The 144,179-nt window shown below is 41.7% G+C and overlaps 2 protein-coding genes across 2 annotated transcripts; one reads left to right on the plus strand and one right to left on the minus strand.

The window, feature by feature from the left end:
• Positions 1-14,395: 14,395 nt before the first annotated feature.
• Positions 14,396-19,402, minus strand: SIX6 (SIX homeobox 6). The gene is made up of 2 exons (XM_038406439.2): positions 18,632-19,402; positions 14,396-15,418 (listed from the first exon to the last, which is right to left on the minus strand). The coding sequence occupies exons 1-2, from the start codon at positions 19,201-19,203 to the stop codon at positions 15,250-15,252; spliced, it is 741 nt and encodes a 246-aa protein (XP_038262367.1). The 5' UTR covers positions 19,204-19,402; the 3' UTR covers positions 14,396-15,249.
• Positions 19,403-33,655: 14,253 nt separating this feature from the next.
• On the plus strand, positions 33,656-86,854 carry C6H14orf39 (chromosome 6 C14orf39 homolog). Its single transcript, XM_043516853.1, is given in 19 exon segments — positions 33,656-33,707; positions 33,710-33,856; positions 36,068-36,124; positions 36,695-36,751; positions 44,905-45,031; positions 50,778-50,867; positions 60,172-60,359; positions 60,838-60,880; positions 62,311-62,431; positions 64,501-64,595; positions 68,729-68,868; positions 69,389-69,468; positions 72,700-72,785; positions 72,896-72,960; positions 74,731-74,792; positions 79,762-79,925; positions 81,813-81,948; positions 83,729-83,786; positions 86,070-86,854. Coding segments are annotated over 19 exon segments (1,971 nt in total). The 3' UTR covers positions 86,273-86,854.
• The last annotated feature ends 57,325 nt before the right edge of the window (positions 86,855-144,179 follow it).

Raw genomic sequence — 144,179 nt, forward strand, 5'->3', positions numbered from 1 at the left:
GATCTACAACCTATCCTGAAGGATGACTCATCACTCTCACAGATCTTGGGAGACAGGCCAGTCCTTGCTTACAGACAGCCCCCCAACTTGAAGCAAATACTCACAAGCAACCACACACCACACAACAGAACCACTAACCCAGGAACCTATCCTTGCAACAAAGCCCGTTGCCAACTGTGTCCACATATCTATTCAGCGGACACCATCATAGGGCCTAATCACATCAGCCACACTATCAGAAGCTCGTTCACCTGCGCATCTACCAATGTGATATATGCCATCATGTGCCAGCAATGCCCCTCTGCCATGTACATTGGTCAAACTGGACAGTCTCTACGTAAAAGAATAAATGGACACAAATCAGACGTCAAGAATTATAACTTTCAAAAACCAGTTGGACAACACTTCAGTCTCTCCAGTCACTCGATTACAGACCTGAGAGTGGCTATCCTTCAACAAAAAAACTTCAAAAACAGACTCCAATGAGAGACTGCTGAATTGGAATTAATTTGCAAACTGGTTACAATTAATTTAGGCTTGAATAGAGACTAGGAGTAGATGTAAGTAAAACTATTTCCCCATGTTATTTCTCCACCCCACCCCCCACTGTTCCTCAGATGTTCTTGTTAACTGCTGGAAGTGGCCCACCTTGATTATCACCATAAAAGGTTTTCCTCCCCACCCCCTCCTGCTGGTAATAGCTCATCTTAAGTGATCACTCTCCTTACAGTGTGTATGATAAAACCCATTGTTTCATGTTCTCTGTGTGTGTATATAAATCTCCCCACTGTATTTTCCACCAAATGCATCCGATGAAGGGAGCTGTAGCTCACGAAAGCTTATGCTCAAATAAATTTGTTAGTCTTTAAGGTGCCATAAGTACTCCTTTTCTTTCTAGGCACTATAATAATGAACATACAAATAAATAATTACTAAGGGGCTAATAGAGCCCCATCTGTTTTGAAGCAGGTGTCTCTGCTGAAATCAGTGGAGAGTCCTGCCCTAAAATGGATGCCTTGATGTGACCCAAGATTCCCAAATAGAAATATACGTAATGTAACCAGTTTATAAGGCCATCCTGGTTATTTGAGAATGAGCATGGGGCAGATGCAGTCCCTTACATTTCTCCAGGGGTTTTCTAGGAAGTAGCACATAGCACACTATAGAACCACAAGCATTTTTAATTGTGATCATTGTCTGCTTGTTTGGCTTGGACTGCACCTCTTGGGGGATGGAAGGAGAGAGCCTTTTTGGAGAACGAATTCGTAGTCTTGTTCTTTTATTCCAGTCCATCACCCTCTTCTTTGGTAACCATTCATCTTGTAGTTACCACAGCAACCCAGATACCTTTCCACAGTCGTCCCCCCGCAAACATCTTCTCAGATATCACTTTAAACAAGGATGTATCCGCCACCCCGGCCTTGCCCCCACCCCCCTAAATGAGAAAGGCTCCAATACGGCTGAATTCTATAGATAAAAGAGCACAGTTCCAATGAGCCTCCTCTCCTGCCCAGACCCCTGCAGGCTAGTGCACAGCACCAAGATAGCCTCAGTCCATGAGCTGCACAGACAGGTTCCTACACCACATTTAACTCTACACCAGCTCCCAACTGCTCTTTTTTAAGGGGCCCTTTGTAGTCAAGTTGCTGCTCAGCATAAGGAAAGATTGTGATGCAGGGCTTTCACCGCTGAATGGGAACAATGAAATGCTCCACTTGATTTTCAGAGTTTGGGGAGATAGAGATACACCTTCTCTCCCTACATATCTGAAAGACATTTCCAAAACTGGACCTCAGTGTTCTAGCTGTGATGGCCAATAAAGAGCCAACTGCTGCAACACTGGAAGGGGAACAACATTTTCATGCAGGGGATAATAGAGTGTTATATCTATACCAATGCACATTTTAATCTGTCCATAGTATTCTACCTCTAGTGCATTGGTCTCTCCTCCGCACTGTGGGGCCATCAGTTAAACAGAGATTCCTATTGATGATACAATATGGCCCCCTGTCTTAAAGGTCCGAGGGCCAAAGAACCTTTCAGAAACATGGAATGACCATGACACAGAATAGGTGACAATTCTGACAAACTCCATCATTAAATCCAGATTGTGGGGTTTACCTAATGGCGTCCCTTGGCACTAGTCTGGTATCTCAATACCAGTAACTTTGTCATACCATCCTGAGGGTCCCATTCAATCCTCCTTGTGCAAGAAAAATCTTCCACTGAAGTCACTGGGAGTTTTTCTTGCACAAGATGTAAGTGATGAACATGCAGGAAAATATCGGACAGAGCCGTGGATATGCTGATGTTTAAAGAGTACAGCAGAGTCACAGCTCTGCTATAGTTAAGATTGAGGTGTATAGATGTCTGTGTACTGGTAACTGAGTGCCCTCTATGCTCAATTTAAGCAAGAGTCTATCAAAACTAGTAATAAGAAGCAAGATCAAAATCCTGAGAAACTGAAGCGCAGCTTGGTCTTGTAAAAGTCCCTGACATTACACCGCTTTGCCTGTTCCTATAGCCATGAACTGGTTCTCCCCAAATAATACCCGGAAACGTGCACCATCCAAACTCTGAAGGATCTATTCCCTCCCTCCCACTGATATAAGCACCTGTTACTCTGATATGGTAACACCGTCTCCTCAAGCAGCATTGAGCCATGGCAGAAGCACTGAGGTCAAAGCAGTGCGAGTGTAGACACTACGTTACCAATGTTGACCATAACAGCCCTCCAATAGCTGACCCACAATGCCCAACACTGACCGCTCTGATCACAATTGTGAACTCCGCTGCCCAGGGGTCACAGATCAGAAGGCCTCCCTCTGTTTAAAACACTGTTAATGTTCGAAATGCCTTTTCCAGGTTGCCCAGACGCTGAGCACACCTAGCAGCTGGCTACTGTTATGTGCAACTGCCAGCTGTCCATGCTGGCTACATGCTCCAGACGTGCTCCGGCTTGGAGTAGATGAGAGACATTGAATCTCCTGGGCCTGCAGGGAGAAGAGGCTGTGGAAGCAGCCATAGAAACATCAACATCTATGAGCAGATTGCATGGGGTGGGGGGCAAGGGGCAGGAGAAGGGGTGTGACAGGGGCCTGCAGTAGTGCAGCGTAAAAGCAAAGGAGCTGCAGCAGGCATACCAGAAGGCCAGGGAGGCCAAGAGTCAATCTAGTGTCAAGCTGCAGACCTGCTGCTTTCACAAAGAACAGCATGCCATACTTTGCAGTGACCCAACCACACCCCCACCACACACACACCTGCAGACCACCACTGATACCTCCCAGGAGCCTGAGCCACAGGCCCCTGGCTTGAACAGGGAGGAGAAGGAAGGGGAACAAGTTACTGGGGGGTACAGCTATGCTGCAAGCTGGGATCTGTTTGAGATTCCACCACAGTCCAGTCAGTCCTGGCAGCCGAGCACAGGTGGGCCTGATGCAGAGGAAGGATCCTCGGGTAAATGTATTTCCCATTACAATGATGGCGCCGTGAACTTAACAAGACACAGCTATTGACTTTTCTTGAATTGACTCGTACTAGAAGAGGCAGCGGTATAACAGTGAGAGGTAGACTTCTTGTCTGTTTTTCATAGCCTGCAGAGTTAGGCAAGGGAGGCCTTGATGAGCAGTGTGTTTATGTACTCAGAGATGTCCCTTGTTTCCTCCTGAGAGATCTTGATGATACTTCCAGGGAGGTACTCTGCAATCCTCCCCTGAATGGCAGCCTTATTTCTTCCTCCACGGGAGGATGCTTTCTCATGCCACTCAGTGATAACACCGGCAGGCACCATTGCAATACACAGGCTAATGGCATACGGGACCGGGCGGCTTTGGGACGCCAGCAGCAGCTGTGCTCTCTGTGCCTTTGTTCCTCCCAGGAGTGAGTTATCAGATAAAATCACCACCACCTGTGGAAAATGGTGCCAGTAGTCAGTGCCATTTCCCTATACTCCTAGTTTCATAAAACCAAGCAACTCGCTCCTCATTTCCCTCACCCCGGCGAGCCGTACTCACCATTGCTGTTGTTGCGCGTGGCACCATGCACAAGCAATCCCAAGTGGAAGTGTCAATGAGCATATCTTGTTAAAAACTTTAAAGGGGTTCTGAATCTTAAGTTTTCCTTTCCGATGTGACTATACTGACAATGGTACCTCTATGTGTTTTATCTTCAGCTACTGCCATTGAGGCCTTGAGGGGGTCCCACTGCACCCCCATGGAACATCTGAGCCAGATAAGGAGGAGAAAGAAGAGGACACAGGATTGTTACCCAGGGTTTTTAAAACTGAAAGCAGTGCTAACTTAACTGGGTTTTTTTAGGCACTGTTAGGAATAAATTAGTGAGGACACAGCTCCTTTGTTTGATAAATGATTGGTACATATAAAAGTGCTTTTACCTAAAACTCCTTTTTTTGTTAGGTTTTAAGCACACCATACACAAACATGCTGTAGAAGTAAGTTCAGAGCATCCCAAACATTTATATTTACCTAACATCTGAGTTGGTTTTGAGTAATCAGCAACCAGGCTCCCGGGGGCCCTTCTTCCCTCCAGCTGCTGGGGAGTTTATGTGCCAGCTCCCTTCCCAAAGAAAAGTTCCCTTGAATTGCTTTATAGTGTATATTTTTGCTTAATTTTTTATAGTTAACTTTAAAAAAGAACATAACATGTAGTGATTTTAGAGGATTACCACAGGAAACCCTAGTGGGTTGCCAATTTTTTAAATTTTAGTAAATTACTTATTATTTTTTATTATTAAAACATTTTTTGTATTTTTAGTTATAACAACAATAAAACTTATATGTCAGGGGCACTTAACCAAGGTCAGCTGCTTAAACATTTTATTTTTATTTTTATGGTATATTAACTTTTTGTTAAAACTGCAACTGAGCAGCTATTTGGCCTTGCCTCTCAGCTCTAAAATTATTTCTAGCTATGTGGTATTTGGTTTTAGCTAGCAGTGGCTGGACACACAAAATGGTTGACTGCAGTAATGTCAAGTTCTGGGGTTACAGATGACATGTTCAATGAGATCCTGCAAGCCCGTGCTGCATCAGACGGTGAGCACAGGGTGAACATTGCAGACAGCCTTGAAAAGGAAAGAGTGGAGAGGAGAAAGGCACAGGGGTTCCAGCAGGAAAAGGAGAGGGAGAAGCACCAGGACATAATGGGGCTTCTCTGGGAGCAAACAGATGCTGCAGATTCCTTTGGACTTACAGGCACCTCTCTTCACCCCTTCCCCCTCCGGCTCCCAACATACAAGGTGGCATCAGGGGTCATTGCATTATCCCTACCACTCCAGGGGCAACTGCATTACCCCTACCACTCCAGGGGCATTAAAGACAACCAGAGCTTCACATACTGGTACATACCAGGGTGCAGTCCAGACCAGTGAGGGGCTGTGTCACCTCTGCCTGCATCCATGACTTGCTGCAGTAGCTGCCACCTGGGCCACTCACAAACAGCCTTCCAGCATGCAGGTCACACCCTAAGTGTGTGTGTGTGTGTATCTGCAGCCAGCCAGCCGCACTTGGGTTCCGTTATAGCTTTTACCAGCCTGAGTTACTTCTGCAGGGTGGCCCCCAACACACCCCCAGTCCTGGATTTCCCCCCCAAAATATATGTCTTGTGCTGCCCAGCCCTTTTCTGGACATTCCAAAAATATTAAGTCTGTTATTCCTTTAAGGGAATACACCAGTTTATAACTTTAAACAGAATTTCCCAGACAGTTTAACTGAAACACTTTGGATTAGATAAAATAATAAAACAAGTTTATTAACTGCAAAGAGAGAGATTTGAAGTGAGCACAAGTAATGAGGCATAGAAGTCAGAAATGGTTACAAGAAAAATAAAGATAAAACACTTTCTAGTGCCAAACTATATTAGATTTAAAGCAAAGCTTTGACCACATTCTTCCAACAGCATTACTGACCAGCCTCTAGGTCAGGACCCCTCCTTCACATTCGACTACTTCTTTTGTCTTCTCAGGTGCAAAGAGTGAGATGCACAGGGAGGGAGAAGGGAGGCCTTTTGGACTGTTTGAATCTCCTTTTTATAGTTTCACTCTCCCTCTTGAAAAGCATTTCCAGCTGAGAACCAAGAGACAAAGAGTCTGTGTTAGATGTTCCCTGCTGCGTTTTTTCACCTGTGTGAGTGTCTTCTATTGCTCCCTTCCCGCTTTCTGCCTGATGACTCTGTTTACTGTTTAAACATAAATTAAGACAAGAATACACTCCTTTGTTCATGACAGGTCTATTTGACCAGTTTGGTGCTACCTGAGTCCAAACATGTATTTTTAACATCATACAGGGAGAAATGTATAATTTTACACATAATGCAGCTATGCATATTTTACCATGATATTACTGATCAGTAAGTTATGAGTTTTCAACTGATACCTCACAAGGCATAATTTGTACAAAGATTATTACAATTATGTGTAAGGTGTGAATACAGAGGTGCATTCCGTCACACATACTCTAATCTGTGAAAGCCTCGGTTAGAGGATGTGTAGCTAAAATGGACATTAATGTTTTTTCCTTTCATAAGTTCTCTTCTATTACTTTATTAAGTTTTTGATGCATTTTATTTTAATGTAAATGTTTTTCTTTGCACTGATTTTGTTACTCAATAAAATTCTATTATTTGGAAAATTAATTCATCTTTATTCGTTCACAGCATAGGCTACAGAGTGCCTAAACAGTTCTGAAAGCAACCAATTACTTGTTACTGTACAGTGTGACACAACTCATAGGCTCGGTGACAAACAAAATGAATAAGTACATTGGCAGTGTTATATTCTTACATGTCAGCAAGCACCACACAATTCCTAACAGGCCACAAAACAGCAGGGCCAGGTAGAGCACAGTACACCATAATTCATTACTGTGACTCACTGTTAAAATGTTATTTCAAAGCCTCACGGAGCTGTATAGCTCTGCACTGAGCTCTTTTAATAGCCCTTATGTCTGGCTATTCAAACTCATCTGACAGCTGCTTCACCTCCACCCTGCACCCCAGTAACAACTTTTCCCCGTTGCTTCACAGATACATGCAGGACACAGCAGGCAGCTATAACCATTGGGATATTTTTCTCAGTGAGATCCAATCTTGTGAGTAAACACTAGCATCTCTTCAATATACCAAAAGCACATTCAAGTATCATTTTGCATTTGTTGAATCGGTAGTTGAATCTCTCCTTGGTGCTGTTGAGGTGGCAGGTGTATGCATTCATAAACCAGCAGAGCAGCAAGTAGGCTGGGTTCCCCAGGATCACTATTGGCATTTCAACATTCCCAGTGCTAACCCACTGGTCAGGAAAGATCGTCCCTGCTTGTAGCTTTGAAAAATCCTGTGTTCCTAAAGATGTGAATGTCATGCACCTTCCCTGACGAGCCAACACTGATGTAAGTGAGGCATCCCTGGTGATACACCAGTGCTTGCATAACCGCAGAAAAGTAGCCCTTTCTGTTGATGTGCTCTGTGGCCAGGTGGTCTGGTGCCGAAATAGGGATATGGGTGCTGTTTATTGCTTCATCACAGTTTGGGAATCCTAGTGCTGCATATTCATCCACGATGTCCTGCACACTGCTGAGAGTCACGGTCCTGCGTAGCATGGCAATGGCCCCCACAGTGGATTTTCCAACTTCAAAATGATTTCCCACTGACAGGTAGAAAACTGACATTGCAAGTTTCCGCAATGTGATCGCCACTCGCTTCCCCACTGACAGTGCAGCTCTCATTTTGGTGACCCTGAGCTGGAGGACTGGGGTGAGCTCAGCGCACAGATCCAGGAATGTGGCTTTGTGCATCCAAAAGTTCTGCAGCCACTGCTCATCATTCCAAACCTGCATTATGATGCAATCCCACCAGTCAGGGCTCACTTCTCAGTCCCAGAAGCAGCATTCCACCATCTACAGCTTCTCTGTGAATGCCACCAACCTTGAACTGGTTCTTGCTGTGTCCTACAGCAATCTGTCCCACAAGGAATCATGTTCCCCACTGATTTGGTTCTTCTTGTGGCTCTGTATCATGCATCCTATGCTTGCAACACTCATGACAATAGTAGAGCTGTGCAGGTTCCATGTTTCTGTCAGAGATGATGGACAGTAAGGAAGGCCAGGCAGGTTTGTGGGATTTCGAAAAAAGTGAAAAAATTATGGGATATAGATGACATTATGGGATGGAGAACCTTTGTAGGAAATGAGATTTTGCAAGCCCCCCACAGCTGCCCTCCACTAACAAATAATGACAGCCCCCTCCTGCTGCCCGAGCTCCAAACCACACCCCTGTAACACAGCCGCGCTCCCGCCTGCCAAATCCAGGCCGCCCCCCAGCTCAGGCTGGGTGACCCAGCCACGGTGCCAGCGCGGACGGAGAGAGCAGGGCATGGCAGCCAATGGCCTCACGCGGCTTTACTTCGGACTCCAGCCCTGAGCCCCACCGGTGCGTCTAATCCCAGCGTAATGGTCGGGGTTGCGCGTACGCAGCTGCACCTGTCTCGTTGCTCCTCCTTCCCATGGCTGGGTGTTAGCCACACTCAAAGCCCGTTGGCAATCGAGCGGGCTGTTCATTTTCCGTGGCCTGGCTATGGTAACGAACGGTCGAATTAAAAATAATACGACTCCAAACCAAACTGCCTACGCACAAAGCCATATAAAGCAGCCGTGGCCACAATTTAACTTCTCATTCTAGGCGGACCTTCTGCGCAATAGACCAGAGTCATGCTTTAGATTGTTTTTCCCCACATAAAGCCCTATTAAAAACCCAGGGGAGCGCACTCTATATGTTCCATTAGGTCTTTTATCAGTACAAATATCACGTTAATAAAAGGGCAAAATACTACAGCTTAGCAAACGATTTTTTTGAGGCAGGGTACTCAAGAAACTACTGTTATCTAATTTTATTGGGTATTATTCAAGAATATAGTGCGGGGAAAGCATCAGTTGATTAATTTTAATTGGATTTTGCTTATTAAACATAGTAGGAAACGAGCCAAAGCTTGATAACCTACCTATTGACTCCAATGTCTCTATTAGCCTGAACAATAGGATCTTACCCTAATGTCTAATGAGTAATAGAGTAAAATAACAAATCAAATGGTTGTGGTTATTATTCTAATACCAATACCTTTCTCTCATCCATTGATTGTAACATCCATTGTAATATTAGTGACTACCCTAAGAAAGAAGCTAAACCATTTTAATCCCTAGGCTTTGACGCAAAAGAAAATAATATTCCCTCCCCCCACAAAAAACACAATTATTTAGGGGGGAATAGAAGGAAGAGACAATGGGACCCAAGGGATGAGTCTGGACTTCAGGAAGCAGCCCGATGTGATCTGAAACAGCTTAGCTGCCACCGGCCATTGAATATTGCAAGGGTGACAGAATCAGGAGGCCGCTGCGCATAGTTAAGAACTCGCAAGTTTCTTAACGTAATTTCCCATAAAAAATAACAACGGGCACCAAAGAGCAGAGGGTTAGAAAATGAAATAAAATAAATAAAGCAACTGCTCATCCTCTCCCCCCGCCCCCAAACTGTTAAACACATCACTGGTTTGCAATTAAAACACGATGCTTACAGGCCCACAATTTCAGAGCCAAGCAATCCGAAGGGCTCCCGGGCTGCGGAGAGGGGTCCCCTGCAAAGCCCTGCTGAGCGGTTCATGCGCGTAAGGGCCAGGGTCGCCCTTACTGGTATTTTACAGCCTTTTGTTATATTATAGAGGCATCCTGCCCCCCATTAAAAGACTGGAATTGATAGTTTTATGCAACCAAGTCTCCATTCGCCAATGAGGCTGAGGTGAAAGTTTTCCCTCCGTGGATGAGAAGGAAGGTCTCCGCCCCCACCCCCCGCCGGCGCCCCCTCCTCATGCGGATTTTGCCTAAAGAGATCGGGGAGTGGCATGAGATTCTAGTTGACTTGGAACCCAAGGCCTGCTTGCTCCATTTACTCGTAGTCTGTATGCAGGGTGCAAATCTGAATTCCATCCTCCTCCTCCGTCCAGGCTATGGAGCTGCTGCTAGCCAGGCCTGTGGCGTGGGGCGGCGGCAGGGACGCAGGCCCATATGGTTCATTCCCACACAAAGGCACAGAGTGGGGGTCCCGCGGGAGAAACCCCTGGGAATATGCATGTTTGTTATCACCCGCCTCCCCCCTCCGGGCCACGCCACCTCGAACGCTGTGTTAAACGTCCCATTCGCATTTCCTTCTCTTTCCCACCGGGCCAAACGCATAGGTCGGTTGTCAGTGGGGCTCCTCCTCCATAGGGCCGGGCCCTGACTCTGGGGAGGTAGGTTCGTACCGCAGCTCCCCCCGTTGGGCTGGTTGTGTCCCAGCGCTCCTAAAACATTCGCCTTAAATGCCGCGGAAGGGGCAGTTAGCAGCCACACCCGCCTCCTGCAGTTATAATGTGTGGACAGTGCCAGGGAGTAGCTGGAACAGGGAGCGATTCTGATCCTCCCAAGCGCTTAACTGGATGCGGGAAAGGCCCCGAATGCAAAGCTCGCGCATGTTTAGCCCTAAAACATACACTCGTCTCCTTCGCAGAGGTCTTAGGGGGGAGTTGTGCGTCTGTTCTATACCAGGTCTGGTTTCTAACCTCTATCGACAAGGAAGCACATTCAATTCTCGGGACAGCAAGCCAGGCAGAGCAGCTCTCTCAGCCAGGGTGGAGCTGTCAGTTGATTTCCAAATCCCCCTTTGTCTGCAATTGAAAACGCGTTAGCAGGCGATCCGCAAAAGACTGCCACAGAACAATAAGAAAGCAATTGCTCGTTTATGCGGGGTCAGCATACGGGACAGTCCTGGAGCAACCCCCTCCTGCTCCAGGGGTGTGCAAACTGGAGCGAAAGATTTGTCGGCGTGTGTACTCACTCTGCACACGCTTGTGCCCGGCATGTACACGGGTGATCTCGCCCTGCAGTGTTTGCACAAGCGTGTTGCGGCTTTCCCTAGGCTCATTCTCCTCTCCGGGGCTGACTGTATTGTGGTCACCCGCTCGTAGCAGCCTCTCTGCTCTCCAGGGCCTAGCTTTGCCCTTTACAATGCAGTACCGTGGTAAGTGGGCCTTCTGTCCCCAGCTGCACCGGGACAAGACTCGCCCCAACCTGCAAGCCTCGCTTTTCTTTGCACTTGCAAAATCAATTGGTTAACAGCTACCTCACCCCTGCCCCCCCGCGCCCTGAAAACTTATTAGCTATTCAGCCTCTGCGAGCCCTCGAAGCCCCCTTTTGTCCCAGGGAGGACTCGAGACCCCATCATTAGCGCTTATTACTCTGAGCAGTTTGACAGCCTCATAGACCGCTTACAAGACTTTTCCATTCATCCCTGCCCAGGGCTGCCCTGCTTCTCAAAAGAAACGGAAATATCCAACCCGCCCCCCCCCCCCCGCCCAGCTGAATAGAGAAAAAGCTGTTTCTTTTCTCCTTACTCCCCATTCTCGTTACTTTTGATACAATATTTTCTTCTTTGTTCCGCTAAACAGGGAGAGGTCAAGGCAGACTTTTAGCGAACTTTTCTCTCGCGTTTTGTTTAATGTAAATACAGTTTTCTTTTTTTTTTTTTAAGCAAACAAAGTGGGAGAAAAAATACATTAAGTGCCTGGTGCTGATTTTTGAGAAGAGAATGTCAGGGCATCTCATGTGTGTGAGAAAGAGATTCCTGCCTTGATGGTTTTTACAAGAAGAACAACATCAACATGCAGGAAGGCTGAGAAGTGAGGGGAGCTGCTAAAGTGCTTAACAGCCTTTGTAGCAAAATATAAGACGATCAGTGGAACATTCGATCTTCATATACACGTTACATTGCTAAAATCTCTCTCTGTCTCACCCACACACACATCCTCAGTGTCTGATGATTTAAATGAATCTATATACGAACGACGATGGTCTATATGAATCTATGTACTATAGTTTACAAATGATCTGTATGAATCTATATACTATGAGGATATAATATGGCTCCGATGGTTTTATATTTTGCTATAGTGCGTAATTAAGGTCACCAAACGTTCAATTTTTCTCATCCCTCAGAATTCTCTGATGAATTCTCAGAATATACTGATGTTATTCTTTTAAGATCCATAAATCTAAAGTTTATCCTATTGTATCCTCATAGTACTCCTATCTGTATATAAATATAGATAATTTTATATAGTTATATATATCATATATAAAACCTTGGGATATAAAACCAAGAAAATCTTAGCTAGCTAGATACGATGAAGATAAAAAGCAAAGAAAATCCTACAAACGAACAGTAAGATTATCTGTATCTGTAAAATATTTATATAGTTATCTAACTAGATATCAAAATCTTCCATACATTGATAGATATTTAGAATATCTCAATATAGATCTAAATGTACCTCTTTATCTCTATCTAGTAAAATAGATAGATAGATAGATAGATAGATAGATAGATAGATAGATAGATAGATAGAATCAGAACAAATATAAGGTCCGATATTGTTTCTGTCCTATAAAAGTAAATGGCAAAACTCTCAAAGACTTCAGTGGGTACTTGGATGGAAATAAAATATTTTACTCAATTCTAGCAGATTCACTTCACAGTTCGGAAGAAAATCTTTATGAGATAACAACTAATTGTTTGAAAGTGCTGTCTGTCAAGAAAATGCAGCGCTTAAAACGTAAAAAGAAGCCACAATACTCTTAGTGGATGTGTTTCAGTCACAGGCAAAACCGCTCCCTTTAAAGAAGCTTGTAAATCACGTTCTGGTTTTTAATCTGAACAGTGTGTCCGATTTTAGAGAGATGTATATTATGGAGTTAAAATTATGTAGTTAAAACATAACTTATCGTCAAACAAAATGAGAATCTGATTTTGAAATGAAGGTACCAGACCATAAAGAAAATTCTCAGCCTCCTCTTTTAACATAGAATTAGGTGATTGCTTTGAGCACTACCGGATTTTAATTAGGAATGATTACTTTAAAAGGTATGAAGTCTGGTAATACAGCAAAGCCAATATATTAATCCGGACAACTTTCTATTTGTAGTTATCATCTTTGATCAGACTCAGTAGATCTGCTGCTTTGGTGGGAAAACACCACATCTAATGTCTGTTTTTTAAAGTGTCTTCTGATAACATTTTTAAAGGTAACCAGAGATCCTAAAGCTCTAAAGCAATTTAGCCTGGTCATGTTTTTAAATGAAAGTACATACTTGATTTTTTTTAGAGGCACATATTCATAATGTATATGTCTCATTCACAGATCTGTTAGTTTCTCATGCTATTAAAATATGAAATAGTTTGCTTCCAAAAGAACTTAGATTTAGTTAGTAAAAACCAGCTTCTGCGTGTTCGGGCCATCATTGGTGCACTGGAAGAAATACCGAGGAATTATTATGATCATAAGGAAGTAAAACGCAGACTCAGTGCCGACGTTCTACCGATTAAAACACAAATTTAGGAACAGCTAAAAGCTCAGGTGGGAATCTGCTTTCTGCAACCGGGGAGTAAATACTGAGGGACTGTATCAATGCAGTTGAATGACAACGGCTCTCTTCCCCACTCCCATCCCTTTTAAGATATGTTTCCAGTAAATATGAGTGTCTGATTTGAAGGTTTCTTTCGATTCCTGAAGCTGAACCAGGACTGTCTCCTTTAGAAACCAAATGCGGATGTTCGCGGTCCCAGGATTCCTTCAGTTGTCCGGGAAGCCCCATGTCCATCTCCCCTTTGCTCTCCCTGTGTACAACGCTTCGCCTGCTTAAACAAGCCAAGCAATCAGCTTATTCGGGGTGGCACCTCTCTGAGGACAGGGAGGCAAATGCAATGAGCCCGAGCAGACAAAAAAAGCACAGCTCAAGCGATTTAGAGATCAATGTCAGAATGTATAATATAAAATCCTTTTGCTGGGGAAAAGCTTAGCTATCTTTGGATGGCGTTGGCTTTCTCAGAGCAAAAACAATCTTAAAAAAAAAAACAATCCAGACAATGCACATTAACGACCCGTAGCGCCCTCACCTGATCTATAATGGTGCTCTGGTCTGGAGGGTTATTTAATTTTTGAATCTTTATTTTATTTGCCAGGTAAATGAGGGAGCTGCAGCTGCTGTTACACGGAAGGGGTATTTATAGCCTTGCTTACAGGCTTCCTCCCTCCCCCATTCATAATTCTTTGTTGATACAGCGCGAAATCTCGGCCATTCGAAGCAAGATCCAGGCAAACAGTAAGATCTTGCTGTCCGCCTAGCTCGCCGCACTGCCTGCCCCCTTCCTCCACATGGGACTAACTAGATCCTAGATTCTCAGCGAGCCACATTCATTTCTCTTTACCAGCGTGGACGAGTCAAATTCTCCCTTACCATTGTGCTCTCAGTAAAATGCAGATTTCCCAACGCTGCCCATCCCTCCCCGTTTTGATTCCTTTTAACGCCTGTGAAATGCATTTGATATTTAGTTACTGCTGAACTGTATAATAAACCGTGCGTGGGGAAGTCACTCAGAATCCAGAGCGTTTCATCACCTCTCTCTCTCTCCCTGTGTTGCAAATGAGAAATGACTAATTATTTCGGAACCAGGCAAGATTATGGTAAGATTTCAATGAAATCAGAGAACCACCTCCTTAAGCCGACGGGCTCTGTGCATTGGCTCCGACCTTAAGAATTTAAAAACAGACCCTTTAAGTAAGAAAAGTTGCTCACCAAATATTTTATTATTGTTTTAGGCTGCTTCATACAGTATTGATCCTGCACATGCTCTACAAGTCACCTGTGCACATAGACAACAAGCCAAAATAATAATAATAGTAATAATAATAATAATAATAATAGAAAAATCTACCATAGCAATCCCTTAAATAAGTAAATAAACATTATATATATAAAAACCCTTTAAAGTAAAGCAAAAAAGAAAATAATAATAATAATAAAATAAAATAATAATAATAATTAATAACAGCGTCTTTTCAACATGAAATACCCACGTGGGATACAGGGCAGGCGCTCAAACATTTTTGCAACTTGGCATTTTTGTTTTTGAGGCATCGTTTCAGCAGATCCTTTTAAATAAAGGCGACAAAGATTTCTGTTAATAGAGTCTCCTACGGGTCTAAGACGGAATGCGCCCGCTGTTTACACGGGAAGAGGGCATGCTCATGGATCATGGCGCCCTGGCAATTTGGCAGCCCGGGGTAGGCTCCGAGTGGGAACGCGAGCCAGGGTGTTCTGTAGGCAGGCACTGTGTTTAGCTCGATCTCGCTCCCCCTGTTTTGTCTTGCCTGTTGTGTCAGATGTCACATTCGCTGTCGCTGGATGTGATGGAAATGGCAGAGGTGGCCGCTTTGCTGGACAGGCTGGCTGCGGGACTGGAAGCGGCCCCCAGCGGCTCCCCTGCGCTCTCCTCCTCGGTTTGCAGCGAGCGCACCGAGCCTTGGGATAAGACCTGCTGCTGTAACCTGCAAGGAACCAGGAGATATACACAATCAGAGCGCAGCAACAGCCGTATATCCCACCACAGTCATCTATTCCATCCAACAGCTCCCCCACCCCAGTCACCCATCCCAGCCAACAGCTTCCCTTACTCCAGTCACCCATCCCAGCCAACAGCTTCCCGCACCCCAGTCACCTATCCCAGCCAACATTCAATAGCTTCCCGCACCCCAGTCACCTATCCCAGCCAACATTCAACAGCTTCCCCCACCCCAGTCACCTATCCCAGCCAACATTCAACACCTTCCCCCACCCCAGTCACCTATCCCAGCCAACAGCCAACAGCTTCCTCCACCCCAGTCACCTATCACAGTCAACAGCCAACAGCTCCCCCATCCCAGTCATCCATCCCAGCCAACAGCTTCCCCCAGCCCAGTCACCCATCCCAGCCAACAGCCAACAGCTCCCCCACCCCAGTCACCTATCCCAGCCAACAGCCAAAAGCTTCCCCCACCCTAGTCACCCATCCCAGCCAACAACTTCCACTCGCCTATCCCAGCCAACAGCTCCCGCACCCCAGTCACCTATCCCAGCCAACAGCCAACAGCTCCCCCACCCCAGTCACCTATCCCAGCCAACAGCCAACAGCTCCTCCACCCTACTTACCTATCCCAGACAAGAGCCAACCAGCCCCCCACCACCTATCCCATCCAACAGCCACCTAACCCCCACACCAGCCACCTATCCCAGCCAACAGCCAACCAGCCCCCCCAACATCTCTCCCATCCAACAGCCAACAGTTCCTCCACCCCAGTCACTTATTCCAGCCAACTAGCCCCCATCACCTATCCCAGTCAACACCTCCCCCACCCCAGTCACCTATACCAGCCAACAGCTCCTCCACCCGTCACCTATCCCATCAAACAGCTACCCCACCGCCTTCCCAGTCACTTATCCCATTCAAAAGCCACCCACTCCAGCCCAGTCACCTATCCCATCCAACCAGCCCCCCAGTCACCTATCTCATCCAACAGCCACCCCACCCAACTCCAGCCACTTATCCCATCCAACCACCAACCAGTCCCCATACCCCAATCACCTATTTCTTCCAACAGCCAAACAGCCTTCGCACCCCAATCACATATCCAATCCAACCACCACCCCACCCCACACCAGCCACCTATCCCAGCCAACCAGCGCCCCAAACTCAGTCACCTATCCCATCCAACAGCCAGCTGATCTCACCACCCAGCCTCAACCTCCTCTCCCATCCAAGAGCCTACCAGCCACACTACCCCAATCATCTATCCCATCCACCAGGTAGCCAATCACCTACCACATCCTAAGAGCTAGCCTGTCACCCTACCATTTGCGATCAATCTAATTCCAGCAGTTAACTTGCCGCTCCATCCAGTCTATCCCCATGCCGAATCACCTATCCTACCCCAACAGCTAACCAGCCACTTCATACTGCCACCCTCGCTATCCATGGCCAAACCAGCCCCAGTTCCCCAGTGAGCTAAATCTAGCCACGTTGGACCAGGCATTTAGCTTCTGGCTGCAAACACACAGCCAGGATTCCTGGCTCCTGAATTCTTCAGCCTGTGCCCATGCGTTGCCCCCAATCCCTTCTTGAAGTGTTTCCAGCAGCTTTAATTCTTTTGAAAGGGGATCCCCGTACAGTGCATGATTTTGCTATTCACCCAGGCGGTGTGTTCTGCCCATGTTTAGAAAGGCTTAAATCTTTTCTCTTAAACAATTCCAGAAATAGGGATTGCTGTATTTTTATTTAATTTACAGCCGTCAGGCAATATTTATTTTTTAATTATGTAGTCAAGTCTTTTCAGAACTCTTTTTGAACCAAAAAGAAAAGGAGTACTTGTGGCACCTTAGAGACTAACAAATTTATTTGAGCATAAGCTTTCGTGAGCTACAGTGAAAGCTTATGCTCAAATAAATTTGTTAGTCTGTAAGGTGCCACAAGTACTCCTTTTCTTTTTGCGAATACAGACTAATACGGCTGCTACTCTGACATCTTTTTGAACCAGTCCAGGGTGCAACCCATGCACTTTACCTAGTTATCTTCCTGCTCACTTCTGAAAACAACAACAACCCAGGAATCACTGGCAGGAATTTGATCCATAATTTGGAGAGTCGTTTCCGCTTTCCAGGACATTTGCTTATGTCGCCAATTTCAGATAAATAATACAAAACAATAACATTGCAAAGGAAAAAAAACCCAAACAAATCATTTTCTATTGAAAACTACAACAACCAAAAATAATCCAGAAACGATTCCTAAGGGTTTAAAAGTGCCCGCAACTAAATTCAAATGAATTCGAAATGAAAAGATTGTGTCTTGTAAATAATAAGGCTATTTTTAAATCAGATCTAGAAATATGTGTACAACATTGTTTCCTGTTAGAACAATTGATGATGTTTTCTGAAACGAGCCTGCAAAATTGTATTAATGGCGCAATAGATGGGTCTATTTCATGTAGCTTTCTAAATACTTTAAAGCAAAACTTGGAATGGGAATAGATTTTTTTAAATATATGTTTGGTTAGCTTCTTTATATTTTTGATATTTAAACTGCAAAAGGCTGGAAAATGAGTGACTGAGCGAATGTTCCTCATCTCTGTATCATATTCATTATATTAACTATTAGAAACCGTGCAGAAAATCCTTTTCTCATGCCCCATCTAACGAGCGACTTCTTCAAGGGAAATAGAAATCGTTTCTTGCAGCTAATCTATTAATTTAAGCTTCCCCAACACAGAGAATCTTTCAAGTATATCATTTCCTATGTTGCAATCTGAAGAATAATGTAAAAGGCAAAACCATCCTCATAAAACAAAGCATTCCCGAAATGGCAACAAACCCCATGTCCTCCGCAATGGGTCCAAGATACAGAAATATCGTTCATAGCTTTAATATTTGACATGGGGACAAAAGGCGAGCAAGTACTGGAATTGGGGAAAGGGCGCAGATTTTAAGGGACTATCTGCATTAATTTCCGCCTTCCTTCTGTATTTATGCAAGTGCCAGTGAAAGCCAGCAGCGTCCATGGTACGCATTGCAACCTTTCAAAGTATTAAAAAGCAGGTCTATCGCTCAGCTGGAGGGAAATGTGGCTCTGCCACAGCCGCCAAGCATCCCCTGCTCAGCGCAGAGGAGAAGAACCAGGCTGGGGGTAACTTGTTCTAAACCGAAAAGCAGGAAAACAGCAAGGTACCGACCTGTTCTTAGCGGCTGCTGCCCTGTCCCTTTGTCTGCGGTTTTTGAACCAGTTGCCCACTTGTGTAGGGGTAAGTCCGGTAGCCTGGGCCAGTTCTCGCTTTTTGCTGGGGTTGGGGTAAGGGTCCTGCAGGTACCACTCCCGTAGCAAGTGCCTCGTCCTCTCCTTGAAGCAATGCGTCTTCTGCTCCCCGTCCCAGATGGTGCGGGGCAACGGGAACTTCTTCCGGACCCGGTACTTGTCCACGGGCCCCAGGGGCCGACCCCGCAGCTTCTCGGCTTCCTGGTAGTGCGCCTCCAGCCAGAGAGCCTGCAGTTTGGCGTGCGATTCCTTGGTGAACTTGTGGTTCTCCAGGATGTGGTAGAGCTCCCGGTAGTTCCCCGTGTGGAAGGACACGATGGCTCGGGCTCTCAGCACCGACTCGTTCTTGTTCAGGGCCTCGCATGCCGCGGGGGCCACCGGCAGGGACCAGAGGAAGCGACCCAGGCGCTCAATGTCCCCGCTCTCCTCCAGGGTCTCGCAGACCCCGGCCACTTGCTGGGGGCTGAAATTGAGGATGGGCAGCTGGAACATCGAGGCGGCCGCGGCAGCGTCTCCGCCCGGCTGGGGAGCGATGGGAGGAAGGGGAGGAAACCCACGCGCGGCTGAAGGACCCCGAGATCCCCCCCCGGCCTGCAAGCCCACACGGGAATCTGGGGTACTGGGCGGATTTGCTGCTCCCCGTGCGCCTTTCCTCGGGCTCGCAGGGGCACTCGGGCGGCGGCGGCGGTGGAAGTGGCAGGGAGGGGAAGGAATTGGGAGCGCTTAGACGGCTCTTTCCATGGGGGGAGGTGTGCGCGGGGGTGGGGGGATGGCGGGGGGGCTGGGGGGAGAGAAGCGAAGAACACGCCGCTGTTCAGATGCTGCAGGGGGAGCCTGGTTTGCTGCTATTGGACTGGGCAGATTGGCTCCCCGGTTTCCATGGAGGGGCCCGCCACTCACTGTCAGCCTCTGCCAATCAAGGCGGAAGGCAGCGCGCTGGAGAGATTTCAGCACCTCCCAGGACTCGACAGCGCCCGGCGCCCTTTGGTGAAGAGTTTGACTTTCAAAGGTATTTGCGAAAGCAGGAGGACGTGCACCCACCCACCGGCACGGCGAAGGACTCACACCGGCGGAGGCGCGGGGGGGGGGATACTGTCTGCAGCTCTCCCCAGCAGCCCGTTGCTCGTGCGTCTCCGCGGGCCGAGAGCTCGATCTTTCCCAAATCGCAGCCTGAAACAAACCAATCCCCCGCCTCCTCCATCCCCACAGGCACGCGTGGGAAGGCTTTCTTCCGTGGAGCGGGCACCCTATCCAGGCCGCGAAAAGGAAAATAAGCAGGGCACTTTGGGGAGCGGACAATATCAAATTGCACGGGAGACTTGGAGTGAAGCATGCGAATGTCACCCCCCACCCTCACGTCCACCCCCCCCCGCCCCCGCCTCTGCTGGGTTCCAGTGAACCAGGGGACTTGTCTAGCTTCTTTCGAAGTCTACTGCTCCCACCCCTGTCTCCTGTAGAGCCATCCAATCCAGGAGTGAGCTTTGCACTGCCTCCCAGACAGCTCTGCACAGTCTCCTGCCAAAGAAAAGATGAGATCAGGTCCAACCACGAAATCAGATAATAAATGAAGCAGGGAAGCAACCATAATGGAATATTGTCAGAAGCACTAAATGGGCAGCCAATATTCGACAGATCAACCTCTCCCTCCAGTGGTCTCCCACCCGGGGCCCTGTGACCCCCCTCAGTAATTAGGGCGAGGGATTCATTTCGGGGGGTCCAGCTCACTCCTTTGCCCAAATAAAGCTTTATATGTTTACATTTACAACCTAATTGGTTTCGGTCGAGTGGCCCTGAATAAACACCGAGAATAGCCATCGAGAGTGAGAAGTCATTTGTAGGTCAAGACAGCAACTTAAAGCAGATTTTAGGGATCTTTTAAAATATTGATGGCCTTCTAATAATCAGCTCCGACTGTTCCTAAACTGAGGCAGATGATTCTAGTCCTGGACCATCTCTCTAGTCTAGAGAGGCGAATTTATTAATATCCCTTCCACTCTTCCCCAAATAAATAAAGAGATGCATTATTATCATGGCTGCCTGGAAAGAAATGAAATCACTTTCTGAACTGTTAGGATCCGTTGTGTTTTCTGGAGGGGGAGGGGGAAAAAAAAGCAGCCAAGCTTTATTCTAGCTGGGGCTGTTCGGAAGCAATTTCTTTGTGGGAACATTAGGAGCTAGGCTTAGAAAGGCAGCATATATTCGGAATTAAACTCAAGATGTTCTCTTAGGCCCTGTGTGATGCATTTTTCCCCTGGAACAGTTGTCAAAAGAAATGCCTTCCTAATCTGATTTTCTTGTGTTGTTGTTTCTTACAAAAACAAAACAAACAAAACGGAGGGGGGAGGGGGGGAATCCTTTGCCAGTTGCCTGTAGACTGAAATTAACCAGATTTACAGTTTCTCCCCTCATCTCTCCGCAGAAAGGCCCTGGACCGGAGCTCGCCGTCTTTTCTTTAGTATCAAGTACAATTTGTCTTTTGCTTGTGAAGATTTGGTAAATCAGAAGGCGGATAGATAGCGCAGATGGTTGGAGGTGTCGGGTCAGATTATGGCATGCCTCAGTACCGTGCTAAGCTCATTCTGACGGAAACCCCTGATATTATTTTCACAGATCTACACAGTTCACTTGAAAAAAAAACCTCGGAGCCATTTACATCATTTATGTGAGGCTCACAGCTAGCGGGATGGAAAGGCTTTCAATACTGCTCATTTTCATAAAAACCGACAGCGCGGGGGGGGGGGGGGGAGAGGGAAAAGAAGAAGAAGGAGAAAAGAAGGAGAAGAAGGAGGAGCATGCACACACAATCCCAAGCTCCGAAACACGCCCTAGAAACTTTTGAAATAGAAGACTTTTCGGCTTCACCTTCCACACCAGTGTTTAATTTGAGGTTCCACGGAGGATGTGTATAAGGACAGGCCTCGGAGAAGACTTAGCTTGTAAACGCTTCTGAAACTCAGAAATCCAGGAAGAGATCCCCCTCCCTTCCCTTCCCCTCCAGTGTTGTGCAGGAGAATTAAAATGCGTAGCACAATTAAGACAATAGGACTCGGTAAATGAAAAAAATAAAACCCCCAGACACCCCCCAGCACAAACCCTCATTCAAAAGAGCATCGGAGGGTGTGAAAATGTTGTCGAGCAAGCGGGGGACAAGGTGCTCGGGTTTATAGAACGGGCAGGTTTCCTGGTATTATTTTCAGCTTTCCCCCCACTGTACCTAAAGCGCCGGTAACTCGCCCTAACGATTTCTCTTCCCTGTCTTGCCATTGTACGTTGAGATACCTCCAGACCCTAAGTTCATTTTAAGGTGAACGAGGAAGGCTGCCCTAGGCAGGTATAGGTGACCTTCGAGCCTCATTTACCGCCTCTGAGACCTTCCTGCTTCGGTGTGGCCGGAAAGTCTGTCTGGCATCCGATGAAGTGAGCTGTAGCTCACAAAAGCTTATGCTCTAATAAATTTGTTAGTCTCTAAGGTGCCACAAGTACTCCTTTTCTTTTTGTGCTAACGCGGTAATTATTCAGACTTGTCAGATTTGTAAAAACAAAACAAAACGTAGGTAGGCTTTTAATGTGCACATGATCTTAACAAGTGAATTACTGGGATGCAGTGTAATGACCATGAACAGAGTGGAGGCAGTCTAGATAATGAAAGTCTAGACCGTAGGCTAAAGAAATTCTAATGAAGAGATCCGATGCAGCTAGAGAGAACAAGAATCAGCACAATGTTTTGGAATGTTCCAGTTTTGTTTCCCAGAGCCTGGGCTGGGTGAGAAAATACTAGCAGCCCGAAGGGGACTTTCAGCACCTCCCTGAGGGGAAATAAAAGGCACTGTACATATATAAACCCAAATCGACCGACTTAAATACGGCACTAGCTTCCAAGAAAAAGTTCGGGTCTCCAGGGAAACTTCTGGTTATTCAGTGCCCACCCGCCATGATTAGTGGGTCTTAAATTATGAAAATTAAATGCAAACCTCTGCGTTTAAATATTGTTACAATCCGAGACAACCCGACACGGTTCTGAACTCGGTTGTGTCTTTGTAAAAGAGGAGTTAAAGACGGCGCACGGAGAGACTGCTTTTCTTCTTTCTTTCTTTCTTTCTTTCTTTCTTTCTTTCTTTCTTTTTTTTTTTTTTTTTTTTTCTTTTTTTTTTTTTTTTTTTCTTTTTTTTTTTTTTTTCTTTTTGTTTTTTCTTTATTTTTTTTTTTTTCTTTCTTTCTTTCTTTCTTTCTTTCTTTCTTTCTTTGTGGGGCTCGTGTCACAACTGAAACACTGCTTTAGAGGTGCATTAGTTTATTTTCTAAATAGATAGGACTTCCCTGACCCCTTCCTCTTTTAGGGGATTTTTTTTGGCAACTTTCTGCGAAAGAAAAAATTAAGGGCTGAATGGTAAAAATCTTCATTCTCATGCTGGGAACCCCCCACAATATTTGCTCTACAACGGTGCGGGCAAAATGTTACCCTTTGGAAAGAAGACTTTGCATTATAATAGAAGAACAATTCTGGGGGATGTATGTGTGACCAAGGCATTGTAATACAGCACATTCGCCTGCCTTTGGATTTGGCTGCTGGCACGGTTTCTAAAGCGCACTTCTCAGTACCAAATAGAGTTTTTTCATATATGCTTTTTATGTGTACCGTGTGTCTTGTTCGGTTTTCTAATCTGATCAAGCAAATCACCTCGATGTAGCAGATAATAGATTCGCGTATCTATGAGTAGCTTCATATGAAAAACAAACGATCTTTAACTCCATGATATGTATGACTAGGAAATACCATCTTTCTCTGTATGTACTGTTTGTGATATGTACACGTATATATATACGCACACACACACAGAGAGGGAGGGAGACAGAGAAAGGTAAATGACTATTGCATTTATTCATAGTTTGTATATTACATGAATATTCTCATTTTTATTATTACATAACAATAATGATTTAGAGCCCAGTTCTGAACTCAGATACACAGGGATGGCTGTGGGGAATTATCCTTGTGTAACTGAAGTCAGAACTGGGCCCTACATGAAGGATATTCTTGCATATTAGAACTGAAGATTATTATCCCTATTATATCTTTCACAGATGAACCTAATCCAATCATTGGCCTATGTGGGCCAGACATCCATGAGGAAGTGCCACAAAGCCAAATTATGCTAAGGAGTGCTAGATTTTGCTGTTGTGTCTTTAAATACTTTCACATGAAGAAGCAATTGTATCCCAAGGACTAGGCGCATTAGTCTGGATCCACAAAACCAACAAGGAGTCGGGTGGCACCTTAAAGACTAACAGATTTATGTGGGCATAAGCTTTCTTCACATGCAAGGACTGTTAATCACAGTCACTAGAGATGTATAGAATTTTAAAAATACATATGATGAGAAAATACATTTTGCCTTTCAGTGGGCCAGATGACAGTAAATGATAGGTATTCTAATATAAAAAAAATCTTGGGGGGAGGAATACTCCACTTTCCACTTCAGATTACACAGTATGACTGAGGGGCATAGATACACTACAGGTTGAGAGGAGAAAAATCTTCCAGAGATGCTAAACAATTTTATGTTTACTGTTCTAGAGAAAGGTAATAACATTCCGTTGAATATCACAGAAGTTACCATTTTACTGTACCACATTAGCTGGCATACATTTTTTTTTAGGAGCAAAACTTTAACTATAGTTAAAAAATAAAACTATATACACCACTCCTGCAGAGCACATGGCAATCACATAACAGCAGCAAAGCGGTTATATGAAATAACACTAAAGTAACAGAAAAAGAAAGTTATCAGGTAACACATTTTCCATTTTCTTTCATAACATCTCTGTTCCTTCATGATGAAGTAGCAGCAGCAAGCAGTGAAAAAAGAAGAGGAAGGGAAATCAGAAGGGGAAGGTGCAAGGAGAATCCCTAATGCCAAGAGGACTTCCTGTTATCTAGGAACCACTAACTGAAGCACCTTCTTTCCAAATATACATCTGCAGGCCTATCTGATAGTATCTCCTGAATTTAGTGTGGAGGACCACATTCCTGTTTTCCATATCTCCTCTGTGGATGCTGAAGTTCCTTCTGTCCAGGACCTGGTAGTTGTACACCTGGTGGAATGCCATCAGAAACTGGGTTCTCTCTCTTTTTATAGCAAATAATAAATCTTGATATTATTGGTTTTGAAGGCTTGGTACCTTTACATTTTGGATGGAAGGAAATAAGAAGTACACAGGTTCTCCTTATTTGCTTCTATGCTTCAGGTAAATCTTTACTGGTCTTCAAACTTGTAAGCTTATGCCAAAGCTCCCCTTGAGGGTCATAAGAACTGCCATACTGGATCCATCGAGCCCAGGATCCTGTCTCTGCAGTGGCCAGTGCCAAGTTCTTCAGAGGGAATAGACAAAACATGGTAACTTTGAGTGATCCATCCCATCCTCCAGTCCCAGCTTCTGGCAGTTGGAGGCTTAGGAAGACCTGGAACATAGGCTTGAATCCCTGACCATCTTGGCCAATAGCCGTTAGTGAACCTATCCTCCACTAACTTATTTAATTCTTTTTTGAACCCAGCTCTACTTTTGGCCTTCACAACTTCCCCTGGCAACGCAGGTATCATGGATTTATATAGTGGCATTATGATATCTTCTGTCTTATTATTTATCATTTTCCTAATGGTTCCTAACATGCCGGTAGCTTTTTTGACTGCTACTGAACACTGAGCAGATGTTTTCAGAGACCTACCCATGATACTCCAAGATTTCTTTCTTGAGTGATAACAGCTAGATACCTCATTTTGCATGTATAGTTGGGATTATTTTTTCCAATATGCATTTCTGGGCACGTATCAACATTGATTTTCATCTGCCATTTTGTTCTTTGGATTTGGACAAAACAAGAGGAGAACAATTTATGAGGAATTGTGGAATGAAGTGCTACCTTAGAATGAAAGCACGGGATGTACAGAAGACTTTTTTGTCTTTATGAAAAATACAATCATAGAATCATAGAATCATAGAATATCAGGGTTGGAAGGGACCCCAGAAGGTCATCTAGTCCAACCCCCTGCTCAAAGCAGGACCAAGTCCCAGTTAAATCATCCTAGCCAGGGCTTTGTCAAGCCTGACCTTAAAAACCTCTAAGGAAGGAGATTCTACCACCTCCCTAGGTAACGCATTCCAGTGTTTCACCACCCTCTTAGTGAAAAAGTTTTTCCTAATATCCAATCTAAACCTCCCGCATTGCAACTTGAGACCATTACTCCTCGTTCTGTCATCTGCTACCATTGAGAACAGTCTAGAGCCATCCTCTTTGAAACCCCCTTTCAGGTAGTTGAAAGCAGCTATCAAATCCCCCCTCATTCTTCTCTTCTGCAGACTAAACAATCCCAGCTCCCTCAGCCTCTCCTCATAAGTCATGTGCTCTAGACCCCTAATCATTTTTGTTGCCCTTCGCTGTACTCTTTCCAATTTATCCACATCCTTCTTGTAGTGTGGGGCCCAAAACTGGACACAGTACTCCAGATGAGGCCTCACCAGTGTCGAATAGAGGGGAACGATCACGTCCCTCGATCTGCTCGCTATGCCCCTACTTATACATCCCAAAATGCCATTGGCCTTCTTGGCAACAAGGGCACACTGCTGACTCATATCCAGCTTCTCGTCCACTGTCACCCCTAGGTCCATATGGCTCGTCCATGGATAATACTGAAGTTACCGATATTCCCTTGCTGAAGTTGTGGGCTATAATTAGGGAACCATATTTTAATAGAATATAGGGCTCTGCAGAATTCTTAGGTTTAAAGGGGGTAGAGATAGTTGAAGAACCAGATTTAAATCCCATACAGGGAGAATGTGGTATCTATGTGGTTTTAGCTAGTTTAATTACTTTCTGCATTCTAAGTATTTGGGAATGTGAAGTCAGGAAGAATAGCATTTTTCCCCCAATGTTAGAATGTTTCTGATTTCCAGATACTCTTTTGGAAGTCAGTAGGATTACATACATGAGATCATGTGTATATCCTGTTTCATATAGGATCCCCATTTCTGTTTCAATACAGTTAGATCCAGGGAAGATGGTGCAGAATGGAGCACTGGGATAGGAGGGTTGATCTGGGAGGTAGAAGAATGTGCCAACTGGGGCATCTTATTAAGTCTGAGTACCAAGGTCTTCTTGGCCAGGCTGGAGTGATTAATATGATTGCTGCTCTTTCTGTTTGTTGTTGTTTGCAATTTGGGGAACTAAAGGTATGGGAAGGAATGCACACATGGGATTTTGGCTATTGATGAAATAGGACATCTACCAATACAGATTTCTGGGATTATTCTCTTTGTTACTGCTTTATTATAAAGGAGGATATGTAATAATGGAAATCCCCTTCTGAAGGAAATACTATTTCCTCAGACAATGTGACTGCTGTGTCTATTTTTGGGATAAAAGGTGTGAAGCTAAGGGGTGCCTTAAGTTTGTAGAAGTGTAATGCCTGGTAGCTTAGCTTCTTTCCATTATCTGGGCATTCTCATTCTGATTTAATTATGTCCTCAAAAGAGGAGAACAGAGGCATGCAGGATTCTGATTTGGATTTAGAAGGAAGTTATTTGTCTGGGACATTTTTACTTACCTCTTGTTTTGTTAGCTGGATGCCTATGGTGTTAATCACTTGTCTGCATATAGTTTCTAAACACTCTGGGGGGAATAAAGTTTCTATTTGTCATGGTATGATTGTTTAGCTTGAGAGGCTAATAATTCTTCCTCTTCAGGAGGAGAAATAGGAGAGGACTAAGAACAGAAGAAAGATGATGCTTCCTTGCTTTCTTATAGGATTTAGATTAAATTTTCTTGGTCTTTTTTAGTTATTTTTTTATCTTCTTAGACTTTTTGAGAGTACCAATGACCTATAGACTTCCTCAGAAGCAAATTTCCTATTACACTGGGATTGCAATGGATTTGGTTTTGTGTTTCCTGATCATCTCCACCATCTTGAGTGGAAGGGAAATGAAGATCTGAAGGCAGCTTTCCAGAGGACAGCTTGCTGTGGAGACAAATATATGTATGTACTCCAAAATGAGAGGGAAAGGGCATGAGTAATGAAGAAAAGAAAATTTAAAGAGTGGGTGTGTTAGAACAGTCTAACTGTCTGGTATCAGAGGTAGAACTTCTTCTGGTCATTTGTCAGATATGTGGGATGGGATCAAGTCCTGTGGACCTTTTCAAAGCACTGAACTGCCCACATCTCTCTTCAGAGGAAGTCAACCTACTGCTCATTGATTAGTGAAGATATTACGAAAAAGAATTAACTCTTGCTTTCCCACTGATAATTGTTAGTTATTTATTGCTAAGTAAAGAATGGCATTTACAAATATCAGGTGCACATAAAGCTTAAGATATTACAGTTTTAGAAAAATGTCTATTAGGCTTGCAGTAATGACACCTGGGTCAGGCATTTCCAAGCAATTAGTGAATCCTGGATTAAAGGAACTCTTGGACCATCAAAACTTCCAGTAGGAGTTGATCCAGAAAGTCCTTACTTAAGCAAAATTCTGACTTCAGTGGAGGTCTTTGGAATCTGATCCAAGGTTTATTGAAGTCAATGGTAGTCCAATGACTTCAGGCCCTGTACCATTAACTTCAGAGAAATGCCCTTTCCAATGACCACTATTGCTTACATACAAAACTAAAAATCACATAGATGTGCAAACTAGCATTGCTATAATTGAATGTGCACTACATTATTTGCATTACAAACTCCTATTTCTAGAAGTTTATAAGATTCCTGTTGACATTTGAACCAACACTGAACAAATCTGAAGCAATTTTTAGTGGATTTCAAATTCTAAAGCATTTTAAAGCAGTGATGTAAAATATGAATTACTGATGCTCTAAGATCATCTACGAAGTAAAGAGCTCAAAGAGGGACAGGTGTTATGGGCTACTTAAGCTCTCGTGAGTATGGAGACAAAGTCCTGGCAGGATGCTATAGGCAGCAGTGATTCTTGTAGGTGACTCCGGATTAAATGGGTGGACCAAGAGAGTGAGAGACTCTTAGGTAAGAGATTACATTTAGTGTAAGTTCTGAATTCCAGATATAAGGGGTGATGGATGGTAACTCTCTTAGAAAGTTTTTGAATAGATACATCTATAAACATTTTATTTCTAGAAGAAATGACTGTATTTTGTCTCTCTTTTTTCCCTTCATTTTTGACTGTAGGCCAGGTAAGTCAGCTCTTCCCCTTTGCACCTGCGTTTCCTGATGCTTGGTTTAGCTTTACTTGAGTCAGCATCTCCTGTTTGCAATTGACAAGAGGTGTTGTTTATGGTGGAATTAATTCTCTGCCTTTTTCTTTTATCTTAACATCTGCCTTTTTTCAATTTTTAGTGTCCTTTTTTCTTTTCCTGCTGTGTCTTCTCTCCTCCTATCTGTTTTATTTCTTCTATTTATGTTCAAGTATTTCCCCACTATTTCTCATTTATTTCCCTTACTGTCAGTCTTGTTTTCAACCCATCTCTGCTCACTCTCTATATGCTCTTACCTTCCTTCAATCTCATTCCATCCATTTCTTCTATACTCCTTTACTCTCTCTACTATATTTTTTGAGCACCGATCACCATATTACCTTGGTGAGTAATTCACAAACTGCAGTCCATGAACCACTGTGATCCACAATGATCACATGGTGCGGGCTCTCCTCTTTATGTAAACTGCTTCTACTATAGGTGTAAAGGATTTTGAGGACTGATAAATGCAGCTTTTGCTCACGTCATTGACTTCAATGGGACTGTTTGCATGAATATGGACTACTCATGTGAATAAGGGCTGCTAGATTGCATCTTACGGTTGTCAATACTCATTATACCCCAAACAGCTTTGATTTAATTTAAAAGTACTGTTAAGGCACTAGCCCATGATGTAAGCTATGATACTTCAATGTATTTTTAAAAAAAATCTGTTAAACTGTTTGGGCCAGATCCCTGGATCTTGCCATGATGCATTATTGTGTAGGATCTATGACTAGGGGTGGAGGGATAGCTCAGCGGTTTGAGCACTGGCCTGCTAAACCTAGGGTTGTGAGCTCAACCCTTGAGGGGGCCATTTAGGGATCTGGGGCAATTGGTCCTGCTTTGAGCAGAGGGTTGGACTAGATGATCTCCTGAGGTCCCTTCCAATCCTGTTATTCTATGAAGGTGGCCCAAAGGAACCTTTCTGCTTCTCTTCTGAGGCTGCCGGGGGGGGGGGGGATTTAGGACCCTGGTGTAATTATAGCAGAATAAGACTTGCTCTAATTTAGAGACACAAGGCACTCCAGCCATGCTTCCTATGCTGGGCAGCAGGCTGAGAGCAAGGGAGCTAGGAGCAGGTAGCATAGTCTCAACTGTATCAACTTTTTGCCATCAAATCATGCTCATATACAAATTATAGGGCCTGAAGATACGTGGCTATTCACTTTATCTATGGAAAATATACTGGGCTTGAATCTCCTGTCATGTATACTACATTCACTTCTCTAGAGTTATTCCTGATTTACACTGATGGAAGTGACAACAGAATTAGGCCCTTTGCAGTAAAAGGCCAAATTACCACCCACAGCCAAAAGCCAGTTTATCATATTAGGTAATAGCTTTTACATTTGTTGGATCAGAAAAGGAGCCCAATCCTGCAACCTTTATCACATGTGTAGTCCTCTTGGAATTACTCCAGGAGCAAGGGCTACAGGATTGTACAGTCGTGTGTGTTTATGTAACATTTTAGAAAACAGATTGGATTTCAAGAAAAGATTTGTCATTGTAAATTAATTTAATACCTTAATTTTACAATTTATCATTATGTGTTTTGTATAGTGCACCAGTACTTTCTAAACCTTTAATATCAGTCAAACCTTTTTATTACATATATTTTTTTCTGAAAACGTTTTCCTTTAAAAATGACTTTTCATTTTTGCGTTGGTCGGAAATCTTACATAAGTTGCATAAAACACCTGGAATAACTTGACAACAGCAAATATCAAAGGTGTACCATATGGAAATTTTTTTTGTTTACTTATTCAGTTTTTGTTTTGACATATATTGCACAACCTCTCCAGTAGATGGAGCATCTTCATTGCTTTTCTTGAAGTGCTTGCAATAAGAAAATAGTACCGAAGGCAAAATATATCCCCCCAACCCAATTTTTTTTTTAATCTTTTCCTTGTTAGTTAAGATTTGCTGTAAGAAAACAGAATTTCTGTTTTGGGAACTCATAGAAACTGATCTTTCAGGGTTTCCACAGGCTGGAACCAATGGGCTATGTTGTAGGAGAACTAATCCTGCATTTTCTTAACTTCTGTTACAATGGGCATACTGACAGGTTTTCAGAGTAGCAGCCGTGTTAGTCTGTATTCGCAAAAAGAAAAGGAGTACCTGTGGCACCTTAGAGACTAACAAATTTATTAGAGCATAAGCTTTCGTGAGCTACAGCTCACTTCATCGGATGCATGCATCCGATGAAGTGAGCTGTAGCTCACGAAAGCTTATGCTCTAATAAATTTGTTAGTCTCTAAGGTGCCACAAGTCCTCCTTTTCTTAATGGGCATACTGTGATTTCAGTGGCAGCTGGTCTGCTTAAGTAATGCAAGTTCAGGCCTTCTGTTAGCGCAGCCTTCCGTGTGTATCTGTACTTTTTTGACCTGCTCCTATGAAAAATGTCCTGCCTTTTGTTTTCGGTCAGGTGGAGCTCTTTCAGAATTCACAACTCAAAGCACAACCCTGTGTTATTGCAACCTTCCCTCTAGCAAGGAGGATTGGAAGCAGCTTCTTCCAGAGCCTGTTAAAGCTGCAGCGAAGGGTTACATGGGGTGTTTGGACTTCCTGGGGGCAGTTCTCCCAAGCAAGGATCCTGGAGTTGTGTCAGTCAGTAACCAAAGGGCATGAACTGGGATTCTGTACCGGAATACCTAGTGCGGCAGCGTGCTGCGCTGATGATGGATACAATCCCAGCAATCCCAAGCATTCAAAAGCAGGAGCCGGATCCCCCACACTAATGAGACTGGCTTAAACAGAATGCGGCTTTTAAATAAAAATAATGCATTTGGGGTTCTTTTGTATGGACTCTTTTAAACTAAAAGACCGTCCGAGGTACCTTTAGGCCTCACTTTCAAGGCTTTCCTGTGCAACCAGGAGGCTTAGAAAGGTCTTTTCGGTGGCAACCCAAAAGTCGGGTGGGGGTGGGGGGGGCCTCAGGTCCCGGCGGGCCGGCAGGAGCGCCCATGCAAAGACTCCCCCCCCCCCCGCCAAATGTCGCCGGCAGCCCCGCAGCTCTTGCCCCGGCCTGGACGGCGGAGGGCGCCCGGGGAAGAGGGGCGCAGACCAGCCGCGGGCAAGCGCCACCGGCGTCAGTAGGTCCGATCCTGCTCGCCTTGGCCGCCCCTGGGGCTGGCAAAGGGCGGGGGGCCAGAGAGAGCTCCAGGCTCGGGCGGGGCTCGCCTGCGGGCGGAGCTGAAGGGTCGGGGGCGGGGGGGGCTGGATGAAAACGGGGGGAGGGGAACCCCGCCCACACCTCAGGACTCCCGGGTCTGGATCCTTGCCCCGCCCCCCCCCCCCGTCCAGAGCCCCTGCCCGGCTGCCCCCCGTCACCCGTCAGCGGGCAGCCGCCGTCCCGCCTCCTTCCCGCGCTCCGCGGCGGCGGGCCGGGCCTTGGAGGCAGCGCTGAGGCGGTGCCGCGGCTTGGCGGGAGCTGCCCCGGGGGTGCTGGGTACTTACCGCTCTCAGCCCCCTCTCTCCGCGGTGCCCGGGGCCGGGGGTGCGGCTGCCGGATCCCGCCCTCACTGGAGGGCCTGGGATGGGGCAGGCCTGGGTATTTACCCCTGTGACCCCCCCAGCTCTTCCTCACCGTGCCCCGAGGGGGGAGGGGCTGGGGGTATTTACCCCTGTGACCCCCCCAGCTCTTCCTCACCGTGCCCCGAGGGGGGAGGGGCTGGGGGTATTTACCCCTGTGACCCCCCCAGCTCTTCCTCACCGTGCCCCGAGGGGGGAGGGGCTGGGGGTATTTACCCCGTGACCCCCCAGTTCTTCCTCACCGTGCCCCGAGGGGGGAGGGGCTGGGGGTATTTACCCCTGTGACCCCCCAGCTCTTCCTCACCGTGCCCCGAGGGGGGAGGGGCTGGGGGTATTTACCCCTGTGACCCCCCCAGCTCTTCCTCACCGTGCCCCGAGGGGGGAGGGGCTAGGGGTATTTACCCCTGTGACCCCCCCAGCTCTTCCTCACCGTGCCCCGAGGGGGGAGGGTCTGGGGGTATTTACCCCGTGACCCCCCAGTTCTTCCTCACTGTGCCCCGAGGGGGGAGGGGCTGGGGGTATTTACCCCTGTGACCCCCCCAGTTCTTCCTCACCGTGCCCCGAGGGGGGAGGGGCTGGGGGTATTTACCCCTGTGACCCCCCCAGCTCTTCCTCACCGTGCCTTGAGGGGGGAGGGGCTGGGGGTATTTACCCCTGTGACCCCCCAGCTCTTCCTCACCGTGCCCCGAGGGGGGAGGGGCTGGGGGTATTTACCCCGTGACCCCCCAGTTCTTCCTCACCGTGCCCCGAGGGGGGAGGGGCTGGGGGTATTTACCCCTGTGACCCCCCAGCTCTTCCTCACCGTGCCCTGAGGGGGGAGGGGTTGGGGGTATTTACCCCCATGATCCCAGCTCACTCCCCACAGTGCCCCGAGGGGGGAGGGGCTGGGGGTATTTACCCCGTGATCCCAGCTCACTCCCCACAGTGCCCTGAGGGGGCAGGGGCAGGCCTGGGTATTTACCCCTGTGACCCACCATCTCTTCCTCACCGTGCCCCGAGGGGGGAAGGGTGGTTGGTTTTATCCCCATGACCCCAGCTCACTTCCCATCATGCCCTGGGGGGCGGAAGGGCTGGGGCAGGCCTGGGTATTTAACCTGCTTCTCTGTCTTGTTAGTATGCAGGAGGGTGGGTTTTTTATTATATGTTATTTTTATTCTCATGGAAGTTGTGGTTTTCTATAGCATCCACCATAGTATCACCATTCCTGGGTCTCTTGGGTGAGGGGGCTCCCTATAGGTTTATTTTTTAAGGCCATTACTCCCTTTTATTATCACTCTTCATTAACCCCCATGGTCTCCCCAGTGCTGGACTCAATTCATGGGTCTCTGATGAACAGTATTGTGGTGTCACCAGATAAAAGTGAGGCTTCAAGTTGCCGGAGGTGGAAGATTGTATCTATACATTGTCTTCCTTCCTGGTCTTGCTGGCGGGAAGACTGGGGTAATGTGTGTGTTGAGGAGTCTCCCCTAGGAGCCAAACATTTATGTTGCTTCTGCCTAAAGGTAAACCACAGGTGGTGCCTGCTGCTTATGAGCAGCTTTTTGTTCCATCATTTCTTCTGTCTTGTTCCTGAAATTCTTTCAGAGCCTGTAAAGTTCTTTAATGGACCACATCCTGCTAATTTTTCAACACAGGGCCTAATAAGTGCTCCCCAAAAGTATATACAGCCTTAGCAGTTGCACCTGCAAAAATTCACATGTAAAATTTTGGGCCTGCAACTGGCATCCAGGCACACATTTTTGGGGGTGCCCCTTTTTTATCCTGCTTTGAGAATTTAGCATAAGATGGTTAGTATTTTAGTGCTTATGCACAACCAACAGGGTGGCCTGCAAGATTTTCTTTCTAATGGTTTGCAGACAGTAGACTCAGTTTTCAGTCCTGGGAAACTTCTTCATCAAAATCCTTCTATTTGGCACATTTCAGCAGAAACAGAACATGTCAATCAAATGATCATTCTGATTTTGTGAGGATTTTAGGGATATGTTGTGCTGGCAGATATTAATGAAGACATTGCACATGAATGCAAAGAAAATATTTGTTAATGAAATATTCCGTTTGAAAATATAAACATTAAAAGTTGGGAAGTTCATAAATCAAGGTATCCTATAGTAATGGTTGCTCTGCCACATTAATTGTAATTATGAGTTGTCATATGAATACTATGAGGACTATCATTAACTGTAATTAATTGTAATCCATCAGCAAAAGGACCTATATGTCACTATGGACAGCTCAGTGAAAACACTTGTTTAAGGCAAAGTGGTGATAAAAAAATCCCCACAAGATTCTAAGTTGTATTAAGAAGGAGGCAGAGTATAATGAAGGTATAATGCAGTTACATAAATAGATGACATGGCCCTTACCTTGAATATTATGTTCAGTCTTATCTCAGAAAGTATATGAAAGAAATAGAAAAGGATTGGAGAATGGCAACAAAAATTATTAGACATATGAAAAGAAATTGAAAAAAGATTAGAATTACTACATTTAGAGAGATGTACAAGAGAAGATATAAAAGAGTCAATAATTAGCAGCATAGAGTAGGTGATGCTACCATCTCCTATAACATACAAGGGGTGTTCCAATGAAATTTAAAGGCAGCACAGTTAAAATTGATAAAAATAAATACTTTTCACAACACATAACAATCTGTGGAACTCACTACCACAAGATATTTCTGAGGCTAATATTGTAGTAGGATTTTAAAGAATAGAGCATCATATGAATACTATGAGGACTATCCATAGTTACTCTAGCTAGAATAAATATGTGTAAGGGATGTTATTTCTCATGCTTCAAGTCATAATCCAACCACTAACTGCTAGAGATTAAGAAGAAACTTGTCCCATAGCCATGCTATCCACTATGCATATTTTTCACCTTTATCTGAAGCATCTAATATTGTACTGTGCTAGTAGTTAGACAGTATATAGGGCTACACTATTCATATTTATTATTAGTATTATTGTGGTGCCTAGAGACCCCAGTCAGGCTAGATGCTATATAAACATACTGTTAGTCCGATCCATTATGCCATTTCCTAAGTATACATTGCAAGTACAATATATGGTGTTTTTATTACTGCTTATCCTGCTAATTGGGGCCTTAACTATGCTGCAGCTTCTCCAGGAGGTGTGAACAGAGCAGGGAGTAGCCTCTTCCCTGTTGGGATAGCCTTTGACAGAATGGCTAAACTGGGGGGAACAGTGGCTGCACCTTTTGTACAGGTATAAAAAGGGGCACCATTCCCTGCACTGCCCTAGGCCTCTGAAGGGAGACATGTGTTTTAGAGGTATAATTCCTCCAGACAGCTTTGCTCAGGTGATGCACCTCCTTCTCTCCTCAACCTAGCTCAGAGTCATAATGGAGTCCATTACCATTTGAATGAAGTACATGTGAGAGCTCTAACAAAACCGTTTAGATAGTTTATTTATAGTTTTTAAAATATTTATTTTCTTTTTATCTTAAATATCTGTTATTTTCTTGTAATTTTGTCTTGTTTATTCTATTAATATGAGCTTTTGAATTTCTTTCTGTAAGTCCTTGTATTGGTTTTTTCTTTTGCTATAGTCCACACAATGAATGACACTCTCTTAAGCAACTTAGACAAACTTCTGCTAGAGCTTGGTAGGTCACTATATATTATATTGAGAGTTCTGGAATTGAGTAATATTTTATGTAAGGACTGATTTATAATGAAGATTTCAACTTTAAGCAGTCATTCTTCATTTAAGTAATCAGTTTTTATTTTTGTCTTTATTTGATTCTGTTATATATGGGGTTTCGTTGGAGGTTGGTGCTAGGAGTTAGTTAATAACTGGGACAAAGAGTCCTGTGGCACCTTATAGACTAACAGATGTATTGGAGCATAAGCTTTCATGGATGAATACCCATTTCTTCAGACGTGCATCTGAAGAAGTGGGTATTCACCCACGAAAGCTTATGTGCCAATAAGTCTGTTAATTTATAAGGTGCCACAAGACTCTTTACCGCTTTCACAGATCCAGACTAACATGACTACTTCTCAGATACTTAATAACTGGGCTATTTGTAGGAGGAGATAATGATTATAGGTAACTCTTGCTAAGATATAATATTAAAAAAGATCAAGTTGTGTTGTGGAAATGTTAATTGTTTAATCATTCAATTTCTGTTTAGAAAATGATAGTAAATAAAAAATGAATATTTTTATTTCAGTTTTCCAGCTTGAGAAAACTTCTTATGCTAAGGAACATGTGAAGCACCAGATAAATTGTGAGTAGTCTTACATTATAAGACTTTTTCCAGACATTTGAATACATTGCATTTAACCCATTAGTCCTAGTACATCAGAGCTGTTTTGAGCTCAAAGGGTGGATGAATTAATAATGAAAGCTGCCTGCAGCTACTCTTATTCTTTTTCCTCCAGCAGCCTTTACTTTCTCCTTTAACTATTATCTCGTGGTGCTCAGTATCTTCTGTACAGCCATGGGCATGCTGCTCAAACACCTGCCCCTACCCAGTTGGCTGGCACACAGCTGTAGCTCCTCACATCTGGCTGGCACTCCTACCACTCAGCTTCCCCTGCTCAGCTTCTAACATCTCCCCTACCTGCCTCTCTTGTTTTCTCCAGCCTCTTTCTAGAGCTGGTGAAGAATTCTTTGATTTTTTTTTGATTGGTTGGAAAATGCTGTTTTGTTAAAATCAAAACTTTTGAAATGTATCAGTTTAGACATAATTTTTTGTCAGGAAAGTTTCTCCAAAATGGAATTTCTGGTCAAAACCAGAAAAAGATACCTATCCCAGAACAGCCAATAGCCTGGTTAGTGTACTCACATGGGATATGGGAGACTCAGATTCAAGTCTCTGTTTTGAATCAGTGAGGGTAGATACTTGAACCGTGTGTGTGTGTGTGTGTGTGTGTGTGAGAGAGAGAGATTCTTGATATGATATCCTGTGGCACGTTAATTCATAATGGCTCTCTCCATTTATTTTCTACCCTTTCAGGGGGGGTCAGAATTTTTAGACTCCTTGCAAACCCCAGCCTCAGCTGCAGGAAATAGCCTATTCACGGCAATATATAATCATTTATCCAACCTATCTACAAATACATCAGGTTATTTCTCCACAGCTATCTTTATCAGTAAATTGTGCAAAAAAGCTTACAGTATTTTGCAGAAGGTCAGAACAATACAGATTAAAAACGATAGTTAGAATAGACAAAAGTAAAACATTGGAAATATTATAACTACATGAAACCTGTCTTATAGACCTTCCTCATGTCTTAGAAGACTTCTTTAAAGAACCCCCTAATGCATATAGGGGCAGATCCTCAACTGGGGTAAATTAATATAGCTCCTTTACTCTCAGTGGAGCTACGTCAGTTGACGTCAGCTGAAGAGTACAATTTTTCTGCACCTTTATTGGGAGGCCACCTCCATTAAGCAACTTGTTTTTGTCAGTCCCTTGAGATAGGTTTTGCTATACTATGAATTATGTGACATCAACTTAAATCTGCACCTCAACTTAAATATCACACTTTTTCTGAACATGTTTACTTGCTGTTACAAGAAACACTTAAGATGACTATAACTAATAGATTAGAGTAAAATATTTTACTAATATTTTTATCTATTTTTTGTTTGTTTTGCTTTGTTCATTTGTTATTCTTTATAGTCAATGTCACCGTTACCCCTGTACAAACAGAGTCACATTCCCCAGTTTGTGTGGGTCATTCACCCAGCAGCAGGGGAGAGAAATGTGATTGGAAACCCACAAATACTGACATGAGGATTCAAAGGAAGCTGTAATATGTGAAACTACTTTTTACTTAATTTTAAAAACTGACTAGATTTTAAGTTGATGTACTCCATTTAAATTCTCTGCCAATTTATGTAACCACAGAATAATGGGAATTCCTTATTCATATTACAGTAGTACCTGGATACCACAGTCAGGATTGGGGCCTGATTGTGCTAAGATGATTCCTACCCTAAGAGCTGATTTTATAATTAAATCTTGTGTATATAACATGCAGAAATACTGCAGCTGGCAAAACCTCAGTTTATATTTTATTGGCCCCCCCCACACACACACAAATAAGGGAAGAACAGAAAAAGTAAAAAAAAAAAAAAAAAAGGGAAACGGGGGAAAGGTAAGGAAGGAAGAGGAGAAGAAGAGCAACATTTCAGTTTCCACCCACTAGGAATTAATCAAAGGTTTCTAAAAGGTTAGACCAAATCTTTTCAGATTTATCTGATGTCCCTCTTCTTGAAAACTTTACCCGATCTTTAGCTGCTAGGTCAGCCAGGTCTCAGTACCAAGCTTCCATCTTTGAAGGCAGTCTGCTCTTCCATCTAAGCAACATGAGTCATTTGGCTAAATGCATTGCTCTAGAGAACCAACTTGGAGAGTTTCCAAGATGATGGAATATATTCCAAAATACAGTTTTGGGACGTAATTTTTGAGGAGATATCTATTATCATATTAATTCTTCTGTCTACTAGCCAAAAGGATTGTATCCTGAGACATTCCCAAAACATGTAAGCCAATGTAACTCTGGGAGACTCACAACTCCAGGAGCAGTCTGTGGCCCATGCACTTTAATCTATGTGTGGACCAGTGTGAATGAAATATAATTTTCTGCTAGATCAGCCTAACCTCAAATACTTCGTTGTAATTGTTGGTAATTTCAGTTAGTACAACATACTGTTTCTTCTTCGAGTAGTGTCCCTATGGGTGCTCCATTTCAGGCATGCATATGCCCCTGTGTTTTTCATAGGAGATTTTCGGTAGCAATGCCCATTCAACCTGTGCATAAGTCCTACACATCCTTGTGTGCTGTACCTAGGATGTATAGGGCTGCGTGTGCGAATCGCCCTCTTCCTTCACAACTACCTTCAGCCTGAGATGGAACATCTTGTGTACCCACTTCAGTTTTACCATAACACAGTTTGGATATGTTTCAGAGTAGCAGCCGTGTTAGTCTGTATTCTCAAAAAGAAAAGGAGTACTTGTGGCACTTTAGAGACTAACAAATTTATTAGAGCATAAGCTTTCGTGAGCTACAGCTCACTTCATCCGATGAAGTGAGCTGTAGCTCACGAAAGCTTATGCTCTAATAAATTTGTTAGTCTCTAAGGTGCCACAAGTACTCCTTTACAGTTTGGATAGATGGTTTGGTTTAGTTTAGCTTAGTTTTAGTTACTATAGATGGTTGGTTGTTGCTGTTTTTTCTCTTTGTTTGCTCTTTGCTCATTTGAGGGGTTGTTCTTGATTTTTCATTATCTGGGATGTCCTGGGTTATCTGGGCTTTAAACATTGTCTTTCCTTCTGGGAAGCTCTCCCAGTGAGTGATGGATGTTCCTGCTGTCTCCAGTGTTTGGACACACATATACTGGTTATATGTATTCAAGAGGAGTTCTTGTAAAAACCAGAAGATAAAGTTGAAGCTCTTGATGATGGGGGAAGCCCTATGACTGGCTTCTGATCTGGTCTCTGAGAACCCCCTTATACACCAGCCTTCAAGCTCATTTAGTGTCATGTCTACCTTTGGATCCTGATAACCGAGAGCCTCAATGGACACCATGGCTGGTATTTCTGGGTCTTGGTCACCAAAAGCCTTGGAGGATGCAGCATCGTCTGTGCCACAGTATAAAGAGCCCCACATAAATATGTGCATACTGACAAGAGGAGCTGGAATGTTAGATCTCCTTCTAAGAAATCTTGGTCACTAACTCTGAAGAAGGCTCCAGAGACCTCAGGTCCCAAAGGGAATAATATTGAAGCTCTGAATTATTCCTCTATTGGGAAGACATCTAAGGCTACCTCTAAGAGCCATGCCCCTACCAAACAAGATTCAGTACCGAATACCTCTCCTGCTTCGGTTGCTCGTCCCCATATTAGTGGGAACTCTACTTCAAAGTAGTCTGCACTATCAGACACCTCAGTATCTATGCTGTGCTGTGGACGTCTGCATAGGCATTGCTTGAATTTGAGTCTGGATGGAAGCATTTGTTGTCCATAGCACTGACACACTCCAGACAGGTACCTACCTCAGGTCTGAAGTCAGCCTCCACAGGATCATATTCAGGTCCTGCATGTGTACCATTGGCAGCACAGGAGTTTAGATATTCAAAAGATCTTGAAGGAGCTGGAGTCTCCATTACTTAACTGGTACAAGACTGCTCTCTGAACTGAGGTCATCTGGGATACCAACTCTACACTGAGACTGTAAATGTCTGTGTTTCGAATTAAGGTGATTTTAGACAAATCCAAGAGCTGATGAAGCACATCACTGATAAGTTTCAAATCTCTCTGGAAGAGGTCCAGGACTCTCATCATAAACTCCTGAACATTTTACATACTTAAGCTACTGCATGTGTGGCTCTCCCTGTAAATGAGGCTTTACCAGAGGTTGCAAAAAAAATCTGTTGACAAAAAATATTATGTGCCGGTGCTGGCCAAGGACTTGGAGTTTTTATTTTCACACCCAGAACCAAATTCCCTGATGGTGGAAGCAGTAAATGAGCACAGGACCAGAAGTGACTCAGTCTTTTTGAACACAAGAGTTACTGCTCTGCAATTGTATTTCAGAATAGCAAACCACCAACCACACATGTAAAAATATTACTATTTGAATTACAGTAAATTTAACACGTTTATTGATCAGAGGAACACCATGAACAATTTAAGGCCATCATAAATGAAGGTCAACTCTTAGTGAGGACATCATTACAGGCCTCCTTTGATGCAGCTGATACTGCAGCCTGGTCCATTTCCACTGCAATTGTGATGCAATGAGCATCTTTGCTCCAGTTGTCCAGCTTCCTTATGGAGGTACGGAGTACTACTGAAGATCTTTCCTTTGACGGCCACATGTTGTTTTCATTGTCTATGGTTGCTTCGCACCTTGAAGGATTTGGGGGCCACACTTGGATCCCTCAGGTTTTATACACTTGAAAATAAAATAAAATTTAGCAGGTGTCAAACAGCACAGAGATCTCACCCAGTTCTCTTCTATAGTTTCCATAGGCCCTCTGAACCACCTGCCAAAGAGGCCTAGGTACTCAAAAAGGAAATCAACATTTGCCACAGCTACTTCATCCCAGCCATCCACTTCCAAATGCCAGTTTTGATCACTTGGTCTAGAGTCCAGACCATCAACTCCACAAGAATCTACTGCTGCACTTTTCCATCCTGCTTCCTGCCTGTGGATACTGTCTTTTCCATTTCCAACCTGCATGGGAGAGAATAATAACCAAAAAATGGATAATGGAGGTCATAACTGATTATTCAATCCATTTCACCTCTCTCCCACTCTCCTTACCCATCCCCTTTCAGGGATCCATCTCATGATCAATTGCTGAGACAGGAAGTCACGTCTCTTCATACTCAGGGACCATAGAACCAGTGCCAGTCCAGCACAGGGGAAAGGGTTTCTATTCCAATTCTATTCTATTCTATTTCTGGTCCCCAAAAAGAATGGGTGATGGAGACTAATATTAGATCTCAGACATCTAGGCATTTATGTAAAACAGCAGAAATTCAGAATGGTGACTCTTGTGGTTATAATTCCTTCATTAGATTCCAGGGTTTGGTTTGCAATTCTCAGCCTCCAAGATGTGTTTTGTCATATCACAATTCACCTCTCTCACAGATGTTTCTTCATTTTACAGTAAATCATGATTACTTTTCAGTACCAGGTTCTTCCTTCTGACCTCTCCTCTGCCCCAAGGGTATTCTCAAAGATCATGGCAGTCATAGCTGTCCACCTATGTCGATTTAGGATAATTGTCTTCCCTTATCTTGATGACTGACTACTCAGGGGTTGATCTTAACTAGAGGCTCTATTGTCAGTAAAAATGACATGGTCTCTGTTCCACAGTTTAGGCTTACAACTCAATCTCAAAAAGTCCACATTGACACCAGTACAGTGGATAGATTTCATAGGAGCTTCTTTGGATGGCATGACAGCCAGGGACCTAAGGACAGGTTTGTTATAAAAATAAAATCTCATTTCAAGGATTCAGCTAAATTCTCAAACCTCAGCAAGAAATTGTCTCCAACTATTGGTCATATGGCAGCTTGTACATTCATAACCCAATATGCCAGATTCTTTGGTGCTTCCAGGGATGGCTGAGGACAATTTATAAACTGAACAAGCACAAGGACAAGCAGGGATCTGTTCCCCATTGGGTTCTGGACTCAGCTGGTGGAATGAACAGAACATCTAGTGTCTCACATCATCCAGGTTAATGGACTTCCCAAGAGTGTCATCTTATATCAATCTTTTAGAATTGAGAGCAGTCTGAAATGCTTGCATTCATTTCCTTCCACTGATCAAAGCCAAGTCTGTCAAGGTCATGACAGACAATGTTGGCTGCATGTTCTACATCAATCACCAAGGTGGCGCTTGCTCCCCCTTGCTTTGTGGTGAATCATTAAAACTCTGAAATTGGTGGATAGCCAACCAGATTGTCATCTCAGCTTCCTACTTCTTCAGTGCACAAAGCACCACAGCTGTTGACCTCAGCAGAAGTTGCTCCTAGTAAATGGGAGTTAAATTAATGGTTCTTCAGCAACATGTTTCTAGTCTGGGGGTTTTCAGAAGCGGACCTCTTTGCCTCCACCATCAACACAAAGTTCAAGCAGTTTTTCTTGAGAGGGGAACTAGACCCTCAGTCACTAGAGGTTGCCTTCATCATTTCATGGGAAAGGGATCTTCTTTACACATACTCACCAGCATCATTACTCTTGAAAGTACTGAATAAGATCAAGTAGGACAAGGTGAAGGTCATTTTAATTGCACCAACTTGGACGAGACAAGTTTGGTATACTTATCTCATTCGACTTGCTGGTCATCCACTTATGAAACTTCCAGTCAGGTGCCATCTGTTGTCTCAACATGCCGGTCAGACACTTCAATCCAGTCTGGAAGTTGTGAAATTCAAGGCATGGCTCCTAGATGGTTCTCGGGGATAGAGCCTTCCCATTCACAATATGTGTAACAGGTGTTGTTAAACAGCAGGAAAGCATCTACGTGAGATGGTTACCTTCAGAAGTGAGGACGTGTACCCATTGACAAGTTTCTCTTGTTTGTTCTGCTCTTCCCACCATCCTAGACTATCTGTTGAAATTAAAAAATCAGGTCTTACTATGAGTTCCTTCAAAGTTCACTTGGTGGCTATAACAGTCATTCATTCATCTGTTGAAGACTTCTTTAGAGGGCTAATGAATCTTTTTAGTCCAATATATGACTTAAACTTTGTTCTTAATTGCCATGTGAAACATCCTTTTGAGCCATTAACTATGTTTTCATTGCTGCACCTATTCATGAAAACAGATTTCTTGGTGGTCACCACTTTTTGACTTTTAGGGTCAGAGAACTGGGGGCTTTAATGGCAGATCCCCCATTTACAATGTTCATCAAGGAAAAGGTCTCATGACCACATCCTAAGCTTTTAAGTGTCCTCCAAGTTTTGTATTATCCAGACCATTCATCTCTCTCTCTCTTTTTTTTTTTTTCCCCTGAAATCACATCAGACTGGGCAGGAGATTGCCTTCCATACCTTGGATGTCAGAAGGGTTTTAGCCTTCTATCTAGACAGAGTCAAACCATTCAGAAAGTCTTCCAAACTGTTTCAATTACGGACAGATCCAAAATACCCACAGTCTTTACCCCAAGACTCTCAAGGTGGATTTCTGGGTGTATTATCTCATGTTAGGAGTCTTTTTACATTCAACCGCCTTCTAGAGTATTAGTCCATTCTACAAGGCCTCAATCTACTTCTTTGGCATTACTCAAGCATTTTCCATTCTCTGAAATTTGCAGAGCTGCAACTTGGACCTCAGTACATACTTATCCTAGACACTATGCTTTGGATCATGCATCTAAATCAAATGCTACAGCTCTGTCTTCAGTATTAGATTCTGCACCAAAGTTCCTTCCTCCCTGTGGGGATATTGCTTTGGAGTCACTTGCAGTGCAGCTCCCATAGGGACACTACTTGAAGAAGGAGAGGTTACTCACGTATAGTAACTGGAGTACTTAGAAATGTGTGTCCCTGTGTGTGTTCCACTAACTATCCTCCTTCCTCTCTGCTTCAGAGTTTTCTTTGAGGGACTTTGCGGTAGAGAAGCAACTGAAGGCAGTTCACCTGTGCAATCTATGTGTCCTTGGTGGGGGCACAAGAATGTGTAGGTTGCATGTGTGGGTCAAAAGGACTATCTGTGCTATCGAAAATCTTTGATGAAAGGTGCAGGGGCACGTGCACATTTGAAGTGGAGCATCCATAGAGACACAAATCTCAAAGAACTCCAGATACTGCACAAGGCCAGATCCTAGTATTTTGTAAATCCAGTCTATTATTTTTTGTCTGTTGTGAGTGATATATGGTAAATAAAATATAATGTATTCTTTATTTCAGTATATACTGCAAATATTGTGGAAAGAAAGAATGAAATCTGTAGATTGCATGAAAATATAAACAACAATAATGATGCAATTGTTTATTTGCACAAGCATAACAAAACTAGTAAGGACAATTGCAATGTGTAAGTATGATATAAACTGAAGTTTTTAATTACAGATTGTTGTAATCACAGAACCATAGGGTTAGAAGGGAGTGTAAGGGTCACTGAGTCTAATGCAGCAAGAAGCTTTACCAAACAGTAGTCTAAAAGTGTGTGTGTGTGTAATGGTCTCTAGTTGCAGAGTGGGAGGTTTAGGTTGGATATTAGGAAAAAGTTTTTCACAGGAGGGTGGTGAAGCACAGGAATGGGTTACCTAGGGAGGTGGTGGAATCTCCTTCCTTAGAGGTTTTTAAGGTCAGGCTTGACAAAGCCCTGGCTGGGATGATTTAGTTGGGGATTGGTCCTGCTTTGAACAGGGGGTTGGACTAGATGACCTCCTGAGGTCCCTTCCAACCCTGATATTCTATGATTCTGATTCTCCCTGGTACAATGTCCTGGTTTAGCTCCTATGTAATCTAATTGATGTTTTATAAAAAAAAATCTTGTTTCTTTTGTTAATATTTTATACTTAAATAAAAATGTTTGAATGAGAAAGTATATAACATATATTTGAAAGACTTTTGATACTAGAAAAATTAGGCTTTAACTTCAGCCTTTGAATGAAAAGTGTAAGTAAAAGGAGAAGTGATGAGAACATCAAAGTTCTTGTTATGCCTATTAGGAAAGAATAAATTAGTGCTAGAACTATCTAAAAGCCTAGAGAGGAAGGGGAAGGAGTGGAGTCATTGGTGACTGGAGAAAGGGAAGTGTCTACTTGGTGGAATTAACTGTCATTGGATACTGATCAGCGATTATGCCATGAAAAAAAGGGAAAGGAAAAGACTTGAACTTGACAGAAAAGTTGCAGCCTTCTTTTATATTAACAATTCACCTCTAACATAGTACACAATGAACAATTTTAATGAACTATTGAAACATTTTGCTTTGAATGTATTCCTCCAGACAGGTTTTAAATTCCCAGCTACACTACTGGACACAGAAATAGAGACAAAAGTAAAGGAGGAACTAAGGACCTGATTTAAAATCCATTGATCTTCAGTGGGCTTTGGCTCAGGCCCTAAAAAAAAAAAGAATAAACTTTGACATTAACTCAGGATGATTGGTTGAAAATGAGAAGTGCCCTGTTAGTGGCTATAGCATCTATATAAGGAAAATGTATTCAGAAAACTTCAGAATATTGTGTTTTAAAATGATGAAGAAGGCATTCAAGAATGCATTGAAAAGTATAATAAAGAAGCCTTTTCCATTTATTCAAACAACAAAAATGAAAGAAAGAAATAAGAGATCTGCTCAGTTAGAATCCCTCTAAACTTCTGAAATGTGGTCAGCACACTATTTAAAGATAATTGAGAAAGTAGGAACACTCTGGCCTCCACCGTCCTGCTATACAGAATGGAAGTTCCTCAAGATCATCCTCATGGTTGATTGACGTAAAAAGGAGGCTTAATATACTAGCTTGTAAATAACATTCAGAGGAACTTTCAAGAAGATAGTCTCTACATTTGTATCCAAATACCATAAGCAGTGCTTAATTTGTAATGAAAGAGGTGCCAGGGCTCAAGCAATATTTTTTTTTTACTTTCATAACTGACTTGGCAAGCCCAGAGGAGCCGGGGCTATAAACTGCAGAGTCTAGAGGTGCCGGAGTTCAGCCCTGGCAAGCCCTGGAAACAAATTAAGCACTGTCCATAAGCATATTGAAATTTGCATTGTGTATTAGAAGACTTTGAATGCAACACTGGATTCATTTTACACAATGGAATCTACAGAAAAGGAGGTCTCTGAGAGTTTTGACAGATTACAGGTGGGTGATATCTGTTGTCATAATCTCTGTGGAAATCTTTCTTGATCTAATTAATAGGAAAGAACTGGAATCATACAAGGACAAAACTGAAAAATGATTTAGAAAAACTTAGGTAACTTTTCCATTACGTACCCACCTTGAGTGATCACAAATACAAAGATTGAGCCCAGAACCAAAAGAAGAAGATGAAACAAGGTTGATGGAATGTAATCCTGATCTTCCTCCTTCTCTTCTAGCATTTAAATTTGAAAATCCAGATATTTATCCCAATTTTTTTGTTTGAGAAGGAGACTGTCACAGTATGTTGCATCAGAGAACTTGTGGAAGTAAAATCATAGAAGACAAGACAGATCAATCCAGAATTTCATCAGTTTTTAAGGTTTCAGAGTAGCAGCCGTGTTAGTCTGTATTCGCAAAAAGAAAAGGAGTACTTGTGGCACCTAAGAGACAAACAAATTTATTAGAGCATAAGCTTTCATATCTCTACTCTCATTCTGCTGGCTAACTAACAATCAAATGTATTTTTAGCATATTTGGACTGCTTTGGTTGAAACTTTATAATAGGCTAAGTGATGGAAAAGCAAATAAATGTGGTAACAGCGTAGTAGTATTTAAGGGCAAATATGAAAGTGATAAGCCTAACTTGTTAGACTGGTGTCTTGCATATTGCATGCCTGTGTTTTACGTCAGAATTCCAACTCTTCAATTTGAACAGTGTGTCTTTTTTAATATCTGAGGAATAAATATGCTTGCATAGTGAGTTTAATAATAAACATTTTGTGTTTCATTTAATAAAAGCTTCTTGTTTGTTTGTTTTTCAGTGTTAGTTTGTTTTCTCCAGAAGAAAAGCAGGGTTTTTGGTTTTTGGTTTTTGAATTGAGGAAAGTCACAGCAATGCCTCTGCTGTTTAAAAACTTGGCCCTTTTTAAATGTGGCTTTTTGCCCAATTTGCAATACATGTAGTGAATTAGAATTTTGTAATTACATTTTTAGTCATAAATAGTATCAAACATTTATTACAGTAATATTAAGTTGTCTGGATGGATATTGCATTTTTTGTTCACTTTTTATTTGCAACTTCAATGCTGTGGTGAATGTTGATTATATCTTCTTGTGTCTTCTCAGCACCTGGAATATATTATTTCTTATTCAAGATATTTGCAGTCCTGTTCAGCAAATTAAATGTCAGGTCTTTGTTCTTTAAATATTTGTCTTCTTGCTAGCAATTACACTAAATCATCCATTATTGAAGTCACTATTTTGGTAACAGTTATGAAACCAACTATTTTTCAGGTTTTGGTTATATCCTCCATTTTTAACATTATTTATATAGTGGTATATGTATATATGACAATGTACAATAAGTGAGTTTCTGCCAAGTAACAGGATCTTGCCCCAAAGACCTTACAACAGAAGCAGGAACAATACAGCACAATACCAATTGGAAAGATTCTTTGAATAGATGTATATTATTTTTTTTGAAAGAAAGGCAGGGATCTTGATATATGTATATTATTCAGAATAAAATAATCTAATTTACTGATTATATTCCTTAACCTAATATTTTTACAACTAGTAAACAATTAACACAAGAAAAAGTGAAACGGTCCAAAATATTTTAAAGAATTAATCTGTGATTTTACAGACTATCAACAGGGATAAGTTCACTCTGCTGTTCTGGAGCCACAGAATCTGCTGTAGAATCTACTCCTGCTGCAGAATTGTGTAGCAGAATATCCGCTTTCATTTAAAAAAATAAGTTTCTAACTTTCTGGTTGTGAAGAAAATTTTCATTATGGGAATGTAAATGGATGCAATGCTGTTTTCCTTTGTCTGCAAACAGAGCGTGAATCAATACCTATTTGTGATGTGAACTGCCCCATTTATGTCACTAAGGTGTTACCTCTGAAATCTAATTACAATGACATAATTTCCCACAGTGTCAACTACTTCATGATGATTATTTTAGTTGCAACATCAAACTGATATGCTGATCTCACAATTCCAAATCAACCCCTATGTTTTTCTAAGTGCCAAAAGTCACAAAAACTTCCTACTAGATTTCCAAAATATCCAGATTCCTTCCTGAGAACTTTCACAATGCAGTTATACATTTTCAAAACAAAATTCTGCATCACGTTTAAAACTGAAGATTTAGGGGCAGTGTAAAAAAAAGAATTTAATATTGAAATAAATAACAATAAATAATTTAATAATAGGATAATAAAGTATGCAAATAGTCCTAAACAAAGGTGCTCATATGCTAATTTGGTGGTTTTAGTCCCATTAACAAATGACAGGGCCCACATCTCAAAAATCAGCATTACAGATGGTGCCCTTGTTTCTAGCCTTAAGAGAAGCCAGAGGTTCAGTGAGTATGTGGATGGAGTCCTCTACTTACTTGCAAAGGTCATTCTTTCAGGTAACGTTTGAGACTTAGCAAGATTTGAGACATTAGCTATCCCTGGCATCATTCATGTTGTACCTTTCTATGGATAGATTTTATTTGTGCTAGTTTATAAAGATGCATTTAGCCCATGCTCTTGAGAACTTCATTGTCTAGTCCTGTCAGTCAGGTTTCTTTTGTTAAGACATTGGAGATCAATTAATTATTTTAGATGGTGCAGACAAGTAGTCTGGTTTGATTTTTCTTTGCAAAAAGAAACTAGGAGCTAGATTCACAAAAGCACCTGTGTCCAACACTTAGGTACCACTCACATTCACAAAATCACTATTCAGCTGCCACTTAAATCCCCTTAGGTGCCTAAGTTTCTGCTGGTGGGAATGCACAATGCCACCTAAGTCCTGACATTGCTGAGCTGCTGGGTAGCCTAGCTCACACTTGAGTTTGGGCGGGATTCTCAAACTAAGCATTCCCCAGCCTGTGTCACCTGATCCAGTAGGCATGCTCTTGAGCAAGCCTAACCTGCACAAAAGACAGCTGGGAGGCAGGTGGTGTGTACATACATGCATCAGAATTCCCAGCAGCTAGGGCACTTGTTACTTAGGATGTGTGGGAGAGACAGGTTTGAATCCCCACTCTGCTTGATTTAGTTTAGGGACTTGAACCTAGGTTATCTACGTCCTAGGTGTTTGCCCTAACCACATGCTCTTGGCTATTCTCGGGTGGAGATCTCTCAATCTCTTCTGTTGAAGCTGTTCAACTTTATGTACCTAATTAAATAGTCAGTGGAGAAGAGACTTGAACCTGATTTATCCCCCTCATAGGAGAGTTCCCTAACCACTGGACTATTTGGTTACAGTGGGAGTGATCTATCTCTTGATCCTCTCCCCACTTTCCATCTAAGCCAGGTCAGCCCTAACTCCAGGAGAGGGTTCATGGCTGAGAATCCTGAGCAGAGATAGGTGCCTCCCTCTGGCTTGTCAGTCATGTAAGGCCTAGACCAATGGGAGTTAGACACCTAAGGCTCTTTGTAGATCTGGGCCCTAAGCCCTGGCTTTTTCCTCTGCATTTCAGTCCTAGGCAGGAGGGACTCCATACTCAGCTTGGTGGCTTCTGCAAATCCCTTTCTTAGGTGCTTAACTTTCCCCATGCATTGTTTGGGAAACCTGGATGCCTAACTCAGAGCTGTGAATTCCACTGCATAGCAGGCTTCTAGGAGTTAGCATTGCAGTGCCTACATCCCCTTTGTGAATGTAGCTCTATGTTTTATTTAAAAAATTAGACTCATCAAACAGTAATCATTGGCAGATTTTCTAAGCCATATATGCTTTTGGACTCACAGCTTTAAAAGCTTTGGGAAAACAAATTTCTGTATATGAAAACCTTTTCTCTACAGAAAAAAATCCTCGCTTGCTTTTCAAATAATAAGATGAATAATTCGTATGAATTAGCCCCAGTTAAATTGATTGATTTTATGAATCTTCTTGATGTGCTTAATTCTGAAATGACTTTTAATTAATAAAAAAAATCATTAATACACTTTTTAACTTGTGCCATAGCTGGAAACCAACATATGTAGTTCTTAACAAGCATGAAGAATATTTGAATAACCAACTCAAAAACTGTCAAGTAACTACAGAAAACGACAAGTAAGTATCAGAATTTGAGATTGTTTTATGTTAAGAACACTTTCAAACAATGATAATAAGCACTCTAGCCGCTAAGTGTAGAAGTCTGCAAACAGCATTGTAGGGAGCTATCATTTTTTAATCAATACTTTTAATTTTCAGGACAATAACAAATGTTTTCATAATTGAAAGAATATTCTTTAGAGATATACGAGTTCATGCATATTCAGAACATTCAGACTTATACTAATTTTGGGACATATTTCATCCTTATGCTTGTACAGCTCTCCAGTTGATGTAAATACACAAAAATTAAGGGTCAAATGTGGCCCTTCATTAGAAATGAATCCAACTCCTCATTGCTTTTCAAGTACATATTGGAATTTTTCAAACCCTTGCTCTACTGAATACAATTTAGGAAAAAATTCCTCCCTGAAACAGAAACCAATAATATTTCAGGTTTGGCAGGCATATGTGGTAAAAACCAGCGAGTACTAATGAGAAACCATTTAAATAGTGTTAGCCTGATGCCTGCCATGACTTATCTGTCATCACTATGACATATTTCTAAGTACACTGCAGTGTCAATAGTTTTAGGATAATACAGTAGAATCTCAGAGTTACAAACACTTCAGGAATGGAGGTTGTTCATAACACTGAAATGTACGTATTTCTTTGAACAAAACATTATGGTGGTTCTTTCAAAAATTTACAACTGAACATTGACTTAATACAGATTTGAAACTTTTTACTATGCAGAAGAAAAATGCTGCTTTTAATCATCTTGAAATGAATCATAAAGGAAACAAGCACAGAAACAATTTTTTACCTTGTCAAATCTTTTTTTTTTTAAATTTCCCTTTATTTTTTAGTAGTTTACGTTTAACAGTACTGTAATGGACAGCATTTGCTTTCTTTTTTTTTGGTCTTTGCTGCCTGATTGCATACTTCTGGTTCCAAATGAGGTGTGTGGTTGACTGGTCAATTCATAATCTGGTGTTCATAACTCGGATGTTCTACTGTAGTGAAGTAGTTCAAGTAGTCTTTTTAAAAAGCATTCAGTTTTCATTTTTTTAATGAGATACATCACTTGACTGAAGTCAATGAAGTGGGGCACCACATTCAGATAATGATAATTACAAGTACTAAAATAATTCTGCTTCACTTCAGTGTGACTATTTAAATGTGATCATTACATTGGGTATTCAAACCAACTTTTGTATACTTTGGCTCTGTATTTTTCAGAGTGCCCAAAGAGCATGCCAAATTGAAAATTGTGTCCTGAAGATTAGGGGATGTAGGTCAGGAAGGCCATTTCTGATGCCATGTTAAAGTTTGCTGGGGATGAGATCCTGGTTAGTTGTAACTATGCATACTGTTGAATGAGTAGTGTTCCACATAGGTTTCACTTTCACTTAATAGAGATGGGTACACCTTCTGAAGACAAGAATTGTGTAGCTGCATAAAACAACTTCCATGTGATCAAAGACTTCTTTAAGTGGATCTTAAGATTCTGGCCAAAATTTACAAACCTGAGTGCCCAAAAGTTAAACTCCTGAATCTATATTTGGGTACTTAGGCTACATCTACACTACAGAGTTAAGTCGATGCAAGTTACGCTGATGATTACAAACTGTTATAATTACATCAGTTGTGCATGTTCACACAACACTTCATGTGTCAGCAGAGTGCATCCACAGTTGACACTAGCATCGACAGCGAGAGCAGTGCACTGCGGGTAGCTATCCCATTGTGGAACTTGCCACCTTCTGCAGCTAAGAGTTGTGGGAAGGTGGAGTGGATTGCGTGCATCATGGGTGGAGGCTTAATGTCCCATGATGCATTTGTTCTGTCTCACCATTCCATGGGCTTCCAGCTGTATTTTTCAGCAGCCCCTATATATTGCATCCCTGCCATCTCTTCCTGAATGCATGGATCCTGCACTGCTCTCTGGTCTTTTGGTCAGTGTTATGAACACAACATGGCTGATCATGCAGTATTTCATGAGCTTCGAATCTGAACAGGAATCAGTGGTGCCTGCCCTGCTGTGTGTCATGGAAAGAAACAATTCCAGACTACTTTTAGAATTAATGGAGCAGCTGCACATAGTGGACCATTGCTTTTGGGCTCAGGAAACAAGCACTAAGTGGTGGAATTGCATCTTCATTCAGGTCTGGGATGATGAGCAGTGGCTTCAGGATATTTGGAAAGCCACCTTCCTGGAACTGTGTGTGGAGCTCGCCCCTGCCCTGCCCCAAAATGAGAGCTGCCCTCTCCATGTGGTGATCACAGTATGGAACCTGGCAACTCTGGACTGCTTTCGGTCAGTTGCAAATCAGTTTGCAGTCAGGAAGTCCACCGTGGGAGTTGTGTTCATGGAAGCGCACAGGGCCATTAATCGCATCCTGCTATGAAGGACTGTGACTCTTGGAAATGTGCGTGAAATAGCGGATAGCTTTGTGGCAATGGGATTCCCTAACTGTGGTGGGGCTAGAGATGGCATGCATATCCCAATTTTGGCCCTGGACCATCTTGCAACGGAGTACATCAATAGAAAGAAATACTTCTCTATGGTATTGCAGGTGCTTGTGGATCACTGGAGTCATTTCACTGATATCAGCCTAGGGTGATCAGGAAAGGTGCATGACTCATGCATCTTCAGGAACATTGGCCTGTACAGAAAGCTGCAAGTAGGGACTTTCTTTCCAGACCAGAAGATTCCAGTGGGGAATGTTGAAATGCCCATAGTGATCCTGGAGATCCGGTGTACCTCTTATTCTCATGGCTCATGAAGCCTTACACGGGAAACCTGGACAGCTGCAAGGAGTGCTTCTACAATAGGCTGAGCAGGTGCAGAATGACCGTTGAATGTGCGTTTGGCAGATTAAAATCTTGCTGGCGCTGCCTTTATGGCAGGTTAGACTTCAGTGAGGAAAATATTCCCATGGTCATAGCAGCCTACTGTGTGCCGCATTATATTTGTAAGGCTAAAGGCGAAAAGTTTCCCCAGGGGTGGCATGCGGAGGCAGATCATCTAGCAGCTGATTTTGAGCAGCCAGATACCAGGGCTATTAGAGGGGCACAATGGGGGGCTATTCAAATCAGGGAGGCTTTGAGGCACCATTTTGATACTGCATACCAGCAGTATGTCTTTCTATAAAGCAGTGGTTCCCAAACTTGTTCCGCCGCTTGTACAGGGAAAGCCCCTGGCGGGCCGCGCCAGTTTGTTTATCTGCCATGTCCGCAGGGGACATACTGGCCACCTCTTCCAGCAGCTCCCATTGGCCTGGAGCAGCGAACAGCAGCCACTGGGAGCCGCGAATGGCTGAACCTGAAGACACGGCAAGTAAACAAACCGGCGCGGCCCGCCAGGGGCTTTTCCTGCACAAGCAGCGGAACAAGTTTGGGAACCACTGCTATAAAGCATTCTGCCATGTTTTCTTACCTTGCCGCCTTCAATGAAAATTTCGATGAGTGCTTCCTGACTGTGATTTGTAGTCTGCAAATGTGCCAGTTGCCATTGTGTATTAATTCCAGCAGCAACCACCATTTATAGGAGACAAATAAAGATTGATTATCTTTCAGAGAGTATTTTTTTATTAAGCAGCAATAACCAACACGCAAAAAACGCTTTCTTGAAAGGGACAGAGCACTGAGAGGAACATTTGCCTGATGGAGGCTTTCATTGCTTTGTGTAACTCCAGCTATCATTTGGGAAGCTGTCCAAAGGGGTGGTCCGAAGAGGCATGATTGTTAGTGCACTCACAGCATTAAATCATAATAATAAAATACACCTCTTTCTCACTGCCCCTTGGCAAGCACACAGCTTGGCGGAATGCCCTAAACATGGTGAGTTTCGCCCGGGTTGGGGTGGGAGGTGCAGTCAATATGGGGAAAAGGGTCTAGGTCAGTGGTGGGCAACCTGCAGGCCGCATGTGGCCCATCAGAGTAATCCACTGGCTGGCTGCAAGACAGTTTGTTTATGGCCTCCCAGTGGCCATGGTTTGCCGTTCCCGGACAATGGGAGCTGCTGGAAGTGGCGTGGGGTTAAGTCAGCTGGCTGCTGTCTCCAGACCCCACAAAGTATCCACGGGGCTCTTGGCGGGGGAGGTGGAGTCGCCACCGAGGATGATGTCCAACTCCTTACAAAAGTGGCAAGTATTCAGTGCAGCACCAGAGCGATGGTTAACTCCCTTGCCTTCTGATATGCCTGCCTCAGCATCTTGATCTTCGCACAGCACTGATGCCTGTCCCATTTGTAGCCTTTATCCAACATGCCACGACAAATCTTCCAATAGGTATCAAAATTCCTATGGCTGGAGCAGAGTTGGGACTGCCCAGCCTTCTCTCCCCACCAAGCCAGTAGATCTAACAACTCCAGTGTACTCCAGGTGGAAGGTCATTTAGTGCATGGAGTCATTTAGTGCATGGTCAGTTGGAAAGATGTGATATGAGCAGTCCACGCCGAGCAAACAGAAAGTGGAATTTCAAAAATTCCTGGACCTTTAAATGGGGAGGGGCGGATGCCTGTGTACCTGGGTGCAGGGCAGCAGAGTTTGAACTGCTGAGCAGAGCAATCAGGATGGGCATACCTCCTAGGGGCTATTTACAATGACATAATCAAGCGCAGTGTCTACACTGACATTGTGTTGATCTAACTTTTCCGCAAAAAGCTTCTATGCCTCTCGTCGAGGTGGTTTTATTTTGTTGGCTTAGCAAGAGAATTAAATCGGTGGGCGGAGCATTGTAGTGTGTACACCTCCACTATTTTGTTGACAAAAGCTGACTTTTGTTGCCAAAACTGTGTAGTGTAGACAAGACCTTAAGTAGAACTGGGCTTCTTTTTCAAGGTGCTTTCAAGTTCCCTTGAGTATCAGCAGAAGCTGAAGTTGCTTAGCAACCTAGAAAATCAGGTCAGATCTATTTACTGCCTAAATACAGATTTAGGAACCTAAGTTTAGGTACTCAAGTTCGAAAATTTTGGCCTGAATTCATATCTTGTTGTAATTGTGCTTTTTGCCAATGGAGTCTATGATTACCGAAATAACAGGATGTGCCTTATAGCCTTTAATTAACTCAGCTAGTAGTTTATCTGACTTGTTACTCTTCAGAACTGTGTATTTGTTGAAAAACAAGTCCAAACTGGCTTTCGGTGAGTTTTTGATTAAGCCATTCTAGCTTTCACTAATTTAAGGTGACAAGCCGGAGAAGCATTACTTTTAAATTGCTTGTTTAGTTGACTAGTTTCAGTTCTAATATAAAAGTGTTTGATTTAATTTATTATTTTTCTGTGTCAAATTATAAGTATTGTGACTATTTGTAAATTATAAAATAAATGTAATGGATTTAATAAATATTCTTTAAAAGTGATGGGCAATTTAAAAAATATTCCATTTATAGCTGTATGTGAGGAGTGATTCAGAGTGGCAAGATGGGCATTCAGCAAATTCTAAGTATAAAACTTGTAAAGAAAAATAAGCACATTTAAAACTTAATATGTTGAATGCCCCACTTAGCCTGGCTGTTGGAGGCATTCAGCACATATTTGTACAGCTGGAGGAAATTTTTTAAAAAAAGATGGCTAGGTCAATTTGCATTTTCAGTTATTACGAAGTGAATATTTAATTAGGCTTGTAGTATGAAGGCTCTCCATTCTAAAAACTTTGCATTCTAAGAGAGTGTCTCTAATAGTGTTATTGTTTCTGTACAAGTAATTTTGGAATTGAAAAAATAGTCTGAAAATTAGTGATATAAAGCAGGAAAGAAGGAACAATCATAGAAATGTAGAGTTGGAAGGGATCTTGAGAGGTCATCAAGTCCAGCCTCCTGTGCTGAGGCTGGACCAAGTAAACCTAGACCACCCTTGACAAGTGTTTGTCAAACTTGTTCTTAAAAACCTCCGATGGTGGGAATTCTACAGCCTATGTTGGAAGCTTATTCCAGAGCTTTACTATCCTGATAGAAAGTTTTTTCCTAATATCTAACCTAAATCTCCCTTGTTGCAGATTAAGCCAATTACTTCTTGTTTTACCTTTAGAGGACACAGAGAACAATTGGTTCCTGTCCTCTTTATAATAGCACTTAACATATTTGAAGACAGTCATACATATAACTTTAAGGTTTTTAATGGGTCCAATCTATGCCCATTGATGTTAACTAGGTGTTTTGTTACAGACTTCAGGGGGAGCAGTATCATGCACTAAATGGCAGCCTTTAAATCGCTGATCCTGAGAATTTGGATTATTCTTAAGGAATATTAAAAACTATGACAGTCTTTCAATACTACTGGGGATATACAGCCATAAATATTCATTTGACTGGTGGTATTCTGGGAAATGTAGTTTTCTAAGGATTTGTGGGGATGGCTGAGTATTCTGACATTATTTTCAACAGCTTGCAATTTAGTTTTCTGAGTAATCCAAAATGTCTTTATTTTTATTTTATTGGTAATTTTTAAAATATCTCTGGGAATCAATAATTGTCTTGTCAACAAATTCTTTTGTTGTTCTGTTATAGTCATCTTTATTTTTACGGGCATCTATTATAATAAACAAAATAGTGTTTTATATTATTTGTAATATTATTGATGTACATTTTCCAACATACATTTTCTAACTGTCACATCCAGCAAATCTGGTACAGAGCCCAGAAACATTCAGTGAATTAAAAATGTGTTTGTAACCCAGATTCAAAACTATTCATGTACAAGATGGAAGGCTTAAGGATCTTCACATCAGATTTGAAATACCTAGCTGCCCTAGATTCACAGATATGAATCCTGGAAAGGTCAAATTATAGCTTTAATCTTAGACTCATAGACTTTAAGGTCAGAAGGGACCATTATGAGCAACTAGTCTGACCTCCTGCACATTGCAGGCCACAGAATCTCACCCATCCACTCCTGTAATAGACTTCTAACCTCTGGCTGAAGTACTGAAGTCCTCAAACTTAAAGACTTCAAGTTACAGAGAATCCACCATTCATATTAGTTTAAACCTGCAAGTGACCTGTGCCCCATGCTGCAGAGGAAGGCAAAAACCTCCCACGGTCTTTGCCAATCTGACTCCGGGGACAGTTCCTTCCCGACCCCGAATATGGCTATCAGTTATACCCTGAACATGTGGGCAAGACCCACCAGCCAGACACCTGGGAAATAATTGCCTGTAGTAACTCAGAGCCCTCTTAATCTAGTGTCCCATCACCAGACATTGGAGATACTTGCTGCTAGTAGTTGCAGATCAGCTACATGTCATTGTAGGCAGTCATCATACCATCCCATCCATAAATTTATCAAACTCGGCCTTGAAGGATTTTTACCCCCACTGCTCCTCTTGGAAGGCTGTTCCAGAACTTCATTTCTCTGATGGTTAGAAACTGTATACTTTCAAGCCTAAACTTGTAGATGGCCATTTGTTCTTGTGTCCACACTGGTGCTTAACTTAAATACTTCCTCTCCCACCCCTGGTATTTATCCCTTTGATGCATTTATAGAGAACAATCATCTCTCTCCTTAGCTTTCTTCCTATTAGGCTAAACAAGCCAAGCTCTTGAGTCTCCTCTCATGGGGTAGGTTTTCTATTCATCGGATCATCTTAGTGGTTCTTCTCTGCACCTGTTTCAGCTTCAATTCATCTTCCTTAAAGATGGGACACCAGAATAGCACACAGTAGTCCAGATGAGATTTCACCTTGTATAATGGTACTAACACTTCCCGGTCTCCACTTGAAATTTCTCGCTTGATGCATCCTAGGACTGCATTGCTTTTTTTAACAGCTGCATCACATTGGTGGCTCATAGTCATCCTGTGATCAACCAATACACCTAAGTCTTTCTCCTACTCTCTTGCTTCCAACTGATAAGTCTCCAGTTTATAGCAAAAATTCTTGTTGTTAATCTCTCAATGCATGACCTCACACTTTGCACTCTTAAATTTCATCCTATTTCTTTTACTCCAGTTTACAAGGTCATCCAGATCACATTGTATGATATTCCAGTCCTCTTTTGTATTGGCAATATCTCCTATCCATGACAATATCATAGCCTTATTCATAATTTTCAAATATAGGAGGAAATGTGAAAGCATTGTTAACTCTGCATCTATATATGCACTGCTTTTTATTACATAGATTTTTGAAGGCTGTACTAGTGAAAATTTTATCTTTGTAACAGTATGAACTTCCTGTAGACCCACAACTTGAATTATTTGTGGGTGGCCTTAAGAAACTAGAACTAGTTCCTAGTTTGAAAAATTTGCAATGGAAATGGTCTGTAATACTTGAGATATATTCAGCCAAATTATTGGCATACATAAAAGACTCATGCCAATGAGACAGTTGGAGATATGATCTGTCATTAGCCATCTATCCTGTAAATAACTTGTAAGGATGAAGAAATAGACCAAAGTTAGTCTTTGCAACATGGTTTACCTTTATTGATTTAACACAGGATGATTACCTTTCTATGCAACGCTCCTTTTCTTTCCTGTGTTTTCCAAAGATGATATGGATCATGTTTGCACTTTTTGTGCTGAATTGCTTCCAATGACATGTTTCCTATATTGTGTTTATTTTCTGTTTGTAGTAATGCCTACAAAAGCATTCCCAAACATTGCTGGTTTAAATTTAGAGAATGGAATAATTTTTTTATGTGGCCTTTTTTACTGATGCTATGTATTTTTTTAATTTTGGGGATGTGTACTCAGGTGATTTCATTGGATTTATACCAGCATAAAATTGATTTTGGGGTCAGTCCTGCCAGCTGGTGAGTGTTCTGGCCTTATCCAGCAAAATGTTTAAGAAATGTGAATAGTTCCATTTAATGGGACTAATTTGTGTGCTTAGAGTGCTCAGTACCTCCTCAGAGAAAGCCCTTAAACCAGTTATGAATTAGGCCCCTGTTTGTTAACATAGAAAGCTGAGAAGCACTTAAGGAAGCTGGGCCATAAATTGGTTCAGCTCCATTGAAAGAGAATTTGGCCTGCTGTCTGTTTTATGTTAATCCATATAAAAATGAAACCATCTGAATGCTGCAAAGCTGTCTTTGAACATGTATATTCTGCATCACTTTCAGAACAATGAGAACTGATTGTTTTCATTTCACAACTGTGTACTCTGTTTTGTACTGCATAGTATTCCATGAAAGGGAGTAATTACAGCCAGATAAGGTTGTACTAATTATAACCTGACCTTTTTCAACAGAGTAACAGATCTAATTTTGTTGATTTTTTTTACATAATTACCTTCTTTCTTAAGTTAAATGACTTACAATACATCAATGCAAGAAATATTCTGAATCAAAACATTATTCCACTTTGTTGTTTTAACAGGAAAATGTATCAGGATCACATGAATCAGTATAAAGAGATTTTGAAACAACACAAAGCAAAGTATTCAGAAAATGCTCTTGCTCAGGAATATTATATGAAAAAAAAAGAGATTGAAGAAATCCAGAATAGAGTTCTGAAACATTCTGAACAATTTAAATGGAAGGAAGCTACCCTTTTGGATATTTTAGGTACCAGTATTACCATATTAATACCAATAGGGTCCAATCTAAATAATAATAATTTATAGTGCATTGCAAATTCAAAGCATTGTACAAACATTAACTAATTAATCTCCTTCATAGGTAAGAATTTTTTCTCCATTACACAAATGGAGTCAGTGGCAAAACCTGGATTTCAACACACGGCTTTCTGAGTGCTCATTCCTCTAGGCCACATGTCCTTTAGCTTTGGTAACAGGTCCTTAGAATATTCCATTGCACTGGAGGCTTCTTTTACTATTTTGAAGTTAATTTTCAAACATTTATTTTATGCTGTTCCTAGTATTGCTGTTATTCTACATGTCTATATTATATTGCTCTTTCTGTACAGCACTTTAGCACAAACGCAAAGTGCTTCCCCAACCAATTAATAGTATATATTAATTGTCTTTGCAAAGAATATGACATTAGTGAATGAACATCCTAAAATGCAACTTTATTTTTTCAGAGCCTGCTCCTTTTAGGTCACTTTCTGATTGGGCATTACAGATGTATCCATGACACATTCTCTATGCATTCTTTACTGGCTGGTTGGTAGGAAAGTTTATGTTTGGCTTTTTCACTATCTTTATAGCCTTGAATGTGATAATAGCCACAAGAAATTACTGTCATTAAATTACAACTTTACACTTAGACATTATTTCTGCAGGAGTTTTGCCCGAGGGAAAACTGAGGGCCAAATAATACCCTCCATGAGTGGGGCCCCTGGAGGAAGAAAACTGAGGTTCCTTTCATGAAGTTTTTATCAAAATGTTCCAATAGAGAAGGGTGGAGCTTTGCTACACCATGGAAGAATAAGAAGATTTAGTCTCCAAACCTTGACTCAAGAGTCTGCTGAGGCTATCTGCACATATAGCATGTGCCTCTGCACTGGCTCCAAGGCCCCCGAGGCAACCCTGCCACCTCCCAGCTACATAACTACATTGTAGCTGCACTACAAGGTAACCTCCAAAGCAACTTGGGGGAGAAAATGCTTTTCTCCAATCCACAAGGGTTCCGCTGAACCTCACTGTCTCTCCACTGTGGATCTGGAATCCGAAAGGGCTCCAGGAAATAGGTGCATGTGTGCACACATGTTGGAAACAGTGCTTTGTAGCTGGCTGGACCCCTCTTCCCAGTTACTGGTCAAATACTGCCATTTCTTACCCATTCACACCCTCTTTTAGTTAAAATGGCAGTTGCATGCCTACAATTAAGGAAACCTCTGGCCCTCAGAACTTACTCATACAAAACTCCCATTGGCTTTAAAGGGAGTTTGCCTAAGGACTGAGTAAAAACTCTGGGCCAGATCCTTACCTCAGAGGGATTGCCCTTTCATGAATCTCCCCATTTCTGCACATTATGGGAGATCAGCCAACTCTTGAGCACCCCCACCACCACCTGGATGTGGCAGAACTGTTTCTGTATATCCAGTGTCTGCACTGAGGGGATACAATCCCAGAGTACTTTTAGTGCCCAGTCCCTTACTGTGACCAGCAGGGAGCCCCTGTTAGTGCAGCTCCAGTGGATTCAACACTAATGTGGAGGCACATAGCCTGCATGTAGATGACCCTGGTCTTGATTCTGCGGGCTTGTGGGTGGCCCTTGCACCCTTTTTTGTGAGTGGACACACTCTACTCCCCTGACAGACAATGTAGGAAAATCTCCAAAAACAAATCATCACTAAGATTTCTTCCCCCAAATCTCCCTACAGCAGGTTTTAACAGTGCAGGTGACATTCAGACCCTGAGTATAGGACTTCAGCGTATGACCCAATGGGAATTTTACCTCTTATAGGGATCATATAGGTGTAATTCATAGACTGTGTAGATAGAAACTTTTTCAGTATAATATACATACAGATTTAATAGTTTAATGTCTGTATTCTTTGACATGACTGTATGTCATACATACAATACCCACTGATTCTTTAACATAAAAGTGCTTATCTGAGGGAAACAACACAAGACATCTTCAAGCATGCTGCAGTTTTTACCCAGAAATCTTTTGAACTAGAGAAAGAAGCAGATGAAGTAGAAATGAAAATTAATTATTTCAAACAGGTAACAGTGTATTAATATATAATTTAATTATATACAATTGTATTTTACATTTGTATATGCATGGATATACACTAATATGTCACTGTGTCTTTCTGTAGTGATAACAGTATATTGTGTTTCCTAGCACACAGGATGACTCCAGAATGAGTAATTACTGTATTGTTTCTGTTGCATTGTAAGTGTTCTATTTAGGAAAGGGGGTAATGTGACTCCATGAATTTATGGACTCTTGAAGATTCCCTTATATTGATCTCAGCTTACACCATCATTTCCCTCAAGGCACAGTATCATGGTGGCCTCTCTTCCAGCTCAAGAAAGCTAAACCTATCAGTGCCATTCCTAAATGAGCCACAGTGCTCCCAGCTCCTGCTGGCATTTAAGATGTTTCAAGTTAACCTTGTGAATATGAATGCATTGTACCTAAATATGGAGTTCATTGTCAGAATGGTAAACATTCCTGTTCTCTTTTGAATAGATGTAATGCTAGATAATTCTCAGTTTCAGATGATCCTCATCTCCACAGCTTGTGCCTTTGCACCAGAGCTAAACATAATCCTGTTGGGTAGCAGAAGCACTGCTCCCAGCTAGGACCACCTTCCTAACAAGGTGTGTGTAAGGACAGAGCCATAGCCCCACACTCCTAACACACTGCCCAACTGAGCTGGCTTGGTGTGGAAGAAGGCACACTGTATACCTGTCAGTGGATACTCCAGCATGCACTGCCCAGGAGGCATTTTGGCTAACTTAACCAAAATTCCTTCTGTTGCCCTATGGCTCCTCTGCACCCTGAGAGTGTGGGCAGTGGCAGTAAGGCACAATATGGCCCATAATATCCAGGTTAGCTCATTGTCAGTAGTGTTTCATCCAGAATACTTTAGTATAATAAAATATATACTGTATGGGAATTTGGAATTCCTTAAATGCTTGGGAAATTTTCTCCAGTCCAGGACCTCTTGGTAATATTTTCCTGAATAGTTTATTATGAGTTCTTCCTGAAGACTCCCAAAACTTTAGAAGCTGGGAAATTAGTCTCCAAACTGAATATAGCATTATGTAGTTGATGCCTTGTTGGAATTATTGTAATACATTTATGCACGTTAACCAAATAAGAATGAAATGTTAATGAATTTTTAATTTAGACTCTTATAGTTCCACTATGAAAGAGTTAGGACATTGTTAAAATGATTTTTAGGGACTTACATAACATCTACCCAGGCTGAATTTCTGTGATACTTTACGTCACATTCTAGAATGTGAACTGGCCTACAATAAATTGTTGGAGAGAGGTATTTGGACGTTGACTACATCCACTTTAGGTTGGGCTTCTAGTTTGGTGAGCTTTTAGAAGAAGTGGAGATCTGGAAGTCTTAAAATATTGCTGAGCTACAGTGAACTTACATTTTGCCTTAGAGAAACCTAGAGAGAGAGAAGGTGTGAGAATTGGAAATCACCTAAAAGGATCGGATTATCTAAAACATACACATCTCTTTGTAAATGTGGAAGATATGGGAAAAAAGATTATTCTCCGCTGTAAAGATTTAGCATTAGGAGAGATATTTTTGTTTCATCTGATATTGGTTTCATGTTTCCTGTATATATTAGTCCGATTCTTTATTATTTGCTCTTCTTTTGATATATTTCTATTAATTTGCTACTTGCTGGCTTGCTGCAGATTGATAAAGGATTTAGAAGGGGAACAATAGCCTAAATTGATCCATCACTGAAACATACTTCATTGTATCAGAGGCATAAAAATGATCAAGAGGCTGCACTGCAGTTCTATAAACTAAGGGACAGTCCTATTCCATTAAAGTCAATGGCAAAAATTAAGTCAAAACTGCAGTGGGAACCGAGTCAGTCCCTACCTGAGTTTTTATTTATTTATTTATTTATTTGTTTTATTTGTATTACTTAATAAAATGGCTTAGGGACAGTCATGTTGTAATAATTAAAGAGGCCATCTAAAGAGCTCCTAACTATGAATGGATTTAGCAACATTAGCAGACGTCTGTGGCAGGCAGTTAATATTTTTCAACTTTTGACATTTATTTTATTCATTAATTTTTAAGCAGTTTGAAAGGAGTACAGAAGATCAAAATCATTCTAAAATTATTGAAGGAAAAAGTAAAAAAAATCTAGAGAAAAGGAAGGAGTTTAAAGAAAGGTAAACTTTTTAAACTCAGTTCTACAGTCTGTAGATAAGTGTGATGGGGCAAAGCCTGGAACCCTGTATAGAGCCTGGGATCTCTGTGGCACTAGAATTTTCAGTCCTGTGCAGAGAACCAGCTCAGCTTCTCCACAGTGGCTTTTCCAGCCCATTGGTGTAGTTTGACTTCTATCTATGAGGGGGGCAGCTCCTATCAGGCAAATGGGGCTATGCGTCGGGGGGCGGGGGGAATTCTGTGCCTGCCTGAGGCTTGCACTTTCAGGGGACAGCACACCTCCTGCTCCCCAAACTACACCCATGGTTGTGGCTATGACTGCTGCACATCTCATCCCAACACCAAGGGATTTAATTATTTAATACAATTTCATATATCTTAGGTTTTTATTAAAAGCTGGGGAAAACTTGATTTTAAAAAGCTGAATCTGTCTGAAGACATCTTATTTAAATCTTTAAAGTGGTGGTCTTTGATTCACACCACCACTGCTTAGATTTATGTATACATGTTGCAGCTGTTGAATATTGCTGTAGTTATTGTGAAATCAGAAGTAACAGCCACATCTTTACTACACAAAAAGAGTTGTAAATAGTTGGTGCATAACTAACAATCCAGATTTTATAGGCTTCCAAATGTCATCTGTGATCAGTTCATTTTTTGAGCCACTTAAGAAATCTAAACTCTAATTTAATTCTTAAAAAAATGCATGATTGAAAGCTGTATAGACAGGATTAATGGCTTAGTAAATTAGTCAGTGGTCATGTACACCTAGTATGTCTTAAGGACTTGGCCTGATCATTGTGCACTAAATTGTCTTGCATTATGATCTCCTTGTAAAATGAACATGATATATTTTTAAAACTTTTAAATTAGTGTTTATTAGGCAAAAAATGGAAGCATTTATCATTTTACTATCCTTGAAATCTCTTCCAGAAATCCCCACTCATTGAAGTCTCTGTTTATGTCTTCTCACAGATTTAGGATGTGTTCAAATATTTGCTTTCCGATTATTTGGACATGTACATCAGTTGCACCTGAATAAATATGTTAGCTTGCATCCCTGTCTCCTTTTCCCCCCTTTTGTTGGTAAGACTTCAGAAATAAAGAGAAGCAAAAAAGGCTAACAGTAGTCAAGACTAAATAGAACGAACTGAAACTCTTCAGGTGGCATTGTCAAAAACACATAAGATCCAGATCCTCCAAATTTCTCTCATTCATTTAAGTGTGAATTAGGTACCTACATACCTTTGATGACCTGGACCTAAGTAAGTTAGGAGCACAGATTCCTTTGATTTTTTAAAGGGACTTGTGCTCCCAAGGGACTCAGTCTGTTTTGTATTTTTCCACCAAATGCATCTGATGAAGTGAGCTATAGCTCACGAAAGCTTATGCTCAAATAAATTAGTTAGTCTCTAAGGTGCCACAAGTACTCCTTTTCTTTTTGCGAATACAGACTAACACGGCTACTACTCTGAAACCAGTCTCTTTTGAGAAATCCCACCCTCTGTTTATCAGTTATAGATGATGTGCTATTGCTCAGAAAGGCTGAAGTATTAAAAAATGACACTGACACATGTATTGTTCATGCTCTAGGTCAGGGGTCGGCAACCTTTCAGAAGTGGTGTGTCGAGTCTTCATTTATTCACTCTAATTTAAGGTTTCACGTGCCAGTAATAGGAATCCATACAATCCAAACTGAGCTGTGCCCCCTCTTGGCCCTGTCTGCACCTCTCACTGCCCCAGGCTGGGGCCAGAGGGCCACAACTGGGGGCGGCTGCAGAGCCCCGGGCTGAGGCCAGGAGCAGAGCCTCGGGCCAGCAGCTGGGACCCCAGGCCGGCAGCAGAGCCCCCCGGACTGGACTGAGTGGGGCCAGCAAACCCTGGCTAGCAGGGGGCCGGTGGTCGGTACCCCAGACCAGCAGCAGAGCCCCCCGGACTGGTGGCCAGGACCTGGGCAGTGTGAGTGCGACTGAAAATCAGCTCGCGTGCTGCCAAAAGTATTTGAGAGACAAAGTGCACAATTCTTTCCCAGTTTGACTAGAGATTTTAATTCTCCCTTTGAGTATCGACAATATTTGTTTCCCAAATAAGAGATTTTTGCCAAAGCTGTCTGGAAAGCTTATTCCATTGACTGTAATTGTAATTCTTTCATCCTCTCTAGATCATGACTGATTAGATTTTATTTACTAGGAAAAAGGAAAAAGTTCATGATATGTTCCAGAATAAAAATATTCATAAGAGGCTTGTCTGTACTATGAAATTTAGAACATGACCTTGAAGAGTCAGTGCCAACCATGAATGCACAGGCTTTGTAGGTAAGGACAAGTCATGTTTAGCATCATGTCAGCTAGTCATGGTTAAAAATACTCAGCACTACTTGTGTTTATCTATGCTGACTGCAAAGTCACCGTGAGCATTGTGTTAATGAGGCTCTTCAAGGTTGTGTTCTAACACAATAAATATTGTAGTGAAGACAAGGCCATGTTCACTGATGTCTCACAGCTTCATCAAGCTAGGATAAAGAAATTACTGCTGTGGACAGGAGATTTTATTTTGGCTTTAGAGTCTCTACTTTTGCCATCTGCAAAAAACCAAAAGAGTTATGTTTTGCAAATATGGTCAAGATAAAGATTTCTTATCTACTCAGATGACTAATAACAGTATAGCTGAAGTAGATACTGGAGAAAAATTATCTTTTTTGTTCGTGCTGCAATTTTGAACCTTTTGAACTTCAGTCTGTAGTTTGATTTTTCATTTAATGATTATCAATTAAGTCAGAGAGAAGGAAAGACCATACGATTCCTATGGATTTTTTCAATGGCATTTTTAGGAGGGAAATATATAATCACCTTGTATATGTGTTAAGTTTAATTCCAAGCTGATTTGAAGGTCTTTATTCCTAAGACTTCATTTAAATATTTATCTTTGTCATCTTAAGAAATTATGACATGTCACTGAAGTCTTGTTTCAGTAGCTGTGATTGAAAGATGTATTTTCCTAGAATGATAAATAATGTAAAAATATTTTATTCCCACAGGGCCGGATTGTTAAAGGTATGTAGGCACCTAAAGATTTCAAAAGCACCTGGATGCCTAGCTCCCACTGGCTTTTGAACATCCCACTAGGCACCCAATTGCATCTTTAGGTATCTAAATACCTTTAAAAATATGTCCTGTAGTATCAGATAGTTTTTGCTCATAACCACCATTATATCACAGCCTTGTCCAATTCAGTGCATTTCAGGCAATTCAGGCCTCAACAAGGTGTCACCAAACAGACTAGTCCTGAACAAAATGCAACTAAGTAGTCCTAGCAAAAGCTCTCAGTTTATCTCCAACTTTATCCATGGTTGCTTTTCAGCACTTGCCATGCATTGATTTCTATGACATCTTAAAATGACACCATCAGCTTTAATATTACAATTCTTTTGGAAGATTTAGTATCCACTATTGCTAGAAGTAATACCTATGATTACTATAGCCGAAAGATTCTTCTCTTTTCCCCCAGTTTGTTTATTTTGTGCATTAGACAGCACTTGGTGTATGGTAACCTGTTTAGTTCATTATGCCTCAATCCAGCAAAGCAATAAGCATATGCGTAACTTTAAGCCTATGAGTAGTCCCATTGACTTCACTGGAATTATTCACTTGCTTAAAGTAAACACTTGCGTTCATGTGCTTAAGTGCACTGATAGATCAAGTCAGTTTCCTCTTTTGTGTGTTTGTTTCTGTGTTATGTGGATCTTTCAGACAGCAACAGGGAAAGAAAAACTTTTGTTTTTAATTAGGAAATTTTTATTTCAAAATTACAAAATAATGCAAAGGGGACTTGAGGGCAGGTACCTGAAACTACTTTTATTTTTTTCTTTTATAATGACATACTTTCAAATTGACTGTGTCCCTTTACTTATGATCAACCCATTGCTACTTTCAGCTTCTGCTGTCTTCAAGAACTCTTTATGCTTGGTTTGCAAGCTTTAAGGAAAGTTTGAAATCTGATGGATTTCTGGGCTAAAAGGGTTTGGATCTTTCTTGAAGTGTGGCTCTTGGGAAGAAAACACCTTTGAAAACTCCACTTAGAATAGTCATGTTTTACTACATTTCATTTTTAATTGTTAACTCCATTTTTAATTTAGGATGTTTGAAGAGATTGGAAATCTACATTTATTAAATGGGAAACATCAACAGTATAAACCATTACATCTGCCTTGCATTCCTCAGAAATTAGTCCAATCTGTACAGACCTTTAAACTGTCTTCTCAAAGGACAGAAACAGGTGCAGTGTGTGTTTCTAATGATATTCTTTCTTTTATTTGTTTTGTGGGGGGGCAGGGGTGTGTGGAATTTGGTTCAAAAAGTAATGAAAATATAGAAACCATAGTAACTTATCTAATCAACAGTCTCTACTATGGCACTTAATTTGGACTTTCAATGGGAGTTGGACGCCTTACTGCCCTTTGTGCTTTGAAAATCTCCCCCTACCTCTGATTCTTGTCTCTTCTCTGCCATAAGGGACATGATAGTATTTTACTCATTTTAGGTAAATCCAGTACAAAGTATTGAAATATTTGAAATTTTGCATTGATGAAATTTTTCAAATACGAATAAAATACAATAACAGCATACATTAGTTTACAGTAAATTGCCTGGTACTTTCATACTGTGCAATACATTTCCCTCAGATCCATATTAAATGCCAAGTTAATTGGTTTTATTCACAAGTTCAATTTAATTATGCACGCTGTTTAAATATAATACTGCTAACAATCTTAAGTAATGTTTATTGAATAATGCAGGTGGAGAAGAAAGAGACAATTCCATGGACCATTCAGGCATTGCTAGTATTTCCTTGAGCCAAATGGACAATGAAATACAGGTATGCGGTTCTCCACTTGAGGACATGATGCCACAGAATGTGTTTTATTTGTTTAAATTAAAAGCACTTAAAATATTTCCAGGGCTACTGTATCTTAAAACTAGATAACACAGGGAGGTAGATGGCTCAGGATTTGGTAATAGAGTAGAGAATCTTTCCCCCTTGGGTTGCTATTTCAAATCAAACTCAAGTCACTAGTGACTGAATGCTTTTAGTCTCTGATGGCCATTATGAAATGAGATTGGTGATCATACAAGGCATTCTGCCATTGCCCTCTTTTTCAAAATCCAGGTCTATGACTATGTCTTACCCACTCATACATGGTATCCAAGTCTTTTAAATGACATCAGAAGATTCACTTGGGCATGTTTAGCAAGATCTTGGCATCCTAAAACAGGGGCATGTTCTTGAATCACTGAACAATCATCAGTTGGCTACCCCAATAATGAATTTAATAAAGAACTGATGCCTAGACGCATTAGACTCTGTGGTTGACAGCTCAGTTTTGAAGATCAGACTGGGAAAATAAACCAGGGCCCTATATCTTAAAGGCACAGACAGAGCCTCTCCGTACACTGGAACAACCTATACTTACATTTTGTCTCTCCCTCCCATGCCCAGAAAAACAGATTTTGTGGTATATTGAAATGTATTACATCTTAAAGCACATCCAGTAACTGATTTTTTATGGAACTAATTATTAAAATAAATAGCAATCAGTAAAATGTACCTAGCATTCATATTTATATTTAATTGTGAATACAGGCTTTTTATTTGGAAAGCTGCTTATTTTATGCTGCCCCCGAATGTCAAAGTGCTGCTGCAGAATTTAATATTAATAATACATAATTGCAACAGATATACATTGAAGCAATTATCAAAGGAAAAGGTAGACTTATGGCAGCTAGGTGTGTGGTGAGGGTGACTTTTTGCATTTTGAGAAGAGTGAAAGAGGAGTATCTTTCAGCACTAGAAAGGTGATGGAGATTTTCTTTTCCCTCCTGCTTGTGGCAGTTTTCTTACCTGCAATTCTTCCTTCTAGGAGAAAGGAGTATTCCCTGTCTCTCTGTAGAGGGAGAGGTATACATGGCTCTTTTCCTTCCTCCTCTTATCAACTCCAGCATTCCCTATCCTTATAGGGGAGTGGGATTTTCTATTGGCTCCTTCTTTCAATACAGTCCCAGAAAGCTCTCATACCACTGGAGTCCACTGTCTCATGGTATGTCTGCACTGCAAAAGCAGGGTATGTTCTTAATTTAGGTTAAAGCAGCAATGAAGACATGGCAACTCGGCTTTTAACTTTGGTTAGCAGCTACAGTCAAAGCCTGTAGAGGAGCCCGGTATTAAACTGTTAACCTGAGTTAATAGCCAAGTTGCTGTGTTTTCACTGCTATTTTAACCTGAATTAGTTAAACTCTGGATATCTAACCCAATTTAAGAAAGACATTCACACATGCATGTATACACACACACAATGATCCTAGTATTTTGAGGTTTTTTTCAAGCCAGTCTATAATTCAGCCCTCAGATCCACCTACTTCCCATTGTGTCATCCCTTCAAGGACCATGCAAAGTATTATTCCAATTATAGTATTGATTTCTGGATTTCATGTATGCCTTTACAGAAGAGTGAAAACTGCAAATGCTGAATAATGATTGTTTTTGTTTTCTGTCAGCAAAGGTTTACATTGAATCGGACTATATACAGTATTGTAGCATTATGAAATCAGTACAGATTTTTTTTATGTTCTATAAGTTTTCTCTTCATCAATTTTCTGTATTTAATGAGTTAAGTTCTATTCCCATTTCTCCAAACATTAAGGTAATTGACGGAATAACTGGAACAATACAGTTAAACTAGTTCTTTCCTGGGTACAGATTAGTTCCAAATACATACAATACTAATTAAGGCCCTGTTTATGCAGAGGCTTAACATTAAGCATGTGAATAGTCCCTATTGACAAAGTTGAGCAAATGTAAATGTTTTTGCATGATTGGAGTCTGAGGTCTCCGCATAATTTAACACACTATAATAGAACAAAAAGGGGGCTAAGCAGAGAAAAAGTCCAGTTATTTAGTAGAAACACAGTATACTGGTACTTAACATAGGGTGTACTTTGGATTCGCTGTTCACTTTGAATCTAGTGAATCAGTTTTGAAAATGTCTCATTGCTAAAATATTTCAGATAGTGAACCTAGAGATACGCTGAGCCACAAGGCTATCTAACCCATGAGTAAATTAGGTGTATTTTGGCCCCACAGCACTTAGCATCCACTAAACTACCTGGTTCCAGAATTATGAAATACTTTCTGGAAGATTTTAATGATCAGAATATATAAAAGTCATACATCAGTTGCAGGATAATGCTTCACAGGGCAAAAGATGTAGAGAAACAGGAAACACACAAACTTACCCATATTCTGTCATCTGTTACACTTGTACAACCTCACTGGTTTAAAAAGTGTTGCCCAGGAGTACGTGATCTTAGAATTTGGCCTATTAACTGTATTCTCTAAAATCCCAAATAGGTGAGATAAGTTAATGAATGACCTCTATTTGGTGCTCAGTTCATTTTGGTTTGTGCTTTGCAAATTAAAAAAAGCCTTTAAGCACCTTACAAAGTACAGTGTTTCTGCTATGTAGGCATTCCATTAAGGCACAGACATGTGCTACACACAGCATGTAGGACCACCCCAGGGGGAACTCTGCAGGGCGGTATTAGTTCTGCTTTCTGGAACTTCCCAACACACAGGAACTGCAGGCTCACTGTATCTCAGCTTAGGAGTGTGCACACATTGGCCTTTAGAGATGGAGGCAGGCTATGGCTCCACTCTCTCCATGGCTGTGAAGGAATAACTAGCAAGAATGATTTGGGTTTGCTAATAGACAAATCAAATGTGGGCATGGAACATGATGCTGCCACAAAGACGCCAATGAGGTTTTAAGAGGGAAATTATAGTATTACTTTAGGAACCAGGAAATATTCCCCTCTATACAACATTGTTGAGGTCATATTGGCAAAAGGACATCATTTGGGAATCCATACTGTAGAAATAATGCTCATCTGGAGGTAATCCAAAGAAAAGCAGCAAAACAACAAGGTTTGGATGTTATGACCTATAAATAGAGGTTGAGGACAGAATTTGCACAGCTTAAGGAAAAGTCAAAATATCATTGCTGAAGTAACAATTTTGTAAATGCCTTCATTTGAAATATTTCCTGTGTTCTAGAAATTTAATGAGACTGCAGGATCTAACAATCCCAAAATTGCCAAAGTTCCATCCATAGCAAGCTTGCAAAACCAAATGCAGTGCAGGTAACTTTTTTTAGTAAACTTGTTTTCATTGCTGAAATTATAGATGAAGATGGATTGCATGGAAATAATCCACATTCAGACAAACAGCAGCATTATTTCTGTTTTCTTAGATTGCTAATTCCTCAGAAGCAAACAACTTGCAAGCAATGGTTTGAAAATGAAGCTACAGTAATAGGTAAGGGGCTATTTGAGATTTTTGGATGGAAGGTGCTATCAAAATGCAAGCTCCTCTATACCCGGATAAAACATATGACATAAAAAAAGATGAGAGGCCAAATTTTCATCCTGGAATAAATTGGGCCTCCATTTTTGCACCTGCAATTTGGTTACTTAGGCAATTTAGGTTTGTAGATGCAGTGAGGTTCTGAGACATCCAAGTGACCAAGAAATTATAGACACAAATAGAATGCATAAAAATGGAAGCCAGTGTCTGAAACAGTGACCAGAAAGGTGTAAGAAAATGGCAAGTAAAGGGCTGTAAGAAATTAAGTGATTTTGCTGTCAAGAATGGTCGAAGTAAGATCTGATAAATAACTTATAAATAGAAGGGAAACAAACACTAAATAAGAGAATAAAAGACATAGGAGAGCAAAGAAGAATTGGGAGAATAGGCACAGTAACTGTAGTTTTCTTGGTAAATTGTAAGAGAATAAGAATTTATTTGTGGGATACATGCTGAACAGGTACAAAATTAGAACAGAAATAAGAGAAGAGAATCAATAATTTTAAAATCAAAAGTCTGAGTTTTGGTTTCAATTGGATTTCCATGGTATTGTCAGGTTAAATCCTTGCCAGAAGTTGTAGTGCAGTTTGTATATGTGAAGATCCTACCTAGACCTCCCAGTACTGTAATGTGGGATCAGGACCCACGATATGTGGGACATTGCAAGTCTCACATTGTAAATCCTGAAATTTAAGACAAAAAATCTGATAACATTTCCCTCTGTATCTTTTATCTTTCCCATCTTGTTTTTTCCCTATCGCTAGAAATTCCTCTGTCACTCCTTGTATGCGGGTGCTTCCACATCAGCATATCTGCTTCTGTTCTTGTGTCTGCTACTAACATTCTCAGAGAGCAGTAGCATCAGTCAGGCGGAACAGAGCAAACCAGGCATTATGATAGCAGCCTAAGCAGTGCTTCCATAATATTGGAACAAATGGCAGAATGATGGAAAACTACTTGGAAAATGGCCACAAAGTGGGATTCCATTAAGATTACAGGACACTTGAAAAGCATTGTCATGGAATTTGAATTGGTTTGATCATCCTTATCAAATGCTTTGCAGAATCAGTAGGATGAATATACAAATTCAGCAGCTTCAATACAAATTTTACCCAAACTAGTGTAAATGGTAGAGTCTCTGTAACTTGAAGTCTTTGGCTATGTCTACACTACAAACCTTACAGTGGCACAGGTGTACGGCTCCAGCTGCGCTGCTGTAAGATCTCCTGTGTAGCTGCTCTATGCCAACAGGAGAGAGCTCTCCTGATGGTATGATTAAACCACTGCCAATGAGTGGCAGTAGCTATGTCGATGGAAGAGCATCTCCTGCCAACATAGCGCTGTCCATACTGATGCTTTTGTCAGTGAAACTTATGTCAGTTAGGGATGTGTTTTTTTCACACCCCTTACCAACAAAAGTTTTACTGACAAAAGTGCTAGAGTGGACATACCCTTTAAATCATGATTTGAGGACTTCAGTAACTCAGCCAGGTCTATTCTAGGAGTGGGTGGGTAAGGTTCTGTGGCCTGCAATATGTAAATCATGGTGGTCCCTTCTGGCCTTAAAGTCTGTGAGTCTATGAATAGCAATGTGAAGTTAGTAAACATTTTCAAGTACCCTTTTCCCATATCACATTTCTCATTTAGCTACAAGAACTATCTTTTTTAAAATAAATGCTATTTGTTATTTGTGATACAAACAATGCCAACTTCTTTGTATAGGAAACAAAGATGCTGATAAGGGAGCAGCAAGTAAGTCAAAAGATTCTGCATATATATCTCAAGTAAGTTAAACATTTTTCTTGTTTAACTAGTTAATTTTTTAGAATAACGAGATTACTCTGCCTGAAATGAGACTACTGGCAAGAACAAGGAGAGCAGGATTTAGTCCCTGGTTTTTACAGCCTTCAGTACAATCATTTATCTGCACATTAAAGACTTTTTTCAATTTTAAAATATGTTCCTCCAATATCCAAGTCACCCCTAAAGATAGCTTAAGTTCATTACACATCCTCCAAGATATGACAGTTTTTTAATTAATATACTAATGATACTTGTAAAAAGTAGAGCTTTCTGTCAGGGCAAGAAAGTTTTTGGATAGTGGTCAGATCGCTATGAAATACCATGCATTCTTTTGGCACAGTCAGCTTGTTCGTGACTCTAGGATCTCAATAAAATGACTTACTTCTATAGTTTTATCAGGGAGGAGAAAACGTGGTTACTATAATATATGAGTGTCCCTGAGATTCTGTTTTGTGGCTGATTGAACAAAGGAGTTGTTGCTGTAGTAAGCAAGCTTTAGTGTCTTCTTTTGTTTTGGATTATTAAAGATTAGTCCTCCTGGAGAGAATTTTTACTGAAAGCCATATAAGCTGGTAGTGAAAATTGTGCATTTTATATCTATAAGAGCTCTGAACCTTTCTGTTATAAAATTTTTCTTCAGGAGGCTATGGGCTTTTTGTTGCACAATGAATTTCAGGTGGCTGAATAAAAAACTTTTATTAAGAAACCAGGGACTTCTTTGGTTTTTGTTTGTTTTGTTTTTTAGAAAAGTGTGTTTGGGCCAACATTAACTAGTGAAATTTTCTGGTACATGTTCGTGGATTTTGGTATTAATTAAAGTCACTAAATAATTAGAATGTTACCTAATATGAACCTATTTTGATTTATTACTATATTTGTATTATGGTAGAGATGTGCTATATTCAGCTTGCCATTGGACTAATAGTTTGGGAATTAATTGTATACAGAGCCTGGTTCAAATAAGATGGTAGAATGAAGTACAAATTATATTTCCATATAACAGTTGATTTCTCTACACAATACAGGAAATTTACCTGGTGTAAGGACAGATGGTGATACTTCCTTGTTCCTTTTGCTGCATGAAGGCCATTTAATTTCTACAGAGAGTAGATGTTGAGAGGATGCGCTGATTCATCACGTACCTCAATCATCCTGCCTACATGCCCCTTCCTCAGCCAGCACTGGCCAATTTTTGGACTATACTGACTCCTATAGTCTCCCAACTGAGTGGTCCTTGTGGCAGCTTTCAGCCACTTCAACCTCTTCCCAGAAACTTTCTATCTTGGGGCCCCTGTATCTACACTGGCAGAAGCTCAGGTTGAAGCTGTCATATAAAATAAGATATTAAACATTTTTGTCCTTTCTACTTTATTATGTACAGACATATCACAGTGGTACCTAGAAGCCAGTGCTTAATTTGTGCCAGAGCTTGCCAGGGCTGAACCCTGGCACCTCTAGATGTGGTAGATCATAGCCTGGTGCCTCTGGGCTTGCCACATCAGTTATGAGAGTAAAAAAATTGCTTGAGCCCCAGCACCTATTTGCCTGAGCCCTGGCTGGCACCTCTTTCATTACAAATTAAGCACTGCTAAAGGCCCCAGCTGAGATCAGGCCCCATTTTCCAGCCATGCCAGAAGAAAGACAGGAGGCAATGCATGTGGTTTAATTAGGTTGCAGCTTTATTCATTTAAAACATCTGGGCGTACCTGACAGTAAATTGTACAGTGCAGGTCATCATCATTTTCTTAATCATTGGTACATAATCCCCAACCTGGTCCCCCGCCCTCCCCTTGCCTGAGGCAAAAAAGGAGCTAAAAAAGAGGTGGGTCATCTTCCCACTGTACCAGATATAGGAGCCCTGACCCCCTCTTATTCAGATCTCTTTAGGGAGAATTCCCTTCAGATCCTCTTCTAGTCCCTTTTGTCCAATAACCATATCCTTTCCATAATGAGTACATGCCCTGGACCTCCACCATGAGTTTTACTTACTGAGATGCAACATTATAACTTATCCCCTCAATCCCAGCCTACCGGGTCCCAGAACTGCTGTGGGGAAGGCAAAAAAACGCATTCCACCTCTTCCAATCACAAGGTCAGGGAAAAATTCCTTCCCCACCTCCAGAAAAAAAGAGTATCTAGCACAAGCACACAGCAGGTCCTGAGGAAACGTCGTCCCTAGGCAGATTTTATGGGTGGGTGCTTGTAGTTTATGGGAGCTTCTAATTTAAATACACAAGATACACAAAGGAAGTGAAATGACTTGTTTAAAGTCACATAGCAAGTCAGTGACTAATCTACATCTCCTGATTCCCAGTCCATTGCTCTGTCCTCTAGCCCATATTGTATCCCCTAACTCCCTACAGTACCTTAACTATGGGGAGCATATGTGGCAGCTTTCTGCTATATGTAAAATCTCTCTCACACACACATTAAATATAGCTTCTTAAAATTGGTGCATATCAGCTTTTCATCAAAGTGAATTACAATTTTTAAATATATATATATTTTAAAATTGCAAATAAACTGGAGTGAAACCCTAACCCTTCCCTGTTCCCACAAAGCTAGAGCAAATAGACTCTCTGCAGCCCATGTGAGCGAGAGTATGGGGCAGCTTCACAGACCCTGCACAGCTTCTCTATCATTGATTTCAATAGGAGCAGGATCCAGGACCGCTTTCTCTTGGCCTCATTCGATGCATATCCCTTTGTGGTGTGCTGTGTACAGGCGGTCACTTCTGCCATGTACAGAGGTTACAGAGCCCTGTGCACACTCTTCTCTGATGCAGGGGAACAGCCATGTGCATGGGCAAATTTCACCCACTCAGAATAATTAATAATTAAGACATCTTCTACCAGATTAAACTAAAGTGCTAAATCCTCAGTTGCAATGGACAAGGTTGCTATAGTGAAAAGCAGCCACAGCCTCCATGCCACTAGATATGCTCTAGATCAAATAGGAATTATTTATGGAAGTTATATTGCCTGTGTTATGCAGATCAGACTTGGTCCCTTCTGGCATTAGAACCTATGAATTTCACTGGGGTCTCTGGGAAGAACCAGCACAATCTAGAAGAGCAAATAATGCTGACTGTGAAGGAGGTATGGCCAGGTGGTGAAAGGATGTGCTGATTCAGTGTTTTATACACAGATCTAAAAAACAAAAGAATTTGGTTGCTGAACACCAGGACTGCTTATTTCACTGAAACCACCACAGCCAGATAAAGGAGTATCCCATATTCAAATATATATGTGTTAGCGACCATCCCCCAACCAAGTAATGATCATCCACAGGTTTCTGAATCCTTAAATCGCACAATCTAGACAAAGGTGGGGAAAACTGAACTTTAACTGTGTTAAACTACCAAGATTGCACTTTGCAACTTGTCATGGTAAAACTCATTGAGTTTTCAGATAAATGCAATTTTTGCCTGAGTAAGGATTGTAGGATTTGGTTGATTAAGAACAGGCAGCAAAGGCCTCGATTCATGGGAAAAGAGTTACATAGTAGATGTCAGTTTTAACTAAATAAGCCAAATCCTGGAATCCTTAATCAGGCTACTGAGACTCAGAGTGTGTTTGTACCTTTTTATTTCATAACCAATGGCCCATATAGTTATCACAGTAGAATTTTTGTAGTTGTTCCACTTGGATCTGTCTTCCAAATATAGGATTCCATTTATTGAGGTTCATAGATTCCAAGGACAGAAGAGACCAAGTCTGACCTCCAGTATAACTCAGGTCATAGAACTTCCCCAAAATAATTCCTTTTGACTAGACCCAGCATTTTAAAAAAAAATCCAGTCTTGATTTAAAATTTGCCAGAGATTTAGATCCCACCATGACCATTGGTAAATTGCTCCAATGCTTAGTTACCCTCACTGTTAAAAGTTTACACCTTATTTTCAGTCTCAATTTGTCTAGCATCAACTTTCACCCATCAGAACTATGTTTTAAGTTCTATTAAAAGCTCTCATTTTAAGTGCTGCTTGTGGAGAAGGATCTCCTTTACAAAAATTTCACCTGTGTCCTGGTGGAGATTTCCTGTTCAGCATTCAAGAGTCCATTCTCATCTAACCTTTCCTTTGGGAAAAGAGAGTCTTGGTGAACTGAAGTATGTTCTCATGGTGATGTCCCCTAATTCCACCAGAGAGTACTGAAAGGTTATCCCTTTCCACTGCTATTAAAATCATTAAATCTAAATAGTTCCACTGTGAGAAATATAGGTTTCAGAGTAGCAGCCGTGTTAGTCTGTATTCGCAAAAAGAAAAGGAGTACTTGTGGCACCTTAGAGACTAACAAATTTATTAGAGCATAAGCTTTCGTGAGCTACAGTGAGCTGTAGCTCACGAAAGCTTATGCTCTAATAAATTTGTTAGTCTCTAAGGTGCCACAAGTACTCCTTTTCTTTTTGTGAGAAATATAGTGATCTGTTAGAAATGGGTAAGGTTGAGGTGACTCTTCCATTCTAAATCCCTATTTTCAGTCTTTTTATAAGTTTTCCAGATTTCTTTTTGTTTTGCAATTTTAATGAATGGTCTCAATCCAGATGTGATTTTTTTGTAAACCACATAGCTTAATATGCAAAGGTAACTATAGTGTGCATATGTAGTGGTGTTGGTCCCAGGATATTAGAGATACAAGGTTGGTGAGGTAATATCTTTTATTGGACCAACTTCTGTTGGTGACAGTGACAAGCTTTCGAGCCCTGTGTAAACTTGAAAGCTTGTCTCTCTCATCAACAGAAAGTGGTCCAATAAAAAATAAAATGTATTAAAATTTTAGCAGTTTATTAAAGTCTTCCCTTTTTTTATGAATATTAAACTTTTTACCTAAACAAAGGGAGACAAAAATACAGTCAATATATTTTTTTGATAAAAGGACTATTGACATTTTGTAAAAGATGAAAATGCCATAAACTTGCTTTTTATTATGTGACATTTCTTTTTAACAGAATATACACACAGAGTGTTTTATTAAATCAAGTGAGGATAATCCTGAAGCAGCAGAAGGAAGTACTGAACATTTTCTGCAAACCCCTGAGATGTCTTTATTTATAAGAACACCAGAATCTAATGGGAAGAAAGCCCAGTTCCCTAAAACTCCTCCTTTTGAATTGTAGGGTTTTAATTTTATTGATCTTTTATGAATCATGTCGTGTTGATGTGCATTTTATAAACATTTTGATTAATTTTGCTATGCAAAAACACACTTTTTTTCCCTGCAAGACAGTGCTGAACAATGTTTGGGTTTTATTTAAATTATTATGATAGCAAATAGAATTTTGTTTTAGAGGGACGTTCATACTGAAGCTGACTTGAAAGAGAACATTTATACATTCAGCGGTGTACTGGGTACTTATTCTTTGTTTTTCTTTTGCTTTATTTGAGGCATTGATGCCTAAATAAGGGCATCTAGAATCTAACTTCTTACTCTCTTCGATACTGAAATGAAATCATAATCCTGCATTTATGATCTAACACTCTATTGCCATAGAAATGACTGGGAAAACATAAATCTTATATTATTTCTTAACTATGGAATCTGCAGGAGAAAAAGATCTACCTGTTTTTGTAGCCAAAAATTGCACTGGCTTCTTTTGCTGCCATGTTAGATTTGAAATTCATGTCTAACTAGCTCTTCAGCACACTAAATCTTTTTCAGCATTATTGCTTTCCAAATAACTCTCTTGTTGAGAATTTGTGTATATGAGATTGTATTTGATTGATTGATTATTTTTTTGTTTTTTACTTCCAATTTCTTGCCATACATTTGTAACAAGTTTGAATGTTTCCCCTGGTATGAAAGTCCTTTTGTTAAGGGATATTTTTACAGTATATTATTGATTTTGGTATTACAGCATTTATCTGTAAATAAGAACCAATGTTTGATCTTTTGCTCTGACTGGCTACAATGAGCTCACTCTGCTTCCCCTGGTGGAGAAAAACTCCATAGACAGGGGTTAATTATGACTGTGGGTGAACATTTTTTTTTAATCTAGTGAAAAAGTTGCTAGACTGTGTGTTTTTTCTTTCTTAAACTCTTTGCTTGGGGTATCTGTTCGGGGGAGAAACATGTGACATGCTTAGAGTCGCCCTGTCTCAAAAAAGATATATTGCAATTTGAAAAGGTTCAGAAAAGGGTAACAAAAGTGATTAAGGACATGGAACGCTTTCCACATGAGAAGAGGTTAATAATGCCGGGACTTTTCATCTTAGAAAAGAGACGACTAAGGGGAGATATGATGGAGGTCTATAAAATCATGACTGGTGTGGAGAAAGTAGATAAGGAAGTGTTATTTACTCCATCTCATAACACAAGAACTAGGAGTCACCAAATGAAATTAATAGGCAGCAGGATTAAAACAAACAAAAGGAAGTATTTCTTCACAGAGGATGCTGTGAAGGCCAAGACCATAACAGGATTCAAAAAAGAACTAGATAAATTCAAGGAGGATAGGTCCATCAATGGGTCCAGGTTCAGGAATGATGTCCCTAGCTTCTGTTTGTCAGAAGCTGGGAATGGGTGACAGGGAATGGATCACTTGATGATTACATGTTCTGTTCATTTCCTTGGGGGGACCTGGCATTGGCCACTGTCAGAAGACAGGATACTGGGCTAGGTGGACCTTTGGTCTTACCCAGTATGGCTGTTCTTATGAGTAATACAGTTACCTGCTTTGTGCTACAGGAAGCAATTGTTGGTGTAAGGGCCAGGAATTAATGCCTGGTTCTGATTTCACATAGGTGTATTTCAGGAGTAACTCTGTGAGCTGTAGCTCACGAAAGCTTATGCTCTAATAAATTTGTTAGTCTCTAAGGTGCCACGGGTACTCCTTTTCTTTCTGTTAAGGTCAATGAAGTTACACCAATGTAAAACCATTGTGAGATCAGAATCAAACCCAGTGTACCTAGGGTCTTTTATTAAATCATAGGGAGGACTCTGTTTTATAACTCTTAAGATAAAATACTTTCTTAAAATATTTCTTCCTTTCTTTCATTACAGGAGTCATAATTTAGGTTGTGAAGGACCAGCCCCCAAATCACCTGCTTTTTCTTTTCTTATGCCCTGTGCCCAGAAGTCACCTGGCTTTAATTTATTTGACTCATCTGTATTCGGAGCAGAAAATTTATCAGACCAGGTAATATTGAATCTTAAAGATATGATCAGTTGATTTTCACAAAGTGAAGTATTCTCAGAAAACTTCGTTGATTGCGTAGAAGGTTTCCAGCATCCTTCGTGTTCACTTACATTGTCACTTGTTTACTAGCTTGTTTACTTTTATAAAATATACCCTTTTGCACTGCTTTTCTACTGCTAATTCCAGTATGAGAATTTCAGTTCAGGTATGAATTTTTTCTCGCTGAGGCTGGCCCTTGTGCATTTGGTACAATGGAAGGCAACAGGGCTCAGATTTTCAAAGGTATTTAGGTGCCTAATTCTGATGGAAATGAGGCACTTAAATACCTTTGAGGATCTTGGCCAAGGACCCTTCTACAACTTTTGGCTCCTGAACAGGGAAAAGAGGAGATGGTTCCGCTACTCTTCCCTTCCTTCAGCCTTCATTATTATGTCCCCCTCTCCAGTGCATAGCTCCAGTGCCAGCCTCTGCTTAGGTTTCCTAAGAGGTAGCAGAAGGAAATTGCTTTGATTCTTATCAACTTGAAAAACAGCAGTGAAAACTGACAGGACTTGGCAGATACAAGCAAACAATGCATTAGTAACACTCAGTTCCAGTTTAGAAGGTTTACTTTGCAACCATATATTAGGGTTTTTTTTTAAAAATTATTTTAAAGAAAGCTTAGTTTCTGCAGAAGAGAAAAGGAGTACTTGTGGCACCTTAGAGACTAACAAATTTATTTGAGCATAAGCTTTCATGAGCTACAGCCCACTTCATCGGATGCACTTCTGCAGAAGGTGATATCATTTACATGGGAAAGTTTCCTATTCATGCAGAGCAAATGGATTTTTCAAGCCCTGAATATGAATATGATGTCACCCCAAGTTATCTTTTGGTTGAGTTTCTGTTGTGTAGGCCCACTGCCAAGTGTAAGCCTGGCAGATCTGGCTGGAGCAACAGGACATGGCTAGAACCCCATGGAGTGCTTAGGCACTAGGAGCGGAACCAGCCCCCTGCTGCTCCCCAGCATGGAGAGTCACAAATGTAGCATTGAGCCACTTTTGCCTTCCTGTTTCTCATCTTCACACCTCAGCTGCATAGAGCATCTGAGAATTGATCCCCTCATGTTGTCTGGTCTATAGAACTTTTCAGAAGCCATATGGAAAGATTAGTAATTAATCGGAACATCTGTATAAGATGGCTTACAAGAGAAGTGAGTGCTTGTAGTGAGTGCTTATAAGAGTAGTGAGTGCTTGTGCTCAAACTTCATTTAACAGAAGAATTATAGAATTGTAGAACTGGAAGGGACCTTGAGACCATCTAGTCCAACCTCTGCACTCATGGCATGGAGATCAACAACATTTTACTGCAGTAGCTCTTTGCAATGTAGGATATAGCTTCATACATGAAAGAGTAGTCATATAAAGGCTATCCATCAGGGTGACTTTGGATGCCGTCTTTCTGTGAGTTATTGATTACTTTTTGGAATTAAAGATGGAATGATAATGGCAATATTAGCCCTTTTCAGGAATATGCTGCCGGAATTAGAAGCTGGTCAAAAGTTGATTTTTTGGACTGTAGTTTTACTGGTTACCACTGCAGTGGTTGAATCATTTGTATCTTTAAATATTGACTGAAGAGGTAAAACACACTATTTTAATGTCTTTAAATGTAACAATTTAGCTAAATTAAAAACTTTAATCATTATGAAGTTATGTAAAATTAATCGATACTTACATCAGAATTATAGTTTATATTGTAGTTTTCTCATCTGCTAAATATAATGGCTACTATGTTTCAGACTGATGAAGGTTATTCTGCAGGAAACGTAAACCCTATTTCCCCACACAAAGATATTGGTAAGCTTTGAAAGTGAAAAGTAGTTTTATATTTCATATTCATGTAATTGATAATTTAACTACATGTGGCTCTGTTCAAAAACAGATCCCTGATTAATAGAAATGTTGTTCAATAAGGGTGCAATGGTAAAACTGTGACCCTGTAATTAATGGCCCATTGTATATATGTGTATTTGAAACAGCACAAAATATGTCCCTGAATATTACATCAGAGAGCCACAAAAACTGGACAAAATTTACATGAAGGGGGAGGCAAGAAGAAGTGGGAGGAGAGGAGGAGGCGGTGGAGGAGCAGGGGGAAGTCTGGCATTAGATGTACTTGGAACAATCCATGAGATAGAACACCAAGGTGAAAGGATTCAGAGTAGCAGCCGTGTTAGTCTGTATTCACAAAAAGAAAAGGAGTACTTGTGGCACCTTAGAGACTAACAAATTTATTTGAGCATAAGCTTTCGTGAGCTACAGCTCACTTCATTGGATGCATTCATCCGATGAAGTGAGCTGTAGCTCACGAAAGCTTATGCTCAAATAAATTTGTTAGTCTCTAAGGTGTCACAAGTACTCCTTTTCTTTTTAAGGTGAAAGGAGCAATTCTGAGAGCTTTGCCACTCATTAAAAAACCTCATTTCTGTCCTATTAAATGTAAAACAGCCATAGCACAGCTAATGCCTATGGGTTACCCCAAAGCTTCCACTTAATTGTAAGGTTTCAGAGTAGCAGCCGTGTTAGTCTGTATTCGCAAAAAGAAAAGGAGTACTTGTGGCACCTTAGAGACTAACAAATTTATTAGAGCATAAGCTTTCGTGAGCTACAGCTCACTTCATCGGATGCATTTGGTGGAAAATGCATCCGATGAAGTGAGCTGTAGCTCACGAAAGCTTATGCTCTAATAAATTTGTTAGTCTCTAAGGTGCCACAAGTACTCCTTTTCTTTTTACTTAATTGTAAGTGCACGTTGGTTCTGTTAATAACATGTTAGGTTATCAATGTAAGAACGAGAAGTTGTGTATCTTTGGGCATCTCTTTCTAAAGTGCAAGTAATGTTTCCATGTTGTTAGTGAAATCCTTGGACCTGACTCTGCTTTCACTTCCTTCTGTTTAAATCAATGTAAAATTGATGTGAATGAGAGGAAAATCAGCCCCTCTGGCCCTGGTCCTCAACTGGTGTAAATCAGCATTGCTCCAGTGAAATCAAGGGTGCTATTCTGATTTGTACCCTCTTGTTGACATCCTGCCCTCACTGAAGTCAATGGGAGCTTTGTGCCAGGATTTCACCCTCTGTCTCTCTCTAACCTCATAGTGGGGAATTATAATCTCATCTCATTTGGAGCACTAGAACTTCAAAGGCCAGTCATTATCTGTTAGAATATAGCGAAGCATGTATATATAATTATATACATATGTGTGATACAAGCTCATCTTTATCACATTTCTGTATGTTCAGGGGTCCTCTTCACCAGCCCTCAGCAATCCCTCTTGCTAGTGACAGATGCATCAGACTTGGGCTGGGGGGGCACATTTGGGAGACCTTAGAATACAAGGCCTCTGGTCTCAGGCAGATCTCGCGCTACACATCAATGTCAGAGAGCTGAGAGAAGTGCACCTGACGAGCCACACTTTCAGAGCCCACCTAGCAGGGAGATGTGTATCAGTCATGACAGACAACACCACAGTGGTGTTTTATATCAACAAATGGGGGGGGGGGTGCATGCTCCTCTCCCCTCTTCCAGGAAGCCCTCATTCTGTGGGACTTCTGTATAAAGCACTCCATACACCTGCAAGCATCGTACCTCCCTTGAGTACAGAAAAAGTTGGTGGACCATCTCAGCAGGTTGTTCCACGGCCACAGGTGGTCCCTTCACCCAGACGTAGTGAACTCAATCTTAGAATATCATAGAATCATAGAATAGTGGGGCTTTTCATTTTGTGACCACTTCGTAAGAAAAGAGATCTTTTTACAGACCACCTCCCCTCTCAACACCCAATCCCTCTACAGCTTGTCTCAAAATATTTCATTCTGTGGACCATCAGGAAGGGCTCTATAGAACGCCATGAAAGGCTCTAATCAATTAGATGCAACTGTCTTGCTAGCCTTCATTGAATACAGTGTCTCAGTAATGGGAGCTCCATTTCTAATGCATGAATAAACATGCCATTGTATGCTGATATTCAACAAGATGTTAAAGTACAGTACATTATTTCAAAAATACAGTCGATTGCAATTGTCTTAAAATAAGATTTCATCTAATTTAACAGATTAATTAAAATATGTATTCCCTCTAGGAAGCTTATTTGGGAAATCGGAAAATGAAGATGTATTTACATTTTCCTTTCCGTCAGAGTCGTCTTCTCATGCATATGGGGATGGAAAAGATGACTTCAGCTTTCCATTTGCATTTGGACAGGATCAGAGATCATCACATTCTTCTTCTCTGAAAGGTTTTCACTCTTCTTCACAAAATACAAAGCCATTTACACTCTTTTGAATACATTTCTTGACTTCATTTTGAATATTTTTGCTGCTTAGCCTTGACCCTTGTTTTCAGCAACTTAAGAAAAATTAATAACATTTCACTTCTCTGTCATTTAATGTAAGGTGACATTACTGTACTTGCATCAAGAGCATTTAAATACTCTCCACTAATCATACATGCTCTTAGATGTTTTTATTTTTATTTGATCACTTTTAATGATTTAATGTATTGTTTTCATGAAACCTTTTGATAAGCTCTCCTTTAACCTGCACACGTTAACATAAACAGAAAAAATGTCAATGGCAATAGTATATTCCGTTTATTCAGTACTTCTTACTGAGTATTAAACCTCCATGTTGAATAAATTAAATGTATGATATCAAAAAATGGAGGCTGGTTTTGGTGTCAGTTATAGCAACAGAACACTTGTTGTCAGTGGTATAAATACTGTTTTGTATGGTTTTAGTTAACTCATTTATTGTAAAAAAAATAACCATTTTACTGCAGCATTAAACACTGTTTGAATTTGTTTATTGGGTTAAATACAGCATTCAGAAATTGGCTGGTTGTCTCATTTAAAGTAAAAATTTACACATTTTTAAAATAAACTTGTTTGTCAATTACCGTATATGTTTTTGTGAGTGAGTGTTTTAGTCAACTTTGCAAACTGAAATAATTGTGTAATTAGAGTATTTGATATTTTGGCCAGAATGCACAAAAGGAGTTAGGTGCCTAAATCCCAGTTTTGGTACCATTGTGATGCACAAAACACCCACTTAAACCCCAGGGCAATTCACAAACCCAGGGAAGACAGGCATTCAGCCACCTAAGTTGTGTGTGAAGTTTGATGATTATTTAAGTATTTATCCACAGTGGAACAGTCTTTGGGCCAGAAAGAGAGAGAATGACTGTGTAGCCTAGTGGTTAGGGTACCTACCTGTGAGGTGGACACCCAGGGTCCAGTTATCCTGCTGCACACACTCTTTCATTATTTTTCCACAGTGGAACAGTTTCAACAGCAGAGACTGATGCAGTCCCACATCAGAATATTCCATAGCTCAGTTGTCTGAGCACTCTCCTGAGAGGTGGAAGACCCCTTTTCAAATCCTTGCTGCCCCTCTGGCAGAGAGGGGGAGACTGAACCTGCATTTCCTACATCCCAGTTGACAGCTCGAACCATTGGGCTATAAGTTGGGTAGCAGCACCACCTCGTCCAGTGATCATATTTTGAATGAGACCTGGTAGGCAGCCTCTCAGCACATCTATGGGAGTGAGCCCAGCACACAAGATAGGCATTCATGTGCCTGCCTTCCCCCAGTTTGTGGATCACTCTGGAGCATAGCTGGGAAATAGACATCTGGACACCTAGCGTTAGGCAGCTGTGTGCATGCCCAGAGTCAGATAGATGCTGAGGGAATTTTTACCCTGAAAATATAGGTACCAAGTGAGTTTAGGTGCCTACAGAGTTTGGTGGGAGTTTTGTTGATTGCAGTGGAGCCTAAAACTGGAACTTAGTGCCTTAATACCTTTGTGGTGTGGGGCCCAAATGGTGTAGACCTGATCTGTCTCAGAACTCTCTTTCTGACCCACCATCCAATCTGTACTTACTGGGAACGCTTAAAGTAAGGGTGAGACTTGAGGGAGCTGGAGTTAGGTCATTGTGGGTAGAAAGCTTTGGAATATGCTACAGCCAGAAAGTCTCCTAAATCCAATACTGGCCACATTTAGAAAGCCTTGCAAAATGTACCTATTTGTCTAGTTATTCCATAATTGACTCTTGGTTTCCTCTGCCATCTACGCTGTCAATATCATTCTTGTCTCTATCTTTTTAAAGTTGCGTCCCTGGAAATGGAGGAGAGAGGGGTGGTGTTATAGAATATTAGCTACATACATGGGAATTGTTTTTGTCTCACTGTAAGCAATGTACAGAGCTCCCAGGCATGGGTATGTCTACACTGCAATTAGACATTTGCAGCTGGCCTGTGACAGCTGATTTGGGCTCTCAGGGTTCAGGCTGCAGGGCTGTTTAATTGCAGTGTAGACATTCCAGCTTGTGCTGCAGACTGAGATCTGGGACCCTCCCACCTCGCAGGATCTTAGAGCCCAGACCCTAGCCCAAGCCTGGACATCTACACTGCAGTTGAACAGTCCCTTAGTCTGGGCCAGCTGTGGGTTTTAATTGACATACCCTATAATGAAAAGCACCATATCAATGCCTGTAATGGATACTATTAGCCAAATTCTCTGCAGGTGTAAATTGGTATAACTCCATTGACTTCATTGAACCTGTGCCAATTTACACCCATCAGGGACCTAATTTTATATTTTAGTTGTTTTTTAACTGTTAGTGGCTGTCTGAGGTTTTACTTCGTGCCCATCAGCATAGAACCTACTCACTGTTAAATATTTTCTCTGTTCCAAAGGAAACATTTAATAAAACTAAGCAGCATACATAAGTCCAACAAAATGTTAGTAAATATCAAGGTATTTAGCTACATTTCTTCTATTTGAATCTATTGAATACAATATATATATACCGTAGAGTAACGTTATCCTGTTACCCACCTGGTGCTGCCAGGAGGAAAACCCTGCATGCCTCTCAGTCATCTTTCTCACAGAAAAATACCCACAGAAATATGTCAGTCTTCTGGTAATTCAACCAGAAATGCCACAAGAATATTTTCCCATGATATTTACTTCAAAATGAGTTTTTAATGTCCAGAAGAGGCTTCCACTTAGTCTGTTTGTATCCATCGTTTAAAAAAAAGGATGTTTGTATCCATCATTTAAAAAAATTGAAGGATGAGAAAGGAGTTAATGGGAAAACCATGGGGGGAAAAAAAGACTTTCCCTATCCTCCAACAATGAGCGAGATGAGTTATTTGTCCACAATAAGCCCCTTAAAAGAGGGGTGCACAACAAAACTTTTCCTCTTGCACCCCCCCTTACCAGTAATGGAATGTGTCCCCACCTCCCCAGGCTGAGAGCGGAGTCTCAGCCAGGCTGTGGGCTGGGAGCCAGGAGTGGAGCCACAGCCAGAGGGCAGGGGTTGGGGGCCGGTGGTCTAGAGTGGGGGCTGGCAGCTGAGCCGGGGCCAGGAGCAGAGCTGGGGCTGCAGCTGTATCTGGAGACTGGGACAAGGGGCGGGACTGGCGCAGAGCTGGAGGCAGAGTGGGGCTGGTGAGGCTTTCCTCCACCCTGGCTGGTTGGCCCCAGGCATGCTCCACAATTTGGGGACCACTGCCTTAAAAGGTCTGAAGTTTGTCAAGGGACATCACCTTAAAGTTGGGAATTCATTGTCATTATTTATTTATATGGTGGCAGTGACAAGAGGGTGCGATAAGGGGCAAGGGCCTAAGGCAATAACGATAGTCTCTGCCCCATGGATCTTACAAACTGTATAAATAAGACACAACATGTGCATAAAGCAAATAAAGGACAGGAGGACAAGTTGGATCGTAAAGGATGAATTTCAAAGATAAGTGAAGAGAACTGGGAAGTCTCTGTGCTCCCCCTTGTATACAGAATTTACTTTGCTGCAATGCTGTTATATTATGGTGCACTGCACAGCTGATACAAAATTGGACACTCACAAAATTGTTTTCACTTAAAATACAGGTTTCCCAGATAGCAGCCGCAGTTCGTCTTCAGTCATTTTATGATTGACATTCACACAATACAAAAAGTGTTACATTAATATTCTTCACTACAAAGTTTTTGTGATGATTAAAAATGCTTACAAATAAATACAGGAGCACCTGGATTTTACAACAGCGAAAACTTTAGCACTGACACATGAGAACATAGTTTGCTTACTCTCAAATAATAGTGTTAGAATTCACAACTGGTTCATTGCCACATTTGTTTTTTACTGACAATGACAAGTCAATATTTTGAGAAAAATTGTCCCCCTGGATTCACGCTGTGGTTCTCTGTCACATAATTATTCACTCATTTCATGTGTGAAATACCCATCAACAGGAGATCTGCGTTTGGAACAAGTTCAGAGAGTACAAGGGCTACAGCACTGAGCTTTAATCCAAAATGGTGATGAGAGAGAATGTTAATTGTTAGTAGTGTTTTTCATTGCCTTTATCTGTTGAGAATATTTTAAAATGCAAAAATACGACCTGACACTTTACGATATTAATCAGCTAATTAAAAGGCTGTTTTCAGTTTGAGCTATTTAAGGCCTGATCCATTACAATCAATGGAAATTCTCCATGTGCATTGCTGGCAAGATCAGTTCCCTAGTAAAGAGAATTTTTGTTCTGGAACGTCTCTCAAGAGTTTGAACATAAGTAAGACTTAGCTACATGTGAGAAGTAAAGTAGCATCTGAATCGGAATCCTTCCCAGGCATGACCAAGGCCCTACTATCCCTGGCTGTTTTGGGCTGCTGTTTGCATGTCCAATAGTTGTTAAGGCCCATACGTTTTCTTTTGCTGAGTAGTGTTCAATGAAGGAATTCTTTTGGTTGGCACCTTTTGCACGTCCCTCCAGCAGCACAATGGCATGCCTGCCATGGCAGATTCTCTGACTTCATTCTTAAAACAGCCCAAATTTTTCCATTGTTTTTTCTGGATAACTTTAGAGATAATGAACTATTGACCCTCTGACAAATCTTGGCATTTGTTATAAATTGATTCCATTTCACACTGAGACCTAAGAACCTTTCAATTCCAGCTGGCAAGGGGAGGTGCTGAGTGATTACAGGCATCTCATGGGTCTGCTGTGTACATTCTAGTTCACCAAAGTGTGTCATGTGAGGTCTCGAATACAAGCGTGTCTTCTGGAAATCAATATCCTTGTGCAATGTATGTACAAATATTATATAAGGAGTTATGAATATATACTGAAAATACGGTCTTAAAGTCTGTAGGAACTGGTGAAAAGCAAAGGTGAAAAACAGGTTTTCTATCAGATGAGGCATTTTGTCCATCTATCTGTTTACACGTACATTGAGTATTGGCTCATTCACAGTGGGCTTTCTATTGCCATTCTGCCGTGAATGCAATTAAAGGATTGTCAGAACTTAAGAAAGAATCTAACACGAAGAGTAAACCAGCAGGTGCAAGAGCCTTATCTGGAGGTGCATGCCAGAGGTTTGCTTAACTATACTTTGGGGGGTGGAGATAGGGGAGGCATAGAAGACTCCCAGGCACCCTTCAATGAGGAAGTAAAAGGATGGAGTTTTGCTTACGGGAAAGGGGTCAACCAGGTTTGGTTGAAAATCCTGAAGTGGGAGTTCTGTTGGAGGAGAAGATAGTTGTACTTGGTTTTGTATTTTTAGTATTTGTGTGTGTGTGTAGGGGCTTTGTGCTGGGAGAGCAGCTGAGCCTGCTTAGGGGGTGGGGCTTTGTGCTGGGAGAGCAGCTGAGCCCTGCTTAGGGGGTGGGGCTTCTGACTAGGGGCCCTATAAAGGTAGCCAGCCAGTCAGGCAACAGCACAGATAGCTGCAGTGGCACAGGAGCTAGCAAACAGAGGAGTTTGAGCGGGAGTTCTGTTGGAGGGGAGTTTGGATTGTGGTGCTTGTTTGGGGTTTGCTTTTGCAGGGGTGGTTCCCAGATTAACAGGATTTATGTGGGAAGGTGATGACAGATATGGAGGCAGCTGTGGGAGTGACTCCTGTAGTGGAAGACACATTGAGGATGACTGGATATGGAAGCTGTGGTATGTACATGATCCTGGAGGGGGGAACCGGTAAGAGTTTTTTCTGCATGAAGTGTCATCTGATAGAGCTGATGGAGGAAAAGATCTGAGGTTTGGAGATGCAGGTGGAAAGTCTGGTTGAGTTTAGGAAGGGGTTTGAGCAGATGATGAAGCAGAGATATGAGGTATCTGAAGGGAAAAGCTCAGACTCACAAATGGAAGCAGGGCTGGGGAATTTTGAGGGGAGAGTGGGTGAGGAAAGTGGTCAGTGGAAACATATCATTCAAAGAACCAGGCAGAGGAAAAGATGGGCTAGTGAAAGAGAAATAGATCTTAGGAACAGGTTTGCAGAGTTGGAAAATGAAGAAGGGGCTCAGCAGGTACTTGTTGAAGGTGGAAGGGTAAGGAAGAAGAGAGGCTAGTCCTATAGGAAAAGGGGAAGAGTCAAGGGAGACAAGACCAAATATGAGCCCCAGGAGGATACAGGATGGGTTGAAGAGGATTATAAGGGAAAATAGGAATGGAAAGAACTTGCAGCCAGAGGGAACAGGGGAGAGACTGGAGAATAGCACAGTCATCAGGAAAAGGCAGGCCTATGTGATAGGGGACTCTTTATTGAGAAGAATAGACAGGCCTGTAACTAGAGCTGATCCAGAGAATAGAAGGGTGTGCTGTCCTCCGGGTGCTAAGATACGGGATGTAGACCTGAGGTTGAAAAGGATCCTAAAGGAAGCGGGAAAGAATCCCCTAATTATCCTTCATGTGGGAACAAATGATACGGCTAGATTCTCGCTGGAAAGTATTAAGGGAGACTATGCTAGGCTGGGGAAGACGCTTAAGGAAATTGAGGCTCAGGTGATCTTTAGCAGGATCCTTCCTGTTCCTAGAGAAGGGCAACAAAGGTGTGACAAGATTATGACTATCAACAGATGGCTTAGGCAGTGGTGCTATAAGGAGGGCTTTGGGATGTATGGCCACTGGGAGGCATTCACGGACAGAGGACAGTTCTCTCGGGATGGACTTCATCTGAGTAGGGAAGGAAATAGACTTCTAGGATCGAGGCTGGCACAACTGATAGAGAGCTTTAAACTAGGAATTAGGGGGAGATGGATGGGAGATGTCCAGGAAATCTCCACGCCAGATTTTAGCATTGAGAGGGAAGAAGACGAAGTAAGAAAGAATACAGCTGTGGGTAGGAGAATGTATATAAGGAGCGAGGGCGGTGTGGATACTAGTCTAATAGGTTATACTGGCTGTAGAATGACTGTGCCTAATAGGGTACAAAATGTGAGCGAGGCCAAACAGCAAAAATTAAGATGTTTGTACACCAATGCGAGGAGCCTAGGTAACAAAATGGAGGAACTAGAGCTACTGGTGCAGGAAGTGAAACCAGATATTATAGGGATAACAGAAACATGGTGGAATAGTAGTCATGACTGGACTACAGGTATTGAAGGGTATGTGCTGTTTAGGAAAGACAGAAACAAAGGTAAAGGTGGTGGAGTAGCATTGTATATCAGTGATGAGGTAGAGTGTAAAGAAATAAGAAGTGATGCAATGGAAAAGACAGAGTCCGTCTGGGCAATAATTACATTGGGGAAGAAAACTAGTAAAGCCTCTCCTACGATAGTGCTTGGGGTGTGCTATAGACCTCCGGGATCTAATTTGGATATGGATAGAGCCCTTTTTAATGTCTTTAATAAAGTAAATACTAAAGGAAACTGCGTGATCATGGGAGACTTTTACTTTCCAGATATAGACTGGAGGACCAGTGCTAGTAATAATAATAGGGCTCAGATTTTCCTAGATGCGATAGCTGATGGATTCCTTCATCAAGTAGTTGCTGAACCGACTAGAGGGGATGCCATTTTAGATTTAATTTTAGTGAGTAGCGAGGACCTCATAGAAGAAATGGTTGTAGGGGACAATCTTGGCTCAAGTGATCATGAGCTAATTCAGTTCAAACTAAATGGAAGGATTAACAAAAATAAATCTGCAACTAAGGTTTTTGATTTCAAAAGGGCTGACTTTCAAAAATTAAGGAAATTAGTTAGGGAAGTGGATTGGACTGAAGAATTTATGGATCTAAAGGTAGAGGAGGCCTGGGATTACTTTAAATCAAAGCTGCAGAAGCTATCGGAAGCCTGTATCCCAAGAAAGGGGAAAAAATTCATAGGAAGGAGTTGTAGACCAAGCTGGATGAGCAAGCATCTTAGAGAGGTGATTAAGAAGAAGCAGAAAGCATACAGGGAGTGGAAGATGGGAGGGATCAGCAAGGAAAGCTACCTAATTGAGGTCAGAACATGTAGGGATAAAGTGAGACGGGCTAAAAGTCGAGTAGAGTTGGACCTTGCAAAGGGAATTAAAACCAATAGTAAAAGGTTCTATAGCCATATAAATAAGAAGAAAACTAAGAAAGTAGAAGTGGGGCCGCTTAACGCTGAGGATGGAGTGGAGGTTAAAGATAGTCTAGGCATGGCCCAATATCTAAACAAATACTTTGCCTCAGTCTTTAATAAGGCTAAAGAGGATCTTAGGGATAATGGTAGCATGACAAATGGGAATGAGGATATGGAGGTAGATATTACCATATTGGAGGTAGAAGCAAAGCTCAAACAGCTTAATGGGACTAAATCGGGGGGCCCAGATAATCTTCATCCAAGAATATTAAAGGAATTGGCACCTGAAATTGCAAGCCCATTAGCAAGAATTTTTAATGCATCTGTAAACTCAGGAGTAGTACCGAATGATTGGAGAATTGCTAATATAGTTCCTATTTTTAAGAAAGGATAAAAGTGATCCGGGTAACTACAGGCCTGTTAGTTTGACATCTGTAGTATGCAAGGTCCTGGAAAAAATTTTGAAGGAGAAATTAGTTAAGGACATTGAAGTCAATGGTAAATGGGACAAAATACAACATGGTTTTACAAAAGGTAGATTGTGCCAAACCAACCTGATCTCCTTTTTTTGAAAAGGTAACAGATTTTTTAGATAAAGGAAATGCAGTGGATCTAATTTACCTAGATTTCAGTAAGGCATTTGATACCGTGCCACATGGGGAATTATTGGTTAAATTGGAGAAGATGGGGATCAATATGAACATCAGAAGGTGGATAAGGAATTGGTTAAAGGGGAGACTGCAACGGGTCCTACTGAAAGGCGAACTGTCAGGTTGGAGGGAGGTTACCAGTGGAGTTCCTCAGGGATCAGTTTTGGGACCAATCTTACTTAATCTTTTTATTACTGACCTTGGCACAAAAAGTGGGAGTGTGCTAATAAAGTTTGCAGATGATACAAAGCTGGGAGGTATTGCCAATTCGGAGAAGGATCGGGATATTGTACAGGAGGATCTGGATGACCTTGTAAACTGGAGTAATAGTAATAGGATGAAATAGTGAGAAGTGTAAGGTTATACATTTAGGGATTAATAACAAGAATTTTAGTTATAAGTTGGGGATGCATCAATTAGAAGTAACAGAAGAGAAGGACCTTGGAGTATTGGTTGATCATAGGATGACTATGAGCTGCCAATGTGACATGGCTGTGAAAAAAGCTAATGCAGTTTTGGGATGCATCAGGAGAGGTATTTCCAGTAGGGATAAGGAGGTTTTAGTACCGTTATACAAGGCACTGGTGAGACCTCACCTAGAATACTGTGTGCAGTTCTGGTCTCCCATGTTTAAAAAGGATGAATTCAAGCTGGAGCAGGTACAGAGAAGGGCTACTAGGATGATCCGAGGAATGGAAAACTTGCCTTATGAAAGGAGACTTGAGGAGATTGGCTTGTTTAGCCTAACTAAAAGAAGGTTGAGGGGAGATATGATTGCTCTCTATAAATATATCAGAGAGATAAATACAGGAGAGGGAGAGGAATTATTTCAGCTCAGCACCAATGTGGACACAAGAACAAATGGGTATAAACTGGCCACCAGGAAGTTTAACCACCAGAGGAGTGAAGTTTTGGAATAACCTTCCAAGGGAAGCAGTGGGGGAAAAGATTCTACTCGATAAGTTTATGGAGGAGATGGTATGATAGGATAATGGGCTTTTGGTAAGTAATTGATCTTTAAATATTCAGGGTAAATAGGCCAAATCCCCTGAGATGGGATATTAGATGGATGGGATCTGAGTTACCCAGGAAAGAACTTTCTGTAGTATGTGGCTGGTGAATCTTGCCCATATGCTCAGGGTTTAGCTGATTGCCATATTTGGGGTCAGGAAGGAATTTTCCTCCAGGGCAGATTGGAGAGGCCCTGGAGGTTTTTCGCCTTCCTCTGTAGCATGGGGCATGGGTGACTTGAGGGAGGCTTCTCTGCTCCTTGAAGTCTTTAAACCATGATTTAAGGACTTCAATAGCTCGGACATGGGTGAGGTTTTTCATAGGAGTGGGTGGGTGAGATTCTGTGGCCTGCGCTGTGCAGGAGGTCGGACTAGATGATCAGAATGGTCCCTTCTGACCTTAGTATCTATGAATCCTGAAAAGAACTTTGGCTGAGCCCTGGTCTACACTAGGAGTTGAGATCGAATTTAGCAGTGTTAAATCGATTTAACCCTGCACCCGTCCACATGACGAAGCCCTTTTTTTCGACTTAAAGAGCTCTTAAAATCGATTTCCTTACTCCACCCCCGACAAGGGGATTAGCGCTGAAATCAGCCTTGCTGGGTCAAATTTGGGGTACTGTGGACATAATTAGATGGTATTGGCCTCCAGGAGCTATCCCAGAGTGCTCCATTGTGACTGCTCTGGACAGCACTCTCAACTCAGATGCACTGACCAGGTAGACAGGAAAAGGCCTGCAAAATTTTGAATTTCAATTTCCTGTTTGGCCAGCGTGGCAAGCTGCAGGTGACCATGCAGAGCTCATCAGCAGAGGTGACCATAATGGAGTCCCAGAATCGCAAAAGAGCTCCAGCATGGACCGAACGAGAGGTACGGGATCTGATCGCTGTATGGGGAGAGGAATCTGTGCTATCAGAACTACGTTCCAATTTTCAAAATGCCAAAACCTTTGTCAAAATCTCCCAGGGCATGAAGGACATAACAGGGACCTGAAGCAGTGCCATGTGAAACTTAAGGAGCTGAGGCAAGCCTACCAGAGAGGCGAACGGCCGCTCCGGGGCAGAGCTCAAAACATGCCGCTTCTATGAAGAGCTGCATGCCATTTTAGGGGGATCAGCCACCACTACCCTAGCCATGTAGTTTGACTTCTTCAATGGAGATGGAGGCAACACGGAAGCAGGTTTTGGGGATGAAGAAGATAGCTCACAGCAAGCAAGCGGAGAAACCAGTTTTCCTGACAGCCAGGAACAGTTTATCAACATCAAGTTTTATGTTTTTGTTTTATATGTAACCATTTGTTTCCAATATTCTGACCCACTCTTACTGGAATCTCTTTTCTTTGATGATAAATTTATTCTTGTTTTCATTATAAATATATCTAAGTGCTGTGGTGTTAAAGTGATTTTGCACTGAATCTTACAAGCTGGTGTGTGTTGGTCCTTTGGGGACAGTGGGCCTGATAATTCGGGCACAGACAATACTACCTAACACTAAGGGCAGGTAGTGGAGAGGTACCCTACAACTGTGGGTAGCTCCAGGGAGCATCACAGATCCCTAGTATTTTTTCTAAGACATTTACTTTCAAAGAGACAAGGCAGGTGAAGTACTATCTTTTATTGGACCAGCTTCTGTGGCTGAAAGAGACAAGCTTTTGAACTTTCACCCGTAGATGTTGGTCCAATCAAACATATTACCTTGTGACCAACACAGCTATATCAACACTGAAATTTACTTTCAAGGGCATTTAGGGCTAGATTCGCAGAGGGGCTTAGGTGCCTACCTGCAACTTTAGGCACCTAAGTCCAAAGTTTAGATGGCACTGTCATTCACAAAACTTCGCTAAGTTGCTGCCTGAAATCCCTATATTTTGGCAGCTGGGTTTGTGCACAGTTGCCTCAGTTCTGCCACTATCCAGTGCATAACACCCCTGCCCCCCCGCCCATGGCAGAGATTAAGATTTCCAGGGGCCCTGGGACAGAGCAAGTGGAGAGCCCCTCCCCACCCCTTTCTGCCCCTTCCCCAGGGCCACCCCTTGTTCCAGCCAGTATCTCCCCATTCTGCACCCCACACTGCAGCTCTGCAACCTCTTTAGCTCCTTTCTGCCACCCCCACCCCACAGCCCCAAGACTGGAGAAGCTCTGTCCCAAGGCCACTGCCCGGGGCCTCAGCAGGGAGGGAGAGCTCCTCCAGTCCCAGGGCTGCAGTGGGGGTTCAGGACTTCCCCTGCCACCCTCCCGGGGAACCAGCGTCGGGGTGCTGGGGCTTTTCCTGCCTCACCCACCAGGTGCTTCTGCCAGAGAGCAGGTCCAGTGCAGCAGCTTGCCCTGCTGTCCCATGGCTTCTTCTGGGGATGGTGTCTGGGGCCACTGCGGGGACTTCTCCCTGCCAAGTGCTGCTGCCACACAGTGGGATCAGCATGCAGAGCTTCCCCTACCCTGCTTGCCTGGTGGCCAGGACTTTGGGCTTCTGCTGGCAGTAGTGGGTTTTTCCAGGAGCCCCTCAGCTGCTTGGGACCCCTGGGCATGGGCCCCGTTGGCCCAGGGGCTAATCCACCACTGTCCCAGTGCTCAAACTAAGCATTGTCCCACCTATCTTGCTTTTGGGGCCCCAGCTGGTGCTGTGAGCACACTTAAAGCGATTCAAAGTACACCAGAGGTGGAGTCAGTGCCCCCCTTCTGGCTTTAGATCACTTGTCTAGCTTCAATACCTTTTTCTGCCTGATGTAGAGCACTGATTTGAACGTGGGTCTCCCACATCCCCAGTGGGTGCCTTATCCCCTGGGCTATGGGGTATTCTGGCTCAATCTCTTCTGTGGAAGCTGTTCCACTGTGTATAAATACTGAAATATTCATTGGGTCCCATATGTATGAATATGTATGCATCTGGAACAGTAGTTAGGGTACTCACTTGAGACATTGAACACTCAAGTTAAAATCCCTGTCCTACACCAGGCAGGGGAGAACTGAACCCAGGTCTCCCTGTTCCTGGGGCTAGTGTTAGCCACTAGGCTAAAGGGGGCACCACCACCACCACCTTTATAAAGGGCTGACCTGATATAGGTGCCTAACTTCAGGAGAGGGCTCACAGCTGTGAACCCAAGTGATGATAGGTACCTCCCTCCAGCCTGGACTTGGGCACCTAACTCCCTTTAAGGGGCAGGACTTAGGCCCCAGCCCTCCCCTCAGCATTGGTTAGTGTAGGCTGCTTCCCCACACAGTGTGTTAGCTTTTGTGAATCTCATTTTAGGTGCTTAGCTCTCCTCATACATTGGATAGGGAAGCTGAGTATGCAGCACTGGGAGTTCCACAAGGTGACAGGGTTCCTAGGAGTCAGGTGTTGCACTACTCAGTGTTGCAATGCCGGTTCACATTGTGAATCTCACCCTTAGATGTTTGGCTGTAACTTTGACGGATTTCCAGCTTTCGCATTCTTTTGTCAAGATGGAAATGACATTTTGGGGGAAATGACATTTAGCTGCCCCCTTGCTAATTTGGCATAGTTAAAAAAAGTCTTCTGAGAAATAGTGTAAATACAAAGTTTAGTCGCAATGACAAAGGAATCATTGCATCGTAAGAAAACAATCGTACATACTACAGCATTAATACGCTTAAGCATTTCAAGGAACTAAGCTTTAAATGCTACTTACTGTAACAGCTTGGAATGTGTAGACTTACTGTATTAGAAGGCAGTAATCTCCCTACTACAAGGCTGATTGCATGGGTAGCAAGAGTTGGTTAATCCTTTTCGGTCAATGGCATAAAATGAGGATTAGTTTTTCATTTACTGCAACTGAGTGGGTCATTAGGATCCTAAAGACACTAATGAGCCTGAGCAGGTGATTGGATTCTGCTTTCAAAAGTATGGGCTAGTCTAAGACATAATCATAATTTAAAACATGACGTGTTAGTGATTTTTTTTCCCTAGGAGGAAAGAAATGAATGAAGGCTTTAACTGTAGAACACAAACTTGGCATGTTGACTTCTCCCCTTGGAATTGGAGTTGTTGCCAGATTACTTGCCTTAGAGGCTGAATGGCTCATTTAGAAATATTGCTGTTGCCTTGGTTTTCTGTTTTTCTCTTGATGTCTCCAGAGTTGACACAAGTCACATGCAATCAAGTCTATATTCCTGGTGGACAGGGTCTGTCCTAATATTCTCTGACTCACACCCAGGTTGTTTGCAGCTCAGCAGTTCTGCTTCCAGACACATCACTTTCTGTTCTGATGTTAACATCTTGCTGAGAAATTGCCTCTTGGCACAGTGCTTCTTGAATCCTGTACCTAGCTTGATTTGATGGGAAGATGATGCTCTTTTTAGCACTTGTAACACTTTACCTTTGAAAAGGTAACTTCTTATTTTTCAGCATTACCTTCTTTCCAATAGTCTTTATTATATTCCTTAGAAAAGCATTTATGCCCTGTACTTCTTTTCACAAGATGCTGCTAAAGGATTGTTAAATCAAAGAAAAGATAGACATTTTTCAGTTAAAGATGTCTAAAAGTACACAGTATAAAACTAATTTAAGATAAGTCTCACAGAAGTAGAGCAACATACAATATTTTAGTAGCATAAATTTGGTAACCATAAACATTTTCCAAAAGGAATTTCCACAACCCACAAAATGGTCCCAAAAACCCAACCCCATTATGTGCCACACTATATCCCACAATCCTTTTGGATTTGTGTCATGGGAAGAAATAATAGGCTATGGGCTAGGGATAATTACAGGCAAGAGGCCTGGGTTTGAGATTGCTGAGAGGGTTGGCTGGTGCGGGTTTGGGGGTTGCCAGTCCAGGGCTGAGTTTGGGGCTTGGAAGTCTTCTCTTCTCTCCCATGTCTGCTTAGTGCTACAGCAGAACAGCCTGGAGCTAAGCACTATCTCTGCTTCCTTTTCTTTCCCTCTTGAGACATGGGAATGGCAAATTTTGCTCTCTCCACAAAATGCAGCATGCTGCGATGGCTGATGCTGCCTTGTTACCATGGCCACAGAGCTCTGCTCCCCCAGAAGTTATGGACTCCACTGGAGCTGGTCTAAATATGTTTTCCTTCAAAAGTTTCTCTGACAAATTTTTTAAGTGAAATTTTCAATGAAAAATTTTTCATAGACATTTCAAACACTTTGAAGCATTCTAGCCATGACCCAATCAGGACAGGTGTGTGATCCACTTCCAAATCGTGCCTTATGGTTCAGAGATACCACTCTATCTGATACATATTTTAGGGCATTTTCATCTCTAAATGTGATAATCTTGCCCCAAACATTTGGCCCGCTCATGCCTCTTCCAGATATGCATGCAGAAGGGGCTTGCCACATGCAGTTTTCCTCCATCTTCTCCTGCTCCTCCCACCACACAGCAGAAAGAGGGTCTCAGCTGCCTCCACTGAAGTTATGCCCCAGAGATGACATTTTACAGATGAGATGTAAACCTGAGGCCCTGATCAGCTATGGTAATTAAAGATCCCATGGCAATTTTTATTTTCTTTCTGTTAATAATAGAGATGATAACCCTGGCTTCCTAACCAGTTTTGAACCCTAGTAATTATATTCCATCTAACTACATTCTCCTTGTATTTTCAATTAAATATAGTCTTTATTCTGTGTGCATTGTCTAAGCTCAAATCCCCTCAAATCATGAACTAATGTTCATGAAACATAAGGGGAGGCCAAGCAGCACTCGTTTATCCTGAACTAGAGTTTAAATCACAGATCATGTGGAGAACTTCAGCATTGAACTTCAATGCAGGTGTCCTTTAAACTCAACTTGTCATCGGTTCCAGAGTGCTCAAGAGGAGTTAGTTTTGAGGAGTGGGTAGCTGTGTCCTGTAAGTCTCCACTTCACCTTGGACTGTGTCATTAAGAGATCTCACAAGATAAGCAGGCTTGGTATTAGCACAGGCGATGCAGTCTGATACCTAAAGGTATATTGGATACACATTGAATTTTTAACCAACTTTACATGATTTAAATAGGTAATATTAATTTGGCTCCAGCAATTGGTATTTTTGCTACAGAATCTTTGACTTCTAAATTGCGAGTTCAAATTTAGCACTGGTCGGTAGTGTCTGAAACATGGTTGTTTGGTCACTGATATGATAAGAGCTTAGTAGCCATCTACTTCTAGTGGGTGTCCATATCCCAAAAGCCACCACTGAAATTGGTAGTTAGAGAATAAAGGTCAACAATTTAATGGCCATGATGGAATTACTTGCTCAGCTTCCTTAGAAATTGCCCTCCTGAAGCAAGGTTCAGGAACGTCAATGGGGCACTAGTGGTACTGCTTCTTCTCCTGTATCTGATCTGTCGATCAATCTATCTATCTAAGATACTTTTATTGCCCTGCTACCATAGTATCAACACATCTTGTATCTTTAATGTATCCTAGAACTGAGGCATAGAGAGACTAAGGGCGGAATTCACAAAGCTATCTAGGTGCTTAACTCTCATTGATGTCACTGGGAGTTAGGCACCTATGTACTTTTGTGAATCCCACCCTGAGTGACTTACCCAAAGACAGGAAGTCTGTGACAGTGAACCACTTGACCCTCCTTCTTCTCCATGGATAGGTGGAGAACATCACTCTTCCTGACTGCTAATTTGGTAAATTTCACAAGCACTAAATACAGATAAAAATCTTTAAAAATTAGCCATTGGCCTGTCAAAAAGGGGCCATTAAAGTGCTCTTAACTGGGCAGCCATGAATACGGTAGCATGGGGGAATCATCAGCTGAAGTACAGCACCACCACTTCTCTCAGCTCCCTGGGTTAAGGGACAGGTTAGGGCTGTTCCAGGGTGCAGCACTGCTGCATTCTGGCAATCTCCAGCTTGTGTAATGGCTCCTGAAGTGGCTCTAGCTTGTGCTGGGGGGCTGAACTGTCCCTTAACAATCCCAGGGATTGGGGGAGTGCAAAGGTAAGCATGCAGCATTCTGTGTCCCTCCTCCCACATTGGGTGCTGTGTCACGCACACTCACCTGGAATCAAAGATTGGTCCCACGATCCTAACATACTATACATAATCTCTTTCACATCCAGTTATTTGCATCATAGCCATTCAAAAACACCTTGGGAGCTGGGACATTGTGGCTCAGGAGTGACACATTGTGAATAGGCAGAAGGCCTGAGTGAGCTTTGTTGATCCTCATGCCTTTTTGCTGAATGTTAATTGTGTTTTCCCTTATGGAACAGTCCTATAGAATGTAATGGGGACTAAGAGTCTCTCTTAGAATGATTAAACTAGGCTGTAGAATTCTGTAGCAACCATACAATTCTCAGTTAAATTATAATGGCTTGTTTACTAATATTGTACAATAGATCTCATTCCCTCTCAAATTCCACAGAATAGCTTTTGGCTCCATTCCTACTAAATTCTATAGGATTTCTCCTAAATCATGAGAATAGATATAAATGTATGCATGCTGTTTTCCAATAAAATGGTTTATGTCTTATTCCAGGTGTTGAACAAGTGGGGCTGTTAACTCTCACCATACACCATCATAATACAGTGTGGGGTTGTCAGCAGGCCAAACTACAAGGTTAGCTGCAATTCCTAGCTGCAGCTAAGACATCATAGCACTATGAGCAGTGGGTAGCGTGACTGGGTGCCAGGCCAGTTCCACATGTAGAACAGCTACAGGGCTGTTCTAAATTATGCTGGATGCCCATGGCCCCAGCCAAGGATTGCTGGGGTGGAGGGAAGCCCTGGCTATGCTCCCTTTCTCTTGACCACACCCTGATGCTGGTTGCAGAAAGAGGAAGGCATAGAGGGTCAATACCGGGGTCATCCTTCTCTGAACAAACTGGATTTAGGATGACCTTATGTTGCTGCATGATGCAAATGAGAGGACAAGGACCACATCTTTCTCTGTGTGTAATTTACAATTTCCAAAAAAACATAAGCCTGACAGCTCTATGATTCACACTGTGTGTTTTTAACAACTAACTCACTTATCATAATGTCAGCACAGAACACTTCACATCTTACAAAAAGATAGAGAGAAATTCTAAAGGGTATTGTATTTCCATTCCTTTTGTTGAGCCTTACCTAAGATGACACTATTGGAATAAAGTAGATTGTCAAAGGCTGGGCAGAGTGCTTAGATCATTTGCAAGTATTGGCATAAAGTAAAATAATGATTTGGATTTCTGTTTTCTGTCTTTTGTTGCTTACATTGTCAGGTACAGGGATGGTTTTGACAGGGAAGTGCTGCGGGCTTAGTGATTTCTTCCAAGGCTTCAAAAATAGTTATGTTATCTCTTGTTATTATCATATCAGGAGTGACAGTTGATGGGCAGTGCTTTTACATTGTCTTTGTAGATTATAAAGTGAAGTTAGGATCAGTGTATATATTTATCCTTACTTATAAGGTTAATTTCATTGAATCGATTGTCATCTGTTTATAATGCAGTATTGCTAATTATCTTGGTATCTCATGTGCATGCAAAGCAATTTTAAAACAAGATTTTTATTGCATTAGTAGAGTAGGAAAGATGATAGTACTTTGCACATACTCTTCATCCTCTAAGCATTTTACAAATAACTATTAATCCTCAAACCTCTGTGGGGGTAGGGAATTATTTCCCTTTCACAGAAGAGGAAACTGAGGCAGAAAGATGAGAACCAAACTTTTAAAATGGGTGCTTAAAGTTAAGTATGGATTTAAATGCCTAGGTGCCTAATGAAGAAACCTGATTTTCACTGGTGTGCAGTATTCACGACTCCCAGTGATTTTTGAAAAACAAGGGCATTTATTTAGGTTGGATAGGGGACTAATTTTAGACACCCAAGTTTGAAAGTGGTAGCTTCAATGACTTTCCCAAGTCTACAAACAGATCATCAGTCCTGTATTTAACTATGGTAATCTTATTCCACCTGACAAGTGGTAGATGGTGTTGTATCATTTGTTTCCAGACCTACCAACTCTCACAAGCTAAAAAAACTTCCATGAAAAAACTCAGGTAGCTTTGGGAAGTTGTTTCTGTGATTCAGCAGGTGGCACTTCCCCCTGCAGAATTAGTACTAGACTAAAGGCAGAGTGGTGCAGGGTGGGTAGTGTGTTGTTACAGGGTGCTGTCTTTCAGATGAAGTGAAAAACTGAGGTCCAGGTTGATCACTTGTGATTATTAAGGATCCGGTGGCATTTTCCCCAAGAGCAGTGAGGTTTACATCAGTATCCTAGTCAAATTACTATTTGAGTAAATACCATTTGGATCTATTTATATCGGGGTTTTGGCCTATGTATGGAAGAGGGACTGCTCTGCTAAGATGTTTAGCTGATCTAGGAATGACCGCTAAATGTGGAACAAATATTTGATCTTTTATTTCATTTATTTGTTCCATTTTATAATACAGTGACTAATTATATAGTAAAAAGAAAAAGGAGTACTTGTGGCACCTTAGAGACTAACAAATTTATTTGAGCATAAGCTTTCGTGAGTTACAGCTCACTTCATTGGATTCATTCAGTGGAAAATACAGTGGGGAGATTTATATACACAGAGAACATGAAACAATGGGTGTTACTACTCTGAAACCTGTAATTATATAGTAGTTACCTGGCAATTACACTCTAATTACACTAGAGCAGTAATTACCACTAATCCTTATAACTGGAGGTTCTTACATGATTGAAAGTCACACTGTATATACAATTTGATTAATGTGCCATTGTATTAATTTAGGTGGACCCAAGGAGTAAAAGGTGTTAACATGACCCTGAAACTGTCCATTTTAAACAAGGTTCTGGGTTTGCTATACAGAGACTTCAGCCTTCTTAGCACCATAGCAAACACACCATTAAAAATATTTTAACCATTTATTAAAGACACAGAAAAGAAGAGGGGGCGGTTAAAGTATCTGAAATGTAAAGTATTAACGAAGGCTTTTGACCCTATCCCAGGGTTCCTTTCCCTTTATCTGGAGATAGTCTTAAGAAAGAAACCCTCCTTAGCTGACAGTCTCTGAGATCAGGGGTTCTCAACCCTTTTTTCTCTGAGGCCCCCACCCGCCAACCAGCTATAAAAACTCCACGACCCACCTGTGCCACAACAACCTTTTTTCTGCACATTAAAGGCAGGGCTGGCATTCAGGCAGAGCAAGCAGGGCAATTGCTGGGGCCCCACGCCAGAGGGAGCCCCGCAAAGCTATATTGCTCAAGCTTCAACTTCAGCCCCGGGAGCCGGGGCTCAGGATGGGGCTCAGAGCCTATGGCTTTGGTTTTCTGTCCTGGGTCCCAGTGAGTCTAATGCTGGCCCTGCTTGGCGGACCCCCTAAACCTGCTCACAACCCTCCCGGGGGGCTCCAGACCCCTTGTTGAGAACCATTGTCTTAGATGGTATTAAAGATGGTAATAATGGTCTGTTTGGGGAAGAGAGAAGAAGTTAGTTGAGATGGGCGGGAATTGTTGTTTTTAAAGTCAGATCCTGCTTTCTTTCAGACCAAACAAAACAAACACACACAAAAGAGAGAAACTGCAGCTCCTGTGTCTGATGTTGATTCTCACTTGCAGCCTTGTTGATGGAAAAACATAGGCACAGCATACGATCTGATCAGCTACTCCAAGACCCTGCAAACTTGTACCAGCATCGGGCTGTTTAGGACATTGCTTTTAGCAGCCCCTTTCTTGACCCAGGCTAACAGCACCATTGCAAAATATACAGTCTTGCCTGTCTGAGTCAGACTCTTATCAGACAGAAGGCAAAAAGGAGGGGGAGAGGAAAGAGGCAAGACAAAGTGGGGAAGGAAAAGGACACACACAGAGTATGTGTGTGAGAGAGAGACAAAGTCTCACATCCCCAGGGGTGTTTGGGGTATAGCTGGAGCCAGAAGCAGTGGAGGGGGTGATGGCATCTGGGTCCCACTCTCTGGCCAGGTCTGGAGAGTTCTCAGGATTAGGACTGTAAATTAGTTGGCTGCTCCTGCGCATCTTCTCAGAGCCAGGATGCCTCTGCACTGGCTGCCCTTTACTCTCCCTCTTCCAGGCCATTTTACAGCAACCCACACACTAGCTAAGTCAATCACCACCCTTATTGGGCTCTGGATTTAGTCAGACAACTAACTCAAAAGTAAAACTCAAAGTCCCACAGACCTGTCCCCGAGGCCTGGGTCTTACCTCAGAGCCTGGGTAAGGACCCTTCCTTCACAGAGTCCTTTTTTAAAATGAGTTCTCAGGGGGTGACTTCCCAAAATCAGCCCTCTCAGACAACTGTTTCAGCTCTCTTATAAGGATCCGGCTGCTTGAGGTTTCCTCCCCATGGCAGGTGTTTCTGGCTGGCTCATTTAGAAAGCCTATGTCTGGCTTCCAGACTCCTGCAGGCAGCTACCTCATGCCCTTTCACTCCCTTTGCTCTCTCACCAGGACAAAGAAGGTCCAGCATCTTAGGAGATGGCGGGGTGGCAGCCTGATACAGCTCACTCCTTCCCCTTCTTTCAGGCAGCCAGGACTGTGGTAGCGTCTGTTTGTTCATCCATATTTTCACCCAATGTATCTTTTTTTTTTAAAAAAAAAAAGAGCCCCAAAAGGGAGTGATGGGGGTGAATAACCCATTTCCTCATTATTTTGTCCACCAGTAAGCCTAGTACCCAACACACCAATTTTGGTTCATTGATTTCTGGTCTTATGTTGTTCTTGTTTATCAGGCATGGTCTCAACACAGTCCTTGACTTATGTCCATGCTGGATCATCTTGAAGACTGGGTTGAGGTTCCTGGGACACCATAATGTTGGTCTGAAGCTTATTTTTATGACACGAGACCTGGGGAGTTAATTTGCCCTTTCTTTTCTTTTTAAGTGCAAAAGAAATCAGCCTCTGAGTTTGTTTTGAATGATTATCCAGCAGAATTGTAGGAATTATTATCTATGTTACACTAATGCCTAGAGACCCCAACTGATTTTGGACCTTCATTGTGCTAGGCACTGTAAGATTTAGTTCCTGCCCCGAAGACTTTACAATCTAAATAGACAAGGCAGACAAAGGATGGTCTTGATCACACAAGGTGCTGGGTGCTTCCCAAAGATGCTAAGCACCCTGAACTTCAACGATTGTTGAGGGCACTGGAGACATCTCAAAAGCATTCATCATTATGCTGGATCAAGCCCAGTGGGCTAACTGAAAAACTGTGTAAATAAGTGATTTCTCTGCTAGTTGCCCAACAGTTGAAGTGAAAAATGCCACGACTTAGATGTTTGCAATTCCCAAATCATGCAAAATAAAATCCAGAAACTAAGAAAACCAAGATCCATACCTCCTTTCCTTAGGATACCTGGGAAGCACATTGTGCATCAAATTCAGATTGGCTTTTTCCACTAAATCGATGCTACTGCATGACAAATAATGCTCTGATCAGAGTTGTCATCAAGAACTAAGCTGGGAGAAATTTATAAAACTTGAAAAACAGCAGCTTCCAAAGTGTTGAATGTCCGTTCAAGTGTATGTCAGCCCTGGAAGATGGTGAAAAAACAAATCTGATGAGGGAAGGAGAGACCAGTGGTGAGATGGAAATGTGATTTTAAGGATTGAAATAACCCTTAATATCAGCAAACAATAAATCATGACACAGATACGGCACACTGCTCCTTGCTGTGTACAGAGCTGGTTACCAGAAAGATCAAACCCTGCCTAGACACGCTGGTGATGGGTGCTTTCCAAATAGAGTTAGGTAGAGTCACAGCATAGTGGAATGTGCCCCTATATTAAAAATGTCCCATTGTACCACAGTGGTGCAACACAGAAGGCCATATCCTTGATTGGTGTAAATCAGCATGGCACCATGTAAGTCAATAGAACTATGCCTGTTTACATAGGACCTGTCCTATTTTTATGTGGTAAAAACCACCAGCAGTAGGGTTACTTTTATTGTTGTTGGTAGAGTCAGACAAACCAATTTCTAGCAACTGTTTCTGGATGTGAAAAGAAGGCTGTCCATGTGGCTCCACTAATCTTATCGGAGAGATCTTGCATTTGGTAGCAGTTCTTACAGATTGTCACTGGCAGGTCATTTAAGGCCTGATATTGTATTATTGAAGCCAGTGGACTTCAATGGACGTAGGATCAAGCCTTTAATCCTCAGCAACAATATAATAATTGATGAGAACAATCACGGTGTACATAGTGGCATAGGTGCACACAGCACGTGACAACCCTCCCCCACTACTACTCCCCCCCCCACGCTCCCTGCAAACTAAACAAAAACCACAAGGCTGGACCTGGCCTCACTCACTCTCCATGCAATCCCACTGACATTGATGAGGTTGAGTGAAGTCTACCTAAGGGTAGTGTTTGGCCTACAGTTTAGCCCAGTGGTTCTCAACCTTATCCACACCTTGACCCGTTGCCACAACAGAAAATAGTTTTGAGCAATGCTCCCACTCCTTCCCATCTAGACATAAAACAAGGGACAGTGGCTGTGACAGCCTGATACCTGCTTGTGACCCCCAGCTCGGAAGCTCCTCTCTAGAGGTGCTTGCAATATAAACTGACCAGGCTCAGACCATCAGTTATATAATGTGCCATGAGGTATGGAGCAGAGGGGTATGGGCTTTATGTGGAGATTTGAAGCATGAGGATGAGGACACCTGGCATGCATGAGAAGAGGGGCAGCATGATAAAAAAAGGAACAGAATCTAGAGTGGGAGGAGGCAACAAAAGAAACATAAGGATTGAGGCCTGAGCTAGAGGACATATCCTAAAACGGAGGGCTGCTCATTTCCACTCTGTTTCTTTCCTTTATTTCCTGTGCCTTCCTGCTTAAGTGTTTTTCCACTGGTGTACACTGACTGCTGTGGAAGGCTTGCTCTACGCCTAATGAATGGAACTATTGCAGTTAGGCAAGGAGTCCAGCTCTTTGACTGCTTCTCCTGCTTACTGTCAGTAGCTAGATACAGTTGATTGCCACCACTAAAGCAACTTAGATGAGGAGTAATCTAAGGAATGACTAAAATCCAGCTTCTCAAACAGCACAGGTGTTAGTTGTATAGTGTTTGTTTAGCTTCTGTTTTGCTTATGATATGATTCAAGCGTATGAATTACTACACTACATTGCTCGGGAATGCCAGGGCTTTTTGTCAGTTCTGCATTTTTGACCTGAGCATGCGAAGGCTGTCTCTCTTTGCTTGTGAAATAGACTGCATTCATGCTTGGTGCCACTCCAGTTTGACATGCCGTGTGGAATGTGACTGCTCTGTTAATGCTGATCTCCACATCGCAGGGGTTTGCAGACTAAAAGAGTATGAACATAAGAACACAAGAATGGCCATACTGGGTCAGACCAAAGGTCCATCCAGCCCAGTATCCTGTCTACTGACAGTGGCCAATGTCAGGTGCCCCAGAGGGAGTGAACCTAACAGGTAATGATCTAGTGATCTCTCTCCTGCCATCCATCTCCACCCTCTGACAAATAGAGGCTAGGGACACCATTCCTTACCCATCCTGACTAATAGCCATTAATGGACTTAACCTCCATGAATTTATCCAATTCTCTTTTAAATCCTTTTATAGTCCTAGCCTTCACAACCTCCTCAGGCAAGGAGTTCCACAGGTTGACTGTGTGCTGAGTGAAGAAGAACTTCCTTTTATTTGTTTTAAACATGCTACCCATTAATTTCATTTCGTGGCCCCTAGTTCTTATATTATGGGAACAAGTAAATAACTTTTCCTTATTCACTTTCTCCACACCACTCATGATTGATATACCTCTATCATATCCCCCCTTAGTCTCCTCTTTTCCAAGCTGAAAAGTCCTAGCTTCTTTAATCTCTCCTCATATGGGACCCGTTTCAAACTCCTAATCATTTTTGTTGCCCTTTTCTGAACCTTTTCTAATGCCAGTATATCTTTTTTGAGATGAGTACGCAGTATTCAAGATGTGGGTGTACCATGGATTTATATAAGGGCAATAAGATGTTCTCCATCTTATTCTCCATCCCTTTTTAAATGATTCCTAACATCCCGTTTGCTTTTTTGATTGCTGCTGCACACTGCGTGGATATCTTCAGAGAACTATCCATGATGACTCCAAGATCTTTCTCCTGATTAGTTGTAGCTAAATTAGCCCCCCATCAGCTTGTATGTATAATTGGGGTTATTTTTTCCAATGTGCATTACTTTACAATTATCCATATTCAATTTAATTTGCCATTTTGTTGCCAATCACTTAGTTCTGTGAGATCTTTTTGAAGTTCTTCACAGTCTGCTTTGGTCTTAACTATCTTGAGCAGCTTAGTATCATCTGCAAACTTTTGCCACCTCGCTGTTTATCCCTTTCTCCAGATCATTTATGAATAGGTTGAATAGGATTGGCCCTAGGACTGATCCTGGGGGAACACCACTAGTTACCCCTCTCCATTCTGAAAATTTACCATTTATTCCTACCCTTCGTTCCCTGTCTTTTAACCAGTTCTCAATCCATGAAAGGATCTTCCCTCTTATCCCATGACAACTTAATTTACGTAAGAGCCTTTGGTGAAGGACCTTGTCAAAGGCTTTCTGGAAATCTAAGTACACTATGTCCACTGGATCCCCCTTGTCCACATGTTTGTTGACCCCCTCAAAGAACTCTAATAGATTAGTAAGACATGATCTCCATTTACAGAAACCATGTTGACTTTTGCGGAACAATTTATGTTCTTCTATGTGTCTGACAATGTTATTCTTTACTCTTGTTTCAACTAATTTGCCCAGTACTGACCAGTCTGTAATTGCCAGGATCACCTTTAGAGCCCTTCTTAAATATTGGCATTACATTAGCTATCTTCCAGCCACTGGGTACAGTAGCTGATTTAAAGGACAGGTTACAAACCATGGTTAATAGTTCTGCAATTTCACATTTGAGTTCTTTCAGAACTCTTGGGTGAATGCCATCTGGTCCCGGTGACTTGTTACTGTTAAGTTTCTCAATTAATTCCAAAACCTCCTATAGTGACACTTCAATCTGTGACAATTCCTCAGATTTGTCACCTACAAAGGACGGCTCAGGTTTGGGAATCTTCCTAACATCCTCAGTCGTGAAGACTGAAGCAAAGAATTCATTTAGTTTCTCCGTGATTACTTTATCGTCTTTAACTGCTCCTTTTGTATCTCGATCGTCCAGGGGCCCCACTGGTTGTTTAGCAGGCTTCCTGCTTCTGATGTACTTAAAAAACATTTTGTTATTACCTTTTGAGTTTTTGGCTAGCTGTTCTTCAAACTCCTTTTTGGCTTTTCTTATTACATTTGTACATTTAATTTGGCAGTGTTTATGCTCCTTTCTATTTACCTCACTAGGATTTGATTTCCACTTTTTAAAAGATGCCTTTTTATCTCTCACTGCTTCTTCGCAGTACTTCGCAGCGGCACTGCGATGGGTACCCGCATGGCCCCACAGTATGCCAACATTTTTATAGCTAACTTAGAACAACGCTTCCTCAGCTCTCGTCTCCTAATGCCCCTATGCTACTTGCACTACATTGATGACATCTTCATCATCTGGACCCATGGAAAAGAAGCCCTTGAGGAATTCCACCATGATTTCAACAATTTCCATCCCACCATCAACCTCAGCCTGGATCAGTCCACACAAGCGATCCACTTCCTGGACACTACGGTGCTAATAAGCGATGGTCACATAAACACCACCCTATATCGGAAACCTACTGACCGCTATTCCTACCTACATGCCTCCAGCTTTCATCCAGATCATACCACACGATCCATTGTCTACAGCCAAGCTCTACGATATAACCGCATTTGCTCCAACCCCTCAGACTGAGACAAACACCTACAAGATCTCTATCAAGCATTCTTACAACTACAATACCCACCTGCTGAAGTGAAGAAACAGATTGACAGAGCCAGAAGAGTACCCAGAAGTCACCTACTACAGGACAGGCCCAACAAAGAAAATAACAGAACGCCCCTAGCCATCACCTTCAGCCCCCAACTAAAACCTCTCCAACGCATCATCAAGGATCTACAACCTATCCTGAAGGACAACCCGTCACTCTCACAGATCTTGGGAGACAGGCCAGTCCTTGCTTACAGACAGCCCCCAATCTGAAGCAAATACTCACCAGCAACCACACACCACACAACAGAACCCTAACCCAGGAACCTATCCTTGCAACAAAGCCCGTTGCCAACTCTGTCCACATATCTATTCAGGAGACACCATCATAGGGCCTAATCACATCAGCCACACTATCAGAGGCTCGTTCACCTGCGCATCTACCAATGTGATATATGCCATCATGTGCCAGCAATGCCCCTCTGCCATGTACATTGGTCAAACTGGACAGTCTCTACGTAAAAGAATAAATGGACACAAATCAGACGTCAAGAATTATAACATTCAAAAACCAGTTGGAGAACACTTCAATCTCTCTGGTCACTCGATTACAGACCTGAGGGTGGCTATCCTTCAACAAAAAAGCTTCAAAAACAGACTCCAGCAAGAGACTGCTGAATTGGAATTAATTTGCAAACTGGATACAATTAACTTAGGCTTGAATAGAGACTGGGAATGGATGAGTCATTATACAAAGTAAAACTATTTCCCCATGTTATTTCTCCCCCCCACCCCCCACCCCCCACTGTTCCTCAGATGTTCTTGTTAACTGCTGGAAATAGCCTACCTTGCTTGTCACCATGAAAGGTTTTCCTCCTTTCCCCCCCCCGCGGCTGGTGATGGCTCATCTTAAGTGATCACTCTCCTTACACACTCTCCTTAGTGTGTATGATAAAACCCATTGTTTCATGTTCTCTGTGTGTGTATATCAATCTCCCCTCTGTATTTTCCACCAAATGCATCCGATGAAGTGAACTGTAGCTCACGAAAGCTTATGCTCAAATAAATTTGTTAGTCTCTAAGGTGCCACAAGTCCTCCTTTTCTTTTTGCTTCTTCTACATGGTTGTTAAGACACAGTGGCTCTTTTTTAGTTCTTTTACTGTGTTTTTTTAATTTGGGGTATACATTTAAGTTGAGCCTCTATTATGGTGTCTTTGAAAAGTGTCCATGCAGCTTGCAAGGATTTCACTCTAGTCACTGTACGTTTTAATTTCTGTTTAACTAACCTCCTCATTTTTGCATAGTTCCCCTTTCTGAAATTAAATGCCACAGTGTTGGGCTGTTGAGGAGGTATTCTTCCCACCACAGGAATGTTAAATGTTATCATATTATGGTCACTATTTCCAAGCGGTCCTGTTATAGTTACCTCTTGGACCAGATCCTGTGCTCCACTCAGGACTAGATTGAGAGTTGCCTCTCCCTTTGTGGGTTCCTTTACCAGCTGCTCCAAGAAGCAGTCATTTAAAGTATCGAGAAATTTTGTCTCTGCATTTCATCCTGAGATGACATGTACCCAGTCAGTATGGGGATAACTGAAATCCCCCACTATTATTGAGTTTTTTATTTTGATAGCCTCTCTACTCTCCCTTAGCATTTCATTGTCACTATCACTGTCCTGGTCAGGTGGTCGATAATAGATCCCTACTGTTATATTCTTATTAGAGCATGGAATTACTATCCATAGAGATTCTCTGGAACATGTGGATTCATTTAAGATTTTTATTTCATTTGATTCTACATTTTCTTTCACATATAGTGCCATTTCTCCCCCTTCTCCCCCCCCCCCCCCCGCATGACCTGTTCTGTCCTTCCAATATATTTTGTACCTCGGAATGACTGTGTCCCATTGATTGTCCTCACTCCATCAGGTTTCTGTGATGCCTATTATATCAATAGCCTCCTTTAACACGAGGCACTCTAGTTCACCCATCTTATTATTTAAACTTCTAGCATTTATGTACAAGCACTTTAAAAACTTATCACTGCTTATTTGTCTGCCCTTTTCTGATGTGTCAGATTCTTTATGTGAATGTTTCTCATCTGATCTGGCCCATACTTTGTCCTCTTTCATCCCTCCTCCTGACTAAAACCTAGAGAATCTCTATCAATAGACTCTCCTCTAAGAGAAGTCTCTGTCTGATACACTTGAGCCTCTGCAGCAATCAGCTTCCCCCATCTCCTAGTTTAAAAACTGCTCTGCAACCTTTTTAATGTTAAGTGCCAGCAGGCTGGATCCACTCTGGTTTAGGTGGAGCCCATCCTTCCTGTATAGGCTCCCCCTAACCCTAAAGTTTCCCCAGTTTCTAATCTAAACCTCTCCTCTCTACATCATTGTCTCATCCACACATTGAGACTCTGAAGCTCTGCCTGCCTACCTGGCCCTGTGCGTGGAACTGGAAGCATTTCTGAGAATGCCACCATAGAGGTCCTAGATTTCAGTCTCTTTCCTAGCAGCCTAAATTTGGCCTCCATGATGTCTCTCCTACCCTTCCCTACGTCATTGGTACCTACATGCACCACAACCACCGGCTCCTCCCCAGCACTACACATAAGTCTATCTAGATGCCTCGAGAGATCTGCAACCTTCGTACCAGGCAGGCAAGTCACCATATGGTTCTCCTGGTCATCACAAACCCAGCAATCTATGTTTCTAATAATCAAATCTCCCATTACTAACACCCACCTTTTCCTAATGACTGAAGTTTCCTCCCCCGGAGAGGTAACCTCAGTAGTACTGGTATTTTGACATCTCCCAATATCTACTGTTAAGGATTTAAGGACATTCAGAGCATCAGATATCAGAGATAAGCATGGAATTTTGTTTGGTTTTTTTTGCATCTCTAGTCTCCTCAATCCCAATCTGCATGGATTCAGAAGTCGCATTGAAGTTTATATCCTTGTCTGTCCTCTGGTGACAAAAACAACTCCTCAAGCACTGTAACAGTTTTAATATGGAGTCACAGACAGGCCTCTTGGGCACTCCAGTCTATCCTGCCACCCAGGCAAACTTGTCTTTGTGATAGATGGTCCCTTACACCAAAAATCACAACAGTGTTCAGGCTTGGGGATCCCTTGCTTATGCTTAGAAATATTGCACTCTCCAAATTCCAAGCAGCACAGTGATGACAATGTGTTCTTGACAGAAATTTTTATTCCCTTTCCCTAGAGTTCAAGCTGTGATGGGACAAGCCCCTTGATCCTGGGTGATGAGGAAAAACAATCAACAAAGTCTTTTGTCCATTGATATTCCACAATGGTTTGACTAGTGTCTATAGGCCTTCTTTTGTTGGGCAGGAGAGACCATATCTTGTGATAAACTGCTATTTCACACTTGGAAGTGCTTTCATAGCAAACACTTTTATAGTTACTCGAAACAACACTCTGCTTTGGCCTCAGTCCTCATTCTCAAAGAAAACCTGCCCAACGCCCTCAAAAGATGAGCCTGGGAGCATAAATTCAAAACTTTGCTAGACACTAAAAATCATGGAGTAAATAGAGACCCTGGACTGATGGCTTATTACAACAATCTCTAACCCACTAACAACTCCCCTCCTGCTCTCCCCCCACCAGCTGCCTTCTCCCCCACCCCTTCTTTCCCCTTTATGACTGGAGGGGCCACTTCACTTTGTCCACATCAGTGTCCTGGTGTCAGTACATAGATTACAAGATCCTGCTGAACAAATGGAAGAGCTTTGGGGCCCTCTTTTTTTATTTTTATTTATTTTATTGCACAGTGTTGAGCACACTGCTGGCATTAAACAAATACAGAATAGTTTATGTTGTTTCAGTTGTTTGAAGATAGGGCCCGAACCCAATCCCACTGAAATCAGTGGCAAAGTTCCAAATGAGTTCTCTGGGAGAAGGAATAATTCCCTTAATTAAGTTTGTCCTATACAGATCTCGGTTCATTTCCCAACTCTGTCCCAGACTTCCTGTCTGCCCATGGGCAAAAGCCACTGGCTTGTCTACACCATGCAGCTTTTAGCGACAAGGCTGTGTCAACACAGTCTTGTCGCTAAAAGTCAGCGTGTGTAAAGACTCTTTGTCAGTATCTTGTCGGCACTTTTGCAGACAAAATACTTCCAGCCCTGCAAGCGGCATTAGCTTTGTTGGCAGGAGAGAGCTCCTGCCGACAAAGCCACGTTCACACTGCCACTTGCATCGGCAAAACTTTTGTCTTTCATGGGGCGGGGAAGGGGCTTAAGTACCCGTGAAAGACAAAAGTTTTGTCGACAACTTCACAGTGTAGACATACCCTTAATATTTCTGTACCTCAGCTCCCCACTGGTAAAAATAAAGGTACATAAATAATAACAAACAGCAACAACTTATTTTCTCACCCCTTTTGTCTTGGTCTGTTTAGGTTGTAAGCTCTACTGGGCAGGGACAGTCTCTTGCTATGAGCATGTATGGTGCCTACAAGGATAGGGCCCCAATCTTTGCTGGAGCCTCTAGATACTACCACAGTAAAGTTAATAAATAATAAACAAGCCTCTTCTGAATTGGTGTTAAGTAATTAGCATCACTCACATCAGGGATCCAGGTCACAATTGTCCCTTTAAAAATAAAAAAACCCTCACAACTCTCTATTGACATGATCCAGCTTGTCTCACTGACCTTGTCTTTCTCTTCGCTTCCTGCTCCCTCCCTTTGTCTGTCAGCATCCTCCTCCCTGGCCCGTTGCAGAATGTGGACGTTGGCTGTGCAAGAGACCTCTCCACAGGAGCTCCTGCTCTCAGGAATGGTATTTGTGTACATCTCTGCCCCTTAGACCCTCCGTCTGCTTTTCGAATCCCATCTGGAAGCATGTCCTTTCCTCATTCCTTATGCCCGCTGAACTGAGCTCCCTCTCCATTCCTTGTTCATTTTGCCTTTGTGATGGTCTCCTCTAACCCTGTAATGCAGCGTGAGATACAGTCTGTAAGAAACGTGTGGAAACTTGGAGCAGCATGAAGGCTGCTCTTAAAAAAACAAACTGCACCCCCACCCTCCCAAAAACCCCGATGCCAACTGGAACTACTCCCAGGTGCTGACCTCTTGGTGAAGAGAGCTGGAGCACAGGCGTCTGTGTCCATACTCACTCCCAGCTTTCCCCACCGTGCCAGGAGGTGGTATACGAGCAGCTCTCTCCAGCTGGGGCACTGTGGACATCTTCCAGGCCTTTAATATTAAGATACATTTTTATTTATTCATGGCGACTAATGCTTCCTATTGTACCTATCAGATGGCTGGGCTGAGGACAGAAGTGTTTATAAGAATGCCACTCTCACATGAGCTTGTTAATTAAGACATACCTTTGAAAAGCAATTGAAGAATACATGATCTTGGGGTTCAGACCCTGGCATAAGAAGCAGAAGATGTGAGTTCTTCTTCCCCGGAATACCTGTGGGGCTTTGTACAAGTCATTTATACAGTTCTCTGCCTCCAATTCCCCAACTTTAAAATGGGGATGAGGACACTTCCTCTACCTTGCCAGGGTGTTGTGGGGATACAATCATTAGTATCTGAAACCTTACAAACACTCATCAAGACGTCTATACAGTCCTACAATAAAAAAGACAGTACAGCATTGTTCAGATGCTCAAATGGAAGCCAGTTCCTAAAGTACGATGATAAAGATTATATATGCACTCACTTCAGAGATTTAATTATGAGCACATTTTCACTGCAAGAGGCCCATCCAGTCTTGCTCACCTCATTCAATGGAATGTTTAGTTACTGTTACAAAAAGTCCAGCACTGTCCTCAACCAGCACAGCTGAAGTCATGCTGAAACAGCCTGTCCCTTTCCACACCTCTTCCTCCTGTGGGGCAGTGCCTGAATCTTTGAGAAGTCAGGGCTTGTCTACACTACCCACTGGATCAGTGGGCAGCGATCGATCCAGCGGGGGGTTGATTTATCACATCTAGTATAGACACGATAAATTGACCACTGAGCACTCTCCCATCAATTCCGGTACTCCACCCGAATGAGAAGCGCAAGCAGGGTCAACAGGAGAGCGTCAGCTATCGACTTACCGCAGTGAAGACACTGCAGTAAGTAGATCTAAATACGTCGACTTCAGCTACGCTATTTATGTAACTGAAGTTGCATATCTTAGATCGACCTTATGCGGTGGTGTTGACAAGTCCTCAGAGTGAAATGACTGATGACCACAGTCAAACTCCAACACAATGGGCCAACACAGCTGTAGTGGCACAGGAGCTAGCAAACAGAGCTGTAAACAGGGGAGTTTGCGTGGGAGTTCTGTTGGAGGAGAAGGTATTTGTATTTGGTTTTGTATTTGTATTATTTGTATGTGTAGAGGCTTGTAGGGGCTTTGTGCTGGGAGAGAAGCTGAGCCCTGATTAGGGGGCAGGGCTTCTCTCACTAGGCGTCCTATAAAGGTAGTCAGGCAGTGGCACAGACAGCTGTAGTGGCACAGGAGCTAGCAAACAGAGCTGTAAACAGGGGAGTTTCAGTGGGAGTTCTGTTGGAGGGGAGTTTGTGTTGTGGTGCTTGTTTGGGGTTTGTTTTTGCTGTGGGTAGTGGTGGTTTGGTGTGGTTTGTGTTTCCCAGATTAACAGGATTTAGGTGGGAAGGCTATGACAGATACAGAGGCAGCAGTGGAAGTGACTCATGTGGTGGAAGACACAATGAAGATGACTGGATGTGGAAGCTGTGGTATGTACATGATCCTGGAGGGGGGACCTGGTAAGAGTTTTGTCTGCATGAAATGCCATCTGATAGAGCTGATGGAGGAAAAGATCCGAGGTTTGGAGATGCAGGTGGAAAGTCTGGTTGAGTTTAGAAAGGGGTTTGAGCAGATTATGGAGCAAAGACATGAGGTATCTGAAGGGAAAAGCTCAGACTTGCAGATGGAAGCAGGATTGAAGGAGAAATAGAGCTCAAGAAGAGGTTTGCAGAGTTGGAAAATGAAGAAGGGGCTTAGCAGGTAGTCACTGAAGGTGGAAGGGCAAGGAAGAAGAGAAGAGCGGCTAGTACTATAGGAAAAGGGGAGGAGTCAATGGAGACTACACAAATATGAGCCCCAGGAGGATACAGGATGGGTTGAAGAGGATTACAAGGGAGAATAGGAATGGAAAGAACTTGCAGCCAGAGGGAACAGGGGATAGACTGGAGAACAGCACCGTCACGAGGAAAAGGCAGGTCTATATGATCGGGGACTCTTTACTGAGAAGAATAGACAGGCCTGTAACTAGAGCTGATCCAAAGAATAGAAGGGAGTGCTGTCTTCCAGGTGCTAAGATATGGGATATAGACCTGAGTTTGAAAAGGATCCTAAAGGGAGCAGGAAAGAATCCTCTAATTATCCTTCATGTGGGAACAAATGATATAGCTAGATTCTTGCTGGAAAGTATTAAGGGAGACTATGCTAGGCTGGGGAAGATGCTTAAGGAAATCGAGGCTCTGGTGATCTTTAGTGGGATTCTGCCTGTTCTTAGAGAAGGGCAACAAAGTTGTGACAAGATTATGACTATCAACAGATGGCTTAGGCAGTGGTGCTATAAGGAAGGCTTTGGGATGTATGGCCACTGAGAGGCATTCATGGACAGAGGACAGTTTCTCGGCTTCATCTTAGTAGGGAAGGAAATAGACTTCTAGAATGGAGGGTGGCACAACTGATTAAGAGAGCTTTAAACTATGAATTTGGGGGAGATGTCCAGGTAATCTCCACGCCGGATTTTAGCACTGAGAAGGAAGAAAACGAAGTAAGAAAGGATACAGCCGTGGGTAGGAGAATGTATATAAGGAGCGAGGGCAGTGTGGATATCAGTCTAATAGGTTATACTGGCTGTAGAATGACCGTGCCTAATAGAATGTGAGCGAGGCCAAACAGCAAAAATTAAGATGTTTATACACCAATGCGAGGAGCCTAGGTAACAAAATGGAGGAACTAGAACTACTGGTGCAGGAAGTGAAACCAGATATTATAGGGATAAGAGAAATATGGTGGAATAGTAGTCATGACTAGACTACAGGTATTTGAAGGGTATGTGCTGTTTAGGAAAGACAGAAATAATGGTAAAGGTGGTGGAGTAGCATTGTATATCAATGATGAGGTAGAATGTAAAGAAATAAGAAGCGATGGAATGGATAAGACGGAGTCCATCTGGGCAAAAATTATATTGGGGAAGAAAACTATTAGAGCCTCCCCTGGGATAGTGCTTGGGGTGTGTTATAGACCGCTGGGATCTAATTTGGATATGGATAGAGCCCTCTTTAATGTTTTTAATGAAGTAAATACTTATGGAAACTGCCTGATCATGGGAGACTTTAAGTTCCCAGATATAGACTGGAGGACGAGTGCTAGTAATAAAAATAGGGCTCAGATTTTCCTAGATGCGATAGCTGATGGATTCCTTCATCAAGCAGTTGCTGAACCGACTAGAGGGGATGCCATTTTAGATTTGGTTTTGGTGAGTAGTGAGGACCTCATAGAAGAAATGGTTGTAGGGGACAATCTCGGTTCAAGTGATCATGAGCTAATTCAGTTCAAACTGAACGGAAGGATTAACAAAAATAAATCTGCAACTAGGAATTTTTGATTTCAAAAGGGATGACTTTCAAAAATTAAGGAAATTAGTTAGGGAAGTGGATTGGACTGAAGAATTTATGGATCTAAAGGAAGAGGAGGCCTGGGATTACTTAATTCAAAGCTGCAGAAGCTATCGGAAGCCTGCATCCCAAGAAAGAGGAAAAAATTCATAGGCAGGAGTTGTAGACCTAGCTGGATGAGCAAGCATCTCCGAGAGGTGATTAAGAAAAAGCAGAAAGCATACTGGGAGTAGAAGATGGGAGGGATCAGCAAGGAAAGCTACCTTATTGAGGTCAGAACATCTTTAATAAGGCTAAAGAGGATCTTAGGGATAATGGTAGCATGACAAACGGGAAGGAGGATATGGAGATAGATATTACCATATCTGAGGTAGAAGCAAAACTCTAACAGCTTAATGGGACTAAATCGGGGGGCCCAGATAATCTTCATCCAAGAATATTAAAGGAGTTGGCACATGAAATTGCAAGCCCATTAGCAAGAATTTTTAATGAATCTGTAAACTCAGGGATTGAAACTATATGATTGGAGAATTGCTAACATAGTTCCTATTTTTAAGAAAGGGAAAAAAAGTGATCCGGGTAAGTACAGGCCAGTTAGTTTGACATCTGTAGTATGCAAGGTCTTGGAAAAAATTTGAAGGAGAAAGTAGTTAAGGGCATTGAAGTCAATGGTAAATGGGACAAAATACAACATGGTTTTACAAAAGGTAGATTGTGCCAAACCGACCTGATCTCCTTCTTTGAGAAAGTAACAGATTTTTTAGACAAAGGAAACGCAGTGGATCTAATTTACCTAGATTTCAGTAAGGCGTTTGATACCGTGCCATATGGGGAATTATTAGTTAAATTGGAAAAGAGGGAGATCAATATAAAAATTGAAAGGTGGATAAGGAAAGGAATTGGTTAAAGGGGAGACTACAGCGGGTCCTACTGAAAGGTGAACTGTCAGGCTGGAGGGAGGTTACCAGTGGAGTTCCTCAGGGATCACTTTTGGGACCAATCTTATTTAATCTTTTTATTATTGACCTCGGCACAAAAAGTGGGAGTGTGCTAATAAAGTTTGCGGATGATAGAAAGCTGGGAGGTATTGCCAATTTAGAGAAGGACCAGGAAATCATACAGGAAGATTTGGATGACCTTGTAAACTGGAGTAATAGTAATAGGATGAAATTTAATAGTGAGAAGTGTAAGGTTAAGCATTTAGAGATTAATAACAAGAATTTTAGTTATAAGCTGGGGATGCATCAATTAGAAGTAATGGAGGAGGAGAAGGACCTTGGAGTATTCGTTGATCATAGAATGACTCTGAGCCACCAATGTGATATGGCTGTGAAAAAAGCTAATGCGGTCTTGGGATGCATCAGGTGAGTATTTCCAGTAGAGATAAGGAGGTTTTAGTACCGTTATACAAGACACTGGTGAGACCTCACCTGGAATACTGTGTGCAGTTCTGGTCTCCCATGTTTAAGAAGGATGAATTCAAACTGGAACAGGTACAGAGAAGGGCTACTAGGATGATTCGAGGAATGGAAAACCTGACTTATGAAAGGAGACTCAAGGAGCTTGGCTTGTTTAGCCTAACTGAAAGAAAGTTGAGGGGAGAGATTGCTCTCTATACATATATCAGAGGGATAAATACCAGAAAGGGAGAGGAATTATTTAAGCTCAGTACCAATGTGAACACAAGAACAAATAGATATAAACTGGTCATTGGGAAGTTTAGACTTGAAATTAGATGCAGGTTTCTAACCATCAGAGGAGTGAAGTTTTGGAATGCCTTCCAAGGGAAGCAGTGGGGGCAAAAGACCTATCTGTCTTTAAGATTAAACTTGATCAGTTTGTGGAGGAGATGGTATGATGGGATAACATGATTTTGGTAATTAATTGATCTTTAAATATTCATGGTAAATAGGCCCAATGGCCTGTGATGGAATGTTAGATGGGGTGGGATCTGAGTTACTACAGAAAATTCTTTCCTGGGTATCTGGCTGGTGAATCTTGCCCATATGCTCAGGGTTCAGCTGATCGCCATATTTGGGGTCGGGAAGGAATTTTCCTCCAGGGCAGATTGGAGAGGCCCTGGAGGTTTTTCGCCTTCCTCTGTACCATGGGGCATGGGTCACGTGCTGGAGGATTCTCTGCACCCTGAAGTCTTTAAACCACGATTTGAGGACTTCAATAGCTCAGATATAGGTGAGATTTTTCGCAGGAGTGGGTGGGTGAGATTCTGTGGCTGCGTTGTGCAGGAGGTCGGACTAGATGATCATAATGATCCCTTCTTCCCTTAGTATCTATGAATCTATGATTTCCATTTATTCTAAGGCCCCTCCATGCTGCCAGAGTGGTGTAAGGGCGTCTTGTATAACTGAGAATTCAGGCCAGTATGGGCATGCAAATCCCATTTGCCCAACCTTGTGGAAGCTAAGCAATTCCTTTATAAAAGAGATTGTATTTCAAACATCAGCATCAGGCATTATGCTGTAGTTTTAGATTTTTAGTTATTTAGATTTTTGAAGTGGTCTGATAATGGAGTTTACTAGCATTGGAGAGTCTTTCTGCTCTTTCCATACTGTACTTGAAACTGATTTTCAAAAATGTTGAGCACTCAGAGTTCAAACTGGAAGATACTAAGCACATCTGAAAAGCAGACCCAGATTTCTGCAGTAGTTAAGTGTGTCAGCGTTGGGCTTACTTTTCCTGTACTATATCATACTAATAAAGCAACAGACATTTGATTGATGATCACTTCTTAGACTGTGAAAAGCTAACAGTTGACCTTTCCTTAGCAAACTGTTTACCTCTTAAATGTACACAGTAAACAGTAAGAGATTTTGCTCTACTTTCATTATGCTCACTGAGTATGCACATAACATAATTTAAACAAGCTTATCTTACTCGGGGGGAAAACATTCCTTCTACAGTTTAGGTAAAACAAGCAATTATTCTGTTACTAAGTGTAATTACTGCCTAATGATTTGCTTTGATTAATAGGACAATCAACATCTGCTCCTACTAATAGGGATTAGTAAACCCAAGCTTTTCCTTACATCGAAAGGTATGCTTTTTTCCCACTATAAAGATTTATTTTATTCAGGCTCATCTCCAAGCAGAAAAAAATCTTTGTGCGGTCTTCTCTAAGAAATGTAATAAAGAGAGGACACTCTCTATCAAACAATACTCCCTAGAAATCTTTACATGCTTCTCCATTCATAAATATGTATTTTTATGAAGCAAAGCAAATACTTTAATTTTCATCTGTCATTAATTAAAACAGTTACCTGTAATGGTCAAGAGCAGGAACTATATCAGGTCAAATGAAAATTACTGACAATTTTAAATTGTTTATATTTTTAATCGAAGGGTTAGAAGAAAGAACTATACTGGAATCAACATTTGATATTACTTTACTATTAATTATTATTATTAGATACTTTTTCTACCTAATTAGGAAATGAAGGAATGGAATTTCTAAGGATACTTGACATTTTTCAAAAGCTCCTTTTTAGTTTCTCTCTATTTTCTTCCTGTGCTACTCTGAAAAATAACAAAATACGAGTCTACAAAGCTAATCATTCTTCACTACCACTCATCTTCTATTGATCCTAAAGACTCTCAGATGGAGAGTAGTTAGATTTGAGTGTTAATCCAATCGGATAACAGACTCCCCATATGGTTAGTCACCAGCTTTGCCATAAGCCAATCAATAATCACTTTGATGAAGAAAAATAAGATTTTTGTGTGTGTGTGTGGAATGTTAGTGGCCGATCACTAGGACTCTGACAGCGACAAAGTACTGGGCAAAATCTAGATGTTGTTTATTGGACTTTTCAATTTCTGCTGTGTCCACATGAACACTGTTCATACAACTCTTGTGAAAAGACTTCTGACTGCCTGGGAGTTTTTACAGATACAAGAACTGAGTTAGCTTGGGCCACACAGAATCTAGCATCTTGCTTTTAAAGAAAGAGACCGAATACTTAATATAAGCATATTAAATATATATGTTAAAACAGGAAAGTATCCCTTAGGAATCTGCTTAACCATAAGTCATTGAACCCAGAAAGTTTGAGATTTATTTTTTTAACCTCTGGAAGATGGATGCTGCAACAATGAAGAGTTAGCACATAGTAAAGTATTCATAAAGCTCACAGATTTTTCACTTGCAGATCTGACATCCAAATGTACCATTTGAGCGAGATAAAAACAGCAAAGAGAGTCCAGTAATACTCAAATTTTTAAATACATATGCTCTAGACATACTAATGTCCCTTTACATTTGCGTTCTGTAAGCAGTTGTGTGATTTCCGTTTTGCTGCCTTGAACATTTACAGAAAGAGAACTTCAAAGTTGCATATGCAAGTCCTGTAATCACACAAAATGTATTTCAGATTCTCCTGCATGAGAATTCATGTACTCATCCTGTAAAAGGAACAGGAACAGAGATTGTGTCACCAATCACAGCTAACCAGCACCTCTCCAGGAGCCAAGACTGAATAGCTACAGAGAACTATCCAGGATTAGCATTAACAAAAATAAAAAATAAAAATAAAATTAGTGTGGTAAATTTCAAATACTTACTAAATTCAAGGAACTCAATCTGCTTGTCCACATTCAGGCAGCAGAAAAAGAGGCTGAATTAACTGGTTGGATGCATTACTTGTTGCAAATTATTTGCTCAGCTTTTCATGCCATTGTTCCTTGTAGGTCCACATGTGTGTTAGACAGGTTGTCCTCTTTCATAAAACTGTGTCAGTCACAGGCTTAGGATCTTCCAATTACTTCCATACCCTTTTCCTTTTAGAATGTGGTTTAAGCAGCGCAATTCCCCCTACTCCCGGTCACAAGGGTACAGTACTGGTGTTTTTTCTGCATTTGAAAGTTGGAGCTGCCAGGTTATGTGGTCTCTGTGCAGGCATTTTATTAATATGTTAGATTTTCAAAGCAGGACAGATGATTTAGCCACATATCAAAGGCACATCTTAGTCTGCCACATGCTGATAGATATATAGCTAAAACCTCTGCACTGCTTTGAAAACCTTAACCTTTATTATTATTATTATTATTTATATGTATTGTGGTAATGCCTAGGAGTCCCAGTCCTGGACCAGGATCCTATTGTGCTAGGGGCTATACAAACTAAAAGAACAAAAAAGACTGCCCCTTTCCCAAAGAGCTTGTACGTGTTTGTTAAGTTACAAGTCTCATTCACACAAGAATGGCCACACTGCTTGCACTGCAATATAGTACTAAAAGAATATTCAGAATGAGTAACCTTACATCAGCGTCTACATGTACTTTCCCCAAGCAAGTCTCCAAATAGAGGTTCTTAGTATTGGAGGTACACAGATCTCTGGACACATTTGCAAGGGACTTGTGAGTGTGTATTGTTTGCAACAAATGATCTGAACAGCTGTCAAGCTGCAATAATGTTTCAATAGTGACTCAAAAGGGAAAGTCCCACATGATCAAACCACACCGCTCCCTGAAGCATCTAGATGCTCCTGGTACTTCACCCATCCAACTAATGACCATGCCTAACCTTGCTTAGTTTACAAAATCTGATAGTATTTTAGCACCAGCTGATTACAGGTGAGAAAACCAGATTCAGTGGTGGTAGCATGCATAAAACACAGCAGGTTCAGCTACTGGATGAGATCTGTTCTAATAAATGTTCTTCCGTATGCCCTACATTGCTGGTTTGCAATGAGTTAAACTTGGTATTGTTCTACTTTATTTTCTTCTTAAACCCATTTTCTGGTCAGTCTTGACAGCAGTTTGAAGTGGTCTCTTTATTAACAAATGGCACAGAGGAAGGTAATTCACAGAGAAATGTATTAAAAGCTGTGGAGCCCCCACATGACAATAGTTAGTCTCCCATGCACCCTCTTCAACATAAAGGCACAGACAAGAGATCCCACATATTTCCTTCCTCCCTTACACTCCATCTTTTACCACAGTTATTTCCTTTAACAGATCGGTGAGTGGCAATCACTATTTACATGTTTAATATTGAAAAGCATTTCTTAATTCATTGTTCTGAAAAGGACACCTCCATTCCCTTAGGTCAAGGGAACAAATCTCTTTTTTCCCCTAGCTTTCTCCCCAATTGTCTTTTTTTCTTCCTATGAAAAAGCTGCTAGAGAGTGTCCTTCTATTGAAGGTGCTATTCAGAAAAGTTGACACTGCTAATCAAAATTCTTCCTATGTCATTAAACACCACACCAAGAATAGCAATATTCATATTCAGCATGAAGGCATAAGAACATGTATAGGTATTTAATTTAATAAATTCCATAACAATCACCGCTTACACCTTCATAAAAGAAATAATCTGCATGTGGAAAATTGGCTCGTAGGCAGATAATTTAGATGGAGTATAGAAAAACATACGGTTTCTAAACTGGAATTGATGAGATGAAAAAATAAGAATGGACCTATACATGAGGCAAGTGTATAGATCTCTGTATAGTAGTTCTACAGCAGAATACAGCCCTCCATTTTCCCATCCACTGAATTGATGGCCAAACTTACTGACCCTCCAAGCCACATACAACAATCTTCAGAAATTCAGGAGACAGGCCGCATCTGCCGGGGCTCGGGGTTTCAGCCCTGCGGCAGGTGCCTGCCAGGGCTCGGGGCTTCAGCCCGGCTCCTGCTGAAGCCCCAAGCCCTGGCAGGTGCACCCTGTGGGGCTGAAGCCCCAAGACCTCCCTCCCCACTGGGCAGAAGCCCCTACCTCACCACCCTGCTATGAGGCAGAGGTCCCAAGCTCCCCACTGCCCAGTCTAGTAGATGGAGAATGGGGGTGGGGGTGAGGGGCTCCACAAGCTGCACTTTAATGGTAAAAGAGCTGCATGTGGCTCGCAAGCCACAGTTTGGCCACTCTTGAATATGCCATCAGTCAGTCCATTTTCTTAACTAATACACGTCTACTAGAGCCAAGAAGCTTATTGCTTCTGGTAGTGGTTTGCCAATGGGAAAGACAAGTTCAAAAGATCCAGTTTAAGATTCACATAATTAATTTTCCTTCTACATCTGAGATGCAAGAGTACGTGTAGTAGGCAGTCTAGGCTAAGGGGGAACGGCCTACCTGACAGTCTTCACTCGCATGGGGGGAGGGAGCGGAGAGGAGCAAGCAGCGGGTGGGGGAAGGGAGAGGAAAGGAGTGAGCAGTGGCCAGGGCCTCAGGGGAGAGAGGCCAAGTGGGGGCAGGGGTGAAGGCATGGTCTGGGTGCTGGGACACCTTCTGAGTGTGGACCCAGCGCCACGCCATCAGTGGCTCTAAAATGCTTCACAATCCATCACTTACTATGCTCCAAATGAAAGGGTTCTGCAGGATGCAGGGACATGCTGGATGTATTTCATATCTTCAGAGGTAATTATTTCCCATCAAATCTACCTACCCCAAATGCTAAGTCCTCTCACTCTTTTCTTCTGCAGACTAAATAAACCCAGTTCCCCCAGCCTCTCCTCTTAAGTCATATGCTCCAGCCCCATAATCATTTTTGTTGCCCTCCACTGGACTCTCTCCAATTTGTCCACATCTCTTCTGTAGTGGGGGGACCAAAACTGTACGCAATACTCCAGCTGTGGCCTCGCCAGTGCCGAATAGAGGGAAATAATCACTTCCCTCGATTTGCTGGCAATGCTCCTACTCATGCAGCCCAATATGCCATTAGCCTTCTTGACAACAAGGGCACACTGCTGACTCATATCTGGCTTCTTGTCCACTGTAATCCCCAGGTCCTATTCTGCAGAACTGCTGCTTAGTCAGTCAGTTCCCAGCCTGTAGTAGTGCATGGGATTCTTCCATCCTAAGTGCAGGACTCTGTGCAGTCTCATGGGTGACTCAGTGGAGTTCTGCAGAACCATGCCAAAAAGGATTGGTTCCTGGGGCCTGGTTATACAATTAAACCTCCATGTGTACATGTTTTACAAATCATACAGTCTTACAGCCAAATTCTATTTTTAGAGATATACAGGCACAACTCCCATTGATGTTCATGAGTGTAGCTGAGGAGTTTGTACACAAGTGTGAAAATGAAGACGTCATTAGATGCACCAATTGCCATCCCGTCTGTGGTATCAGTACTTTAAACAATAGGCTGTGTCATATGACAGCAGTAAAGAATCACGTAAGGATTCACTTTCTTCAGATGCTGAACATGGAACCTGATTAGAATAAGGAAAGCAATATCATCCCTAAAGCAGATGCTCTCTGCTTCACTTAGAACCTCTATCCTCTCCTGCCTTGCCTGGCTTTCCTCATAGAAGGCTAAAGAAACAGTACACAAATCTTCACAGAGTGTAAGGGCAAAACACTTCTCTGTAGTCTACATTGCATCTTTCAATCCTTATTTTCAAATACAGACTTTATTATATATTCTGCACTCACTCCACACAAGTGGAAAAGTTCATGTATGTATCGAGAGCAGAACTGAGATATCTTAGTGCAGGTGAGAAAGGCGAAATCTGTACTCACATATCATGCACTACATGCAGAGAGGGGGGAGATTCATTCTGCTCACATGTATTCTGGCAGTAAGGGATGTATTCATTATATTTCCTAATTATTATATTTAATTCCTTTCTTAGGGACAGAAAATGTAGAATTAATAAGATATCAACAGACAAGAAGTATAAAGTAATTGCCCATTACACTATAAATGTGTGATAATCATTGGCTGGAGGAAAAGAAGTCTAATTGCATGAAAACTCTTGATGGTTTCATTATGCGTCTACTAAGAAGAGGCCACTACCCTCAATCCAAATAAAGGACTGGAGTCTCTGTGCACTTATACTGGTGCAAATAAGAGGTTGTGCTACTGAGGTTACACTGGTGTAAAGCTGATATAAATGAGATCAGAATGAGGCACATAGATGTATTGGCCAGTACAGAATGCAAAATTTTATAACCAGTTTGGCTGTAAAAGAAAAATTAAACAAAAATGAAAGCTTAGCTGAATAAAAACTAGAGTTCTGTGCAGCGCTTGAGGGAAGTGGACAGGGAATTGTAGGCAATGCAAATTAAGTGCCAGATTCTGCTATTACGCAGCTGTAAATCCAGAGTAATTCCACTGAATCCAATGTAGTTATGTATTGCAATGTAGTTATTCCTCTTCTCTGGCTTCCCTGATACTCTGCTCGCTCCTTCCAGATTATCCGAAACACAGCCGCTAACATCATGTTCTTTGCTTGCCAAAGGGCTCATCTCACCCTCCTCTTTGAATCCCGCACTGTCTCCCCCACCTTTCTGCTGCATCACACTCAAGCTTCTTGTCCTTGCCTTCAACACCCTGCATAATTCCGCACCTCTCCACTGATCTGGTGTAGTCTCTATTCATGTTGCTCCTTCACCCCACTCCACTAGGGGACGTCTCAGTGTCTCCTTTATCTGCTTCTCTCAATACTTCCCCATGCTCCCTCTTGTGTCACTACTCACGCCCTTCCTGAGCTGCTCTGCAAAGTTATCACCCTCAACTATTCTTATTTTATTTTATTTCCTCTTCATCCACAGGCCCTCAAGGAAACCAGCTGACACGCACATCCACTTAGCAATTTTAGCCTCTCAGCACACAAGAGCAAGAGTTGTTGCTCCTTCATGCTATGCATTAGTGTCATTGAGCATTTGCATAACCTCAGTGATGTGCCCCTGGTCTTTCCTTTTCTATATTTTTTTAACCCTCTTCATGTCGGCTTTAAAATTGGTTGTAAACCCTTTGGGGCAGGGATTTTAATGTTTTAGCTGTGTGTGTCTTTCATCTTTATTTGTGAGGCACCTCACACAAGTTTGGGTGCCTTTATTTTAAATAGTAGCAGTAGCTAGTAACTGAAGATTAAATTTGGCCCTAAAATAGCATATGTTAGGGAGAGCTGCTACCACCACCTATTATTAAGGTTACCTAGTACTTTATGATAAGACCCTGTCTTCAGCTGCTTATAATTCTGCCAAACTTTAAATCATTGGGATGAAATTCTCTATTCTGGATTCTCTATTCAAACTGAAGGTTTGGGGTTTTGGTTTTGGAAAATTTCAACCAAAACAGTGCAGCCATTTCCAAGCACGAGATTGGGGGAAAATGCCTTGTCCACGTTAAAAAATTCACGAGAGCTTTGCATTTAACAACTCTAGCTCCTCCATGCTTTAGACTGGGGCTTGAATTTGCCAAGAGGCTGCTGGCCTTTGAGTAAGGGATGGGGCTCTTGCTGTCCCGATGCGTGTCCGCCCAAATGTGGCCAAGTCTTTGAAAAAATTGCAGCTAAAATTTCCAAAGATTTTGTCCTCACTGTGCATGCTTGTACCTCTCACACCTTCATGTCAGTCCTGGGCATGTGACATCCCTACAGAGCATTTCCAACCCACAGATACAGGGCACAGAAGGACTTTCCCTGTAATGACTGTGCCTGCTCAACAAGATGTTGTTAACACTATAAGAAATGTGACAGACATTAGAGAAATGACTGAGCACATGGAATACAGACCAAGTGTCTGACTAGGCTCTCACATCGGTGTAACTCAGGAGTAAATCCGTTTGAATTCTGTAATCAAAACTTTCAAAGCTGGGCACCTAAAATTAGGCTCCTAAGTGTGGGGTTTTCAAAAGCATTTTGGCTTTTAGTAGGAGTTGGGTGCCTAAATCCTTCACAGGTTCTTGACCCCCCCGACCCCATTTACCTTCCTAAATTAAAAGTGGCCTGCTGCTCTCATTGATTTCAATTTTGAAAATCAGTTTTCAAACAGCTCAGCCGTTTTGAAAAAAACGAGGCTTTTGTGCATGTGTGTTGAGGGTAGGAGGGGTTAAATCTGGATTTAGGACCCTAATTTTAGGCACCCAGATTTGAAAATTTTGGCCAAGGGGGTCACACTGGGGCAAGTGAGATCAGACTCATGCCCAAACCATGGGGGAAAATAGCAAATCAGAAAGATCTTTTCAAGCTCAAGGTTAAATCTATTTCTGCAAAAGCTGCAAAAGATTCTTATAAGGCAATGGTTAATGATCAGTGCTTCTAGGTCTTCAGCAGATGCAAAGGGAATATTGATATAATCCTATTAGTGCACTGCACTCATTATACATACTTATGTCAATTAGCTGAGCATTTTAGCAGAAAGGTGAATTTAAGAAATACATTTTTAAAGAAGCCCGTTCAGACTTCCAGTGCAAAAATCAACTCTGAACTACCCCAAAACATCAAGGTCCATTAATGAACTTAATCTGACACTAATTTTGTATAATTATATTAAGATGTCACAACTAATTTAATGACATAATAGCTCCCTGTTCCATAAACAACCACGAGTTTGGTTACATTTCATTACCAAATAGAAAAAGATGACTTAGCTACTTTTAGTTTTTGATCATCATCATTTTATATTGTCTATTGATACCATTTTTCAACCTGGCTATTTTATTGTTCTGAAATAAAGAATTTCAAATCATTCAGGGAATAATTGAATGTTTACACTCACAAAAGTTAGAGACCATTTCTTAGTGCACCTAAAGAGCAAGCTTTGTAAGCTTTGTCATTTTTCTTCAGGAAATGCAGTCTAGAAGCTGTTGGTAAACAGAACATGGAACCCAGTGACATACCATTTGATGTGTGAACCCTGGAAGATCAGTCAGATAACCTGGATGATGAAATGTGTACATTTTATTCTTCATTGGCTTGTATCTTGAGTAGTTACTTACACGCATGCACACTGTGTGTAAAATGATACTATTCTGATCATTCACTTTGCAGGACTGTCTCTTATGCCATGTCTGTACAATGGGATCCTGATCTCAGCTGCAGTATCGACGTGCTACTGAAATAAATATTACATTAAAAAAAAACGATGTTAAAAGAAAATGCAGGTTGCACTGAAATGTTAGGAAATGCCAGAACATAGGCTGCCTGTGCAATCAGTCCCCTGTGTATTGGCAAAAAGTGTGTTTTTCCCTAGACTCATTCTCAGTAATGGCCAAACCATTTTTGCTGAAGCTTCCCGAAACAAAGCAGCCTGTGGCAGATCTCCAGCATGGAAAATTTCAGCCTTAATGGTTAAAGTTTGGCAGAGTTAAAAGCAACTGAAAACAAGGTCTTATATGGGAAATGTTGGGCAACCTTAACAAGAGGCAGCTTTACCAGCTCCTCATATAAAAAATAATTTGGCCAGGTGGAATTGCCTGCCTGACATACAAGCACAGTTGCCAACTTTCACGCGGTAAATAAGCACCCCAACTTTCATTATAAGCCAAAAATCAAGCTAATTCCATTTCAAAACAAGCCAATCCCTAAGAACCCCAACACCCTATGTGACTAGATCCCCCGGCTTGCAGCCTGGGACTGCGGTGGGCCCGCTGTGCATCCCTCACTGTCTCCCCCCTTGACCCTGCTTGCTGGGAGCCGATCAAAAAAAGGAAGCTACAAGCAACAAGCTACAAGCCAAAAACTAGCTAACAAGCAACTCACAAGCCAATTAAGCCAAAAACAAGCCCAATTCCTGCGTTTTTTCTGCAGGTTTGGCATGTCTGCATACAGGGTCCCAGAGACCCAAGTCCTGAAGTGGGAGCACAGAGCAGAGGAAGTCAGTGGGGACAGGGTAGGGGCACAGTATGCTTTGAGTATAGGCCAAGAAGCAGATGAAAGAGAGGGTCTCCTTACTCCAACCAATCCAAAGGATTCAACTTGACTTTGAGCATGGGCAATGATTCACACTGTGAATAACTGACCAACAACTGAAACATTTGGTAGTGGCATAATTCCCATTGCATTCTCCCTCAAAAAATAAAACAGCAAATTCCCTATGTGTGGCCATATTTTGGATCTGCGGTAGTCAACTACAATACATATTATTATTTCTTTGTATTATAGTAGTGCCCAGGAGCCCATGTGCTAGGTGCAGAACAAGAAGATGGTCCCTGCCCCAAGATGCTTACATTCTATGTATAAGACAAGCGACAACACTTGGCTACAGACAGACTGGAAGTGAGCAAATACAAAATCAAATCTTAAATATGGCTGGTCCAGTTCCTCAAGATGAAACCCTGTTATGAGAACATGGTGCCCACAGTATGCAATGAAACACAAAGAAGTGTGTGTGTGTGTGTGTGTGTGTGTGTGTGAGAGAGAGAGAGAGAGCAGGGAGTGGTGGGTGGGGATGGTTTGATTTAATTGTATTTATTTAATGTTTACACAGCTGAAATGCGCGGGGTGTTTTATAGGCTTCTTAAGATTCAGCATCCTGCCTCAAAGAGCCTACAGTTTAAGGTTCCAGCCCACTGTCAGGATTTGCTACCACCCAAAAGCCTCTATTTCACTTGTATCAGTTTTCAGGACAAAGCATTGTCTCCCTGGTGTCTCTGTGATGGCACTGTAGCAGGTGGGCTCAGGGGCTACAACAGGTTGACATGAGACTAGGGGGAAAGTTGTTGCACAGTGAGATTTTTAAGAACGTCCTCGCCCCTGTGTGGGTTTAATAAATACTTTATTCATGTTATTTTCATGCTGCCATTTTTCACCAAAATATGTATTTTTTACTTCCTATGCACTAGAGATTAAGAAAAAAATTCCTAATTTTTTCTGTTGCAAAATTTTCCCCCTACAGTTCCCATGCCATAAACCAAAATGATTTCTAAATACAGACCTGAATGCTGCTGGTTAATGGTTGGCCAAAATCATCTCTGAATCCATAATTTATTAATATGTGATATAAAGATAACTTAAGGAAGAATACAGAGCAGCCTCTACTTTAAGTGGATCTAGGGTAGTTCAGGAGATTAAATAGATGTCATTCTCTGCAATTTATAATTCTAAGTCAAATTGGTTTGTTCAGTTAACTATGAAAAAACTACTTTAAGCACTAATGACTGGCTAAGCAATTCTGAACTGGTCAGTCACAAGCATGTGAGACTGTGGCAGGAGAGGAGTTGGACAATTTTTGTTTCATTAATAATACATCTTTCTTATTTGCAAGCTCTACCCCTAGTGCATTAAATTTATGTCACACCTTAAGAATGAGAGTCCCAACTTTAATGCATTCATATTTAATTGTGTGTACATATTGGTGTTCTGAAAATAAAAGGAACATTAAGTACAGGAGGGCAAGAGTACCAGACTACTTTACAAGCAGTACCTTATACAGAACAAATTTGACAAAAATCTACAGGAGAATCTATTCCAGATTCTGCACTGTTCATGTGTGTTTAGTGTTTTCAAAACAGGGGAAACTACGGTTGTCTAGATAGCAATCTACTGAGTGGCAAGCCAGGGAATGAATCTACATGGCACCAACTTGCCCTCCAGTAATATCCCATGTGGGTATTGCTACCGCACCGTGTAAGTCCTGAACTCTGGGACTTCAGTGTGCTCTAGCAGTGTCCATTGTAACTGCTAATAGTTCCAAGATTGCTTCAGCTAGTTCCTTAAGTATCCTAGGATGAATTTCATCAGGCCCTGCTGATATGAGTACATCTAACTTATTTAAATATTCTTTAACCTGTTCTCTCTTTATTTTGGCTTGCATTCCTTCCCCCTTGTTGTTAATATTAATTTTGTTGCGTATCTGGTGACCATTAACCCTTTTAGTGAAGACTGAAGCAAAATAGGCTTTAAATACCTCACCTTTCTTGTTATTAGCAATCCTTCCCTACTAAGTAGAGCACCTACACTTGCCTTCATATTTCTCTTGCTCCTAATGTATTTCAAGAACATCTTCTTATTGCCTTTTATGTTCTAGGCTAGTTGTATCTCATTTTGTGCCTTAGACTTTCTGATTTTGTTCCTACACGTAATGTGCAATTCTTTTGTACTCCTCCTTAGCAATTTGTCCACGGGTTCCACTTTTTTAGGATTTCTTTTTGATTTTCAGGTCATTAAAGAGCTCCTGATTGAGACAGTTTGGCTTCTTACTATTCTTCCTATCTTTTCTTCACACTGAGATTTGCAGTTGGGTCTTTAATAGTCTCCTTGAGAAACTGACTTCTCCTGTACTCCTTTATCCCTTAGATTTTTTCCCCATTGAACCTTACCTACCAATTCGGAGTTGTTAAAGTCTGTTTTTTAAAGTCCATTGTCCTTATTCTGCTTATTCTGCTGCTTTCACTGCTTTCTTTCCTAAGAATAATGAATTCTATCATCTGATGATCACTTTCATCCAAATTGCCTTCTACCTTCAGTTTCACAACCAATTCCTCCCTGTTGGTCAGAATCAAGTCTAAAATGACTGTCCTCCTGCTTACATCCTCCACTCTCTGAAACAAAAAGTTTTCCCCAATATGTTCCAAGAACTTATTAGAAATTTTGTGGTTTTCTGTATCACTTTTCCAATGCATTTCTGGATAGTTAAAGTTCCCCATTACTGCCAGGTCTTGTGTTTTGGATATTTCTGTTATTTGTTCTAGAAATGCCTCATCTACCTCCTCCTCCTCATGTGGTGGTCTACAGTAGACTCATACTATCACCTCACCCCTGTCTTTACCCAGAGACTTTCAGCCAGTCTGCCTCTTGCCTCCTTCTGCACCTCAGAATAAGTGTATATATTGTTGATGTATAATGCAACACCTTCTCCCTTTTTACTATGCCTGTTCTTCCTGAACAAGCTGTACCCCTCTATACCAGTATTCCAGTCATGAGACTTATCCCACCAAGTCTCTATGATGCTAATTAAGTCATAATTAGCATATGGACGAATATTTCCATTTCTTCTTGTTTATTCCCCATACTCCTTGCATTTGTGTACCGATGTCTAAGATAATGAGCAGATTTTCCCACTGATTTCCCTGTTGTTAGTCCATGGGTGCTTTGCCCATCTTGGCCAACCAAGTTCTTACCCCTCAAATTACACTGCTTGCGTAACACTACTTTGGCATGCCCATCTCAGCATACTGCTGCCCTCTGCTGGCATTCCATGTTACTGCCCACTTTGCATACCCTAATGTTTCCAGACAGATTTTGTGAGCTTTCTTCATTACATACCCTGTGTTGGGAAGCTCAGCATTGCACCCATTACTGCCAAAAATGCCAATTACTGCTGCTATGAATTTTAGTCCCTCTGCTGCACATTCTGGAGGACACTGGTGCAGACAAGGAGCCTGAGATGTTGAGGACTGTAGATACAATAAGAGAGCACTCTTTACACTATACTTTTCCAAGTGGCTGTCCCTGTTCTCATGGACGCTGGCATATGGAGGTATAATTTACAGCTCCTTACACCATAGAGGCCCTCGCACTGGAAGCAGGAATTCACCAGCAGGAAGGAAAACCAATGGTCCCACCACCTTTTCTCTGTTGGGGTTCTCTGGGGGACAAAGGGTTAATTCTTGCCAGGCGCTCCCTACGAATTACCCCATTGAGACTGGAGAGAAGAACTGAATTAGCAAATCCCCATGCCATACTGACCATGACCTCTATCTGCCATGCTGACCACAGAGTGCGACATTGATGATTTCCACTGGCAACCTTGCCAGCCCTGCCTCAGGGCTTTCATCTACCCAGGCTGAATCCAGGCCAATAGCCAGAATTGTAATAATTTGATAATATGAAGGAGAGTTTTGTATTGTAAGTCCTCTGTTGGAAACATCTGCATTTTGTCCTTTTCTTTGAATTCTTTGGGTCAAATCAGTGCTTAATTCGTCATGAAAGAGGTGCCAGGGTTCAAGAAATTAGGTGCTGGGGCTCAAGCAATTTTTTTTTGCATTCATTACTGATGCAGCAAGCCCAGAGGTGCCCAAGCTACGAACTGCCAAGCCTAGAGGTGCTGAGGCTCAGCCTTGGCAAGCCCTGGCACAAATTAAGCACTGGGTAATTGGAATGGCATCCCTTTACACCAGGGAATTTGGCCCTTTGTCTTTTTTCCCCTTTTTTAGTTTTAAGTTACCCTCTACTTTTCATATAAAGTATGACACCTACACACACACTCATACACATGAGATTCAGGCCTTGCTACAAGCATAAACAATAAATAAGAGCATCATGGTTATTTTAATCCATCCAAATCAGGGAACTCAATTTCCCAATAACACACATACAAATGTCTCAATAAAATTAGGGTACTGCATCTCTTTCCTCAAAGACCAAACCTGAAAGAAGGACAAAGTGTATTTTCATGTCATTTAATAAAGAGGAAACATGCTTCAATAATAATCGGTATGTCTGATAAATACATTGTATTTTGCATCAATGGCTAAACACAAACTGGAATAAGATAAAAGACATTTTTCTCTGGGTGACTGAAGAACATAAGCCAGTAATGCAATTCTTAAACACAAATCCATATGCAAAACATCATGGAGTCACAGAATCATAAATCTAAAATGGTTGATCTGAGCATGAAAAAGTATTTTCTCAGAAATAATCACAGCAAGAACCATTGTTCAGTTTACAGCTACCACTGGCAATCTAGATCAGATTCAATCCTTGACTTGCAGTCATTTAAGAGAACAGACTGTTATGAAGGAAATATGTTTTGCAAAGTATATTAGTGGAAGCACTTGGAAAGTCACCAACCCCAAATGGTTAAAAGCAATTGCATTTTAATTAAGTTGCACCAGAACAAACAGGCCATGGAAATAATGGCAAATGGACAAATGTTTCATTGAGCATTATGATTAACAAAGAACATATCTTCTGAAACATCCCTTAAGAGCCATATAATGGCAGAGCAGACATGAGACATTGTGCTGCATAATATTTCAACTCATCTAAGCCAAGCCAAGCACAAACATTAAATAGTTCTCTCTCAGTTTAAGATTAAATAATGGTAATTTGGCCATCTGAAGCACAGTAAAAGGGAAACAAATGGATACATGGTATTAACAGAGTTAATTATAGATGCAGATTAAAAGGCAAGACTGAGTAGTGGAAGAAAAGGAAAGAGTAACCTCCGGCACAGAGATACTGACATGCAGCAGTTGTCAGTCACCTAGCAACAAGTTTCCTATCCCTGCTGTGCTCTTTAATTCAGCAAATCTGCTCAGGATGTTGGGCTGTTCTCCTGACAAAACGTATTATGTAGTAGACTGAAGGATACAAAAATCCACTGTACACAACACTCTGCTCCCTATTGACCACTGATCCTTTCTCTCAACCCACAAAAGAGGCTTGCATAATGCTCTGAAAAGAGGAAAGTCTCAGCAGAGAAAACATTTGCTTGTAATTGAGATTGACTACATAATGGTAATGATGTTCTTTTTTAAATTCGGCTTGTTGAGGCCACACTGTTTGTCTCCTGGCACTCAAAACACATCCCTGCTGGGAAAAGGGGCAAACATTGTAAAAACTCAAACCAGTGGGGCTTTTTCTTTTCACTGAAAACACAAACACATACACACACTTTGTAACTAAATGGGCAAGTCTGTTTCCTAAGAACTGAAACAAGGGGAGGGGGGAAAAAGGCAGCAGCAAAAAGGAAAATTACGCTAGTTTCTGCAAAAAATTGGTTGGCTGGCTTAAGGACAAAACCATAATGCAGGCAACATATTTTGTAATTGGTTTGGATAACTAACGAGCACTTGTGGCTGAGAAAGCGTCTTGTTTTATTCCTGTGTATCCTCAGCCACACTGCTACAAGGTACAGGCAATACCCCATGACTCCCCTGTGTACATCTATATTAGAGTTAGTTTTGGGCTTTGGAGTACTGGCTATGTGAATTGGGGGAATAAACTGGGAGCTGGTTTTCAAAGACCGTAGTCTTGATCTAGTGATCTACAGTCAGTGGCAGAGGTCTGGTTGGTCTCTCCTCTAGAGGAAACTTATAGAGATGTTGCTATTGCCCCCATGAGAGTTACAATGGTTACTGAAACAGCACTCCAGGAAGGGAACAGACTGGACACAACCAATGGAACTGCAAGAAGATAGTTTTATTATTACATTTTAGAAAATGGTAGATATTACACTGTTGATTTCAGGAGCGAGTTGGGGGTGGAGGGAAATGTGGGAGGTCACGAAGCAAGATTATGGTCCCATCTGGCTCTCCTTGATGCCTATAGAAAAACTCACTGGAAGGGAATAAGCCCTCACAGGAACTAAGGGCTTGAGCCAAAGCTCATTATTTAGACTGTAAGTTATATGGGGCAGGGACTGTCGTTCTGTGTTTGTACAGCACTTTGCACAATGCGATTCTGGTCTATGGCTAGGGGTTCCAAGGTACTATGGTGATACTAGGAATGATAAATAGTAATGCAAGTCTTCCCATTGATTTCAGTTGTCTTTGTATGAGGTCCTAAGAGTCAAACTCATGTCTCATGTAACACCATCTAAATCAGGGGAGTTGCCACAGCAGAGATGAATTTGGCCCAGCCTGTAGAATTTGACTAATCAACAATGATGAGATAGGGGCACAATATCTGCAAGTATTTGAGCACTGAGGACAAAAATTATTTAGGTTGGTGCCAGGGCATGGTATAGCTAGGTATAATGGGATGAAGTTAAAGGAAAGTTTAGGTAGAACACTTGAGAAAAGTTTTTTATGCAAAGTTCTCTGGGATTGTGAAATAGCCATCCAAGCAGAACGACAGAAGCCCCATCACTTGGGATGTATAAATCAACTCTTATCTATGATGAGTAGTATCACACTGCATGAGTAGCCACTGATATCCAGTGGGACTGGGGATCATGGGGATCAGAATCCAACCCTGTTTTGATAGTATATTCTTTATACACAAACAGATGGGCCTGTGTACACAAAGGAAGTGTATGCTTATGATTTCTCTCCAAAACAGCTACACAAGAGAGAAAAATATCTCATTGCTCCACAAAAGATCTCCCATTCAGATTACAGAATAACTAATTCTTAGTACTTATGCAGCAGAATCATACAAGGAATTTATGTGCAAATGGATGATTGGCAGCAAACTTCTAAATGACAATAGTCAGAGCCAAATAAGTACCCATACAGATCAGATATTGCCACGTGGGCCTCCATCCTACAAACACCTCTATCTACGTGTCTAGATAGCTCAGCTTTTTCATCACTGTAATGTCTGATCACTCCCCAATCTTTAATACATATCTACCCCCATGAGGGAGGCAAGGCCTCTTATTCCCCTTTGACAGATGGGAAACTGAGGTACCAACAGGCAACGTGATTTATCTGTGGTCACACAGGGACTCAAACCAAGGTCTCTGAAGTCCTAGGTGAGGTGAGGTGAGGATCCTAGCGACTAGGCTATCCTTTCACTCTAACTTTAGTCTTGTAAGCAGTCCCATTATACTCAGTTTTCAGAGTAGCAGCAATGTTAGTCTGTATTCGCAAAAAGAAAAGGAGTACTTGTGGCACCTTACAGACTAACAAATTTATTTGAGCATAAGCTTTCGTGAGCTACAGCTCACGTCATCGGATGCATTCTCAGTGAGACCACTCATTCATTTTCACAATATCATTGATAAAGCAGATGATACTCACATCCAGGCAGTCCAACTCCATGGGCTGTGGGACTCATGTAAATAGGTTTTACACTAGTAAAACACTCTTCACTCAAATTGCGGTTCATGTTCTGATTTTGTCTTCTGAGCTCTGTCTGGTAGTATTTGACGCAGAAAGAGTTGACGCAGGCTCTCACCAAGAATAATTTGTTGTAATAAGATTCTTTTTCTGTGCTTCATTAATAATTATGGAGTATGGATAATTTCTAGTTTATTCTCTTGCCTAGAGAACACACATTTATACTTTCTATTTCATCTTTACATTGTTTACTTTCATTTTATGTATTGAGGATCGAGCTGGATGCTTTATTTCCCTAATTTTAATAAGTAATGTGCAAGTATTCTGACATGGATGATTTTTGTTGGATTTAATGCAAGTAGCATTAAGTCTGATACTTGGTATGACATGCGTCATTCAAAAATGAAGTTTCAAGGGTGGTGAAGATCTGCTCTGAAGGGAGATTGGGAATTATACAAACATGCCATTTGCTTGCAATTATGAAAATGTAGTTTCCTTGATTTATCTAGAATTATGACATTTTTTAAAAATTCAGATGATTTTCATCCTTATTTTAAAGAAAGCTAAAACAGGTTTTCAACCAGCAATATGCCTGTGAGAAGAATGTAAAGACAACTTCAGTCAATGAGTACAAATTTCCATGAGATCGCTACATAGCCTTATGAAAACATCAGGAGACTTTACATAGCATCACTAAAAGGATGAAATGACTTGGCAATATGGATGCCTCAGAAAGATCCCAACAGCTTGAAACTATATAGGACTTAGGACAGGTGGGAGAATGCGATGGATGAAATAGCACAAAAACATGAGGTCAGTAAAACACTGGTAAAATAGATCTTAGTATTCTACAGGAATTATCCAAGTGTCCAAACCACTATAGTTTCCTGAAGATTTTTTCAGTCGTCATCACTGTAGAATGCTGTCAAATATGTTGTAAGGGAGATAAACAGTAGAGTTTATAATAGCCAGTATACAGGTTTTCTGTTGTAGCACTTGGATTTGAAAAAGGGACAGTTAAAATAGAATTTCTCTAGTAAATAGAGAATTGTGGGATCAAGCTTAAAATACATAAATCAATTGGGATTTTCCTGTTGATATTTTAAACTTTTGCTCACGAAAGTTTTAATCAATTAAAATGTATTATCCACCCTCTTAACTTTCCCAGAGAGGATTACCTGACATTTACTATTCACCAATTTTGCTGAAAAGGTTAATAGTTCACGGGCTGAAGTTAGAAGTAAACAGAATTGATAATTCCTAATGCCTTTGGTTGAAATACAAGGGCTTTCATTACTAGAGAATGTAATGAGTCTCTAGTACATTCTTAAGGCTTGTTTCATTTTGCTCTGTGAATAGGGAGAGTAAAATTATAGTCTATAGGTGTTTTCCATGGTTCTTTCATAAGCAGGCCTCCTGACACCAATTAAAGAGATTATGTCATCAACTGAAAAGAAAGCTATAACGTTGTATGGTAATGCTGTGATTACTAGAGACAGGGTCACTGGGCCCAATAGAACAGTGGATGACCTTGGTGAAATTAACTTCAGAGCTCAATTCCTAATTAACTGTTTTCAGGGAAAGAATGTGCGATTTCAGACTAGTGGTCAAAATAGTCACTTTTTTCCGTACAAGGAGTTTGCCATCAGAAAGTTAGTCTCCAATAGTCTCGAAGTTAAGAATAAGGTTGAGGTCTCATGAACATTGTGCCTTTAGCTTTATAAAGTCAACTATTGTTTCTCAAGATTTTACTTTATATTGGCTCCAATCTAGTATTTGCTTGCTTGAACAATATTCACTCACAGTGTAAGGATTACTGGCATGAGTAAGAGATGCAGTATTGAGCCCAGCTTCAGGAAGGATAAAACTGCAAAACAAAAATCCTACCATTGTTACTACTAAGTGTTGTCCCATACGAATGTTTAAGTAGCTTCATGAAATACTTTCCAACTGAATTGCAACCTGCAGGAAAGTTCAATCATGTTATTCATTGAGCATTTTTTTAAACAGAGTCTGAAATGGAAAAGGGCAAACATTTTTAACTAGTGCTACTACATCATCATCCTTATGTAAAGACGAAGAACAGGTGCTCAGCTGGTGGAAGTTGTCATAGCTTCGTTGATTTCATCTGCCACACGTCACATGCTTGTGTTTTGTTGAAGAAAATTGTTCTCAGATACAAATGCAAGTTACACTAGAGTTTAAGTAGCAATAGCTGAAACTCACCATTAAGATAATGCACATTTCCTAGCATCGGTGATTGTTTGTAACTCAGTTACATTTACACACACACACACATACACATACACCCGCACACATACATATGCTGGAGAAAAAAATAATCCATGATTTAAAAAATGTTTTAAAGCCAACATTGATCAACCGGTAATCCTTTTGTAATTTCTCTAGAGCA

The sequence above is a fragment of the Dermochelys coriacea genome, chromosome 6 (assembly GCF_009764565.3).
Source record: "Dermochelys coriacea isolate rDerCor1 chromosome 6, rDerCor1.pri.v4, whole genome shotgun sequence".
NCBI classification, from domain to species: domain Eukaryota; kingdom Metazoa; phylum Chordata; order Testudines; family Dermochelyidae; genus Dermochelys; species Dermochelys coriacea.

Bases quoted from the DNA above. Each gene is read 5' to 3' on its own strand.
- SIX6 (XM_038406439.2), bottom strand. From the start codon at position 19,203: ATGTTCCAGCTGCCCATCCTCAATTTCAGCCCCCAGCAAGTGGCCGGG. The intron at 15,419-18,631 runs GTCGGTACCTTG...GGTTCCTTGCAG, and splicing joins GCAGCAGCCGCTAAGAACAG to GTTACAGCAGCAGGTCTTAT.